Source organism: Rhinoraja longicauda, chromosome 41 (genome assembly GCF_053455715.1).
Source record: "Rhinoraja longicauda isolate Sanriku21f chromosome 41, sRhiLon1.1, whole genome shotgun sequence".
Lineage (NCBI taxonomy): Eukaryota > Metazoa > Chordata > Chondrichthyes > Rajiformes > Arhynchobatidae > Rhinoraja > Rhinoraja longicauda.
Genome location: NC_135993.1, coordinates 1,504,384 through 1,648,562, shown reverse-complemented (window position 1 = coordinate 1,648,562; position 144,179 = coordinate 1,504,384). Strand labels below are relative to the sequence as shown.

Here is a 144,179-nt window from a genome sequence, read left to right as displayed (position 1 = left end):
CAGTCAACACTTTGATTTATCCCCATTCTCTAAAACAATCATTAAAGTTTTTGCATAATTTAGAAATGGTAACCATGTTTCTTTAAAGCTTTCCTGTGAACCTTTAAGAGAGAATCTAGTCTTCTCTAGCTTTAAGTGATATAACACATCCTTGATCCATCTATTATGAGTGGGTGGCAACACATGCTTCCAATTAAGAAGTCTAGCCAAAAGAGAAGTAAAAGACATAATTACTTTTAGATATCGGGGGGGTATTAGTTTCGGAAGGGACACCAAAAAGAGCTGTAAGAGGATTGGGTAGAATATCTATACCGGATATATCCCTAAAGGATTTAAAACTCCCCGTCCAAAATTTAGACAGGCGGGGAGGCACGTCCAAAACATGTGAATCAAGTCGGCAGGTGTTTGTCGACAACGGTTACATGCGTCACTCATGCCGGGAAATATTCTTGCTAGTCTAGCGTTAGTGTAATGCGTGCGATGCAAAATGTTACATTGTATAAGACTATGTCTAGCACAAATTGAGGAAGTGTGAACAAGTCCCAGCACAGTTTCTCATGTCCGATCCGTCATGCCAAACCCCAAATCCTGTTCCCAAGCTACCTTAAGATTATGGAGAGATTCAGGCTTAATGGAGTCTATTTCAGTGTGTATAATTGAAATCAGCCTCTGTGCATTGGGATTCAAAAGAAGAATAGAATCAATTTCAGAGTAAGTGGGCTGACTTGGAAATTCTGGAAATTGCCTTTGTAAGAAGTGCCTGGCCTGAAAATAGCGAAATAGATGTGATCGGGGCAAGTTGAACCGTTCAGACAGCTCTGGAAATGACAAGAAGGTCCCATCACCATACAGATCATTAACAGTTCTGATACCCTTATCAAACCAGGTTTGAAAAGTAAAATCAGTACATGATGGTTTAAACAAATAATTGCGATGTATTGGAGAATACAGGGATGGCCTTGTAAGACCAAAGTGTCTCCTGAATTGCATCCAGATCTTTAAAGTGTGCGTAATGGTGGGCAAAGAACAGGCAGTAGAGGTAAGCGGTAAACCTGAACAAACTAAAGAGCAAAGAGAATACTGGCACGAGGACAGCTCCATTTGTGCCCAAAGAGGAGTGTTTTCCAGATTAGACCAGTAGAGAAGCTTCTGAATATTACATGCCCAATAATACTTAAGGAAATTTGGAAGGCCCACCCCCCCCATTGACTTGGACCGCTGGAGATGCTCTTTCCTGATGTGCTGTGGTTTGTTTCCACATAAAAAGGAAGATATGGTCTGGTCCAATTTTACAAAAAAGCTTCCCCTAATAAATATTGGTATATGTTGAAAAAGGTATAAAAATGTTGGTAAAGTAACCATTTTAATTAGGTTAATGCGACCGGCCAGTGATAAGGGCAGAGTAGACCAACGGTTAAAATCTTCTTTACAACGTTCTAGTAAGGGGAGAAAATTTGCATTAAAAATATGGGAGAAGGATTTAGTGATGACAATGCCAAGGTATTTAAACCCACTATCCATGCGCTTAAAAGGGAAAAGTGAATGAGGCATTCTTGTGGCTGCGGGGTTTATCGGAAAAAGCTCACTTTTCTGAATGTTCAGTTTGTACCCGGAGAATCTACCAAACTGCTCAAGCATAGATATAATAACTGAAACAGAAGAGTTGGGGTTAGATATAAATAAAAGTAGATCATCCGCGTACAAAGACACTTTGTGGGTGACCCCCCCCTCTGACAATGCCTTCGAACCTAACCTCGCTACAGAGCCAGATAGCCAGAGGTTCTATGTCGATTGCGAATAACAACGGTGATGGAGGACAACCTTGTTTAGTACCTCGTTTGAGGGGAAAGAAAGGTGAGTGTAAGGCATTAGTGATAACGGAAGCTACAGGGGCTGAATATAAAAGTTTAATCCATGAAATAAAATCTTCATTAATCCCCATTTTCTGAAGAACAAAAAAAAGATAGGTCCACTCTACCCTGTCGAAGGCCTTCTCAGCGTCCAACGAGAGGACAACTTCAGGGAGTTCAGAAATTGGAGCATGAACTATGTCCAACAGGCGCCTTGTATTAAAAAAGGAGTGCCTCCCCTGGATAAAGCCTGTTTGGTCCGTTGATATTAAATCTGGGACCACGTGTCGAAGACGGTTATAAAGGACTTTGGCCAAGATCTTTTGGTCCACATTGAGAAGAGAAATTGGTCTTCTGCTACTACACAGAAGCGGGTCCTTATCTTTCTTAAGCAACAAGAAAATAGAGGCTTGAGACAATGTTTCTGGCAACTGGCCTTTCTGGAACGACTCATTGTACATAATTTGTAGTTCGGGGCCTAGAAGATGAAAAAATGTCTTGTAAAACTCCACTGTATATCCGTCAGGCCCTGGGGATTTACCATTTTGCATGGCTTTAATGGCTTCTTGGATTTCAAGAAGTGAAATCGGTCTTCCGAGGTTGCTGGAAACCATTTCATCAAGTACAGGATAGCGTATACTGTTAAGAGGGTGATCCTGGTCCCAGATATCTGGGGGGCTTTCAGACGAGTAAAGATCGGAATAATAGTTTGCAAAGGCTTTGTTTATATCTCTTGTATCAGACAGAATAGCACCAGTGGGTGATTTAATTTTAGTAATCAGCCTGGAGGCAGCAACTGAACGAGCTTGATAGGCTAGAAGTTTACTTGCTTTGTCCCCCATCTCAAAAACACGTTGCCTAGACTTAAGATTCAAGATTCAAGATTCAAGATAGCTTTATTGTCATCCAAATTGGACGAAATTCAGTCACCCACAGTCCAACAACAAAAGCATCAAAATAGGCATTAAAATTACACAACCCCCAAAACACACAAAAGAAACATCCATCAAGAAAACATCCATCACAGTGAGTCTCCTCCAGTCCTCTCCTCACTGTGATGGAAGGCCACAATGTCTTTTCCCTTCTCCTGCCGTCCTCTCCCACGGTCAGGTTGTTGTGGTTGCAGGCCGCGTCGGACGGTCCGCAGCGGGCCGAGCCTAAGGCGAGTTGCAGCCGCTCCCGCAGCCTCCGAAGACGGCCGGCTCCGCCGATGATAAGTCCGATCCGGGGCGGGCAAACACGCTGCTGCTGCCGCTGTTGCTGCACGTCGGGGCGGTCGTGGCTCCCGACATTGAAGCCCCCGCCCAGCAGAGAAATATCCCGCGGCCTATCTTAAGCAAAAGTGTTTGAGCCTTGGTTGTTGATAACATGTCAAACTCTGTCTGGAGGTGCAGACACCTATATTGTACAGAGCAGGAGATGGGGATATCGCATACTGATTGTCTCATTTTAAAATTTCCTCAGAGATTTGAGACAGTTTCTTTGCCTCTGACTTTTTGGCATATGAAACAAAAGATATTATCTGACCCCTTAAATAAGCCTTAAAAGCTTCCCATAGAATTGATTGGGAGACATCAGGAGTTTTGTTAATTTCAAAATAAAATCCAATTTGAGAGGTAAGATAGTCCTTGAATATCTTATCAGACAGCATTGGGGAATTAAAGCACCACTGCCTCGATGGAACATAGCTTTTTAATAAATTGATCTCCATAGAAGTGGGGGCGTGGTCGGATATAACAATGCTGTGGTACTCAGATGACTTAAGGTTTGATAAAAGTCTGTCGTCCACAAGAAAGAAATCTATCCGAGAGTATGTATGGTGGGGATGAGAAAAAAAAGAATATGCTTTGGCTGATGGAAAGAAGAACGTCCAGGGGTCGGTTAGGCCGAGCTGTTCAGCTTGAGAGGCCAAAGCCCTGGCAGAGTTGGAAGGGACATAGTCCTTGGTGGATGATCTATCAAGAGCTGTATCTTGAACCATATTAAAGTCCCCCCCTATAATTAAAAAACTGTTGTCAAGAACAGGTAATGTAGAAAATAACTTAGAGATAAACTGACTCATCCCAATTTGGTGCGTATACGCAAGCAAGGACTACGGGAGTGTTTTGGATGACACCTGATACAATAACATGACGTCCATTGGGATCAGTAATAGAGCTCAATAGTTCAAAAGGAATATTTTTATTAATTAAAATTGCAGTGCCCCTGGCTTTGTAATTAAACTTAGAATGAAATAAATGTCCAACCCATCCCCTTTTGAGTCTTGAGACATCTGAGGCACATAAGTGTGTCTCTTGTAGAAAACATATATCTACTTTTAAATGTTGGACATGAGACATTATTCGGTTTAGTTTAGTAGCCTTGTTTAAACCTTTGACGTTTAAACAAGCAAGTAAGTTACTGCAGAACTTTAAAAATTATCTAGCCCTGAGAGTCAGTAAAGAAAAAGCTTCTCTTAGAGTTTTGTTTCCCTGAAATTAAACAGTCCAGATACAGTGATCAGTGTTTGAAAAGGATACTACATTCTCTGTCGCCCGGTCGCTCCGTCGCAGGTTGTATAGAAGTCCAGCAGAAGAGGAGCGCAGCCTCGGGACTGTCGAACGTGTGGGTGGACCCCTGGAAAGTTAGCCGTAACTTAGCAGGGTAAATCAGACCGAACTTCACACCCACCTGGTGGAGTTGTGCTTTCACGACCTTAAACTCCGCTCTGCGTCGGGCAAGTCCGGAAATATGTGGATCCTTTTCCCATGATAGGACAGCTGACTACATTCACGCAATGCGCGGAGAATCCTCTCCTTCGTCTGGTAGTAGTGCAACCGCACCAGCATCGCTCTCGGAGGCTGGCCCGGAGGTGGCTTGGCCACGAAGGTGCGGTGCGCTCTATCAACAACCGGTGTGGTGGTCAAAGCTCGCTCACCCAGGAGTTCCCTCAGAAAAGGACCCATGAATGCTGTAGGGTTGTTGGGTTGTTGCCCTCCTCGCCCTCGGGTAGGCCTACAAAGCGTAAGTTCTGACGACGGGAGCGATTTTCTTGGTTATCCACCGCAGCCTTGAGCTTAATGTTATCTGACGCTAGGGAAGCGCACCGGGTCTCAAGCTCAGCTAGCCTATCCGTAACATCGTTCTGTGAGTCTTCCAGTGCAGAGATTTTGTTAGCATGGTCGGCTACTTTTGTTTGTAGTGAGGTCAATGTGGAGCGAAGTTCTTTAACCACTTCTTCCCGCATGCACCAAACTCAGCCATTATCTCCGCTTGTAGGGCTTTCACTTCGGTGCGGATAGTGTTAATCATTTCGTCCCCTGTACTCCGCACCCTCCGCCATCTTATCTGCTGTTTGGCTGGCGGCCAACAGATACTTGTCGATCTGTTTAGTTAATTTACTGCTCTCCCCGCGTGTCTTAATCCTTCTGGGCATCGAGAATGAGTTGCTTGTAGTTTACCACGACACTGTGTTCTTTTTTTAAGAGTCAAATGGCTATATTTGTAGATAAATATGTGGAGGTTCAGTGGAGAAGCTCGGAGCACGTCCTCACCGGCCATGTCAAAACCCGAACCTGAACTTCCACTTTAACAGGGACAGTTTCACTAAACGCAATGATATGTGTATGAGAAATTGTCAAGCAGCTTACTGGCAAAATTAAAAACAGAAATTGCCGATATTTTTGTCGGGGCGGCAGGCGGTGGCGCAGCGGGTAGAACTGCTGCCTCATAGCGCAAAAAATCCAGATTCCACCCTGACCTCAGCTGCTGTCTGTGTGGAGTTTGCACGTCCTCCCTGTGACAGCGTGGGTTTCCTTCGGGTGCTCCGGTTTCATCCCACACTCCGAAGACGTGCGGGTTTGCAGGTGAATCGTCCCTCTGCACATCACCCCTAGTGCGTAGGGAGTGGATGGGAATGTGGGATAACATGGAACGGCCGATCGATGGTCGGCATGGACTCGGCGGGCAGAAGGGCCTGTTTCCATGCTGTATTTATGAACTGAATAGAAAACATAGAAAACATAGAAAATAGGTGCAGGAGTAGGCCATTCGGCCCTTCGAGCCTGCACCGACATTCAATATGATCATGGCTGATCATCCAACTCAGTATCCCGTACCTGCCTTCTCTCCATATCCCCTGATCCCTTTAGCCACAAGGGCCACATCTAACTCCCTCTTAAATATAGCCAATGAACTGGCCTCAACTACCTTCTGTGGCAGAGAATTCCACAGATTCACCACTCTCTGTGTGAAAAAAAACGTTCTCATCTCGGTTCTAAAAGACTTCCCCCTTATCCTTAAACTGTGACCCCTTGTTCTGGACTTCCCCAACATCGGGAACAATCTTCCTGCATCTAGCCTGTCCAACCCCTTAAGGATTTTGTAAGTTTCTATAAGATCCCCCCTCAATCTTCTAAATTCCAGCGAGTACAAGCCAAGTCTATCCAGTCTTTCTTCATATGAAAGTCCTGCCATCCCAATGGTCTGACATTTTCTGCAGATAAGCACCTGTTATTGTGATTGATTAGGGGGAGTCAGCGTAGCTTAGAGGCTCAATAATTTAACCTTGCGGTGATAATGTATTTTGAGTTTGAGTTGGGTGTAAACAGCAAATGGTAACGACTAAGGCAGAAGGTGGACACAAAATGCTGGAGTAACTCAGTGAGTCAGGCAGCATCTCTGGAGAGAAGGAATGGGTGACGTTTCGGGCGAGACCCGAAACGTCACCCATTCCTTCTCTCCAGAGATGCTGCCTGACCCGCTGAGTTGCTCCAGCACTTTGTGTCTAACATCGATTTAAACCAGCATCTGTAGTTTTTTTCCTAAACGACTAAGTCAGGTTGAGTTTATTCTCACCTGTACAGGTCAAGTCAAGTCAAGTCAATTTTATTTGTATAGCACATTTAAAAACAACCCACGTTGACCAAAGTGCTGTACATTTGATTAGGTTCCAATAGAAAAAAAAATGAAAACATACAGTAGTACGCAAACAGTTCACAGCGCCTCCTCAATGAGCCTCAAACGCTAGGGAGTAGAAATATGTTTTGAGCCTGGACTTAAAGGAGTCGATGGAGGGGGCAGTTCTGATCGGGAGAGGGATGCTGTTCCACAGTCTAGGAGCTGCAACCGCAAAAGCGCGGTCACCCCTGAGTTTAAGCCTAGACCGCGGGATAGTGAATAGCCCCAAGTCGGCCGATCTGAGGGACCTGGAGTTAGAGAGGGGGGTTAGAAGATTTTTGATGTAGGGGGGGGAGTGTCCATTTAGGGCTTTATACGTGAATAGGAGGAGCTTGAAGTTGATTCTGTACCGTACAGGGAGCCAGTGGAGAGAGGCCAGAATCGGGGTGATGTAGTCCCTTTTACGGGTACCCGTCAGGAGTCTCGCTGCGGCGTTTTGGACCAGTTGCAGGCGGGACAGGGAAGATTGGCTGATCCCAGTGTATAGGGAGTTGCAGTAGTCTAGGCGGGAGGAAATGAAAGCGTGAATGATTTTTTCTGTGTCGTCGAATTTGAGGAAAGGTTTGATTTTAGCTATGGTTCGAAGTTGGAAGAAGCTGGCTTTTACCACAGCGTTGACTTGCTTATCAAATTTTAATGCAGAGTCAAATATCATGCCGAGGTTTTTGACATGCGGTTTGACTAGGCAGGATAGGCTTCCAAGACTGCCTGTTATCAATTTGATGGAGTCGGGGGGGCCGAATAGGATGACCTCAGACTTGCTCTCATTTAATTGGAGGAAGTTCTGTGCCATCCAACATTTTATGTCCTCAAGGCAGTGTGAGAGGCTGTTTAAATTTGACTGGTTGTTGGGTTTCAGGGGGAGGTAAAGCTGAGTGTCATCGGCATAGCAGTGGAAAGAAATGCCATGCCTTTGAATGATTTGGCCAAGGGGGAGCATGTATAGAGAGAAGAGAATGGGGCCTAGGATGGAGCCTTGTGGAACTCCGCAGGAGAGGCTAGCTGGAGCAGAGGAATAATTGCCTATGTTGATGGCGAAACTCCTATCTTTGAGGTACGAAGCGAACCAGCTCAGGGCAGTGCCATCAATGCCAACCGCGTACCGGAGACGGTCAATAAGGATGGTGTGGTCCACTGTATCGAATGCTGCGCTGAGGTCGAGAAGGAGCAGGATTGCACAGTCGCCGGTGTCGATGGCGAGAAGCAGGTCGTTGTGTACCTTCAACAAGGCAGACTCTGTGCTGTGGTGGGCTCTGAAACCTGACTGGAAACTTTCCAGGATGGTGTTTTGGTGCAGGTAGGGCACTAATTGGTTAAGGATTGCCTTTTCAAGGACTTTTGACAGGAATGGCAGTTTGGAAATGGGTCTGTAGTTGCTAGGCAAGGTGGGGTCTAGGTTAGGTTTTTTCAGTAGGGGCTGGACCACCGCGTGCTTGAAACAGGTTGGAACAGTGCCAGTGGCCAGAGAACTGTTGATAATAGAGAGGATGCTGGGACCAGCTATTGCAATGACATCCTTCAGAAGGGCAGTGGGGGCAGGATCAAGGGGGCAGGTTGCAGGTTTCATAGTGGAGACAAGCTTTGCAAGGGAGGATAGAGTGACGGGTTGGAAGCAGTCCAATTTAGATGAACAGACTAGTGAGACAGCTAGGTCACGGGTGGGAGGGGAAATGTTCATTCTAATATTCTCAACTTTGTTGGTGAAAAATTTAGCGAATTCTTCGCACTTAGCAGGGGACCCAACTAAGCTGGTACTGGGGGCGGGACATGACAGAGGTAATTGTTCTAAATAGGACCTTGGAGTTATGAGAGTTTTTCGAAATAAGGTCGGAGAAGTATTGTGCTCTAGCAGACTTTACTGCTTCCTGGTATTTGAGAAGATTGTTTCTCAGAATTTCGAATGAAATTTGAAGCTTGTCACATTTCCATCTCCTTTCTGATTTTCTGCACTCCCTTCTTAGGGCTTTGGTGGTGTCATTGAGCCACGGCCGACCTTTGGGCTTAGGCTTTTTCATTTTAAGGGGAGCGATAGAATCCAGGATGGAAGAGCAAGTGATATTAAATAAAGAGGCGAGATCCTCAGTGCTGAGATGGGGGGGAGAGGCCTCAATAGTGCAGATGTTGGGGGCAGCTGTGAGAGCCTCGGAGAATTTACTGGCAGTCAATGAATTTATGTCGCGGGAGTAGCGAACAGGGAGATGAGATTTTGCGGGAGATAAAGGCAGAGATGCGTCAAAAATGATAGCACTGTGGTCCGATAGACAGGCTTCAGTAGGTATGGGTGAGGTACAGGTACAATGACCACCTTGCTTGCAACACCATCACAAACACATTGACTCAGGCACAAAGCATAGATGATATGTGAATTCTGCAAGACAGAGGGAAAAAAACTTCTGTGCGATGAAATCACGACATTAATGAGACCGAGAGTCCAACTCCATAGTTCCCTGAAAGTTTACTTCCATTCCATTTCCCATTCCTTCTCTCCAGAATGCTGCCTGTCCCGCTGAGTTACTCCAGCATTTTGTGTCTATTTTCTGTGTAAACCAGCATCTGCAGTTCCTTCCTACATGTTTTATTTTAGTGTAGTTTGCTGTAGTTTATCATGGTCATTTATACTGAGGTACAGTGAAAAGGTTTTCTTTGCATGGTATCCAGTCAAAGAAAAGACTATACATGATTATAATCAAGCTGTCCACAGTGCACAGATACAGCATAAAGGGGTACAGCATTTAGTGCAAAGATATAACAATGAAATATGATAAAGTCCAATTAAAGATAGTTCTTCTTCGGATCTTATTTTTTTAATTTGGATATTCTTTTTATTAATCTATCCGTGTCCCCCAGAGATGCTGCCTGACCCGCTGAGTTACTCCAGCACTCTGTGAAACGTCACCTATCCATGTTCTCCACAGATGCTGCCTGACCCGCTGAGTTACTCCAGCACTCTGTGAAACGTCACCTATCCATGTTCTCCACAGATGCTGCCTGACCCGCTGAGTTACTCCAGCACTCTGTGAAACGTCACCTATCCATGTTCTCCACAGATGCTGCCTGACCCGCTGAGTTACTCCAGCACTCTGTGAAACGTCACCTATCCATGTTCTCCACAGATGCTGCCTGACCCGCTGAGTTACTCCAGCACTCTGTGAAACGTCACCTATCCATGTTCTCCACAGATGCTGCCTGACCCGCTGAGTTACTCCAGCACTCTGTGAAACGTCACCTATCCATGTTCTCCACAGATGCTGCCTGACCCGCTGAGTTACTCCAGCACTCTGTGAAACGTCATCTATCCATGTTCTCCACAGATGCTGCCTGACCCGCTGAGTTACTCCAGCATTTTGTGTCTGACCCGCTGAGTTACTCCAGCACTTTGTGTCTATCTTTGGTATAAACCAGCATCTGCAGTGCCTTTTAATTGAATTAGCAAGAAGTGAGTTTGCTTTCAACCAACTTAGCCAAAGTGAAACTAAGGCCGCTGATTTTTCTAAGCTCATCCTGTGCTTTGTGGTGAGGCAATTATGAATGATCTCGCTGCCAGACCACGCTATTTGCATGTGCGTTTATTTTTCAATTTTAATTTACTGTCAACGTCAGTTAACAGAAATAAAGTCATAAACGCCAAGATGTTCTTGAACAAGGCCAGAACCAAGTCAACTCAAGTGTAATGTCATATTGTCACAAGGAATTGCAGGAAAAATGTTCCCCACGTTGGGGGAGTCCAGCACCTGGAGCCACACAATTTAAGAATAAGGGGTCGGCCATTTAGGACTGAGATGAGGAAAACCTTTTTCACCCAGAGAGTTGTGAATCTGTGGAATTCTCTGCCACAGAAGGCAGTGGAGGCCAATTCACTGGATGTTTTCAAGAGAGATTAAATTTAGTTCTTAGGGCTAACGGAATCAAGCGATATGGGGAGAAAGCAGGAACGGGGTACTGATTGTGGGTGATCAGCCATGATCATATTGAATGGTGGTGCAAGCACGAATGCACCATGTTTCTATGTTTCTAATCTGGTGGTGTGGGACCTCCAGCGCTACGGTGGCAGTAAGAAGATGGCACGGCCCGGATAGTGGACATCCTTGATGGCCCTTACAAATAAAGACAGTAAGTGCTGGAGTAACTCAGCGGGTCAGGCAGCATCTGTGGAGAACATGGAGGGCGTGCAGCATAGGTTCACTAGGTTAATTCCCGGAATGTCAGGATTGTCGTATGTTGAAAGGCTGGAGCGATTGGGATTGTATACACTGGAATTTAGAAGGATGAGGGGGGATCTTATTGAAACATATAAGATAATTAGGGGATTGGACACATTAGAGGCAGATAACATGTTCCCAATGTTGGGGGAGTCCAGAACAAGGGGCCACAGTTTAAGAATAAGGGGTAGGCCATTTAGAACGGAGATGAGAAAGAACTTTTTCAGTCAGAGAGTGGTGAAGGTGTGGAATTCTCTGCCTCAGAAGGCAGTGGAGGCCAGTTCGTTGGATGCTTTCAAGAGAGAGCTGGATAGAGCTCTTAAGGATAGCGGAGTGAGGGGGTATGGGGAGAAGGCAGGAACGGGGTACTGATTGAGAGTGATCAGCCATGATCGCATTGAATGGCGGTGCTGGCTCGAAGGGCTGAATGGCCTACTCCTGCACCTATTGTCTATTGTCTATTGTCTATTGTGACGTTTCACAGAGTAACTCAGCGGGTCAGGCAGCATCTGTGGAGAAGTGAAATAGGTGATGGTCATCGTAGATGGCTTTGATCTGTCACTTTGCTTATCATTCATTCATTTGTTCTATGTACCTTTACATACATATTGGTTTCCTCTCCCCAGACTCTGCAGAAGGGTCTCGACCCGAAACGTCACCCATTCCTTCTGTCCAGAAATGCTGCCTGTCCCGCTGAAGCACTCCAGCATTTTGTGTCTATCTGTTGACATCTGATAGAACATCTAACGTTCTCACCAGGCTGTGATCTGCACTATCTCTCCATGACACCTTGGATGTTGGTGGGGAGAGTGGGTGGGTGGGTGAAACGCGCCGGTCCAGTGTTAAAAACTCCCGACGTTTTTCTGGAACGTTAGGGGGAAATATTATTTCATTCTTCACTTCCTCTGGTTAAAATTTTCGAGTCCCAGAGGGACTTTAAAGTGGAGATTGATAGGTTCTTGATTCGTGTACGTAGGTCTGGGAAACCCACAAACTCTCCTTACTCTGAACGACATGAAAAATATCACCTCATTGGGTTTCTAATTACAGCCACTGGATCTGACCTTCAGATGTTTTTTTTTGTAAATACCCCCCCCTCCCCCCTCCCCAGTTGTTGCGTGCTATTCAGTCAGCGGAAAGACAGTACACGATTACAATCGAGCCGTTTACAGTGTACAGATGCATGATAAGGGAATAGTGTTTAGTGCACGTAAAGCCAGCAAAGTCTGATCAAGGGTAGTCCGAGGGTCACCAATGAGGTAGATAGTAGTTCAGCACTGCTCTCTGGTTGTTGTGGGATGGTTCAGTTGTCTAATTGCCTCTTCCTCCAGATGTGGAGGGGGTGATACTGCCATCAATGGTCCTTTCAGCCATGTTCCCCTGGCTATCCAACTGCAGGAGGCACCACAGGCTGGCCTGGACCTGACATTCAGACACTCGTGTGCATGTGTGCGCACACACAAGCATGCATACACGGACCCAGGCATGCACACACAACTCCCCACACACTCATGCACACATGCACACACACATGCACATACACAGACCCAGACATGCACACACACTCATGCACACACACTCATGCACACACACTCATGCACACACACTCATGCACACACACATGCACATACACAGACCCAGACATGCACACACACACATGCACACACACGGACCCAGGCATGCACACACAACCACACACATGCACATACGCACACACACATGCACACACACATGCACATACACAGACCCAGGCATGCACACACAACTGCCCACACACACATGCACATACGCAAACCCAGACATGCACACACACATGCACATACACAGACCCAGACATACACGCACACACATGCACATACACATGCACACCTACCCACACACATGCATACCTACCCACACACATGCACATACATGGGCAAGCATGCATACAGAGATAGATGGAGAGACAGAGAGAGGGTGAGATGGAGAGAGAAAGAGAGAGAAACAGAAAAGGGGAAAGAGAAAATGAGAACAAAATTGAGAAAGAGGAAGAAAAAATGAAAAATAGAGAGGGGGAGAGAGAGAGAAAGAGAGAGAGAGGAAAGACAGTGAGAGGGGGGGGGAGAAAGAGAGAGGGGAGAGAGTGAGAGAGAAAGAGAGAGTGAGAGAGAAAGAGCGAGAGAGGGAGAGAGAGAGAGAGAGAGAGAGAGAGAGAGAGAGAGAGAGAGAGAGAGAGGGAGAGAGGGAGAGAGGGAGAGAGGGAGAGAGGGAGAGAGAGGGAGAGAGACAGAGAGAGAGAGAGAGAGAGAGAGAGAGAGAGAGAGAGAGAGAGGGGGAGGGAGTAAGAGAGAGTGAACATGAGGGAGAGCGGGAGAGAGAGAGGTTTCAGGCCTGAGGCCATCTAATGTGGAATAGCCCTGTGTTCAGTTGTGTAGAACATCCCCTTGCGAGGGTGATCAGCGGGATGCAGAGGGCAGGGTGGTTCTCAGCTTGGAGAAGTGTGCGCGACATTGAAGGGCAGCGCCCACAGGGACTGTGTAAGAAATCCTCCCTCTTGTTCACACCTCGACAACTCGCACTGGCCTAGGGTTGCCAACTGTCCCGTATTAGCCGGGACATCCCGTATTTTGGGCTGAATTGGTTTGTCCCGTACGGGACCGCCCTTGTCCCGTATTAGGCCCGCGGGCCACTGTCGGCCGGGACAGTGTAGGCCAACGGAGTGTGTTCGCCTAATGGAGGTTCTAAGGAACCTGCCTCCCAGCCCGGGCGGCCGCCATTTGTGGAGCGGGAGCACGTGGCCGCTGGCTGGGTGAGGTAACACGTGGGGCGCGGGGCGGTGACGTCAATGTTCCCAATGTTGGGGGAGTCCAGAACCAGGGGCCACAGTTTAAGAATAAGGGGTAGGCCATTTAGAACTGAGATGAGGAAAAACTTTTTTAGTCAGAGAGTTGTGAATCTGTGGAATTCTCTGCCTCAGAAGGCAGTGGAGGCCAATTCTCTGAATACATTCAAGAGAGAGCTAGATAGAGCTCTTAAGGATAGCGGAGTCAGGGGGTATGGGGAGAAGGCAGGAACGGGGTACTGATTGAGAATGGTCAGCCATGATCACATTGAATGGTGGTGCTGGCTCGAAGGGCTGAATGGCCTCCTCCTGCACCTATTGTCTATTGTCTATTGTCACCTTGTCCCGTATTTGGGAGTGAGACAGTTGGCAACCCCAATAAACACGCGCTGAACCTGTGGCTTTGTGCACTGGTGCATTGTGGAGCCACAGGTAAATTGGGAAGCTGGCTTGCGTTGTGACCCGCGTTAGCTTTCTGTCGAACATTGCGTGAATCTACGTCATTTGGGGTTGGAACAAACCTCCTCGTTGTCAGCTTCCTGCCACCAATACAGTCAGCGTGCGTGACTTACAGAGCCAGCAAACAGCACAATCAACCAGCAGACAGTTGCACTCGGTCTGCTCTGCACTAGGACAGGACCGGCTGGAGTATTGTAGGCGGACAACAGACCAGACCCACAAGCCTTCTCCAACCTTACAGCTGCACAAGGTACTGCCTAAAATCATTCTTTTTCACGCTTAGCAAAGGATTTATATTGCACATTTTCTTGGCACATTGAGTCGTGGTTAAGATATATCAATTGTGCATGAGATTGAAGGAAGAAATACAAAGGGCTGGTTAATCTGTGGAATTCATCGCCACAGGCGGCAGTGGAGGTCGAGTCAGCGGGTATTGTCAAAGTGGAAATCAATGGGATCTTAATTAGTATGGGTGTCAGGGGTTATGGGGAGAAGGCAGGAGAATGGGGTTAGGAGGGAGAGATAGATTGAATGGCAGAGTAGACTTGATTGGCCGAATAACTTAATTTTGCTCCTGTGTCTTGTGATCTCATGATCTTATGAACTCAGTAGGTCAGGCAGTATCTGTGGAGGCAGAGAGATGTCCACATTAATGGTTGAGAAGTGGGATTTGGTTTGTCTGTGTTGCAATAGGTTAGATTGGGTGAGGGTAGCTGGTGTGGACTGGTCAGGTTGGGGTTGGGTCAGGTTGGGGTTGGTTCTGCTGAGGGTTGCCAACTGTCCCGTATTAGCCGGGACATCCCATATTTTGGGCTAAATTAGTTTGTCCCGTACAGGACCGCCCTTGTCCCGTATTAGTAGGGTTGCCAACTTCCTCACTCCCAAATAAGGGACCAAGGTTGACATCACCGCCCCGCGCCCCACGCCCCATGTGACCTCACCCAGCCAGCGGCCACATGCTCCCGCTCCACCAATGGCGGCTGCCCGGGCTGGGCGTTGACGTCACCTTGTCCCATATTTGGGAGTGAGGAAGTTGGCAACCCTAGTCAGTTTGGATCAGAGGAGGGTTATTGGGTGGGGTTGGACCGTGATGGGGCATGTTGGTTTGATTGGATGGGGATGGGGTAATGTTGTGTTGGGTTAGGTCTTGGTTGTATGGTGCTGTGTTAGGTTGGGTTTGGTTGATAGAAGTAACAAGAATTGTGCTCTTGGACGATGCTGGTGAAGGACTGACACCCAGAGGCATCACACTACCCTGCAAACCTCTCTTGTTTCTCTGAAAGACCATCGACTGGTTTTAAACCAATCCAAGAATTTTAATTTAGATTTAGGTTTATTATTGTCACTTGTACCGAGATACAGAGATAACTTTGTTATGCATGCTGTGCAATCAAAATCAGGTAATACTGTACATAAATACAATCCAGCCAAATACAAGTACTACAGGTAGAGCAAAGGGGGAGATACAGAGTGCAGAATATAGTCTCAGCATTGTAGCGCATCAGTTCCACAGACAAAGTCCAATGTCCGCAATGGGGTAGAGGTGAATCGGACAGTGCCCTAGCTTATGGAAGGACTGACAAAGGAGGGGAAGATGCTGTTCAGATTCTGGTGGTGCACACTTTCGAGCTTATAGAGCCAACGCTTTCCTACACCCTTCAGCCCAACATCCCCATGCCGACTAATATGCCCCATCTACACCAGCCTGCCTGTGTTGGCACATATCCCTCTAAACCTTCTCTATCCATGTGCTGTTCAAATGTCTTTTAAATGTTCTTCTAGTACCTGCCTTAACTACCTCCTCTGACAGCTTGTTCCATATACCCACCACCCTTTGTGTGAAAAAGTTGCCCATGCGCTCCAAGGATCATGGTCCTAGCCTGCCCCAACCTCCCACTACTGCTCAGGCCCTCGAGTCCTGGCAACATCCTTGGAAACCTTCTCTGCACTTTTTGCAGCTTAACAACATCCTTCCTTTGGTAGACACACAACGCTGGAGTAACTCAGCGGGCCAGGCAGCATCTCAGGAGAGAAGGAATGGGTGACGTTTCGGGTTAAGACCCTTCTTCAGAGTCCATTATAGTCTGAAGAAGTGGTCCCAACCCGAAACGAAAGACTGGAGCGACTAGGCTTGAAAGACCGGAGCGACTAGGCTTGTACACACTGGAATTTAGAAGGATGAGAGGAGATCTTATCGAAACGTATAAGATTATTAAGGGGTTGGACACGTTGGAGGCAGGAAACATGTTGGGGGAGTCCAGAACAAGGGGCCCCAGTTTAAGAATAAGGGGTAGGCCATTTAGAACTGAGATGAGGAAAAACTTTTTCAGTCAGAGAGTTGTGAATCTGTGGAATTCGCTGCCTCAGAAGGCAGTGGAGGCCAATTCTCTGAATGCATTCAAGAGAGAGCTAGATAGAGCTCTTAAGGATAGCGGAGTCAGGGGGTATGGGGAAAAGGCAGGAACGGGGTACTGATTGAGAATAATCAGCCATGATCACATTGAATGGCGGTGCTGGCTCGAAGGGCCGAATGGCCTCCTCCTGCACCTATTGTCTATTGTCTATTGTCTATCGAAACATCACCCATTCCTTCTCTCCTGAGATGCTGCCTGACCCGCTGAATTACTCCAGCATTTTGTGATACCTTCGATTTGAACCAGCATCTGCAGTTATTTTCCTACACACATTTATTAATCTACATATAGATTGGGCCAATCAAATTGGTAGTAGTGCTGAGGGGGAAGATTTCCTGGAATGTATATGGGATGGGAATTTAAACCAATATGTAGATAATGTATGTGTAAGTGGCCTAACCAAAGTCCTTTAAGCCTATCCTATCCATGTACCTGTCCAAATGCTTTTTAAACACTGCGTTTTCTGTACCTTAATCTTCTGAGAAGGCATAGGTGTTGATGTGTGCTTCCTTCCAGGTTAGTTCATTGTCACGTGTACTGAAGTACAGTGAAAAGTCTTTGTTGCGTGCCAACTTGTCAGTGAAAAGGCTATACACGATACGGTTGCCAACTACCTCGCTCCCAAATACGGGACAAGGTGACGTCACCACCCCGCGCCCCGCGTGACCTCACCCAGCCAGCGGCCATGTGCTCCCGCTCCACCAATGGCGGCCGCCATTGGTGGAGCGGGGGCACGTGGCCGCTGGCTGGGCGAGGTCACGTGGGGCGTGGGGCGGTGAAGTCTCCCCTTTGTCCCTTATTTGGGAGTGAGGAAGTTGGCAACCCTGCTAATACGGGACAAGGGCGGTCCCGTACGGGACAAACTAATTCACCCCGAAATACGGGATGTCCCGGCTAATACGGGACAGTTGGCAAGCCTAATACATGGCGACAAATGAGCCATTTGGTCATAGCTTCAGTGTGGTAGGTCCCACGCAAGCTGCAAGAACATGGATAGGTGACGTTTCACAGAGTGCTGGAGTAACTCAGCGGGTCAGGCAGCATCTCTGGAGAGAAGGAATAGGTGACGTTTCGGGTCGTGACCTTTCATCAGACTGAGTGTCAGGGAGCGGGACACTTGCAGCTGCTGGTTTACAAAAAAAGACACAAAGTACTGGAGTAACACAGCGAGTCAGGCAACATCTCTGGAGAACTCTGCCTAGTGTAGATGGGACATGTTGGTCAGTGTGGGCAGGTTGAGCCAAAGGGCCTGTTTCCACACTGTATGACTATGACTCTAAAATGCTGGAAACACTTACCAGGTCAGGCAGTATCTGTGGAGAGAGAAACAGTTCACATTTTGGATCTGAGTCCTTTCATCAGAACTGCCTTCCGAACGAGCAAAGACCAAGCCGGTGGAGGAACTCAGTGGGTCAGGCAGCATCTGTGGAGGCAAAGAGATGATTGGTTTTTCACATTGGTACCTTGCATCAAGACCTTAATTGTTGACCCCCTGTGGCAGATTGAGTCATACACATTGAGACATGCAGCGTGGAAACAGGCCCTTCGGCCCAACTTGCCCATGCTGACCAACAAGCCCCATCTACACTAGTCCCACCTGCCTGCGTTTGGCCCATATCCCTCTAAACCTGTCCTATCCATGTTCCTGTCTAAATGTTTCTTAAACGTTACGATAGTCCCAGCCTCAACTACTGTACCTCCTCTGGCATCTCATTCCATACACCCACCCCACTTTGTATGAAAACGTTACCCCTTATTTTCCTATTAAATCAGATTCCTATCTAGATTGAGGGTTAGATTTAGCTCTTAGGGCTAACAGAATCAAGGGATATGGGGAGAAATCAGGAAGGGGGTACTGGTTGTGGATGATCAGCCATGATCATATTGAATGGCAATGCTGGCTTGAAGGGCCGAATGGCCTCCTCCTGCACCTATTTTCTATGTTTCTATGTAAATCTTTCCCCTCTCACTGTACCTCTGCACATGTGAAAATAAACTGAACTGAACTGAACTTAAACCTAGGAAAATAACTGCAGATGCTGGTTTAAATCGAAGGTAGACACAAAATGCTGGAGTAACACAGCGGGTCAGGCAGCATCTCAGTTACACAAAATGCTGAGTACTCTCCTGAGATGCTGCCTGACCCGCTGAGTTACTCCAGAATTTTGTGTCTGCCTTTGACCTTAAACCTATGTCCTCTGATTCTCGATTCCCCTACTCTGGGCAAAAAACTCTGCACGTTTACCCAATCTATTCCTCTCATGATTTTGTACACCTTGTGATGTCTGTAGAGGTCGGGAGCTTTTCTCTTGAAGGTTGGGAGGTGTGGGTGCCGGAAATGAAGACAGAAAAGTTCTTGTTTTCAAACTTAAATTCCATATATTTAGTCTTTTCCAAAAACAGGTAAACTTAATTGTTTGCAGACAGGTACACAAAACCAAAACAGGAAGTTAAATCAAAACTGTAGCTTGCTGCCTTCTTACAAAATATAACTCAAACACTGCTTCTCTTCCTTTTACCTCTCTCACTGAAGCAATCAGCTCATCTGGTTCAGCTGGGCAGCAATCAGTGTCAGCAGCAATCAGTGTCAGCAGCAATCGGTGTCAGCAGCAATCAGTATCAGCAGCAATCAGTGTCAGCAGCAATCAGTGTCAGTAGGGCAGGCAGCCCTGCTGACTATGGGTTTTGTAGTCTTTTGCTGGCAGCCATGAAGGTTTGTAGTCCTTGTTGCATCCACCGGGAGGAAATGTATCTCCCCTCTATGACTCTACCTCTCATGATATCACAACCTCCATATGAACACCCCTCATCCTCCTGCGCTCCGAGGAATAGAATTTCAGGCTGCCCCACCTCCCCCTGCAGCTCAGGCCCTCGAGTCCCGGCAACAGCCTCGTATAGCTTTTCTGCGGCTAAGATACCGACAGAACAGCCAAAATAAGTTTTGTCACAACGTAGAACTTTGCTGATCCATCACGCCCTGAGGTTACGTTGGGATGAATATTGCAGAAGTGGCTGCAATTTCAGATGAGAGCAACAACAAAAAATGGCGATGCAGCGAATTTCAATTTCCAGAAGATGTATAATTAGGATGGAGGTTTGCAAGCGTGCTGAGTCTAATAGTGTGGAAGGCAGGGGGAAGATGGACCTTTGCACGGAATTCCCTTTAAACTTAATGAATTCAACATCTTGCTGCCTCACAGCGCCGGAGACCCGGGTTGGATCCTGACTACGGGTGCTGTCTGTACAGAGTTCGCACGTTCTCCCCGTGACCCGCGTGGGTTTTCTCCGGGAGCTCGGGTTTCCTCCCACACTCCAAAGGCGTGTGGTTTTGTAGATTAATTGGCTTGGTAAAATTGTAAATGGACCCTAGCGTGTGTACTTTTAGTTTAGTTTAGAGATACAGCGCGGAAACAGGCCCTTCGGCCCACCGGGTCCACGCCGACCAGCGATCCCCGCACATTAACACTATCCTACACCCGCGAGGGACAATTTTTACATTTACCAAGCCAATTAACCTACAAACCTGCACGTCTTTGGAGTGTGGGAAGAAACCGAAGATCTCGGAGAAAACCCATGCAGGTCACAGGGAGAACGTACAAATTCCGTACAGACAGCGCCCGTAGTCGGGATGGAACCCGGGTCTCCGGCGCTGCATTCCCTGTAAGGCAGCAACTCTACCGCTGCGCCACCGTGACTGTGTAGGATAGTGCTAGTGTGTGGGGATCGCTGGTCAGTGTGGACTCGATGGGCTGAAGGGCCTGTTTCTGTGCTGTATCTTTAAACTAAACTAAACTTTGAATCTTTGTAAGAGTCTGATACAAACTGTTGGAGGAACTCAGTGGATCAAACAGCATGTGTTCAATATGTTCATGAGTGGAATAGATCGGGTAAATGCGCAGAGTTTCTTGCCCAGAGTAGGGGAATCGAGAACCTGCGGCACGGTGGCGCAGCCGTAGAGTTGCTGCCTTACAGCGAATGCAGCGCCGGAGACTCAGGTTCGATCCTGACTACGGGCGCCGTCTGTACGGAGTTTGTACGTTCTCCCCGTGACCTGCGTGGGTTTTCTCCGAGATCTTCGGTTTCCTCCCACACTCCAAAGACGTGCAGGTATGTAGGTTAATTGACTGGGTAAATGTAAACATTGTCCCTAGTGTGTGTAGGATAGTGTTAATGTGCGGGGATCGCTGGGCGGCACGGACCCGGTGGGCCGAAGGGCCTGTTTCCGCGCTGTATCTCTAAATCTAAAAAAAAGATATTTTTGAAAAAAAGGAACTTGAGGGGCAACCTTTGCCTGTCTGTACGGAGTTTGCACGTTCTCCCTGTGACCTGCGTGGGTTTTCTCTGAGATCTTTGGTTTCTTCCCACACTCCAAAGACGTACAGGTGTGTAGGCTAATTGGCTTGGTATAAATGTAAATTGTCCCTCGTGTGTGTAGGGTGGTGTTAATGTGTGGGGATCGCTGGACTCGGTGGGCCGAAGGGTGGGTTTCCACGCTGTGACTCTCGGCTAATTCAATGCTCAATGCTGTGATTCCAACCTCTTGTTTGCACTTTCCTCTTGCAGGTTGGTTTGGTCATGACCCACACAGTGAGTACGGACGTAGACCGTTCTACTATGAACCACTCAGCCAGCACTGCCGTGTCCTGCAATGAGACCATGTGTGGAATTATCTTTGGGGAAAGTGACCCTGCCCTGGCCACGATGTACAGCATCATCTTCCTCGTGAGTCTGACCATGAATTGTCTCACCCTTTGGCCAATCATCCTGCAGGTCAAGCAGAAGAACGTCCTTGGCGTCTACCTCTTAAGCCTGGCTATCTCGGATCTCCTGTGCACTCTGACCATCCCTCTCTGGGTGGTCTACTACTACAATGGTCACCGCTGGAGCTTTGGCTGGTTGACCTGCCACCTCTCGGGGTTTGTCTTCTACTCCAACATCTACATCAGCATCCTCCTGCTGTGTTGTATCTCCGTTGACCGCTACCTGGCAGTGGTCTACCCCATGAAGTCCCAGAACATCCGTCGCCGCAGCAAGGCCGTCAAGGTCAGCCTGCTCATCTTCACGTCCGTCTTCACCATCCACCTTCTTGTCATCTTCAGGACCATCATCGACAAGGGTCCCGACATGCCCAACCTCACCTGCTACGAGCACATCCCCCTGGTCAAGCCGGTAGCCTTTGCCAACTACATCCGATTCTTCATCGGCTTCCTGCTGCCCCTCCTCCTGCTCATTTTCTGCTACCAGCGGATTCTCAGAGGGGTCAGGAAGAGTCTTAGCCTCCAGGCAGAGCAGAAGGCCAAAGTCAAGCAGCTTTCCATCTTGGTCATCATCATTTTCCTCATCTGCTTCGGTCCCTACCACATCATCCTGCTGGCCAGAACCATCAACTTCTCGCTGATGGACTGCACCTGCCAATTCCAACGCAAGGTCTTCATCTACTTCAACATCTCCTTGGCCTTCTCCAGCCTCAACAGTGCTGTGGACCCCATCCTCTACGTGCTGGTCAGTTGCAATGCCAAGAAGGACCTGAGGAGGACTTTTGCCACCGTTAGATACGGATGCTTCAGGAAGAGGCTCTCAAGCTGCTCTCCCACTGTGACCACAAGGACCAATGTTTAAACGCTGCCCGCGGGCACAACGAACTAAAGGGGTGAAGGATATGTTGGCGCTGGAGAGAGTCCAGATGAGGTTTACGAGAATGATCCCCGGGAATGAGTGGACTGACATATGATGAGCCTTTGACGGCACTGGGCATCTGCACGCTGGAGTTTAGAAGGATGAGGGAGAAAACTCGTTGAAACTTACCAAATAGAGAAAGGCTTGGATAGAGTGGATGTGGGGAGGATGTTTCCACTAGTGGGAGAGTCCAGGACCAGAGGTCACAGCCTCAGAATTAAAGGATGTTCCTTTAGGAAGGAGATGAGGAGGAATTTCTTCAGGGGGTGGTGAAGCTGTGGAATTATTTGCCACAAATGGCCGTGGAGGCCAAGTCAATGGCAATTTTTAAGGCTGAGATTGACAGATTCTTGATTGGTACAGGTGTCAGGGGTTGTGGGGAGAAGGCAGGAGAATGGGGTTGGGAGGGAGAGATATATCAGCCATGATTGAATGGTGGAATAGACTTGATGGGCAGAATCTAAATTCCTTTGTCAACCTGAAGTGTTATAGTTTGTTGTGCGTGTGAGTGGGTCTTTAATGGTTTACCAAAGTCCTACAGCCTGGAAACAGGCTCTTCAGACCAACTTGGCAATGCTGATCAAGATATCCATCAACACTATTCTGACTTCCCAGATTTGACAAATCCCTCTCAACCTCTCCAATCCATGTACCTGTCCAACTGACCTGTAAATGTTGTTATTTTACCTGCCTCAACCCCTCCTCCAGAAGCTCGCTCTGTATGCCTACCCCCCACGTAATATCTGTTAAAGTATTACCACGGTGGAGCAGCGGTAGAGTTGCTGCCTTACAGCGAATGCAGCGCCGGAGACCCGAGTTCGATCCCGACTACGGGTGCTGTCTGTACGGAGTTTGTACATTCTCCCCGTGACCGGCGTGGGTTATCTCCAAGATATTCGGTTTCCTCCCACACTCCAAGAGTGTTGTAGGTTAATTGGCTTTGTACAACTGTAAAATAGTGTGTGTAGGATAGTGCTAGTGTGTGGGGATTGCTGGTCGGCACGGACTCGGTGGGCTGAAGGGCCTGTTTCCGCGCTGTATCTCTAACCTAAACTAAACTGACAAGAAATTGCTGCCTAGTGATTTTATATAACTGTTTAAACTAATTTTATGTTTATGAATTGTTATTTGTATTGTAATTCAGATTGTAAATTCTTAAAATGAATATTTTGAAATACAGGGAATTTTAAAATGTTGTCTTAATTTTATTAAATTTATTATATTTCAAGGGTCTATTTTAATTTTGTGTGTGTGTGTATCTGTGTGTGTGCGCGTGTGTGTGCATATGTGTCCGTGTTTGTGTGTGTTTGTACGTGTGAATGTATGTGTGCACATGCGTGTGCGTGCATGTGTTCTGTTTGTGTGCGTGTGTGTACAAGTGCAAGTGTGTGTGTGTACATGCCTGTGTGTGTGTGTGTGTGTGTGTGTGCGCGTGTCTGTGTGTTTACATGTGAGCGTATGTGTGTCGGCGTGGACTCGGTGGGCCGAAGGGCCTGTTTCCGCGCTGTATCTCTAAACTAAACTAAACTAAAACTAAAGTCCAAAAAGGTCCAATTAAAGATAGTTCATAGGTCTTTCATGAAATAGATGGGAGGTCAGGACCGCTCTCTAGTTGGTGAGAGGACGGTTCAGTTGCCTGATAACAGCCGGGAAGAAACTGTCCCTGAATCTGGAGGTGTGCGTTTTCACACTTCTGTACCTCTTGCCCGATGGGAGAGGGGAGAAGAGGGAGTGGCCGGGGTGAGACTGGTCCTTGATGATGCTGCTGGCCTTGCCGAGGCAGCGTGAGCTGTAGATGGAGTCGATGGAAGGGAGGTTGGTTTGTGTGATGGTCTGGGCTGCGTCCACAATTCTCTGCGATTTCTTGCGGTCTTGGATGGAGCTGTTCCCAAACCGCGCTGTGATGGCATCCTGATAAAATGCTTTTGATAGCGCATCAGTAGAAGTTGGTGAGAGTCATGCCAAACCTCCTAAGCCATCTAGGTAAGTAGAGAAGTTGGTGCGTTTTCTGTGAACCTTAACATAGCTCTCGGAACATGCAGCGGGTAGAGCTGCTGCCTCACATCGCCAGAGACCCGGGTTCGATCCTGGCTACAGGTGCGGTCTGTGCGGAGTTTGCACGTTCTCCCCGTGACTTGCGTGGGTTTTCTCCGGGTGCTCCGGTTTCCTCCCACACTCCAAAGACGTGCAGGTTTGCAGGTTAATTGGCTTTGATAAAATTGTAAATTGTGTGTGTGTGTGTGTGGGATAGTGCTGGCGTGCGGGGATCATTGATCGGCGCGGACTCGGTGGGCAGAGAGGCCTGTTTCTGCGCTGTATCTCTGAACTAAACTAAACTATGCAAGAAGAACAGGGAGGTGGTGGAGCGAATGTGAACCACACAGAAGATGCCGATGCCTACTGTCAACCACAGCAGCTCGGTGACATTTCCAGTGCCTCGCTATCTTAAGACCCGTGGGCTACGTGTGCCTGACCAGAGATATTTATCAACAGAAAAACCTGTCCGCATTTTCTGCCCCTGTAAATTTGCAGATTGTATCTTGACATTGTCTTGCTGCCTCTATTGAGTCCTGACCACCACAGCAGCCCGGTGACATTTCCAGTGTCTCGCTGGCTGGGTGAGTCACCGAGCGACACTGCGCTGAAACAGGCCCTTCGGCCCATTGGTGCCACGATGACTATCAACACTAGGGTTGCCAACTTCCTCACTCCCAAACACGGGACAAAGGGTGGTGTCACCGCCCCGCGCGCCCCCACGTGACCTCACCCAGCCTGTGGCCACGTGCTCCCGCTCCACCAATGGCGGGAGTGAGGAAGTTGGCAAACCCTACTAATACGGGACAAGGGCGGTCACGTACGGGACAGGCTAATTTAGCCCAAAATACGGGATGTCCCGGCTAATACGGGACAGTTGGCAACCCTAACCTAAACAGGCCCTTCGGCCCATTGAAGCCACGATGACTATCTACGATGACTATGGAATTCTCTGCCTCAGAAGGCAGTGGAGGCCAATTCTCTGAATGCATTCAAGAGAGAGCTGGATAGAGCTCTTAAGGATAGCGGAGTCAGGGGGTATGGAGAGAAGGCAGGAACGGGGTAGTGATTGAGAATGATCAGCCATGATCACATTGAATGGCAGTACTGGCTCGAAGGTCCGAATGGCCTCCTCCTGCACCTATTGTCTATTGTTTATTGTCTAACACCCATCCCATTTCATTCTCCCCAAATTGTTATCAACTCTCCACCATCAGATTTTACCATTCACCCACACACTGTGGGTAGATTGTAGTGCCATAGTGTCATAGCATGGAAATAGGCCCTTCAGCCCAACTTGCCCATGCCGGCCAAGATTCCCCATCTCTAGTTTGGTTTAGTTTGAAGATACAGCGTGGAAACAGGCCCTTCCGCCCACCGAGGCCGTGCCGACCAGCGATCCCGCACACCAACACTATCCTACACAGGCCCTCTAGTCCTGGCAACATCATCGTGAATCTTCTCTGCACACGTTCCAGCAAAGCCATCTTCCCTGTAGCAGGGAACTCTGTGGTGAACCCCTTATAACTAGCTTCCAGCTCTCTGCCATTACCCTCTATCTTCTACCTCTAAACCAATATTGGCTCGATCACACTGGACCTTAGACTTTAGAGATACAATGTGGAAACAGGCCATTCGGCCCACCAAGTCCATGCCGACCATTGGCCTCGCGGTCAATGAGCGTGATGGGGAGGGGTAAGGAGGGAGGGGAAGAAAATGGAGGACGAATGGCCTCCTCCTGCACCTATTGTCTATTGTTTATTGTCTATTTATTGACCGGGCGTGGGGGGATTCCCCATCTCTAGTTTGGTTTAGTTTGAGGGACGGTGGGGGAACAAAAGTTGTACAGGGCAATGGTGAGACCACACCTGGAGTATTGCGTACAGTTTTGGTCTCCTAATCTGAGGAAAGACATTCTTGCCATAGAGGGAGTACAGAGAAGGTTCACCAGATTGATTCCTGGGATGGCAGGACTTTCATATGAAGAAAGACTGGATAGACTCTGCTTGTACTCGCTGGAATTTAGAAGATTGAGGGGGGATCTTATAGAAACTTACAAAATTCTTAAGGGGTTGGACAGGCTAGATGCAGGAAGATTGTTCCCGATGTTGGGGAAGTCCAGAACAAGGGGTCACAGTTTAAGGGGGAAGTCTTTTAGAACCGAGATGAGAAAGTTTTTTTTCACACAGAGAGTGGTGAATCGGTGGAATTCTCTGCCACAGAAGGTAGTTGAGGCCAGTTCATTGGCTATATTTAAGAGGGAGTTAGATGTGGCCCTTGTGGCTAAAGGGATCAGGGGGTATGGAGAGAAGGCAGGTACAGGTTACTGAGCTGGATGATCAGCCATGATCATATTGAATGGCGGTGCAGGCTCGAAGGGCCGAATGGCCTACTCCTGCACCTATTTTCTATGTTTCTATGGGACCTGTTGTGGGGGGTGGGGGGGTGCATTCTAGTTTAGAATCCTCTGCCATGGGGGTGTCTCTGTTTGTTTGTACGTTTGTTCCGGTGAAGGCGCTGCGCACACGGCAGCCAGCCAACAGTCGCTTGTCTTTTTCTTTTTGTTTTCACTTTTAATGTCAAGTTTTCGTGTATCTTGGTGTGTATTGTGACTGTCGGCCGACCAATCCCCCTCTGGGGATGAACAAAGTTCTATCCCAGCGTACGTTTGCGGCACGGTGGCGCAGCGGTAGAGTTGCTGCTTTACAGCGAATGCAGCGCCGGAGACTCAGGTTCGATCCTGACTACGGGTGCTGCACTGTAAGGAGTTTGTACGTTCTCCCCGTGACCTGCGTGGGTTTTCTCCGAGATCTTCGGTTTCCTCCCACACTCCAAAGACGTACAGGTTTGTAGGTTAATTGGCTGGGTAAATGTAAAAAATTGTCCCTAGTGGGTGTAGGATAGTGTTAGTGTGCGGGGATCGCTGGGCGGCGCGGACTTGGTGGGCCGAAAAGGCCTGTTTCCGCGCTGTATATATATGATATGATATATATATCATATATATGTATGATGATATGATATGATATGATATGATACGTTGTAGATTGTCACTGAGGCAGTCAGCAAGCGGGGAGACATCGCCCCCTGGTGTCCGATCAATATTTTGTTGGCAGGCCGTGAGGATTGATAAAGACATTTAATTTTTTTAATTTAGATTTAGAGATACAGCGTGGAAACAGGCCCTTCGGCCCACCGGGTCCGCGCCGCCCAGCGATCCCCGCACACTAACACTATCCTACACCCACTAGGGACAATTTTTACATTTACCCAATCAATTAACCTACAAACCTGTACGTCTTTGGAGTGTGGGAGGAAACCGAAGATCTCGGAGAAAACCCACGCAGGTCACGGGGAGAACGTACAAACTCCGTACAGACGGCGCCCGTAGTCAGGATCGAACCTGAGTCTCCGGCGCTGCATTCGCTGTGAGGCAGCAACTCTACCGCTGCGCCACCGTGCCTTCCATGACACGGACTGGGTGACGTTTCGGGTCGAGACCCTTCTTCAGGCTGGTTAGGGATAAGGGAAACGAGAGATAATGTTTTGTTCCATGGGATTGTTCTATCCTGCGTGATACCAAGTGTAACTAATAGAGTTACAGAGTGATACAGTGCGGAAACAGGCCCTTCGGCCCAACTTGCCCACACCGGCCAACATGCCCCAGCTACACTAGTCCCACCTGCCTGCGTTTGGCCCATATCCCTCCAAACCTGTCCTGTCCATGTACCTGTCTAACTGTTTCTTAAACGTTGGGATAGTCCCTGCCTCAACTACCTCCTCTGGCAGCTCGTTCCATGTAATCATGTATTGTCTTTCCGCTGACTAGTTAGCACGCAACAAAAAGCTTTTCCCTGTACCTCGGTACACGTGACCATAAACTGAACTGAAGTGGACAGAACTGGGATCTTTTCATTAGAGACAGACACAAAATGCTGGAGTAACTCAGCGGGACAGGCAGCATCTCTGGGGAGAGGGACTGGGTGACGTTTCGGGTCGAGACCCTTCTGCAGACTGGTTAGGGATAAGGGAAACGAAAGATAAAGAACAATGAATGAATGGTCTGAAGGGTCTCGACCCAAAACGTCACCCATTCCTTCTCTCCAGAGATGCTGCCTGTCCTGCTGAGTTACTCCAGCTTTTATGTGCCTCTCTTCGGTTTAAACCAATATCTGCAGTTCCTTCTTACACATCTTGTTGTTAGATGTGTTAAACATAGAAACACAGAAACAGAGAAATTAGGTGCAGGAGGAGGCCATTCGGCCCTTCGAGCCAGCACCGCCATTCATTGTGATCATGGCTGATCATCCACAATCAGTACCCCGTGCCTGCCTTCTCCCCATAACCCTTGATTCCGCTAGCCCCTAGAGCTCTATCTAACTCTCTTTTAAATCCATCCAGTGATTTGGCCTCCACTGCCCTCTGTGGCAGAGAATTCCACAAATTCACAACTCTCTGGGTGAAAATGTTTTTTCTCACCTCAGTTTTAAATGGCCTCCCCTTTATTCTTAGACTGTGTGTGTGTGGGCCCTGGTTCTGGACTCGCCCAACATTGGGAACATTTTCCCTGCATCTAGCTTGTCCAGTCCTTTTATAACTGTATGCGTTTCTGTAAGATCCCCTCTGAAGCTTCTTGCGATGTCACGCAGGGAGTGACGCTGTGCAGTGGGCGGGAAGAGCGGTGGAGGGTTCATGTGAGATGCGATGGCGGATGAGATCCCCCATCACTGCATGACCTACATCTCACTAGGGACCCTATCCATGGGCAAGGGCCAGGGCAGGGAGGGACAGAGAACACAACATCTCCGGCCCAACAGGCAAAGAGCCGTTAAAATGCTTCCTCCCTGCGTGAACTGTGGTGTAAGTGGGCCGGACGCCAGTGGAATCCTGGCACCGATGCTCTCAACTGTTCCAAGTGAGAACCATCTCCAGTTATTTATAACCAATGTTTATCCTGGAAATTCTTGCACTGTTTCATGCTGCTGTATACTGCCTCCTGCTGGCACCTCAAGAGACAAGAGACAATAGACAATAGACAATAGACAATAGACAATAGGTGCAGGAGTAGGCCATTCAGCCCTTCGAGCCAGCACCGCCATTCAATGCGATCATGGCTGATCACTCTCAATCAGTACCCCGTTCCTGCCTTCTCCCCATACCCCCTCACTCCGCTATCCTTAAAAGCTCTATCCAGCTCTCTCTTGAAAGCATCCAACGAACTGGCCTCCACTGCCTTCTGAGGCAGAGAATTCCACACCTTCACCACTCTCTGACTGAAAAAGTTCTTCCTCATCTCCGTTCTAAATGGCCTACCCCTTATTCTTAAACTGTGGCCCCTTGTTCTGGACTCCCCCAACATTGGGAACATGTTTCCTGCCTCTAATGTGTCCAATCCCCTAATTATCTTATATGTTTCAATAAGGTCCCCCCTCATCCTTCTAAATTCCAGTGTATACAAGCCCAATCGCTCCAGTCTTTCAACATACGACAGTCCCGCCATTCCGGGAATTAACCTAGTGAACCTACGCTGCACGCCCTCCATAGCAAGAATATCCTTCCTCAAATTTGGAGACCAAAACTGCACACAGTACTCCAGGTGCGGTCTCACCAGGGCCCGGTACAACTGTAGAAGGACCTCTTTGCTCCTATACTCAACTCCTCTTGTTATGAAGGCCAACATTCCATTGGCTTTCTTCACTGCCTGCTGTACCTGCATGCTTCCTTTCATTGACTGATGCACTAGGACACCCAGATCTCGTTGAACTCCCCCTCCTCCTAACTTGACACCATTCAGATAATAATCTGCCTTTCTATTCTTACTTCCAAAGTGAATAACCTCACACTTATTTACATTAAACTGCATCTGCCATGTATCCGCCCACTCACACAACCTGTCCAAGTCACCCTGCAGCCTTATTGCATCTTCCTCACAATTCACACTACCCCCCAGCTTAGTATCATCTGCAAATTTGCTAATGGTACTTTTAATCCCTTCGTCTAAGTCATTAATGTATATCGTAAATAGCTGGGGTCCCAGCACCGAACCTTGCGGTACCCCACTGGTCACTGCCTCCCATTCCGAAAGGGACCCATTTATACCCACTCTTTGCTTTCTGTCTGTCAACCAATTTTCTATCCATGTCAGTACCCTACCCCCAATACCATGCGCCCTAATTTTGCCCACTAATCTCCTATGTGGGACCTTGTCGAAGGCTTTCTGAAAGTCGAGGTACACCACATCCACTGACTTCCCCTGTCAATTTTCCTAGTTACATCCTCAAAAAATTCCAGTAGATTTGTCAAGCATGATTTCCCCTTCGTAAATCCATGCTGACTCGGAATGATCCCGTTACTGCTATCCAAATGCTCAGCAATTTCATCTTTTATAATTGACTCCAGCATCTTCCCCACCACTGATGTCAGACTAACTGGTCTATAATTACCCGTTTTCTCTCTCCCTCCTTTCTTAAAAAGTGGGGTAACATTTGCTATCCTCCAATCCACCGGAACTGATCCTGAATCTATAGAACATTGAAAAATGATCTCCAATGCTTCCACTATTTCTAGAGCCACCTCCTTAAGTACCCTGGGATGCAGACCATCAGGCCCTGGGGATTTGTCAGCCTTCAGTCCCATCAGTCTACCCAAAACCATTTCCTGCCTAATGTGGATTTCCTTCAGTTCCTCCATCACCCTAGGTTCTCCGGCCCCTAGAACATTTGGGAGATTGTGTGTATCTTCCTCAGTGAAGACAGATCCAAAGTAACGGTTTAACTCGTCTGCCATTTCTTTGTTCCCCATAATAAATTCCCCTGTTTCTGTCTTCAAGGGACCCACATTTGCCTTGACTATTTTTTTCCTCTTCACGTACAATAAACAATAGGTTCAGGAAAACCCCTTCGACCTGCACCGCCATTCAATGTGATCATGGCTGTTCATTCTCAACCAGTACCCCGTTCCTGCCCTCTCCCCATACCCCCTGACTCCGCTATCCTTAAGAGCTCTATCCAGCTCTCTCTTGAATGCATTCAGAGAATTGGCCTCCACTGCCTTCTGAGGCAGAGAATTCCACAGATTCACAACTCTCTGACTGAAGAGGTTTTTCCTCATCTCAGTTCTAAATGGCCGACCCCTTATTCTTAAACTGTGGCCCCTGGTTCTGGACTCCCCCAACATTGGGAACATGTTTCCTGCCTCTAGCGTGCCCAACCCCTTAATAATCTTAAACGTTTCGATAAGATCCCCTCTCATCCTTCTAAATTCCAGTGTATACAAGCCTAGTCGCTCCAGTCTTTCAACATATGACAGTCCCGCCATTCCGGGAATTAACCTAGTAAACCTACGCTGCACGCCCTCAATAGCAAGAATATCCTTCCTCAAATTTGGAGACCAAAACTGCACACAGTACTCCAGGTGCAGTCTCACTAGGGCCCTGTACAACTGCAGAAGGACCTCTTTGCTCCTATACTCAACTCCTCTTGTTATGAAGGCCAACATTACATTGGCTTTCTTCATTGCCTGCTGTACCTGCATGCTTCCTTTCAGTGACTCAGTCCCAGCGTCCGCCTGTCCCGAGCCCCAGAGCCCGCTGTTGTCTTGTAGGGTTGCCAACTACCTCACTCCCAAACACGGGACAAAGGGTGACGTCACTGCCCCGCGCCCCACGTGACCTCATCCAGCCAGCGGCCACGTGCTCCCGCTCCGCCAATGGCGGCCGCCCGGGCCTAATACGGGACAAGGGCGGTCCCATACGGGACAAACCAATTTAGCCCAAAATACGGGATGTCCCGGCTAATACGGGACAGTTGGCAACCCTAGCTGTCTGCCTCTGTGAACATGTCACCCAAAGTCCAAGAAACCAAAGTGCTGGAGGGACACGGAGAGTTATAAGTTCATAGGTTTAGTTTAGTTTAGAGATACAGCGTGGAAACAGGCCCTTCGGCCCACCGAATCCGCACCGGCCAGCGACCCCCCCCACACTAACACTATCCCACACACACTAGGGACAATTTGTAATTAACAGAAACGCATTAACCTACAAACCTGCACGTCTTTGGAGTGTGGGAGGAAACCAGAACACCCGGAGAAAACCCACGCAGGTCACGGGGAGAACGTACAAACTCCAAACAGAGAGCACCTAGAGTCGGGATGGAACCCAGGTCTCGGGCGCTGTAAGCCAGCTGCTCTACCACTGCACTACCGTCCCGCCCAATTTAATCAGTCATTGGAGCAGAATTAGGCCATTCGGCCCATCGAGTCTACTCTGCCATTCAATCATGGCTGATCTATCTCTCCCTCCTAACCCCATTCTCCTGCCTTCTCCCCATAACCCCTGACACCCGCACTAATCAAGAATCTATCTATCTCTGCCATAAAAATATCCATTGACTTGGCCTCCACAACCGTCTGTGGCAATGAGTTCCACAGATTCACCACCCTCTGACTAAAGAAATTCTTCCTCATCTCCATTCTTAAGGAACGTCTTTTAAATTCTGGTATTTATTCACAAAAAGCTGGAGTAACTCAGCAGGACAGGCAGCATCTCGGGAGAGAAGGAATGGGTGACGTTTCGGGTCGAGACCCTTCTTCAGACTGAAGTCCTGGACTCTCCCACTAGTGAAAACATCCTCTGCACTAAGGCAGGTGGGACTGGTGTAGATGGGACATGTTGGCCGGCGTGGGCAAGTTGGGCTGAAGGGCCTGTTTCCACGCTGTGTGACATTACATGAAGTGATGACGTATGTTGGGACATATGCATTAAGACACTCTCTGACTCTCTTGCCTTTTCACCCTTTGACTTCCCTTATACAACATTGGGGACTCGGGGGTGGGAGATGAGTGTGGGGCGGAGGTTAAAGGTTAGGGAAGACGCCAGGTCAACAATGACTTCCACCCTTGATACACGACTCCATGACTCTATGACGAAGATGCTCGGAGCAGGGTCAAACCCTCAACATACGTTAAGCCACTATGAAGGTCTGACGTCTAGCATGGAGAGTGTGGGCCGAAGGGACTGCTTCAATACTGTATGTCTCTGTGACTGTGACCCTGTGGGGCTGTGAGTAGGGTTGGGTTGGAGCAGCGTTGTCAGGTCAGCTCTCAGTCCTTTATCTTGCGCCCTTTAGTTACGGGTGATTTGTATAACTGTTCCTGATCGTTATCTCTCCAACCTTTGTTCGATGCAAAACATTAACCCTACCCTTTGGTCTCACGCAAATGTCCACTGGCCCAGAACTCTGGGCCAAGTACAGGAACAGGAAACTTTTAGTTAGAATGCAAAACGTTGGAGTAACTCAGCGGGTCAGGCAACATCTCTGGAGAGAAGGAATGGGTGAGGTTTCGGGTCGAGACCCTTCTTCAGACTTCTTGATCCGAAACGTCACCCAATCCTTCTCTCCAGAGATGCTGCCTGACCCACTGAGTTACTCCAGCATTTTGTGTCGACCTTCGGTTTAAACCAGCATCTGCAGTTTTTTTCCTGTACTGCTTCAGATATGAGGGTTTGTGCTCTGTTTCAGGGAAGAGGGGAGAGAGGAGGGAGGGAGAGGGGAGAGGGGAGAGGGGAGGGAGAGGGGAGGGAGGGAGAGGGGAGAGAGAGAGAGAGGGGAGAGGGGATGGAGGGAGAGGGGAGAGGGGAGGGGGAGGGAGGGAGAGGGGAGAGAGGGGAGAGGGGAGAGGGGGAGAAAGAGAGAAGGGGAGAAGGGGAGAGGGGGAGAGGGGGAGTGAGTGAGAATGGTGGGTTGGAGGTGTACCAAGCCATCCTCCATAAACCAAGGGCTAAGCCCACAGTTTTCCCACGGTATTGTCAGGGGGAGGTGGAACCAGAGGCTGAGAGTCAGCTCAGTCTCTCCACCGCCTGTTCCTCGATCTTATCACCTGCTCTCTACGCCCTGTTGAAAGAGGTGTTTTGACAAGACTCAGAGGCAGAACACAACAACTATCTACTCCAGCAAGGGTTCCTCTCCAACCTGGACAGAGGGAGAGAGAGAGGAAGAGAGGGAGGGAGGGAGGGAGGAGGGAGAGAGAGAGCGAGAGAGAGAGAGAGAGAGAGAGAGAGAGAGAGAGAGAGAGAGAGAGAGAGAGAGAGAGAGAGAGAGAGAGACGAGAGAGAGAGAGAGAGAGAGACAGAGAGAGAGAGAGAGAGAGAGAGAGAGAGAGAGAGAGAGAGAGAGAGAGAGAGAGAGACAGAGAGAGAGAGAGAGACAGAGAGAGAGAGAGAGAGACAGAGAGAGAGAGAGAGAGAGAGAGAGAGGGAAGGAGGGAGTGACAGAGACACAGAGAGAGAGAGAGACAGAGAGAGAGAGAGAGAGGGAGAGAGGGAGAGAGGGAAGGAGAGAGTGACAGAGAGAGGGAGAGAGAGAGAGAGAGAGAGGGGTCTCTAGCCACCAGTCCCCACTCTCGGGCACTGGCCATGTGATGCTGGAACTCCACCATCTGTGAAGGACCATGTGTGGACTCAAACTCAATGGATCTTTGGGTTTGTTCAGGAAGGAACTGCAGATGCTGGTTTAGACTGAAGATAGACACAAAATGCTGGAGTAACTCTGTGGGTCAGGCAGCATCTCTAAAGAAAAAGGATGGGTGAGGTTTCGGGTTGGGACCCTTCTTAAGACTTTACCCATCCAGGTCGGAAGAAAGGGAGGGTCTAGGACCAGAGGGCACAGCCTCAGAATTAAAGGACGTTCCTTTAAGAAGGAGATGAGGAGGAATTTCTTCAGTCAGAGGGTGGTGAATCTGTGGAATTCGTTGCCACAGACGGCTGTGGAGACCAAGTCAGTGGATATTTTTAAAGCTGAGATAGATTCTTAATCAGTATGGGTGTCAGGGGTTTTGGGGAGAAGACAGGAGAATTGGGTTAGGAGGGAGAGATAGATCAGCCATGATTGAATGGCGGAGTAGACTTGATGGGCCGAATGGCCTAATTCTACTATCACTTATGATCTTATGAACGGTTCCAACTTGAAACGTCACCTATCCATGTTCTCCAGAGATGCTGCCTGACCCGCTGAGTTACTCCAGCACTCTGTGAAACGTCACCTATCCATGTTCTCCACAGATGCTGCCTGACCCGCTGAGTTACTCCAGCACTCTGCGCCTGTCTACCTGAGCTAGTCCCATTTGCCTTCATTTGGTCCATATCCCACTAAACACTTCCTATCCATTAACCTGTCCAAATATCTTTTGAACATTGCAATTGCAACTGTTTAGTTTAGTTTAGTTTAGAGATACAGCGCGGAAAACAGGCCCTTCAGCCCACTGAGTCCGCACCGACCAGCGATCCCCACACATTAACACTATCCTACACACACTAGGGACAATTTACACTTATACCAAGCCAAAGATAACCTACAAACCTGTACGTCTTTGAGTGTGGGAGGAATCCAGAGCACCCGGAGAAAACCCACGTCGGTCTTTATCATTACCTGTATTAAAGTTCAGTGAAATTCTTATTTTGCTTTCAGTTCAGTAAATTATCACTGCACATACATGCAATCTCATGTTTAATACAGTGTGCTTAGAAACAGCCCACTGAGCTTAGAGATACAGCGTGGAAACAGGCCATTCGACCCTCCGAGTTTATGCCGACCAGCGATCACCGATATACTAGTTCCATGCTACACACACTAGACAATTCTACAGAAGCCGATTAACCCACCAACCCACATGTCTTTGCAATATGGGACATGTTTGTAAGTAAAAATAATTTAACCGTGTGTTCGCACATCACACGGGTGAGAATAAAACACCATTGAACCATTGAAACCGGAGCACCCGGAGGAAACCCACGCCGTCACGGGGAGAACGTGCAAACTCCATACAGACAGCACCCATGGTCAGGATCGAACCCGGGTCTCTGGCGCTGTAAGACAGCGACTCGACCACTTTATACCACTCTGTCTCTACACCTCCCTTGTGCTCCACACATACAATCTGAATGCAAGTTCCTTTCTCACCAGACTAGAGGTGCGAAACCTATCGCTGTGGAATCGAGGGCTGATTACTTCCAGATTGTTTTTTAATGAAGTGGCAAGCTTGATATTTCCATCACTGAGCTTCTTGTGTCAACATTGGATGAGATAAGGAACCGTTTCCACTATTGTACTAGATAACCAACACCACTCCGTGTGGGCAAGAGAGGCAGGGAGGGAGGGCAACAACACTGGGTACTCCCCCATCCTCACGGCCCCATCTCCTCCCACCCCAACCCCCAACCCTCCCCACCCCCACCCCACCCCTCCTCCACCCCTCCCCCGCACCACTCCTCCCCTCCCTCAGCCCTCCCCTACCCACGGACCCACACACCCTCTCCCACCCCTCCCCCACCCCTCCCCACCCCTCTTCCTCCACCACATCCACCCCCCCTCTCCCCCACCCACCCACCCACCCACATCAACCCCACTCTCACCCCCAGCCCTCCCCCATCCCCACACCCACCCCACCTCTCCCACCCCCTCCCCCGTCCCCATCACCTCCCCCTCCTCCAAACCCCATACAAACTCCGTACAGACAGCACCCGGGGTAGCCAGGCTTGAACCCAGCTCTCTGGCGCTGTGAGCCAGCAACTCTACCGCTGCGCTACCCTGTTGCCCGGAATCTCTTCACATTTCCATGAGTATTTGGGACCGTGCTGACCAGCGATCACCCCGTACACGAGCACTATCCCACGCACTAGGGACAATTTACAATTTTACCAAAGCCAATTAACCAGCAAAACTGCACATCTTTGGGATATGGGAGGAAACCGGAGCACCCGGAGAAAACCCACGCAGGTCACGGGGAGAACGTACAAACCCCGTGCAGACAGCACCCGTAGTAACTACAGACAAGCCAGCCAACCATCCAATGGTTAAACAGTTTCTGATCCTGTCTAAAGGGTCGGTCATTTAGGACTGAGATGAGGAAAAACTTTTTCAACCAAGGAGTTGTGAACCTGTGGAATTCTCTGCCACAGAAGGCAGTGGAGGCCGATTCACTGGATGTTTTCAAGAGAGATTTGGATTTCGCTCCTAGGGCTAACGGAATCAAGGGTTATGGGGAGAAAGCAGGAACAGGGTACTGATTCTGGGTGATCAGCCATGATCATATTGAATGGCAGTGCTGGCTCGAAGGGCTGAATGGCCTACTCCTGCACCTATTTTCTATGTTTCTATGTTTCAGACTGAACCGAAACGTCACCCATTCCTTCTCTCCAGAGATGCTGCCTGTCCCACTGAGTCACTCCAGCATTTTGTGTCTACCTTCAGTTTCAGAAGTATGGCTTTGATCTGAAATTAAAATGCAGGAAAAAATCACGGTGGTCAGGTATATATGCAAATCTAAAAATAGTCCGACCAACGTTGTAACCTGATAGACCTGTCTCATTGACTTTGATCTGTGATATCTTTCCAATTATCCCAGTGTGCTGTTTCAGAGCTTTGCAATAGGTGAGCTCATATCAACGAGTGACAGCTGTGAAGAAATGTCAGCCATCATTAAGTGTTCATTAAAATGAAATCTAATTAAAAATCCCATGTTGCTGAAATGTTTGGTGATTTTCTCCATGACTGTCGGTTTCAGACCTGCCTTGCGTTTGTCTGCTAACTGCAGCTACACAAACACACCAGGTTTTTCCCTCTTAAACCCCCAGAGATGTTGCCAGTCCCGCTGAGTTACTCCAGCATTTTGTGTCTGTCTTCGGTTTAAACCAACATCTGCAGTTACTTCCGACACATCGAGTCGATGGTACCAGGAGTTCACTGACTAAAAGGGCAACAGCTGGATTCAACTGTAAGTCTCAAAGGGGAATAGATAAAGTTTAGTTTAGTTTAGTTTAGTTGAGTTTATTGTCATGTGTACCGAGGTACAGTGAAAAGCTTTTGTGGTGTGTTAGCCAGTCAGCGGAAAGACAATACATGATTACAATCATACCGTCCACAGTGTACAGATACAGGATAAAGGGAATAACGTTTAGTGCAAGGTCAAGCCAGCAAAGTCTGATTAAAGATAGACCGAGGGTCTCCTATGAGGTAGATGGGAGGTCAGGACCGCTCTCTAGTTGGTGAGAGGACGGTTCAGTTGCCTGATAACAGCCGGGAAGAAACTGTCCCTGAATCTGGAGGTGTGCGTTTTCACACTTCTGTACCTTTTGCCCGATGGGAGAGGGGAGAAGAGGGAGTGGCCGGGGTGAGACTGGTCCTTGATGATGCTGCTGGCCTTGCCGAGGCAGCGCGAGGTGTAGATGGAGTCAATGGAAGGGAGGTAGGTTTGTGTGATGGTCTGGGCTGTGTCCACAATTCTCTGCGATTTTTTTACGGTCTTGGATGGAGCTGTTCCCAAACCGCGCTGTGATGCGTGCCGGTGAAATGCTTTCTACGGCACATCTGTAGAAGTTACATAGAAACATAAAACATAGACAATAGGTGCAGGAGTAGGCCATTCGGCCCTTCGAGCCTGCACCGCCATTCAATATGATCATGGCTGATCATCCAGCTCAGTAACCTCTACCTGCCTTCTCTCCATACCCCCTGATCCCTTTAGCCATAAGGGCCACATCTAACTCCCTCTTAAATATAGCCAATGAACTGGCCTCAACTACCTTCTGTGACAGAGAATTCCACAGATTCGCCACTCTCTGTGTGAAAAAAAACGTTCTCATCTCGGTCCTAAAAGACTTCCCCCTTATCCTTAAACTGTGACCCCTTGTTCTGGACTTCCCCAACATCGGGAACAATCTTCCTGCATCTAGCCTGTCCAACCCCTTAAGAATTTTGTAAGTTTCTATAAGATCCCCCCTCAATCTTCTAAATTCCAGCGAGTACAAGCCAAGTCTATCCAGTCTTTCTTCATATGAAAGTCCTGCCATCCCAGGAATCAATCTGGTGAACCATCTCTGTACTCCCTCTATGGCAAGAATGTCTTTCCTCAGATTAGGAGACCAAAACTGTATGCAATACTCCAGGTGTGGTCTCACCAATGCCCTGTACAACTGCAGCAGAACCTCCCTGCTCCTATACTCAAATCCCTTCGCTATGAATGCCAACAGAGAATATTACTAGTTTTATTACAAGATAAGAGAGTAAATGGATAACATGAAGGAGTCGAATAGTTGGGGTGATTAGGATTTCGGGGGCTGGTTGGACAAGTTGATTAATATAGCATTGTATGTGGGAATTTTAATTGTTTGTATTTTTGTCGGGTTGGCTATTCTGAAATGCGTATTGAGAGACAGGTTATTGTCATAGGAATCAGGGTTCTTATTGCCATCTCAGGACTGGTGGATTCAGGACATTAGTGGCTGTACCATTAAAGAAAAAGAAAAGGTTTGAATACGTTAAAAACAAAGTGCCATGACATATCGAATACATGTTTAACTCACCTCCCTCTATCAAGATCCTAAACTGCTCAGAGAACCATTGTGCATCTCTGCCACCTCTTTCTTTCATCATCTGGGTAAAAGGGAACGTATATACGTCCTGTGAATGTGAATTATCCTTTGGTAACGGAAGACCAATAGCAGGCGGGGCAGTAAAGGGTTCATAAATAAGGTGGGTTTAGACGCCTTTATTTTTGCTTTCTCCCTCCAATTATCACACCAACATACCATTCGCTTTCTTCACTGCCTGCTGCACCTGCATGCCTACTTTCAATGACTGGTGTACCACGACACCCAGGTCTCGTTGCATCTCCCCTTTTCCTAATCGGCCACCATTGGGGAGTTGGGGAGAGTTGTTGGGGACAGTGCCGAACTTCCTAAGCTGGTGAGAGCTGTTGGGGATCTACGTGAAGGGAAAGATTTACGTGGCTTTGGGGTAGAGAAGCGGGAGGATTAATTAAATGACAACCCTGGCCAAAGGGCTAGCACCAGAACGTTGGGCCGAACCTCCTGCTTCTTCATAGCTGAATTCTTCGATCGTACCCACGCAACTTGAAGCTTCTCAGACTGATGACTAAACTGCATCAGAGAGACACACAGTAATCCATGTGCACATAAACAGTGCAGTTCATCAGGATATTATAGCACATTGTCAAACAAAGGGAAGATGGACTGGCTGCCTGTACAGCCCCTGAACTTCCTAAAGAGGATGATCGGAACAGAGAGAGGCGGCTCCTGGCACAGCCCTGGGAGCAGAGCTGACGCGAGCAACAAGAGACCAACAATCCCACTCTCCGGAAGTTTAGACCTCAGTGACCGTGCGTCATCGTGTATCAGAAGGCTCTCAGCGGTGAATGCGCCCATCATCTCCGTGTTCAGAGGTCGGCGACTCACCGTCACTCTGTGAAATGTCACCTATCCATGTTCTCCACAGATGCTGCCTGACCCGCTGAGTTACTCCAGCACTCTGTGAAACGTCACCTATCCATGTTCTCCACAGATGCTGCCTGACCCGCTGAGTTACTCCAGCACTCTGTGAAACGTCACCTATCCATGTTCTCCACAGATGCTGCCTGACCCGCTGAGTTACTCCAGCACTCTGTGAAACGCCACCTATCCATGTTCTCCACAGATGCTGCCTGACCCGCTGAGTTACTCCATCTTTGGTGTCCTTGGGAGTACTCCGATATCCAGTGACACGTTTGCAGATGACACCACGGGACTGGGCTGAATCCCAAACAATGATGAGGCGGAGTACAGGAAGGAGATGGTGGGCAGAATGATCTGGTGCCAAGACAACAACCTCTCCCTCAATATCAACAACACCAAGGAGCTAGTCATGGGCTTCAGCAGGTGGGGTGGAGTGCCGGCCTGGGCCTGGGCCAGCTTTAAGGTCTTGCCGTCAATATCAACAACAATTTATCATGGCCTAAATACAGTGGCATCATGGCTAAGACAGCACATCAACTTCAGCAGAACACTGTCTCCAACGACCCTTACCACTTTCTACAGATGCGCTGGAGAAAGCATTTCGCTTGGGCAGCTTACAACCCAGTGGTATAGAATATTGATTTCTCTAACTTCAGGTAACATAGTGCATGGTACAGTCTGAAGAAGGGTCTCGACCCGAAACGTCACCCATTCCTTCTCTCCTGAGATGCTGCCTGACCCGCTGAGTTACTCCAGCATTTTGTGAATAAATACCTTCGATTTGTACCAGCATCTGCAGTTATTTTCTTATACTACCTGGTGCATGGATAGGACAGCTGTGGAACTCTCTGCCTCAGAAGGCAGTGGAGGCCAATTCTCTGGTTGCTTTCAAGAGAGAGCTAGATAGAGCTCTTAATGATAGCGGAGTCAGGGTGTATGGGGAGAAGGCAGGAACGGGGTACCGATTGTGGATGATCAGCCATGATCACGGTGAATGGTGGTGCTGGCTCGAAGGGCCGAATGGCCTACTCCTGCACCTATTGTCTATTGTCTAATGTCTATTGACAATTTTACCGAAGACAATTAACCTGCAAACCTGCACATCTTTGACAGGTTTGGAGGGGTATGGGCCAAACGCAGGCAGGTGGGACTAGTGTAGTTGGGCCATGTTGGCCGGTGTGGGCAAGTTGGGCCGGTTTCCACGCTCGATCACTCTATGACTCCATGAAAAGGATGAGTGTGAACGAGCATTGCTGGGAGCTGGTATGCGCTCGATGGGCCAAATGGCCTGTGTGGTAATCAGTACATCACACTCTGTAACTCCTCAAGCCCCTGCTGCAAAGTGTGCCTCACCTGGCATCCTTTCAACTTCCCCATTAATCTCCGGAGTGTCCTATTTATGGAACTTCTTACGTCCCGGAAACGAGATATTTTGGAATGATTCGCAAAACAAGCCATCACTTTCCTTGGTTTCCTCTTGTGTCTCCGAGTCCCAGCCTTTCAATTGTTGTATGATTTAGATTAACTCATAAATCTATTTCTCTCCGCTATCCTCCCTCTCCATAAGAATATAACAAATGTAAAGACTGTAGGAGAGGGAAATGGATGTGCAGAGAATGGAACTTCATGGGTTATAGGTAGACATGTGATGGACTTGGCATCATGTTCAACAGAGACATTGTGGATAGGCACATGGATATGCAGGGAATGTCATTAGACAGGTGCACGGATAGGATGGGCCAAAGGCGGACAGGTGAGACTCGTGTGGATGGCGCATGTTGGTCGGTGTGGGCAAGTTGGGCCGAAGGGACTATTTCCGAGTCTTAGTATCTTACAACGCAGAAACAGGCCCTTCAGCCCAACTTGCCCACACCAAACAATATGCCCCATCAGCACTAGTCCCACCTGCCTGCATTTGGCCCATATCACTCTAAACCTGTCCTATCCATGTACCTGCCTAACTGTTTCTTAAATGTTGTAATGCTACTTACCTCAACTACCTCCTCCGGCAGCTTGTTCCATCCACCCACCGCTCTCTGTGTAAAAAGGTTTCCTATTTAATCTTTTCCCCCCTCACCTTGAACATAATTCCTGTGGTTCTCGATTCCCCTACTCTGGGCAAGGGACTCTGTGCGTTTACCCGACTTTATTCCTCTCATGATCTTGTACACAGAAAGGATTTGGATCATGTTTAGTTTGATTTAGTTTAGTGTCATGTACAGTGAAAAGCTTTTGTTGCGCCCTGTCCAGTCAGTGGAAAGACAATACATGATTACAATCGAGCCGTCCACAGTGTACAGATACATGATAAGGGACTAACGTTTAGTGCAAGGTAAAGCCAGTAAAGTCCGATCAAGGATAGTCCAAGGATCTCCAATGAGGTAGATAGTAGTTCGGCACTGCTCTCTGGTTGTGGTAGGATGGTTCAGTTACCTGATAACAGCTGGGAAGACACCATAACAACACCAATGATGTACATGGCAGTTCAGGACTATGCAGGCAGATAAGAGTTGGTCTGGGTAGCGTGTTCGGCACAGACATTGTGGGCTGAAGGGCCTGTTCTGGTGCCACACTGTTCTATGTTCTATGTTATCTTGATCCCCTGATGTAAATCATTGACATGGATTGGGAACAGCTGTGGATTCGGCGCCGATCCTGGCAGCGTCCTTGCGGGAGATGATCTGGTTATTCCTGTTCTGTTCCCTATCACTGCAACCAGAGCTTAATACATTGCCAGGAAATGCCCTCAATCTCTGTCGCAACGTGTAAAAGACCTTCAGAAAGTCAAAATACACCACACTGATATTGTTTAGGAAGGAACTGCAGATGCTGCTTTAAACTGAAGGTAGACACAAAATGCTGGAGTGGCTCAGCGGGACAGGCAGCATCTCTGGAGAGAAGGAATGGGTGACGTTTCGGTTCAGTCTGAAACATAGAAACATAGAAAATAGGTGCAGGAGTAGGCCATTCGGCCCTTCGAGCCTGCACCGCCATTCAATATGATCATGGCTGATCATCCAACTCAGTATCCCGTACCTGCCTTCTCTCCATACCCCCTGATCCCTTTAGCCACAAGGGCCACATCTAACTCCCTCTTAAATATAGCCAATGAACTGGCCTCAACTACCTTCTGTGGCAGAGAATTCCACAGATTCACCACTCTCTGTGTGAAAAAACACTTTCTCATCTCGGTCCTAAAAGACTTCCCCCTTATCCTTAAACTGTGACCGCTTGTTCTGGACTTCCCCAACATCGGGAACAATCTTCCTGCATCTAGCCTCTCCAACCCCTTAAGAATTTTGTAAGTTTCTATAAGATCCCCCCTCAATCTTCTAAATTCCAGCGAGTCTTGACCTGAATCGTCACCCATTCCTTCTCTCCTGAGATGCTGCCTGTCCCGCTGAGTTACTCCAGCATTTTGTGTCTATCTTCGGTGTAAACCAGCATCTGCAGTTCCTTCCTACACACTTTTCCTGTCTCCAATTTCTTTAGTCAGAGGGTGGTGAATCTGTGGAAATCATTGCCACAGATGGCTGTGGAGGCCAAGACAATGGGTATTTTTAAGGCACAGATAGATAGATTCTTCATTAGTGTCAGGTGTTGTGAGGAGAATGGGGTTAGGAGGGAGAGATAGATCAGCCATGATTGAATGGCGGAATAGACCTGATGGGCCAAATGGCCTAATTCTGCTCTTTCAACATGACCTTATGAACAATGGAAGACACAAGGAGACTTTATACTTTAGACTTCAGAGATACAGCGCGTAAACAGGCCCTTCGGCCCATCGAGTCCGTGCCGACCAGCGATCACCCCGTCCGTATACTAGTACTATCCTACACACCAGGGACAATTTACAATTTTACCATAGCCAATTAACCTGCAAACCTGTACTTCTTTGGAGTGTGGGAGGAAACCCACGCGGGTCACGGGGAGAACGTACAAACTCCGTACAGACAGCGCCCGTAGTCGGGATGGGACCCGGGCTTAAGTAAAAATGTAGCGTTGCAATACGGAGACACTAAGTGCTGCATTCTGGCTTTCTTCTCTTTGCTCTCCCTGTTATATTTGTTTAAAACCAGATTGTACTCATGTAATCTATGATCTCATTTAATTGGATAGCTTGCAAACAAAAGTTCACGGCATCGCAATAAAAGTGACAATAATAAACTAATATTAATGCCAACTGGAGCAGCTGGTGATGTGGCCTTAGGGGTAAGATGTCCAAGGGCTCCTCTACCCTCTCTGATACACAACCCCCTTGCCAACGTGTCGGAAGGAAACAGCATCTACAGTTCCTTATTTCGTGAATGTTCCACACCATTGGGGTGTAAGAAAAAGAAACTGCAGGTGCTGGTTTAAATCGAAGGTAGACACAAAATGCTGGAGTAACTCAGCGGGTCAGGCAGCATCTCTGGAGAGAAGGAATGGGTGACGTTTCGGGTCGAGACCCTTCTTCAGACTGATGTCAGGCAGCATCTCGGGACTTCATCCCCCCCCTCCACTGACATCAGTCTGAGGAAGGGTCTCGAACCGAAACGTCACCCATTCCTTCTCTCCAGAGATGCTGCCTGACCCGCTGAGTTACTCCAGCATTTTGTGTCTACCATTGGGCTGTGAGCTGCCCAAGTGGAATATGAGGTGCTGTTACTCCAGTTTGCGCGTGGCCTCAATTTGGCAGTGGAGGAGGCCCAGGACAGAATATCAATGAGGATTTGTAAGGCTGGGTTAGCATCTGTGACATTCATGCATTCTTCTTCTTTTGTGTCCATCATCCATGTTTCAAATGTTACATCACTGTCATTGTCCGTCCTGAAAAAGGCGCAATCAGGAGACGATGGTGGTAGCAGAATTAGCTCAGGACATTTCCAGTTCCCAGCCCTGCCACGTGGATGCTTCTGCCAGGGGGCTGTTCATGCATTAAAAATATGATTCTCCTGAGATTGTGCTGTCCGTATAACTTGTGCTGTCAGGAAGGAACTGCACCGAAGACAGACACAAAATGCTGGGGTAACTCAGCGGGACAGGTAGCATCTCTGGCGAGTAGGAATGGGTGACGTTTCGACTCGAGACCCTTCGTCAGACTCAGAGTGGCCAATGTTTTGAAGAGAAACAGGGACAATACCCCAGTGTACTGAAGCCAACAGCAATTCAACGTCTCCACCACTATAGTCGAGCCAATGTCACAAGGTTGTCTGCCCTTCTGAGTTACTCCAGTACTTTACATCCTCTTTGGTATACCAGCATCTGCACTTCCGTGTTAGTTAGTTAATGAGTTCAGTTTAGTTTATTGTCACGTGTACCGAGGTACAGAGAAAAGCTTTTGTTGCGTGCTAACCAGTCAGCAGAAAGACAATATATGATTACACAGGTGGTGGAAGCTAAGTCATTGGGTATTTTTAATACGGATATTAATAGGTTCGTGATTAGTAGTCAAGTCAAGTCAAGTCAAGTCAATTTTATTTGTATAGCACATTTAAAAACAACCCACGTTGACCAAAGTGCTGTACATCTGATTAGGTTCCAATGGAAAAAAAAAAAATGAAACATACAGTAGCACATAAACAGTTCACAGCGCCTCCTCAATGAGCCTCAAACGCTAGGGAGTAGAAATAGGTTTTGAGCCTGGACTTAAAGGAGTCGATGGAGGGGGCAGTTCTGATGGGGAGAGGGATGCTGTTCCACAGTCTAGGAGCTGCAACCGCAAAAGCGCGGTCACCCCTGAGCTTAAGCCTAGACCGCGGGATAGTGAATAGCCCCAAGTCGGCCGACCTGAGGGACCTGGAGTTAGAGAGGGGGGTTAGAAGATTTTTGATGTAGGGGGGGAAGTGTCCATTTAGGGCTTTATACGTGAATAGGAGGAGCTTGAAGTTGATTCTGTACCGTACAGGGAGCCAGTGGAGAGAGGCCAGAATCGGGGTGATGTGGTCCCTTTTACGGGTACCCGTCAGGAGTCTCGCTGCGGCGTTTTGGACCAGTTGCAGGCGGGACAGGGAAGATTGGCTGATCCCAGTGTATAGGGAGTTGCAGTAGTCTAGGCGGGAGGAAATGAAAGCGTGAATGATTTTTTCTGTGTCGTCGAATTGGAGGAAAGGTTTGATTTTAGCTATGGTTCGAAGTTGGAAGAAGCTGGCTTTTACCACAGCGTTGACTTGCTTATCAAATTTTAATGCAGAGTCAAATATCATGCCGAGGTTTTTGACATGCGGTTTGACTAGGCAGGATAGACTTCCAAGACTGCCTGTTATCAATTTGATGGAGTCGGGGGGGCCATCCTTAGTAAGGACGTCAAAGGTTACAAGAAAAGGTTCGTAAGTTCTTGTTATAGGATCAGAATTAGGCCATTCAGCCCATCTAGTCTCCTCCTGCATTTAATCATGGCTGACCTACCTTTTCCTCTCAACCCCATTCTCTTGTCTTCTCCCCATAACCCCTGACACCCGTACTAATCAAGAATTGGTCAATCTACGCCTTAAAAATATCCACTGATGTGGCCTCCACCGCCGTCTATGGCAATGAATCCCACAGATTCACCACATGCTGACTAAAGAAATTGAAGGCAGGAGAAGTGTGTAGGAAGCAACTGCAGATGCTGGTTTACACCGAAGACAGACACAAAGTGCTGGAGTGACTCAGTGGGACTGGAAGCATCTCTGGAGAGAAGCAATGGGTGACGTTTCGGGTCGAGACTCTTCTTCAGGGTAGAATTCTTCAGAGTAGATTCTTCAGGAAGATCTTGACCCAAAACGGCACCCATTCCTTCTCTCCAGAGATGCTGCCTGCCTTGCTGAGTTACTCCAGCATTGTGTGTCCATCGTGATGGCAGGAGAAGGCAGGAGAATGGGGTTGAGAGGGAAAGATAGATCCTCCCTGATTGAATGGCGGAGTAGACTTGATGGGCCGAATGGCCTAATCCCGCTCCTATGTCTGTGGACCTTGTGATGGCTGGGACCAGCAGCAGACAGCACAATTGGGCAGCTGCACTCAGTACTGACGGGAGGGACGGCTCAGGTCTGAAAGGGAACCTGGCTGAGAAGTTTAGTCTCCGTGCCAATCGAGCACAGGATGTTCAGAGTTGCATCAGCAGGTTCCCACAGAGAGAGGAAGCACTGTGTTTCTGACCCGCTTCGCTCGGTGCCTTCAGCTATTTCTGGAGTGAATGGGAGGACCCGGTGCGGCCTGGGCAGGCTGTTGGCAAGAAGCTGGGCGCAGCACAAAGGAAGCAAGCACAATGAGGGTGACACAGATAGAGCCGGGGTACAAAACATCCCAGGACCACCAGGGGAATGCCGCTTCAGGGACTGCAGTCAGCTCCACGCTGGGGCTCACTGGTCAACTCCACGCTGGAGCTCAAGGGCAGCTCCACGCTGGGGCTCAAGGTCAGCTCCACGCTGGGGCTCACTGGTCAACTCCACACTGGGGCTCACGGTCAGCTCCACGCTGGTGCTCACTGGTCAGCTCCACACTGGGGCTCACTGGTCAACTCCACGCTGGTGCTCACTGGTCAGCCCCACACTGGGGCTCAAGGTCAGCTCCGCACCAGGGCCCACTGGTCAGCTGCATAACTAAGCCCAGTGGCTAGCACCACACTGGGGCTCAAGGCCATTTCCACACCGGAGCCCAGTGGTCAGCTCCATGTCAGGGCTCCAGACAACTCCACACCAGGGACACAAGGTCAGCTCCATGCCAGGGCCCAGTGGTGAGCTCCATGTCAGGGCTAAGGTCACCTCCACACCAGACCCCACTGGTCAGTTCCATAACTAAGCCCACTGGTAAACCCTACATCAGTGCTCAAGGTCAGCTCCACTCTGGGGCTCCAGGTCAGCTCCACGCTGGTGCTCACTGGTCAGCTCCACGCTGGGGCTCAAGGTCAGCTCCATGCTGGGGATCAAGGTCAGCTCCACACTGGGGCTCAAGGTCAGCTCCATGCTGGGGCTCAAGGTCAGCTCCACGCCAGTGTCATGCAGTCACTGCCCCTGGGCTCAAAATCAGCTCCACCTTACAGTTCAACGCAACTCCACACCAGGGACACAAGGAGAGCTCCACACTGGGGACAGCCACAAAGTGCTGGAGTAACTCAGCGGGACAGGCAGCATCTCTGGAGAGAAGGAATGGGTGACGTTTCGGGTCGAGACCCTTTTTCAGAATCTGAAGAATCAGAAGAGTCTGAAGAAAGGTCTCGACCCGAAACGTCACCTATTCCTTCTCACCTGAGATGCTGCCTGACCTGCTGAGTTACTCCAGCATTTTGTGTCCATCGTTGGTTTGAACCCACATCTGTAGTTCCTTGGGTAACCTTTTCGGTTCGAGACCAGCATCAGCAGTCTCTTCCTACACATCTGTAGTTCCTTCCTTCACACTGGGGACACAAGATTAGCTCCATGCCAGGGCCTTGATGACTAAAGACATATTTCTCCAATACACACAGTGAAACATTATTCAGTGGGAAGTGCAGAAGGAAAGGCAGCCAACCAGATGGTACTTCTTGTAAAACGTTTCAATGTAGAGGGAGCTTTTCTCACTTTCTCCGCCCCGGTTGTCCCTGTCCTGGGACGTTGCAGTCTGAAGAAGGGTCTCGACTCGAAACGTCACCCGTTCCTTCTCTCCAGAGATGCTGCCTGACCCGCTGAGTTACTCCAGCACTCTGTGAAGCGTCACATATCCGTGTTCTCCACAGATGCTGCCTGACCCACTGAGTTACTCCAGCACTCTGTGAAACGCCACCTATCCATGTTCTCCACAGATGCTGCCTAACCACTGAGTTACTCCAGCACTCTGTGAAACGTCACCCATTCCTTCTCTCCAGCATTTTGTGTCTACCTTCTGTCCTGGGGACATTTGTTGTCCTTAGCAAGACAAAAGATATTTTGAAAGTTTTGTCCTGAAGGCAGGCAGCTGCTCCTCCCAATACCTTCACCTGACCTTGAATACAAATAATGTGACTTGGGTAGAACTCAAGCGTGTCTGTTTAAAGGACCTCAGGTTTAAAAGGACGTGTCAACTTTGTTTTCAATTACTTGACGCCCCCTCTTAAGGAGTCTTTGGTGAGTTGCCGCCTCAGACCATTTGATTTCAGTTTATTGAGATTTCAAACCCACAGGGTTTTGCTCAAGAGTCTATAAGCAGTAAGTCCAGTGAACAAGACACAGGGGGTTTAGTTTAGTTTAGAGATACAGCGCGAAAACAGGCCCTTCGGCCCACCGAGTCCGCGCCGACCAGCAATCCCCCGCACACTATCCTACACACCCGAGAGACAATTTACATTTTTATACCAAGTCAATGAACTTACAAACCTGCACGTCTTTGGAGTGTGGGAGGAAACCAGAGATAATAGACAATAGACAATAGGTGCAGGAGTAGGCCATTCGGCCCTTCGAGCCAGCTCCACCATTCAATGTGATCGTGGCTGATCATTCTCAATCAGTACCCCATTCCTGCCTTCTCCCCATACCCCCTGACTCCGCTATCCTTAAGAGCTCTATCTAGCTCTCTCTTGAATGCATTCAGAGAATTGGCCTCCACTGCCTTCTGAGGCAGAGAATTCCACAGATTCACAACTCTCAGAGTGAAAAGGTTTTTCCTCATCTCCATTCTAAATGGCCTACCCCTTATTCTTAAACTGTGTGGCCCCTGGTTCTGGACTCCCCCAACATTGGGAACATGATCTCGGAGAAAACCCACGCAGACACAGGCAGAACGTGCAAACTCCATACAGACAGCACCCGTGTTAAACAAGTTTGTGTTCCTTTCTTCGACAGTTTAACTATTCAAATATTGTAGATGATGAAGGAATAACTGGCTACTTTATTCAAAGGTTATGCTTAATCCAATTGGGCAGTCAAGTGTGCAGGAAGGAACTGCAGATGCTGGTTTACACCAAAGATAGACACAAAATGCTGGAGTAACTCAGTGGGACAGGCAGCATCTCTGGAGAGAAGGAATGGGTGACGTTTTGGGGTCGAGACATTTCTCCAAATAGTCAACTGTTGAACCTGGCTGTGGAAAGGTCTGGAACTTGTCAATTCATTGTCAACACCTTTAGAGCCGAATGCAACGATGACCTTTAAAAGATGTTTGGACAGATATATGGACAGGAAGGGATTCGAGAAATACATTCATAAGTGGCAGGGGCAGAAGTAGGTCATTCAGCCCTTTGCTCAGTTTATTGTTCCGTTAATGTTCTGTCTAGTTTATTGTCACGTGTACCGAGGTTCAGTGAAAAGCCTTTGTTGCGTGCTAACCAGCCAGCGGAAAGACAATACATGATTACAATCAAGCCGCCCACAGTGTACAGATACATGTTGAAGGGAATAACATGAATAATGTTTAATGCAAGATAAAGCCAGTAAAATACGTTCAAAGATAGTCCGAGGGTCTTCAATGAGGTAGATGGTAGCTCAGCACCACTCTCAAGTTGTTGGTGGGACTATCCACTCCACCATTCAATCATGGCTGATCTATCTCTCTCTCTCAACCTCATTCTCCTGTCTTCTCCCCATAACCACTGACACCCGTGCTAATCAAGAATCTATCACTCTCCGCCTTAATTCTCTGCCACAGAAGGCAGTGGAGGCCAATTCACTGGATGTTTTCAAGAGAGAGTTAGATTTAGCTGTTAGGGCAAACGGAATCAAAGGATATGGGGAGAAAGCAGGAACGGGGTACTGATTTTGGATGATCAGCCATGATCATATTGAATGGCGGTGCTGGCTCGAAGGACCGAATGGCCTCCTCCTGCACTTATTTTCTATGTTTCTATGTTAAAAAAATCCAATGACTTGGCCTCCACAACCGTAAGTGGCAATGAATTCCACAGACTCACCACCCTCTGACGAATGAAATTCCTCCTCGTCTCCTTTCTAAAGGTACGTTGGACTTTGTCTCTGGAACTGATGCGCTACAATGCTGAGAACTACATTCTGCACTCTGTATCTCTACCTGTTGTACTTGAGTTCGGTTGGATTGTAGTTATGTATTAACGGTGGCGCAGCGGTAGGGTTGCTGCCTTACAGCCAATGCAGCGCCGGAGACTCAGGTTCGATCCTGACTACGGGCGCCGTCTGTACGGAGTTTGTACGTTCTCCCCGTGACCTGCGTGGGTTTTCTCCGAGATCTTCGGTTTCCTCCCACACTCCAAAGACGTACAGGTTTTAATTTCTTTTGTCCCTGCCCTGGGAGTGTTTAAAGAATGGTGTACGAGGAGCTTTACTAATTGTAACTTAGCTTTAGATTTGTTTTATTATTGTCATGTGCACCGAAGTACAGTGAAAAGCTTTTTTGTTGCGTGCCAACTAGTCAGCAGAAAGACTGTACATGATTACACTCGAGCCGTCCACAGTGTAAAGATACAGGATAAAGGGTACAACATTTACAGCGCCAGAGTTCCGGGTTCAATCCTGACTACGGGCGCCGTCTGTACGGAGTTTGTACGTTCTCCCCGTGACCTGCGTGGGTTTTCTCCGAGATCTTCGGTTTCCTCCCACACTCCAAAGACGTACAGGTATGTAGGTTAATTGGCTTGGTAAATGTAAAAATTGTCCCTAGTGTGTGTAGGATAGTGTTAGTGTGCGGGGATCGCTGGGCGGCACGGACTCGGTGGGCCGAAGGGCTTGTTTCCGCGCCGTATCTCTAAATCTAAAAAAATCTAAAAATCTAAAAAATTATCTGATTTGGTTGGACAGTATTCAAAACAAAGCCTTTCATTGTTCCTCGGTATATATGACAATAATAAATGTAAACTTAACCCAAGGATCTGCCCTCCAATGCAAATGAATGTAAGGCAAACTGTCCAATTTTATCCTTCGACCACAGTGACGCAGCGGTAGAGTTGCTGCCTCACAGCACCAGAGACCCGGGTTCCATCCCGACTAGGGGTGCAGCTGTCTGAGTGGAGTTTGCATAATCTCCTTGTGACCGCGTGGGTTTCCTCTGGGTGCACTGGTTTCCTCCCACATCCCAAACACATGTAGGCCTGTAGGTTAATTGACCCTCTGTAATTTGCCCTTAGTGTGTCGGTACTGGATGCGAAAGTGGGATAACATAGTGTGAACGGGTGGTCGGCGTGGACTAGGTGGGCCGAAGGGCCTGTTTTCATGCTGTTTCTCTAAACCAAACTAAACCAACCCACACCTCGACTGGAGCGACTAGGCTTGTATACACTGGAATTTAGAAGGATGAGAGGAGATCTTATCGAAACGTATAAGATTATTAAGGGGTTGGACACTTTAGAGGCAGGAAACATGTTCCCAATGTTGGGGGAGTCCAGAACCAGGGGCCACAGTTTAAGAATAAGGGGTAGGCCATTTAGAACTGAGATGAGGAAAAACTTTTTCAGTCAGAGAGTTGTGAATCTGTGGAATTCTCTGCCTCAGAAGGCAGTGGAGTCCAATTCTCTGAATGCATTCAAGAGAGAGCTAGATAGAGCTCTTAAGGATAGCGGAGTCAGGGGGTACGGGGAGAAGGCAGGAACGGGGTGCTGATTGAGAATGATCAGCCATGATCACATTGAATGGCGGTGTTGGCTCGAAGGGCCGAATGGCCTCCTCCTGCGCCAATTGTCTATTATCTATTATCACACCCAATTAAACCAGACTACTTGTGTAAGAGGTAATTGCAGATGCTGGTTTAAACCGAAGATAGACACAAAATGCTGGAGTAACTCAGCGGGACAGGCAGCATCCCTGGAGAGAAGGAATGGATGAAGTTTCTGGTCGAGACCCTTCACGTCACCCATTCCTTCTCTCCCGAGATGCTGCCTGACCCGCTGAGTTACTCCAGCATTTTGTGTCTAAACCAGATTACTTGCTGGTTGGTTATGGGATCTCACTGTGCATTAAGAGTTTGCCTCAGTTCCCACGTTATATCTGAGGGATTAAAGTCACACTGGCCGTTCAACCAAGGTCCCTATGGACGTAATGGACACGGTGACACAACCTTGAAATGCAAATGGTTGAGACCAATTTCACAAAACCCCTACATCTTTGAAAATTAAAAAAATATTACTCATTTATTATTGTTAGTGGTTTCCTCCCAGGTCATTGAATTTGTGTTGAAATTATCCCAGGGATTTAAAAAAAAGGGTAGTTCTGCAAAGATGGGGAAATAGGAAAGGATTGAGTTAATAATTTCTACTCAACTGATCATTGCAAGAGACTTTAAGAAAATTCTAACGCTTGCTCCAGCGCCTTTTAAACCACTTCCTGTTTCACAGTGTCCATTGAAAATAGTCAACAGTGCTCTTTCAAAGACTGTACAACAGATTGGGCACGGACTCCTGCGTTTCTGCCTGCGATTGTCTAGATCTGCTTTCAGGCAAGCACAGACAGAGAGAAAGAGAGAGAGAGAGAGAGAGAGAGAGAGAGAGGGAGTAAAAGTGTAACAGAAAGAGGAATTGGAACAGAGTTTGGTCCTCTTGTCTGTGAAGTTTTGCTGAATGACCTGCTGAATGTTCTCTGACCACCGGGCTTGGATTATTACATAGGTTTAAGTACAAACTGCATCATGAAAACGCACAACATGCTTGAGTTTGGATCAACGCGTAATCACTCGGATGGAAAATGGCAAGTTTGATTCAGAGGTCGGAGATGTTTTTTGCAAAGAGGCAAACCTGAAATTTGAAACTCGCTGCAATTTTATTCCGAAGTCGAACAGTTTGTGGAGCAAGCCGGTCTGTGGGACACTGAGACACACTGGGAATACTGGACACTGAGAATACTGGACACTGGGGCAAGGTTGGAACTTGCATCTGCAGTCGCGCCTGTCCACAGGAGTTATTGATCGCGGCTAGAGAGGCAACGCCGGATCGGATGAACTACCTGCAGTGAAGGTTGTTTCTATGTTCTGTTTAATGTGTTGGGGATCTGAATGAAGGGGATGGGTGAGGAGGAGAGCGGGGAGACAGAGGGGAAAGGAATTGGCTGCGTAAATTTACCGGGGCGCTTGTTTCTGAAGTCAAACGTGTTTGTGTTTGGGTGAGATAGATTTTAGTCAGCGGTGTCTCTCTCTCCTTCTCTTTATCACACATTCACTCACTCACTCACTCCTGTCTTGTTGCATTTATCTCTATGACTGGTGTTCTTTCTCTATGTCCGTCTATTGCTCTCTCTGTCTCTCTCTCTCTCTCTCTCTCTCTCTTTTCTCCCCCCTCTCTCTTCTCCCCCCTTCGACATTCGAAGTTGCTGGAAAAAAATGTTCCCCGTGTTGGGGGAGTCCAGAACCAGGGGCCACAGTTTAAGAATAAGGGGTCGGCCATTTAGGACTGAGATGAGGAAAAACTTTTTCACCCAGAGAGTTGTGAATCTGTGGAATTCACTGCCACAGAAGGCAGTGGAGGCCAATTCACTGGATGTTTTCAAGAGAGAATTAAATTTAGCTCTTCGGGCTAACGGAATCAAGGGGTATGGGGAGAAAGCAGGAACGGGGTACTGATTCTGAATGATCAGCCACTGGGATGGCAGGACTTTCATATGAAGAAAGACTGGATAGACTAGGCTTATACTCGCTGGAATTTAGAAGACTGAGGGGGGATCTTATAGAAACATATAAAATTCTTAAGGGGTTGGAGAGGCTAGATGCGGGAAGATGTTCCCGATGTTGGGGAAGTCCAGAACCAGGGGTCACAGCTTAAGGATAAGGGGGAAGTCTTTTAGGACCGAGATGAGAAAACATTTCTTCACACAGAGAGTGGTGAGTCTGTGGAATTCTCTGCCACAGAAGGTAGTTGAGGCCAGTTCATTGGCTATATTTAAGAGGGAGTTAGATGTGGCCCTTGTGGCTAAAGTGATCAGGGGGTATGGAGAGAAGGCAGGTACAGATTACTGAGCTGGATGATCAGCCATGATCATATTGAATGGCGGTGCAGGCTCGAAGGGCCGAATGGCCTACTCCTGCACCTATTTTCTATGTTTCTATGTTTCTACTTCTCACAGTGCCTTACAATGCTGCCCTGGGCCCCTCTCGCTGTGAGAGGGGACTATGTATCAGGCCTGTTCCTTCAGCGTGGGTATCCCGCACCCTACCTCTCCCCATCTCCTCCCCTTGTACAGGTTCAAGGTCCAATTCCCTGTCCTAGCCCTTGACCCACAGTTTGCCCCTCAGTCTCTCTGTAATTCTCTCCATCAGCCACCGACCACCAAATTCAGGACAGAGATTTGCAGTCATTCGAGCATCAATAGTGGTGGGAAAGTTCTATTTACAGGAGAAAAATGGCCATCAGTTGGACCTGTCCTCCACATTTAGTTCCATAAAAGTCATGAAGCATTTAAAAGGCATTTGGACAGGTACATGGATAAGAAAGGTTTAGAGGGATATGGGTCAAATGTGGGCTTGTGGGACTCGTGTAGATGGGGCATATTGGTCGACGTGGACAATTTGAACTGAAGTACCTGTTTCTGTGCTGAATGTTTAGGTTTAGCTTTAGGTTCATTATTGTCCCCTGTGCCGAGGTACAAAGCTTTGTTTTGCCTGCTATCTAATCAGAGCAGATAATATCACACATAAATACCATCAAGTCAAACTCAAATACAACAGGTAGAGCAAAGGGGGAGATACAGAGTGCAGACTACAGTTCTCAGCATTGTAGCGCATCAGTTCCACAGACAAAGTCCAATGTCCGCAATGGGGTAGAGGTGAATCGGACAGTACCCTAGCTTACGGAAGGGCCGTTCAGAAGCCTGATAACAGTGGGGAAGAGGCTGTTCCTGAGTCTGGTGGTGCGCGCTTTCGAGCTTCTGTACCTTCTGCCCGACGGGAGCGGGGAGGGGAAGGAATGACTGGCCGGGGTGGGTGGGTGGAGTGTAGATGGAGTCAGTGGTGGGGAGTGTGGTGTGTGTGATGGACTGGGCTACATCTACAATGGTGGGGAGTGTGGGGTGTGTGATGGACTGGGCTACATCTACAATGGTGGGGAGTGTGGTGTGTGTGATGGACTGGGCTACATCTACAATGGTGGGGAGTGTGGGGTGTGTGATGGACTGGGCTACATCTACAATGGTGGGGAGTGTGGTGTGTGTGATGGGCTGGGCTACATCTACAATGGTGGGGAGTGTGGTGTGTGTGATGGACTGGGCTACATCTACAATGGTGGGGAGTGTGGTGTGTGTGATGGGCTGGGCTACATCCACAACTCTCTGCAATTTCTTGCTATCTTGGGCAGAGCAGTTCCCAGACCAAGCTGTGGTGCAACCCAACTATGCTTTTTCTGGCACAAGTGTGGAGGTCTGTGTGAGTCATTGGAGACATGCCGATTTCCTCGGTCTCTTGGGGAAGTGTAGGCATCGACGTGCCTCTTGGTTGGAGCGTCACTATGGTTGTTCCGGACTTTGTCCCGCCCCCTCCCCTGACATCAGTCTGAAGAAGGGTCTCGACCCGAAACGTCACCCGTTCCTTCTCTCCCGAGATGCTGCCCGACCCGCTGAGTTACTCCAGCACTTTCTATCTTTCTCTGACCTTGATCACCCTTGTGCGTGTGTTATTACATCAGTAAACCACACCTGGAAAAACTGCTGGATTAGTGGTGGAAGTGTGTTCTTCCTGTAATTCAAACAGAGGAAGAAGGGACCTGACCCCGAAACGTCACCTATCCACGTTCTCCACAGATGCTGCCTGACCCAGAGTTACTCCAGCACTCTGAAACGTCACCTATCCATGTTCTCCAGTGATGCTGCCTGACCCGCTGAGTTACTCCAGCACTCTGTGAAACGTCACCTATCCGTGTTCTCCAGAGATGCTGCCTGACCCGCTGAGTTACTCCAGCATGTGTCTACCTTCGATTTAAACCAGCATCCGCAGTTTTCTTTCCTACACTAAATCTTTTGTTGGCGGTAAAATTCTCTGGGACACCCTGAGGCCATTGAAGGAGGCTACAGAAATGCACCTGTTCACATCTCTTTGCAGACGGTATTCTCAATGTCCCTTCAACACAGCATGGGAATTCCACCTGATACCCAGAAGGCACAAAACATTAAAAATAACTTAGTAACCTGACCTCATAACAAAATGTTCGCCCCATTGCCAAACATGCAGCCCAGTCAAGTTAGTATAACGTGTACCCTGCAGGCCTTGTAAGCTTACTGCTGCAAACACACACACATACTCTGCCTCTGGGAACAATGTGGTCTAGTGCTGTTTAATGCAGGGCCGTGAGCTAAAGAGGAAGATCATGTATGTTCAACGGAACAATTTCGGATTGAATACAGGCGCAGAGACCCGATGGTACAAATGCTACTGGGACAATATCTCAAACAAATACAAAGGCAAGACAGATATGCTAGGCATTTGGAAGAAAGGATTGGTTTCAGCCAGTACATTTTTGTGCAGACAAAAAGCTGCCTGCGTGCGTATTAAGGTTGGTGCTGGATATCATTGTAGACCATAGAATATGGAACTGTACAGCACAGGAACGGGCCCTTCAGCCCACGATGTTCATGTTGACCATGATGCCAAATTAGACTGATCTCATCTGCATGGATATGATCCATATAAATGTTTTTCTCTGCTTCGTTGTCACCGTCTCCAAATTAACAATGATCTATTCTACATTTTAGAAACATAGAAACATAGACCATAGGTGCAGGAATAGGCCATTCGGCCCTTCAAGCCAGCATCACCATTCAATATGATCATGGCTGACCATCCAAAACCAGTGCCCCGTTCCTGATTTTTCCCCATATCCCTTGATTCCTTTAGCCCCAAGAGCTAAATCTAACTCTCAATTTCCTTGAACCCCTTACCCTTTGATGTCTCATTTTCACACCTTACCCTTCCTTATCTCTGTGTCTCCCTCTCCCCTGACTCAGACTGAAGAAGGGTCTCGACCCAAAACGTCACCCATTCTTTCTATCTGGAGATGCTGGCTGTCCCGCTGAGTTACTCCAGCTTTTTGTGTCTATCCCTCTATTCCCTGCACTTCCATGCACCTGTCTAAAAGCCTCTTAAACACCTCTATCGTATCTGCCTCCACCATCACCCCTGGCAGCGCCTTCCAGGCCCCCACCACCCTCTGTGTAAAACAACTTGCCCCGCACATCCCATTAAACTTTCTCACCTTACAGCTATGCCCACTAGTTCTAGTTTCAGTTTTTAGTTTTAGAGATTCAGCGTGGAAACAGGCCCACCGAGTCCGAACCAACTAGCGAACACCACGTGCACTACTTTTATCCAACACACTATGGACAATTTACAGAAGCCAATTAACCTACAAACTTGTAGGTCTTTGGAGTGTGGGAGGAAACCGGAGCGCCCGGAGAAAACCCAGGCAGTCACAGGGAGAATGTACAAACTCCGTACAGACAGCACCCGAGATCAGGATTGAACCCGGGTCTCTGGCGCGGTGAGGCAGTGGCTCTACCAGCTGTGCCACAGAATGTTGTCCATTGTGAAAATTTGTCATAAAGCAGGAACGATTAAAATAACGATAGACACAAAGTGCTGGAGTAACTCAGCGGGTCAGGCAGCATCTGTGGAGAACATGGATAGGTGATGTTTCACAGAGTGCTGGAGTAACTCAGCGGGTCAGGCAGCATCTCTGGAGAACATGGCTAGACAATAGAAATAGACAATAGGTGCAGGAGGAGGCCATTCGGCCCTTCGAGCCAGCACCGCCATTCAATGTGATCATGGCTGATCATTCTCAATCAGTGCCCTGTTCCTGCCTTTTCCCCATACCCCCTGACTCCGCTATCCTTAAGAGCTCTATCTAGCTCTCTCTTGAATGCATTCAGAGAATTGGCCTCCACTGCCTTCTGAGGCAGAGAATTCCACAGATTCACAACTCTCTGACTGAAAAAGTTTTTCCTCATCTTAGTTCTAAATGGCCTACCCCTTATTCTTAAACTGTGGCCCCTTGTTCTGGACTCCCCCAACATTGGGAACATGTTTCCTGCCTCTAACGTGTCCAACCCCTTAATAATCTTATACGTTTCAATAAGATCTCCTCTCATCCTTCTAAATTCCAGTGTATACAAGCCTAGTCGCTCCAGTCTTTCAACACATGATGTCTCACCATTCCTGGAATTAACCTAGTAAACCTACGCTGCACGCCCTCAATAGCAAGATAGGTGACGTTTCACAGAGTGCTGGAGTAACTCAGCGGGTCAGGCAGCATCTGTGGAGAACATGGATAGGTGACGTTTCACAGAGTGCTGGAGTAACATTTCGGGTGACATTTCGGGTCGGGAGCTTCTTCAATGTCCCAACTTAAAACATCACCCATCCTTTTTCCCCAAAGATGGTGCCTAACCCACTGAGTTACTCCAGCACTTTGCGTCTATATTTTGTATAACCAGCTGTAGTCCTTTGTTTCTAAGGAATAAAATCAAACAAGATCTGTAATTCTTGTAGAGCACTATTCTCTACCACTGAAAATGGACGATTAAGTTCATAAGTTCTAGGAGCAGAATTAGGCCATTCAGCCCATCAACTCTCCCATTCAATCATGGCTGATCTATCTCTCCCTCCTAACCCCATTCTCCTGCTTTAACCCCATAACCCCTGAGTCCCGTACTAATCTAGAATTACATTTTTGAGTACACACTCGTGTATTGTCTTTCCGCTGACTGGATAGCACGCAGCAACAGCTTTTCACTGTACCTCGGTACACGTGACAATAAACTAAACTGAACTGAACACAGGGGCTGCGTCAGACAATGTGACTTGTCATTAACAACAGAACAACTCTTCCATTTCCCCCACCATTTGGCCAAGGCAATTTCAAAGTCACTCTTTGAAGGGGAAGTGAATCTCTTTAATCCTTTCTCTTTCATTAAGTCTCGTGTTTAAGGCTAAAGTGCTGACTTGGCCAAATCTTGAAAGCAAGAATGTTAGTCCTGCTGTGTTTATTCAGGGTTGGAGAGTTGAAAATTCTTGGTGTTCAGCGCCGACCATGTATATAAACTGCCAATCAATCCTCTTGTAAATTTACTTGCCGCAAATTGCCAACATTAATTAGCATCTGTAGAAAGGAACCACAGATACTGGTTTATACCGAAGATAGACACAGAGTGCTGGAATAACTCAGCAGGTCAGGCAGCATCTGTGGAGAACATGGATAGGTGACGTTTCACAGAGTGCTGGAGTAACTCAGCGGGTCAGGCAGCATCTGTGGAGAACATGGATAGGTGACGTTTCACAGGGTGCTGGAGTAATTCAGCGGGTCAGGCAGCATCTGTGGAGAACATGGATAGGTGACGTTTCACAGGGTGCTGGAGTAACTCAGCGGGTCAGGCAGCATCTGTGGAGAACATGGATAGGTGACGTTTCACAGTGCTGGAGTAACTCAGCGGGTCAGGCAGCATCTCTGAAGAAAATTGCCAACACTAGCAGCTCCTTGATGCAGTTTGAACTGGGTGGTCACAAGTTCATTGCCCGTCCACCTCAATTAATGCTGGGGAGGGGATCACAGAGGGGGAGCAGTGAGAGACGATGTCTGAAGAAGTGTCTTGACCCGAAACGTCACCCATTCCTTCTCTCCAGAGATGCTGCCTGTCATGCTGAGTTACTCCAGCATTTTGTATCTACCTTCAATTACTACTGAACTCCTCTCTGCTTCACTGAAGTCCAGTGTTAGTCATTGAGTCAGAAGTAGCACAGGCCCTTCGGCCCAACGGCCGACCAATGTGCCTCATCTAAGATAATCCCATTTGCCGGCATTTGGCCCATATCTCTCGAAACCTTTCCAATCCTTGATTAATACGGGTGTCAGGGGTTACGGGGAGAAGGCAGGAGAATGGGGTTGAGAGAGAGAGATAGATCAGCCATGATTGAATGGTGGAGTAGACTTGATGGGCCGAATGGCCTATTTCTACTCCTATAATTTATGAATTTATGAACAATCCATATCCCTGTCCAAATGTCTTTTAAATGTTGCTGTTATACCTTCCTCAACTACCTCATCTGGCAGCTCGTTCCATACACCCACCACCCTCTATGAAAATGTTACCCCTCAGATTCCTATTAAATCTTCCCCCTCTCACCTTAAACCTGTGCCCTCTGGGTCTTGATTCCCCTACCCTGGGTAAAAGACTTCACTCTATCTGTTCCCCTTGTGATTTTATACACAGATTATAAAATCGCCCTATAATCTCGACAAGATTAAGGTGGGCACAGTGGAGCAGCTGGTAAAGCTGCTGCCTCACAGCACCAGAGACCCGGCTTATGAGATCGTGTTAACTCGGCATCATGTTTAGCACAAACATTGTGGGCCGAATGGCCTGATCCTGTGCTGTTCTAGGTTCTATGTTAGAAAGGTTGCAACTGGGGGGGGAGGGGATGAGAGGGCAGGGAGGCTGTGGATGGATGGAAATTTGCAGTGGTTGTATAACATAACAGTTGACAATGTTATCTGACTATAAAGAATGCTACAGGTAACAAAGGTAGGGCGGGAGGAGATGACAAACAAGGCTGTGAAACGTCTACCAGAAAAGAGGAAGCAAATGCTGGAAGCACAAAAACTGAAAATATCCAGAACCTCTGTTTTCTATCAGATCTGCTGCAGGTTGAGTTTCAACAGACTTAGTTTGTCCATTTCCAGTCTTGGGCAATGCTGATCATGTTTCAGGCATTTTTTTGATAATGATGTTCATAGGTGATAGGAGCAGAATTAGGCCATTCGGCCCATCAAGTCTACTCCGCCATTCAATCATGGCTGATCTATCTCTCCCTCCCAACTCCATTCTCCTACCTTCTCCCCATAACCCCTGACACCCATACCAATCAAGAATCTATCTATCTCTGCCTTAAAAATATCCACTGACTTGGCCTCCACAGCCTTCTGTGGCAATGAGGTAGGAGGACATTCAGACCATTCAGCATCTACTAGCTCAATTCCATTATCTGTGGAATTCAATGCCACAGAAGGCCAAGTCAATGGATATTTTTAAGTTTAGTTTAGTTTAGAGATACAGTGCAGAAATAGGCCCCTCAGCCCACCGAGTCTGGGCTGACCAGCGATCCCTGCACACTAACAATATCCTACACATACTAGGGACAATTTATAATTTTACCAACCCAATTAGCCTACAAACCCTTACGTCTTGTAACCACTGCATTCCCTCAATCTCACCAACCAGAGAGAGGTCCTGACCTCCCATCTAGATTTTTAGATTTTTTAGATTTAGAGCTACAGCGTGGAAACAGGCCCTTCGGCCCACCGAGTCCGCGCCGCCCAGCGATCCCCGCACATTAACACTATCCTACACACACTAGGGACAATTTTTACATTTACCAAGCCAATTAACCTACATACCTGTACGTCTTTGGAGTGTGGGAGGAAACCGAAGATCTCGGAGAAAACCCACGCAGGTCACGGGGAGAACGTACAAACTCCGTACAGACTGCGCCCGTAGTCAGGATCGAACCTGAGTCTCCGGCGCTGCATTCGCTGTAAGGCAGCAACCCTACCGCTGCGCCACCGTGCCGCTTACCTGATTGGAGACCTTCGAACTGTCTTTAATCAGTCTTTACTGCGCTTCATCTTGCAGTAAACGTTGTACCCTTTATCCTGTACCTTTACACTGTAGACGGCTCGAGTGTAATCATGTACAGTCTTTCTGCTGACTAGTTGGCACGCAACAAAAAAGCTTTTCACTGTACTTCGGTGCACATGACAATAATAAAACAAATCTAAAGCTAAGTTACAATTAGTAAAGCTCCTCGTACACCATTCTTTAAACACTCCCAGGGCAGGGACAAAAGAAATTAAAACTTTGACTACCACAGTGTTATCCCAAACAATGTGACAACCAGCCGTAGGCGTGACAATGTTTAACGACATGGGCTGAGCATTATTGAAAATGCTTTACATACACTTATACCAATTTACTTGGCTGCCACTTATTTGCTAAGTAAATATCTTCCAACAGTTGCTCACTATGGTGGAAACATATTTAGAAAAAAACAAGGAAATTGTTTGCATTTTCTTGTAAGTTAGTGAACTCAAACAGGAACACAAACCTTTGGTCTAAATTGTGATGGTCTTTCCGTTCTTTGGCATCTGGTAGGGGTTGGGTTCAGTTCATGGCGACGCTGTTGATGTTGTCAGCTGTGGGCCCTGTGAATTGGAGGCCTGTTTCTGACCCTGTTGGCTGTGGATTAAAATGAGGGTTGCCAACTGTCCCGTATTAGCCGGGACATCCCGTTTTTTGGCGGCCGCCCTTGTCCCTGTGTTAGTAGGGTTGCCAACTTCCTCACTCCCAAAGAAGGGACAAAGGGTGACGTCATCGCCCCCGCGCCCCAACGTGACCTCACCCAGCCAGCGGCCACGTGCTCCTGCTCCACCAATGGCGGCCGCGGGCGGAGAAGTCACCTTGTCCCGTATTTGGGAGTGAGGAAGTTGGCAACCCCTGATTCAAATCCCTGTGAGGCATAAGATGCAAACTGGAGCTTCAGTGTGGCTTGTGCAGGAAGGAACTGCAGATGCGGGTTTATATTGAAGATAGACACAAAATGCTGGAGTAATGTACGGGGATCGCTGGGCGGCACGGACTTGGTGGGCTGAAAAGGCCTGTTTCCGGCTGTATATATATGATATATGATAACTCAGCGGGTCAGGCAGCATCTCTGGAGAGAAGGAATAGGTGACGTTTCGGGCTGGAACCTTCTTCAGACTGAAAGCATCACCCATTCCTTTTCTCCGGAGAGGCAGCCTGACCCGCTGAGTTACTTCAGCGTTTTTTGTCTAACTTCAGTATAACTGGTTTAGTTTAGTCTCATTTAGAGATAGAGCCTGGAAAGAGGCCCTTCGGCCCACTGAGTCCGTGCCGACCATCGATCACCCTGTACACTATCACTATGCTAGTCCCATCCTATACATCGGGGGCAATTTACAGAAGCCAATTAACCTGCAACCCTGCACGTCTTTGGGATGTGGGAGGAAACCGGAGCACCCGGAGAAAACCCACGCAGGTCACGGGGAGAACGTACAAACTCTGTGCAGACAGCACCCGTAGTCAGGATCAAACTGGTGTCTCTGGCTCTGTGAGGCAGCAACTCTATCGCTGCGCCACTGTGCCATTTGTTTGGTTCCATTTAGAAAAGGATTGATGGGACTGCTCTTAATGGGAGATGGCATGGACCCAAAGGGCTGAATGGCCTCATTCTGTGTACCATTCAGCACAGAAACCAGCCCTTTGACCCACTCTGCCCACGACGATCATCGAATATCCATCTGTGCTAATCCTGTTTGTATCCAATGGGATCTGTGCACAGTTGAGGGAGCACAGCAGTACTCTAAACTTTGAGTTAAATTCTTTAACAAGATCCTTGTTTTCCTGATCTACAAACCACGCGGTCACGGGGAGAACGCACAAACTCCGTACAGACAGCGCCCGCAGGCAGGATCGAACCCGGGTCTCTGGCGCTGCGAAGCAGCAGCTCTACCCGCTGAGCCACTGTGAACCAGGGGTCACAGTTTAAGGATAAGGGGGAAGTCTTTTAGGACCGAGATGAGAACGTTTTTTTTCACACAGAGAGTGGTGAATCTGTGGAATTCTCTGCCACAGAAGGTAGTTGAGGCCAGTTCATTGGCTATATTTAAGAGGGAGTTAGATGTGGCCCTTGTGGCTAAAGGGATCAGGGGGTATGAAGAGAGTCAGGTACAGGATACTGAGTTGGATGATCAGCCATGATCATATTCAATAGCGGTGCAGGCTCGAAGGGCCGAATGGCCTACTCCTGCACCTATTTTCTATGTGTCTATGTTTCTATGAAAGGGTCAGTGTATAAAGGATATCTGCACCGAATCGTTTAATCAGACCTAGGATTCACCGTGTCTCTGCACTGCTTTCTATTCGGCGTTGCGAGGGTTAAGATAATGCCTTTGGAAAAATTTCTGGACCTCTATCGTACATCCTTTTGTCGAGCTATTAGATACTCTGCTGCTCCTGACAGCACTGCACCTCAAAACAATGCGCAAAGGTGCCCTGGAGAGCAATCAATGTGTCAGGCTTTGTGATTTGCAGGAACTGTATCTGAGCTGGGGGAACGGAGATACGATCAGTGACATCAGGACAGGATGGGACTGCAGGAACCAGGATAGACAATAGACAATAGACAATAGGTGCAGGGGGAGGCCATTCGGCCCTTCGAGCCAGCACCGCCATTCAATGTGATCATGGCTGATCATTCTCAATCAGTACCCCGTTCCTGCCCTCTCCCCATACCCCCTGACTCCGCTATCCTTAAGAGCTCTATCCAGCTCTCTCTTGAATGCATTCAGAGAATTGGCCTCCACTGCCTTCTGAGGCAGAGAATTCCACAGATTCACAACTCTCTGACTGAAAAAGTTTTTCCTCATCTCAGTTCTAAATGGCCGACCCCTTATTCTTAAACTGTGGCCCCTTGTTCTGGACTCCCCCAACATTGGGAACACGTTTCCTGCCTCTAACGTGTCCAACCCCTTGATAATCTTATACGTTTCGATAAGATCTCCTCTCATCCTTCTAAATTCCAGTGTATACAAGCCTAGTCGCTCCAGTCTTTCAACATATGATAGTCCTGCCATTCCGGGAATTAACCTAGTAGGTTGGCTCACTGCCCCCTTATTCTCATGGGACTGGCATAACAGACCCGAGGCACTGTGTGATAATGTTACTGAGCATACAAACCATTCCACCAGGGCGGAACGGTGGCGCAGCGGGTAGAGCTGCTGCCTCATAGCGCCAGAGACCCGGGTTCGGTCCCGACCACTGGTGCTGTCTGTATGCTCCCATCCGAAATCTTCGGTTTCCTCCCACACTCCAAAGAGAATCAGATAGGACCTCTGCCTTCTGGCTCCCTATGTCTAACCTCAATTAGATTCCGTTCGCTGGCTTCCTGTGAAACGCTCAACTTTGTCCACAAAACCCCAGATTACGGATGAATTTGGCAGCAAGTGGAGGTCATATGTGGTTATATTAGCAAGAGGGTCAGCCTGTAAAACATTCCTGCTTCTGGGTCGGAAGGAGTCGCTTTGCAGGGTTTAAACACAAAGAAACCAGGAATGCCAATAGAATAGAAGGGATTGGATAGGCCAGATGCAGGGAAATAGTTCCCCATGTTGGAGAAGAAGTCCGAAGAAGGGTCCCATCTCAGAATGCTGTCTGTCTATTCCTTCCACAGATGCTGCTGGACCCTTTGAGTTCCTCCGGCACTTTGTGTTTCACTCAAGATTCCAGCATCTGCAGTTCCTTGTGTACCCCCCCCCCCACCCCCCCCCCACCCCCCCTCCAACACCTCTTGTATTTTCGATTTTGCAACCAATAAAATTCTAATTTAATAAGTTCATAAGCTCATAAGTTCTAGGAGCAGAATTAGGCTATTTGGCCCATCAAGTCCACTATGCCATTCAATCATGGCTGATCTATCTTTCCCTCTCAACCCCGTTCACTGGGAGAACGTACAAAGTCTGTACGGACAGCACCCGTGGACAGAATCGAACCCGGGTCTCTGTCAGTCAGCAGCTCTACCTGCTGCACCACCGATGGACTTGGATCCCTCAGTACATTCAGTTTCCCATTCTCATAGTCATAGATAGTCACAGAGTGAAACAGCATGGAAACAGGTCCTTCGGCCCAACTTGCCCACACCGGCCAACATGTCCCATCTACACCAGTCCCACCTGCCTGCGTTTGGTCCATATCCCTGCAAACCTGTCCTATCCATGTACCGGTCTAACTGTTTCTTAAACGATGGGATAGTCCCAGCCTCAACTACCTCCTCTGGCATCTTGTTCCATACACCCACCACCCTTTGTGTGAAAAAGTTACCCCTCAGATTCCTATTAAATTCGACACCATTTTCCCCTCTAATGCCCACCATGGCTCCCGGTCCTGAGCTTCACAATGAGCGGGATAAGAAAATAACTGCAGATGCTGGTACAAATATAAGAAAATAACTGCAGATGCTGGTACAATTTCACAAAATGCTGGAGTAACTCAGCAGTTTCACAAAATGATGGAGTAACTCAGCAGTTTCACAAAACTGGCAAAACAGGCTGGGACTATCCCAACGTTTAAGAAACAATTAGACCGGTACATGGATAGGACAGGTTTGCACTTCAACTCCCCCTCCCATTCCCAGTCTGACCTTTCTGTCATGGACCTCCTCCAGTGCCATAGTGAGGCCCACCGGAAATTGGAGGAACAGCACCTCATATTTTGCTTGGGCAGCTTGCAGCCCAGTGGTATGAACATCGACTTCTCCAACTTTAGATAGTTCCTCTGTCCCTCTCTTCCCCTCCTCCTTCCCAGATCTCCCTCTATCTTCCTGTCTCCACCTATATCCTTCCTTTGTCCCGCCCCCCCTGACATCAGTCTGAAGAAGGGTCTCGACCCGAAACTGAGATGCTGCCTGACCTGCTGAGTTACTCCAGCATTTTGTGAATAAAAATTCGCAATAGGGGGATCAGGAGTTAATATTGTGTAATGGCTTGCTTCCAGTAACCAGGTCAAGTGGTGTGGACTCTCAGGCAGGTTCCCTTGCAAAGTTCCACTGTCTTTCTTCAAACCTCTTCCAGATGGTGTTTGGCTTGGCCAAGGGTGTAAAACAGGCCCCGCCAAAACCGAGAAGATCATCTGTGAAGCATCAAGACAGCGCTGGATGTACGAGCGAGAAGGGTTCCACACACGGGGAAGGCAAGGAACACAGAAGCAGGCAGAGACCATTCAGCCCTGCAAGCCCTTTCATAGTCAGAGAGCCATACAGCATAGAAACAGTCCCTTCGGCCCAGCACCTCCATGCCGACTAAATGCCGACCATTTAGAACTGAGATGAGGAAAAACGTTTTCAGTCAGAGAGTTGTGAATCTGTGGAATTCTCTGCCTCAGAAGGCAGTGGAGACCAATTCTCTGAATGCATTCAAGAGAGAGCTGGATAGAGCTCTTAAGGATAGTGGAGTCAGAGGGTATGGGGAGAAGGCAGGAACGGGGTACTGATTGAGAATGATCAGCCATGATCACATTGAATGGCGGTGTTGGCTCGAAGGGCCGAATGGCCTCCTCCTGCACCTATTGTCTATTGTCTATTGATGCCCAATCTAATCTAGTCCCACCTGCCTGTGTTTTGTTCACATCCCCCCAAACCTTTGCTAACCTGTCCAAATGTCGATAAATGTTGTTATAGTATCTGCCTCAACTACCTCCTTGTTCCATACACCCAGAGTGAAAAGGTCCTCTTGTTTTGAATCCCAATCCTGGGTAAACATAGAAACATAGACAATAGGTGCAGGAGTAGGCCATTCGGCCCTTCGATCCAGCACCACTATTTAATATGATCATGGCTGAGCATCCCGAATCAGTACCCCGTTCCTGTTTTCTCCCCCATATCCCTTGATTCCGTTAGCCCAAAGTGCTAAATCTAACTCTCTCTTGAAAATACTATGTACATTCATGCTGTACACCCAGCATCTCTGGAGAGAACTCCTGAAGAAGGGTCTCGATCCGAAACATCACCCATTCCTTCTCTCCAGAGATGCTGCCTGTCCCGCTGAGTTACTCCAGTTTTTTGTGTCTATCTTCAGTTTAAACCAGCAACTTCCTAGACATATTCCTATGGTAGGGGGGGATCAAGAACTAATGGGCATGGGTTGAAAGTGAGAGGGGAAGGTAATAGGAACCTGAGGGTTTAACTGTGACGCAGAGGGTCGTGGGTGTATGTCAGAGGTGGCACGGTGTCGAAGTGGTAGAGCTGCTGCCTTACAACCAAAGATAATATGGTTTACGACACCAGGGACTGGGGTTCCATCCTGACTGTCTGTGTGGAATTTTAACTATGGGCACTGCCTGTACGGAGTTTGTACGTTCTCCCTGGGACCACGTGCGTTTCCTCCGGGTTCTCTGGTTCCTCCCACATTTCAAAGACGTGCAGGTTTGGAGGTTAATTGGCTTCGGCAAATTGCCCCTGGCGTGTAGGGGTGTGAAAGTGGGATAACATGGAACTGGTCTAGGGTTGCCAACTTCCTCACTCCCAAATACGGGACAAGGTGACGTCACCGCCCCGCGCCCCGCGTGACCTCTCCCGGCCAGCGGCCACGTGCTCCCGCTCCACCAATGGCGGCCGCCATTGGTGGAGCGGGAGCACGTGGCCGCTGGCCGGGTGAGGTCACGTGGGGCGCGGGGCGGTGACGTCACCCTTTGTCCCTTATTTGGGAGCGAGGAAGTTGGCAACCCTACCAATACGGGACAAGGTATGGGAAAAAATAATTTAGCCCAAAATACGGAATGTCCCGGCTAATACGGGACAGTTGGCAACCCTAAACTGGTGTGAACCGGTGATCGATGGTCGGCGTGGACTTGATGGGCCGAAGGGCCTGTTTCCGCACTGTATCTCGTGGGTGTATGTCAGTCTAACACCCACTGTATCTCGTGGGTGTATGTCACTCCAGTCTAAACTAAATTAAACTAAATCTAGCTTAGATGGGGCATATTGGTTGGCATGGCCTAGTTAGGCCGAAGGGCCTGTTTCCGTGATGTAAGATTCTAAGGCCCTGGGACTCTAAAGCCTGCAGCAGAAAGGAAAAATACTGGAAACACTCAGTAGGTCAGGCAGCATGTGTGGAAAGAAAAACAAAGTTAATGTGCCAGATCAATGATCTTCCATCAAAATATTTTCGCCATTGCTCGATTTATAAGAAAAAGTACAATGCTGGAATTCACTGTTGAGCCAAATTTTGTAAATCAAAAAAGCTGCATCTAATGCATTTGGGTACAATCTGTTCCTATTTAAAATGCTGAAAAACAGACTTGATTGTCAAAGACATCCAACTCCAAAGACTGAATGATGACACAGGAAAAGATCATAACTTTAATGAGTTATTGTGTAGTTTTGTTGGGATGGGCCTCAGCTGAGAATCTATTGAACTGAACCACTGCCTCCTTCCAAACACATGTGGAAATGGGCAGGATTCCACGCGTGAGACATTCAGATGGTCTCAGCTGAGAATTGTGCACGCACCATCCATGGCTTATGTAAGAAGGAACTGCAGATGCTGGTTTAAACCGAAGAAAGGCACAAAAAGCTAGAGTAACTCAGCGGGAAACAGGCAGCATCTCTGGAGGGAAGGAATGGGTGACGTTTTGGGTCGAGACCCCTCTTCAGACTTCACCCATTCCTTCTATCCGGAGATGGTGCCTGTTACTCTGGCTTTTTGTGTCTACCATGCATGGCTTCTCAACTACAGGGAAGAGGATGATATGTGTTAGAAACAAGGAACTGCAGACTAGGGTGGCATGGTGGTGCAGCGGTAGAGTTGCTGCCTCACAGCGCCAGAGACCCGGGTTCGATCCTGACCACGGGTGCTGTCTGTATAGAGTTTGTACATTCTACCTGCGTGGGTTTCCTTTGAGTGCTTATTATAATTATAAATGATAAATTCTTCATAAATTCAGTATATAATCATTATATATTCAACTTTTAGAATTCAGCCATTACTAATTCTTCAGTCTGAAGAAGGGTCTCGACCCGAAACGTCACCCATTCCTTCTCTCCAGAGATGCTGCCTGACCTGCTGAGTTACTCCAGCACTTTGTGAATAAATACTAATTCTTCCTAGTGGGTATAGGATAATCTTAGTGTGTACGGGGATTACTGGTCGGCATGGACTCAGTGGGCCGAAGGGCCTGTTTCCGCGCTCTATCTCTAAACTAAACCAAACTAGTCTCAAGAAGGGTCTCGACCCGAAACGTCACCCATTCCTTCTCTCCAGAGATGCTGCCTGTCCCGCTGAGTTACTCCAGCTTTTTGTGTCTATCTTCGATCTAAACTAAATTAAACCAGACTCTCAACTTCCTTAGACCACTGCTTCATGTCCATTAAGAATTCATTGAAGATGCCGGAGGAACTCAAAGGGCCAGGCAGCATCTGTGGAGGGAATAGACCGATAACATTCTGAGATGGGACCCTTCTTCAGACTTCTTCAGAAGAGTGGGGGGGGGGGGGGTATATTGATGGAAAAAAATATTGATTCATTTTATTTGATATTGTTATGTTAAGATGTATCTGTTGTTCAGATATTTCTTAAATATTGTGAAAGTCTTCACTTGTGTTCCATTGCCTGCCACCCACTGAGTGATAAAGAATTCCTTGGCAAGTCTCCGCTAACCCTCTTATTTAACAAGCTAATGCAATCCACAGAACTGCAGCCAAGACGTGGAGCTGTTGAGCTGAGCACAGGGACTGTAACGCTGGACTCACCCCACACTTCAGTGGCCTTGCTCTGCCCCATCGCATGGTGTCAGGTTAATCTTCGTTAGCAGCTGTGCAGCCTAGGTTTGCCACCACGATGTGCTTCCTGTCACCCTGTTGGTTGGAGTGAGCTCTGCTCAGTTTCCTGCTCAAAGTTGACCGCACACATTAAACCCTGCCGTTTACAACAGCAACTCGACAGAGGAACGGCACTGTAAAAGGGTAGACACAAAGTGTGAGATTATTCACTTTGGAAGTAAGAATAGAAAGGCAGATTATTATCTGAATGGTGTCAAGTTAGGAGGAGGGGGAGTTCAACGAGATCTGGGTGTCCTAGTGCATCAGTCAATGAAAGGAAGCATGCAGGTACAGCAGGCAGTGAAGAAAGCCAATGGAATGTTGGCCTTCGTAACAAGAGGAGTTGAGTATAGGAGCAAAGAGGTCCTTCTACAGTTGTACCGGGCCCTGGTGAGACCGCACCTGGAGTACTGTGTGCAGTTTTGGTCTCCAAATTTGAGGAAGGATATTCTTGCTATGGAGGGCGTGCAGCGTAGGTTCACTAGGTTAATTCCCGGAATGCCGGGACTGTCGTATGTTGAAAGGCTGGAGCGATTGAGCTTGTATACACTGGAATTTAGAAGGATGAGGGGGGATCTTATCGAAACGTATAAGATTATTAAGGGGTTGGACACATTAGAGGCAGGAAACATGTTCCCAATGTTGGGGGAGTCCAGAACAAGGGGCCACAGTTTAAGAATAAGGGGTCGGCCATTTAGAACTGAGATGAGGAAAAACTTTTTCAGTCAGAGTGGTGAAGGTGTGGAATTCTCTGCCTCAGAAGGCAGTGGAAGCCAATTCTCTGAATGCATTCAAGAGAGAGCTAGATAGAGCTCTTAAGGATAGCGGAGTCAGGGGGTATGGGGAGTAGGCAGGAACAGGGTACTGATTGAGAATGATCAGCCATGATCACATTGAATGGCGGTGCTGGCTCGAAGGGCCAAATGGCCTCCTCCTGCACCTATTGTCTATTGTCTATAAGATGGGTCTGAACAAGGGTCTCGACTCGCAACATCACCTATCCCTTTTCTCCAGAAGTGCTGCCTGACCTGCTGAGTTACTCCAGCTTTTTGTGTCTATCTTAAATTTGTAGGCTAATTGGCTTCAATAAAAACTGTAAATTGTCCTCAGTGTGTCATGTTGGCTGGTCGACATGGACTCGGTGGGCTGAAGGGCCTGTTTCCGCACTGTAACTCTAAAGTCTAAAGTAAAGAATCTGATCAAAAGACAATTATTTCCCCTTAACAGGAGATCACCACTGCCGAGTAAGGATTTAGCCAGTAGTGAGGCTGTTTCACACAGATAAAGGAAGAATGACAAATCTCTTTAATGTTTTCCTTAATAGCAGGATATCCTAAAGCATTTCATTCTCGGCTCAGTGTTTCTGGAATGTGTTGTAAATGCTACAGAACGCCTTGGTGAGGTCTTGCAATTGTGACTAAATGGGGCAGGTGCAAGGATAGGAATGTTTAGTGTAGAGATACAGCACGAAAACAGGCCCTTCGTCCCATCGCGTCCCCTTCAACCAGTGAGTACTCGCTGGAGTTTGGAAGAATAAGGGGGGACCTTATTGAAACGTACCTAATAGTGAAAGACTTGGATAGAGTGGATGTGCAGAGGATGTTTCCACTAGTGGGAGAGTCTAGAGGTCATAGCCACAGAAATAAAGGACGTTCCCTCAGGAAAGAGATGAGAAGGAATTTCTTTAGTCAGAGGGTGGTGAATCTGCGGAATCCTTTGCCACAGACGGCTGTCGAGGCCGCCAATGGATATTTTCAAGGCAGAGATAGATTATTGATTAGTACAGGTGTCAGAGGTAATGGGGAGTCGGCAGAAGAATGGGGTTAAGAGGAAGAGATAGACCAGCCATGATTGAATGGCGGAGTAGTCTTGACGGGCCGAATGCCCAAATTTTGCTCCTATCACTTATAAAATGAACTTATGAAGATTAGACGCTCTCTTTGAAAGAGATTCTGGTCGGGAGACTCCAAGATTATTTTTGTGGGAGCCACAGTGGAATTTTCTAGAATTAGCTGTCAGCAGCAGACAGTGCCCTTATTTAAGTTTTGAGAGTGCTGTGATCCTCTGTTTGTCCTTATCATTTGCTGAAACAATGTTCCAAAACAATAAACTGATCTGCCAGTGATTATCAGGAGTCTCGATCTGGTGTGGCTAAGGGAACAGAACTCTGCGTTACCTGTAGAATGCGGGACAGGTGGGCAAGTGTCACCTGTAACTCACCTGTTAGCTCACTGAAGAGCTGGTTCTAATCCCACTTCAATGAACCGTCTGAACTGATGTTTCTGTGCTGTTTAGTTTAGTTTAGAGATACAGCATGGAAACAGGCCCTTCGGCCCACCGGGTCCGCGCCGACCAGCGATCCCCGCACATTAACACTATCCTACACCCACTAGGGACAATGTTTACATTTACCAAGCCAATTAACCTACAAACCTGCACGTCGTTGGAGTGTGGGAGAAAACCGAAGATCTCAGAGAAAACCCACGCAGGTCACGGGGAGAACGTACAAACTCCGTACAGACAGCACCCGTAGTTGGGATGGAACCCGGGTCTCCAGTGCTGCATTCGCTGCAAGGCAGCAACTCTACCATTGCGCCACCGTGACCGCCCTTCTTTTGGTGTTCAATGGTTCAATGGTACTTTATTGCCATATGCAAGAACACAGACCGAGGAATAGGTGATGTTTCTATGACACGATACGATGGAACTTTATTTATCCCAGGAGGGAAATTGATCTGCCCACAGTCATAAAACACAAAATACATGAAACATGAAATGAAAGTGACGAGTGGAAAGGATTGGGGATGTGCAAAGATTGGGGGGGGGGGGGGCAATGGTAGTCAGTCTGTCCTACGACAGAAGGGGGAGATCCGAACGAAGATGAAACCTTTTTTCTGGGCCCTGTCTCCGTTCCCGATGCGGCCTACCATCGGCCAAACACCTGGAGCTGGCGGCCTCCAGCTGGGACCACCTGGGTTCTTGGGACCACAGAGCCCGCGGACCGGACTTACCATCTGCCGAGCTGGCTGCCTTCGGAGGCTCCGGAGGCTTCGGGCGTGGGCCGCGTGGACGTCGGAAGCTTGCAGGCCCTCCCCTGGGTTGAGACCCTTCTTCCGACTCAGCTTTTTACAATAGACAATAGACAATAGGTGCAGGAGGAGGCCATTCGGCCCTTCGAGACAGCACCGCCATTCAATGTGATCATGGCTGATCATTCTCAATCAGTACCCCGTTCCTGCCTTCTCCCCATACCCCCTGACTCCGCTATCCTTAAGAGCTCTATCTAGCTCTCTCTTGAATGCACTCAGAGAATTGGCCTCCACTGCCTTCTGAGGCAGAGAATTCCACAGATTCACAACTCTCTGACTGAAAAGGTTTTCCTCATCTCCGTTCTAAATGGCCTACCCCTTATTCTTAAACTGTGGCCCCTGGTTCTGGATTTGTGTCTATCTTCGGTTTAAACCAGCATCTGCAGTTCCTTCCTGCACATTTAGCCTACAAACCTGTTCATCTTTGGTGTGTGGGAGGAAACCGGAGCACCCGGGGAAAACCCACGCAGGTCACGGGGAGAACGTGCAAACTCCGTACAGACAGCACCCGTAGTCAGGATGGAACCCGGGTCTCTGGCGCTGTGAGGCGGCAGCTCTACCCACTGCGCCACCGTGCCGCCACTCGTATGGAAGGCGATCGGGATAGAATGAAGGAATAACGGAAACGTTTCATCGCCTTTCCTTGACGGGACAGTTGGGATACGGCTGGCTCTGTGGTTTTTTTGACCCGAGTGACATTTGCAACTCCCCAGAGTTGGTGGTCCTGATGGGCGTGTCAAACGAGCACCAATCTGACCTTGCGGTCCCCTCGGGCTCTTGTTCAGGTGCAGCTCTCTCTGCCTCCCTGCTGTATAAAGTTTCACTTAGCTTGCAAAGGCAGTAATACGATATGTTTGGGTTATCTGCTATTTAATCAGGTGCGCAGTGACAGATCGAGGGAGTGTATAGCAGGGGGGAGGGGGTTCGCCTGACACCTCCCTCTCTCTCACTCACTCACACCTTTCCATTCCAAGGACTATACTCAACAATTGCATATTACAGTGCACCAAAGGTACATAAACCTTCAATGGTCACATTATAACAAGCAGTCATTACAGTACAATGGTGCAATCTTTATCTACAATGCTCTCGACCCCCCCCCCCCCCCCCCCGCGGCGACCGGCGTTCACGGAAGGTCTCCAGAGTGCCTGTGGACACCGCGTGCGTGTTCCCTCCGCAGGGACACGCGGGCACGGACATAGGGGCGGGCAGCCGACTCTGGCTTGACCATCAACCGCCCACTGCCTGGACCCGCGAACGGCCATCTTGATGAGGCCCAGGAGCAGACCGACAGGGAGATCCCACCCTCCCGATCGACCCTCCCCCACTCCCTGCCCTCTGCCCAAACACCAGGACCGTGGGACTAAAATGCAGCCATGTTTCGGGTCGAGACCCTTCTTCAGACTTCAGACTCGACCCGAAACGTCACCTACTCCTTCTCTCCAGAGATGCTGCCTGTCCCGCTGAGTTACTCCGGCATTTTGTGTCTATCTTCGGTTTAAACTAGCATCTGCAGTTCCTTCCTACACATTCCGTTCTGAAGTACATCATTTTATTTTGAGGCTGTGCCCTCTGGTCCTAGACTCTCCCACTAGTGGAAACATCCTCTCCACATCCACTCTATCCAGGCCTTTCATTATTCGGTACGTTTCAATGATATTCTCCCATTGTCCCTCAGGGACCTTGTAGAAACATGTCAAATTCTTGAGCAATTGGAACAGGCTAGATGCAGGAAATATTTTCCCGATGTTGGGGGAGTCCACAACCAGGGGTCACACAGTCTAAGAACAAGGGGTGGGCCATTTAGGACTGAGATGAGGAAAAATCTTTTCACCCAGAGAGTTGTGAATCTGTGGAATTCTCTGCCGCAGAAGGCAGTGGAGGCCAATTCACTGGATGTTTTCAAGAGAGAGTTAGATAGAGCTTTTACGCCTAACGGAATCAAGGGATATGGGGAGAAAGCAGGAACGGGGTACTGATTTAGAATGATCAACCATGATAATATTGAATGGCGGTGCTGGCTCGAATGGCTGAATGGCCTACTGCACCTACTTTCTATATTGAAAATTGACACAAAAAGCTGGAGTAACTCAGCGGGACAGGCAGCATCTCTGGAAAGAAGGAATGGGTGACGTTTCGGGTCGAGACCCTTCTTCAGACGGAAAGTCAGGGGAGAGGGAGACACAGAGATATGGAAGGGTAAGGTTACACCAGTCTGAAGAAGGGTCTCGATCCACAACGTCACCCATTCCTTCTCTCCAGAGACGCTGCCTGTCCCGCTGAGTTACTCCAGCTTTTTGTGTCTGTCTTCGGTTTAAACCACCATCTGCAGTTCCTTCCTCTCTTCGATGTTCCTATGTTTTTACCTCTGGTTGGTACGCAGAGTGGTGCAAACCCCCTTTAAGGCCGGCCGCAATGTGATAGCTACTGGAGCGATCCCTGCACAAAGCTGTTAATCTAGAGTGTAACGATCGAACGGTGTCTGCATCCACCTGGGCCAGCAGAGGAAGAGCGTTGTGGTGAACGGAACAGCTTTCAGATCGACTGATATAGACGGCACAAAGTGAAAGGAATGAAGCAAAACAATCTGTATCAACCCATTGCACTCGGGACAAATCACAGCATCGACACAACCCTGACATCTCTGTCTCTGGGTTTCCGAGGTATCTCATCGGAATGCTCCTGTAAGTATCAACAGACCTCCATCTCAAACACGCCAGCAGCATGCGTGACCATGGCTCCAGTTATTTCCTTTCCCATTTCATTTTATTGTAATCAATAGAAATCTAATCTGTACGAGGCATGTTTTTTCTCGCCTGGGTGAATTTGCCAGGTCAGTCTTGTTGTTGTTCGTCCTTCGGGTTGGAAGATGACCATGACGTCACTTTCAGTTGGAGGATTGATGACTGTGGGTCCGGAAGTGGCTGGTGAGGCCAATCCGGGCCCGGAAGGCACGCCCACACGTAGGACACAAGTGGATGGGTGCTGCAGTGGGAGTGGAGGTAGCCCGTGCCTTGCGCGCGGTGCGTTTCCTCTGGGCCTCTGCAGTGCGTCTGTTCTCTGCTGCACGGGCTCCTGTGGTGAGCTTGCTACGCCAGGTTGGATGGTCCACAGCAAGAGACTCCCAAGTGCTGAGGTTGATGTCCAAGACTTTGAGGGACACTTTGAGGCAGTCCTTAAACCGTTTCTTCTGTCCTCCTACTGAGCGCTTGCCCTGACACAGTTCTCCATACAGAAGCTGTTTTGGCAGTCGACTCTCGGGCATTCTGACGTCATGGCCTGCCCATCTGGCTTGGGCTTTCCGTAGGAGGGTGTGGACGCTGGGGATTCCGGCCCGTTCCAAGACCTCTGTGTTGGGAATTTTGTCCTGCCACCTGATGTGAAGGAGCCTTCCACCTGATGTGAAAGTGGTTGAGCTGTTTGGCATGTCTGCTGTAGACAGTCCAGGTCTCACTGGCATAGAGAAGAGTGGTGAGTACCACGGCACGGTAGACCTTCAGCTTGGTGGTAAGGCTGAGTCCTCTCCGCTCCCAAACATTCTCACGGGGCAGAGAAGGGGCAGAGAATATCATCCCCCCGAATGTTATTGTTGTCCTTACATCTTCCAGAGAGAGAAAGTTCACACTGAAGATAGGCACAAAAAGCTGGAGTAACTCAGCGGGACAGACTGGAGAAAAGGAATGGGTGACATTTCGGGTCAAGACCCTTCTTCAGACTGAGAGTCAGGAGAGAGGGAGACCTAGAGATATGGAAGGGTAAGGTGTGAAAACGAGGGATCAAAGGGGACGAAGTTCAAGGAAAATGTAGTATGGATCATTGTTAGCTGGGGAAAGTGACAACGAGGCACAATCAGTAACATTTAATCAGGAGGCCAGTAAAACTAGACAGAGAACTGGGATGGGGGAGGGTGGAGAGAGAGGGGATGCAAGGGTTACTTGAAGATAGAGAAATCTAATCATACCGCTGGGTTGTAAGGTGCCCAAGTGAAATATGAGGTGCTGTTCCTCCAATTTGCGTGTGACGTCACTCTGACGGTGGAGGAGGCCCAGGACAGAAAGTTTAGTGTGGGAATGGGAGGGGAAGTTTAAACTCTTTAGCAACCGGGAGATAAGAGCATAAGGTCATAAGTGAGAGGAGCAGAAATAGGCCATTCGGCCCATCAAGTCTACTCTGCCATTCAATCATGGCTGAACTATCTCTCCCTCCTAACCCCATTCTCCTGCCTTCTCCCCATAACCCCTAACACCCGTACTAATCAAGAGTCTATCTATCTCTGCCTTAAAAATATCCACTGATTTGGCCTCCACACCTGTTTCAAAGAATTCCACAGATTCACCACCCTCTGACTTAGAAATTCCTCCTCAACTTCCTAAAGAAACGTCCTTTAATTCTGAGGCTGTGTTCTCTAGTCCTAGACTCTCCCACAAGGGTCTGAGGGGATAGGTCTCCCCAGCGGCAAGGCGGTGCAGCGCTAGAGTTGCTACCTCACAGTGCTTGCAGCGCCGGAGACCTGGGTTTGATCCCGACTACGGGTGCTGTCTGTACGGAGTTTGTACGTTCTCCCCGTGACCGCGTGGGTTTTCTCCGAGATCTTCAGTCTCCTCCCACAATCCAAAGACGTACAGGTTTGTAGGTTAATTGGCTTGGTGTATGTGTAAATTGTTCCTAGTGTGTGTTGGACAATATTAATGTGCGGGGATCGCTGGTCGGTGCGGACTCGGTGGTGCAAAAGGCCTGTTGCCGAGCTGTATCTCTAAACTAAACTAAACTAAAATCGCTGCTGTTTTAGAGTACGTTTGCAAATGATTTTCTGGTCATTGGGGAATGATTTGTTTAACATTTACCGGGCTATGTAAACAGGTTGAAGTGTTCATAGTAAGTTGTTTTAAATGTTGTAGTTTGACGGCTGAGTATTTAAACTTAAACGTAAGTCAGATCGTTCCTCGGTCTGTTGGAGAGAAAATGCCATCATGGAAAAAAATTGAATAGTTAATGGAAATTGAAGAGAATATTAATTAGGTCAACAAATTGGCCTGCCTTTCATTGAGACACTAAATGCTGGAGTAACTCAGAGGGACAGACAGCATCTCTGGAGAGAAGGAATGGTGACGTTTCGGGTCGAGACCCTTCTTCAGACTCCATCTTTTAACACAACATTTAAAAAACGTTTGGACAGGTACATGGATAGGACAGGTTTAGTCAAGTCAAGTCAAGTCAATTTTATTTGTATAGCACATTTAAAACAACCCACGTTGACCAAAGTGCTGTACATTTGATTAGGTTCCAATAGAAAAAAAATGAAAACATACAGTAGCACGCAAACAGTTCACAGCGCCTCCTCAATGAGCCTCAAACGCTAGGGAGTAGAAATATGTTTTGAGCCTGGACTTAAAGGAGTCGATGGAGGGGGCTGTTCTGATGGGGAGAGGGATGCTGTTCCACAGTCTAGGAGCTGCAACCGCAAAAGCGCGGTCACCCCTGAGTTTAAGCCTAGACCGCGGGATAGTGAATAGCTTCAAGTCGGCCGATCTGAGGGACCTGGAGTTAGAGAGGGGGGTTAGAAGATTTTTGATGTAGGGGGGGAGTGTCCATTTAGGGCTTTATACGTGAATAGGAGGAGCTTGAAGTTGATTCTGTACCGTACAGGGAGCCAGTGGAGAGAGGCCAGAATCGGGGTGATGTGGTCTCTTTTACGGGTACCCGTCAGGAGTCTCGCTGCGGCGTTTTGGACCAGTTGCAGGCGGGACAGGGAAGATTGGCTGATCCCAGTGTATAGGGAGTTGCAGTAGTCTAGGCGGGAGGAAATGAAAGCGTGAATGATTTTTTCTGTGTCGACGAATTGGAGGAAAGGTTTGATTTTAGCTATGGTTCGAAGTTGGAAGAAGCTGGCTTTTACCACAGCGTTGACTTACTTATCAAATTTTAATGTAGAGTCAAATATCATGCCGAGGTTTTTGACATGCGGTTTGACTAGGCAGGATAGGCTTCCAAGACTGCCTGTTATCAATTTGATGGAGTCGGGGGGGCCGAATAGGATGACCTCAGACTTGCTCTCATTTAATTGGAGGAAGTTCTGTGCCATCCAACATTTTATGTCCTCAAGGCAGTGTGAGAGGCTGTTTAAATTTGACTGGTTGTTGGGTTTCAGGGGGAGGTAAAGCTGTGTGTCATCGGCATAGCAGTGGAAAGAAATGCCGTGCCTTTGAATGATTTGGCCAAGGGGGAGCATGTACAGAGAGAAGAGAATGGGGCCTAGGATGGAGCCTTGTGGAACTCCGCTGGAGAGGCTAGCTGGAGCAGAGGAATAACTGCCTATGTTGATGGCGAAACTCCTATCTTTGAGGTACGAAGCGAACCAGCTCAGGGCAGTGCCATCAATGCCAACCGTGTACCGGAGACGGTCAATAAGGATGGTGTGGTCCACTGTATCGAACGCTGCGCTGAGGTCGAGAAGGGGCAGGATTGCACAGTCGCCGGTGTCGATGGCGAGAAGCAGGTCGTTGTGTACCTTCAACAAGGCAGACTCTGTGCTGTGGTGGGCTCTGAAACCTGACTGGAAACTTTCCAGGATGGTGTTTTGGTGCAGGTAGGGCACTAATTGGTTTAGGATTGCCTTTTCATGGACTTTTGACAGGAATGGCAGTTTGGAAATGGGTCTGTAGTTGCTAGGCAAGGTGGGGTCTAGGTTAGGTTTTTTCAGTAGGGGCTGGACCACCGCGTGCTTGAAACTGGTTGGAACAGTGCCAGTGGCCAGAGAACTGTTGATAATAGAGAGGATGCTGGGACCGGCTATTGCAATGACATCCTTCAGAAGGGCAGTGGGGGCTGGATCAAGGGGGCAGGTTGCAGGTTTTATAGCGGAGACAAGCTTTGCAAGGGAGGATAGAGTGACGGGTTGGAAGCAGTCCAATTTAGATGAACAGACTAGTGAGACAGCTAGGTCACGGGTGGGAGGGGAAATGTTCATTCTAATATTCTCAACTTTGTTGGTGAAAAATTTAGCGAATTCTTCGCACTTAGCAGGGGACCCAACTAAGCTGGTACTGGGGGCGGGACATATGACAGAGGTAATTGTTCTAAATAGGACCTTGGAGTTATGAGAGTTTTTGGAAATAAGGTCGGAGAAGTATTGTGCTCTAGCAGACTTTACTGCTTCCTGGTATTTGAGAAGATTGTTTCTCAGAATTTCGAAGGAATTTAGAGGAATACGGGCCAAATGCAGGCAAGTGGGGATAGTGTAGATGGGGCATGTTGGTCGGCGTGGGCAAGTTGGACTGAAGGCCATGTTTCCATGTTGTATGACTCTAAGGCCACCAACATAAACAAGGTCCAATCTCACTCCCTCTACTCCACTCTCCCATGAGACATGAGTATGAAAATGCACTGCTCCAGATTTAGGGACAGTTTCTTCCCAGCTGTTTTCTGTGAGGCATGTCTCGTCAGCTAGAGTGTGGTCCAGACCTCCCATGTACCTCATTGGGGAGATTTACGTTATCTTTAATCGGACTTGATCAGACTTCAATATTATACCCTTGCACTAAACGTTGTGTCTTTTATCCTTTATCTGTGCACGGCTTGTTGTAATCACGTACAGTCTTTTCTTTGACTGGATAGCATGTAAACAGAAGTTTTTCACTGTAGCTCGGTACACGTGACAATAATCCTTAACTAAACAGTAGCCCGAGAGGGGTCGTTTATCTGCTAGGCAATCCATTGACATTGTGACTCTGTGAAAGTTGACCCAAAATGACGGATGCAAATGTTACATCACCCAGAATGATTAAACGATATGATACGATATGATACAATACATTACGATACGATGGAAGTCTCTGCCACAGAGGGCAGTGGAAGCCAAATCACTGGATGGATTTAAGAGAGTTAGATAGAGCTCTAGGGGCTAGTGGAATCAAAGGATATGGGGAGAAGGCAGGCACGGGTTATTGATTGGGGACGATCAGCCATGATCACAATGAATGGCGGTGCTGGCTTGAAGGGCCGAATGGCCTCCTCCTGCACCTATTTTCTATGTTTCTATGTTTCTATATGATACGATACGATACGATAGAACTTTATTCATTCCCTGAGGGAGATTGGTCTGCCAACAGTCACGACACACAACAAGGTACACGAAAACTTGAAATTAAAATGAAATTAAAAGTGAAAATAAAGAGAAGTACAAGTGACTGTTGGCTGGCTGCCATGTGCACAGCACCTTATCCACCGATGGAATAAATGGGCAAGTCATTGGGAAACGCATTGTTAATTGGTTCAAGACTTGACACTCAAGGGTACCTTGTTAAAACAAACAGCCAGTCAAGTTTAAGAGTGGAGACACAAGGAACTTGTGTGGAACACCTAGTGCTAGAATAACTTGGTGGGGCAGCGATAGAGTTGCTGCCTCACAGCGCCAGAGACCCCGGTTCGATCCTGAATACGGGCGCTGTCTGTATGGAGTTTGTACGTTCTTCCTGTGACCTGCATGGGTCTGAAGAAGGGTCTCGACCCGAAAAGTCGCCCATTCCTTCTCTCCAGACATTCTGCCTGTCCTGCTGAGTTACTCCAGCACTTGGTGTCATTTTTTTTCATAACCCAGCATCTCCAGTTCCCAGCGAACCATGCACATTCCTATAGAATGTTGATGTATGTCCTGAACATATTTTTTCCATCAGTTTTCGATGTGGAAGATATCGTTGATATCTGTATGATATCAGGCAGGCTAATTTCAATCTGATAGAACGTATAAAAATCCCAATTACAATGGATAAAGTATTAAGGAAACCCAGGGGGTTAGAGACAGACAAGACTTCAAGACCAGATGAACTGTGCAAGAGGGTTTTAAATGATGTGTCTGCAGAGATAATGGAGCCATTGATTGATTTTTTGAATTGCTGGATGGTATCAGGAGATTAGGAAACCAACTAATGCATTTCCCTTGTTTAAAAGAGTACAAAATCAGAAGCCATAGAACTATGTCAAAAATAAGTTGATGTATTCAAGCGAGAATTAGATATCGCTCGTAGGGCTAACGGAATCAAGGGATATGGGGAGAAGGCAGGAACAGGATACTGATTTTGGATCATCAGCCATGATCACATTGAATGGCGGTGCTGGCCCAAAGAGCCGAATGGCCTATTCCTGCACCTATTTTCTATGTTTCTATGTTTCTAAAAGGACACAAGCGGCTAGAGAAACTCAGCAGTTCCAGCAACATCTCTGGAGAACATGGATAGGTCAGTTAGTTTAACCATGATTATTGGCATGACGCTAGAGTCAATACTCAAAGAGTGATTCTATGTTTAGTTTAGTTTAGTGTACTTTCGAGATACAGTGCAGAAACAGGCTCTTCGGCCCACTGAGTCTGCACCGACCAGCGATCCCCGCACATTAACACAATTTTTACCGAAGCCAATTAACCTACAAACCTGCACGTCTTTGGAGTGTGGGAGGAAAGCGAAGATGTCGGAGAAAAGCCACGCAGGTCACGGGGAGAACGTACAAACTCCGTACAGACAGCACCCGTGGTCTGGATTGAACCCAGGTTTCTGGCGCTGTGAGGCAGCAACTCTACCATTACACGCCCGACATAACTAATCATTTCAGAAAGTGAATCTAATCGATCCTCGTCAGCGTGGTTTCATGTAAGATCAATCATTTTGTCAGATTAGCTAGAATTCGTTGAGGATGTGTTTGGGAAAGTTGATGTTGGGGGACGTGTATTTAGATACAAGTTTGATAAAGTGCACTTAAGAGGTTGTTGCATAATTTTGAAAAGCCCATGGCTTTGATGAAAGTGTATTCGAATCTATTGAAATATTACCTTAGTTTAGTCTGGACATAAAGCATGGAAACAGGCCCTTTTCCCCCACCGAGTCTGTGCCAATCAACAATCACCCATTCGCTAGTTCTACGTTATTCCAGTTTTTGCATCCTACACAAGAGGGGCAATTTACAGAAGCCAATTAACCTACCCACCTGCACATGTGTGGAGTCTGGGAGGAAACCCATGCAGGAAGAACGTGCAAACTCCGTACAGACAGCACCCGAGGTCAGGATCCAACGTGGGTCTCTGGCGCTGTGAGGCAGCAGCTCTACCCGCTGCGCCACTGAATCCTCTCGTAGAAAACAGGGAGTTGGAATAAATAGATCGTTTTCCTACTGTACGGAGGTCACCTCAGGGATCAGTTCTCAGCGAGTGATTCTTCACTGTTTGCATTAATGACCTGCAGGAAGGAAAAGTATGCGCGGATTCCGAATTTGCTGACGATACGAAAACAGGAGGAAGTGCCTGTAGTGGTAAGAATAAAGGGGTCGGCCATTTACGACTGAGATGAGGAAAAATCTTTTCACCCAGAGAGTTGTGAATCTGTGGAATTCTCCGCCACAGAAGGCAGTGGAGGCCAATTCACTGGATGTTTTCAAGAGAGAGTTAGATTCAGCTCTTAGGGCTAACAGAATCAAGGGATATGGGGAGAAAGCAGGAACGGGGTACTGATTTTGGATGATCAGCCATGATCATATTGATTGGCGGTGCTGGCTCAAAGGGCCGAATGGCTTACTCCTGCACCTATTTTTTATGTTTCTATGATAAGGGCACTGTGTTTCTGCAACAGGACAGTTAGATTGAGTCAGTGGGCAGTCGGCTGGCAAGTGATGAACATTAGTTTAGTTTAGTTTAGTTTAGTTTAGTTTAGTTTAGTTTAGTTTAGTTTAGTTTAGTTTAGTTTAGTTTAGTTTAGTTTAGTTTAGTTTAGAGAGACAGCACCCTTCGGCCCACTGAATCCGCGCCGACCAGCGATCACCTAGAACTCCAGTTCTATCGCACACACTGGGGACAATTTAGCAAAGCCAATTAACCTACAAACCTGCACGTCTTTGAGATGTGGGAGGAAACCAGAGCGCCCGGAGAAAACCCACGCAGGGCACGGGGAGAACATACAAACTCCGTAAAGACAGCGCCCGTAATCAGGATTGAACCCGGAACTCTGGCGCTGTGAGGCAGCAGCTCTACCCGCTGCGCACTGTACCACCCTAATGACCATTCACCGAAAGGCAGAGTGGGGGAGGGTGAGGTCGTGCGGTTTGGTGAGAGGTGTGGAAGGCTGATTGTTATCTCAGTGTAGACAAGTTCAAGTGAGTTCAGTTCATCGTGATCCATATGTTCCAAGTACATGAATCACAGAAAGTTAGCAGGCAGGTCCGGCAAGTATTTAAGAGAACAATCGGCATTTTGCCCTTTATTGCAAACAGATTGGAATTTTAAAAATAAGGAGGTTTTGGTTTCAATTGTACAGGGTGTTAGTAAGACCTCACCACAATACTATGTACAGCTTTGCTACCCTTACATATAAAAAAAGTTACAGTAACACTTCAAGTTCAAATGAGAATTTGTCATCTGCAGTATGTCAATGATTTAGATGAGAACGTACAAGCCATGATTAGTAAGATAAACACAAAAAAAGTTGGAGTAACTCTGCGGGACAGTCAGCATCTCTGGAGCGAAGGAATGGGTGACGTTTGGGGTCGAGACCCTCCTTCTTCTGTCAACCCATTCCTTCTCTCCAGAGCTGCTGCCTGACCCGCTGAGTTACTCCAGCACTCTGTGAAACGTCACCCATTCCATCTCTCCAGAGCTGCTGCCTGACCCGCTGAGTTACTCCAGCACTCTGTGAAACGTCACCCATTCCTTCTCTCCAGAGCTGCTGCCTGACCCGCTGAGTTACTCCAGCACTCTGTGAAACGTCACCCATTCCATCTCTCCAGAGCTGCTGCCTGACCCGCTGAGTTACTCCAGCACTCTGTGAAACGTCACCCATTCCTTCTCTCCAGAGCTGCTGCCTGACCCGCTGAGTTACTCCAGCTTTTTGGGTCTATCTTCGGTCAATATGCATTAGCTTCCTACAGCCTGCTTTCTGGGTCAGGTATGCTGATTCCAGGTTTTATCCAGAATTCCAGGATAGTGCCTTTGGCCTTCCCCGTATACTGGGATATATCAGTGGCCCAATAGAAAGGGGAGTACCTTTGACTGGACAACATTGTGGTGGGAAAGTTAGAACAGTTTTTTCCATGTCTGACCTGACAATCGGCTGTTAGCAACGTAGGTTGACAGATGCAAAGACGTATAAACCATAATAATGATAAGGATGTTGGTGACTGCTTCCTGTATTTATACCTGTTCGGGCCTGTTGAGCTCTTCTATCAGTTACATTTTCCCACAGCTCCTAATTAAATATGTCAGTCATCAGGACGGTTTCTTCTCAGCTGTTATCAGGCAACTGAATCATCCCACTACGCCACAGAGCTGCCCTAAACTACTATCACATCATTTGTGAGCCTTGGACTATCTTTGATGGGACTTTACTGGACTTTGTCCCTTCATCTTTCCATCGACTCCACCTCCACCTCACGCTGCCTCGGCAAGGCCAGCAGCATCATCAAGGATCAGTCTCACCCCGGTCACTCCCTCTTCTCCCCTCTCCCATCAGACAAGAGGTACAGAAGTGTGAAAACGCACACCTCCAGATTCAGGGACAGTTTCTTCCCAGCTGTTATCAGGCAACTGAACCATCCTACCACAACCAGAGAGCAGTGCTGAACTACCTCATTGGCACCCTCGGACTATCCTTGATCGGACTTTACTAGCTTTACCTTGCACTAAATGTTATTCCCTTATCATGTATCTATACACTGAGTTACTCCAGCATTTTGTGTCCATCTTCGGTGCAAACCAGCATCAGCAGTTCCAATGTCCCGCCCCCTCTCGACATCAGTCTGAAGAAAGGTCTCAACCCGAAACGTCACCCTTTCCTTCTCTCCAGAGATGCTGCCTGACCCGCTGCGTTACTCCAGCACTCTGTGAAACGTCACCCATTCCATCTTTCCAGAGATGCTGCCTGACCCGCTGAGTTACTCCAGCACTCTGTGAAACGTCACCCATTCCATCTCTCCAGAGATGCTGCCTGACCCGCTGAGTTACTCCAGCATCTTGTGTGTACCAGCTGAGGACATGACGTTGGATATCGGCTTCAGGAAGAATTACAGGAAGGAAACCTCACCAATGCAGACGTTTACCGGTGGGAGGCAGTGTGAAATGTCCCGACAATGAACAGTGGAAGATAATTGTAGTTACATTCTTCTCCTTCCTTCCTTCTAATCAAATGTCCCAACATGCAAGCAGTGAGTCAGATCTTTGATGATGTGAGTTCCAGTACTGCTATTTTTGGCTTTGGAGAAATTCTCTCATCATGTACAATGTTACTGGAAGGCAGAGAGTCATAGAGTGATACAGTGTGGAAACTTCAGCCCAACTTGCCCGCACCAGCCAACACGTCCCAGCTACACTAGTCCTACCTGCCTGTGTTTGGTCCGTATCCCTCCAAGCCTTATGTTTATCTTTGGTGCATCTGCAGTTCCTTCCTACAGGGGGTAATAAAGGTGGCAGTCACAGCCAAAGATACCAGAGGAGCAAGATGAACCACTCCGTTGAAATCACCTGTACTGAAGTGTAGTATGCAAAGGAGCGTGACGTCCGCCATTTTAGTAAGCAAACCCCGCCATTCGCTCTGCCTCTCGCAGTGTAATCAGTGTTGTGGGGGAACAGTGTGTGTGAAGATACCATAAAAATGCTGAATATATCTCATCTGTCAATGCACAGATTTTTGTTATGTTTCTTTGTAAATGTTTCTGCAAGTTTCTGCCTACTAAAATGGCCGCCGTGACGTACTTCAGTTTTTAGGGTCGAGTGGTCTATCTTGCTCTGCTCTATTATCTTTGGTCACAGCAAAGGCACTCAGGTCCGAGACCTACCCATTACGTTGAAGATCAGATCAGAAGTCGGAGCTGTAGTCTTGAGGGTGAGAACTTGGCACAATTCATTTCAACCATGGGAAGACTTTACGAGTTCAGGGAAAGTCAATCTCTGGGGAACGGTGGAATTTGCGTGTCTTGGCCGCACAGATTTGTTGGGGCCAACAAACAACGTTTGATCTCCATTCCGTCTCTGACCCAGCGCTTGACTTCAGAAGATGGTTGGAAAATTGGGATGGGTGGTCTTCGTCACCAAGTTTGGTTGGAATCAAGTTGGACGTTAATTCCTCGAATTAAATGTCCAATTTGGCGGTTAGAGTCCAATGTACTTGGAATTGGAGTGAGTTCAAAGATGGTCGTGGCGCAGCGGTAGAGTTGCTGCCTCACAGCGCTTGCAGTGCCAGAGACCCGGGTTCCATCCTGACTGCGGGTGCTGTCTGTACGGAGGTTGCACAGTTCTCTCTGTGACCATGTAAGTTTTCTCCAGTTGCTCCGGTTTCCTCCCACTTCCCAAAGACGTGCAGGTTTGTAGATTAATTGGCCCTCTGTAAATTTCCGCTGACTGACTGGCGCTAACTTCTGTGTTTCTATGTGTGGTCAGTGGTCGGCGTGGACTCGGTGGACCAAACAGCCTGTTTCCACACCCCATCTCTCAACCCTAAACCCTGCCGTTTGTCCAACCTCTCCTTGCAGCTAATCCAAGCAGCATTCTGATAATCTCTTCTGCACCTTCTCCAAAGCTTCCACATCCTTCCTGTCATGAGGCGACCGGAAATGTCGCTACACTCCATATGTGGCCTGAGAGATGGGTTTTAGGGTAAGCTGGATACACAAGAGGGAGATTAGTAAGAAGGGGTGGGATGATAAGTATTGGGGATAGCATGGGGCACTTGGGCTGAATAGCCTTTCCCTGCTGAACATTGCATGGAATTCTCATAGATAATTTAAACCCACACCATTAGCCACTGAGTGGGATACAACAGAACACGTTCGCTGGTCGGACTGCATTTGGAGCATTGTGGACAGTTTTAAGCCACATATCTAAGGAAGGATGTGCTGGCTCTGGAGAGGATCCAGACGAGGTTCACTAGAATGAGCCAGGAGATGAGTGAGTGTTTGTCGGCACTGGGCCTGTACTCTCTTTAGAGGATGAGGGGGGACCTCATTGAAACTTCCCGAATAGTGAAAGGCCTGGATAGAGTGGACGTGGGGAGGATATTTCTACTGGTGGGAGAGTCTAGGACCAGAGGGCACAGCCTCAGAATAAAAGGACGTACCTTTAGAAAGGAGATAAGGAGGAATTTCTTTAGCCAGAAGGTGGTGAATCTGTGGAATTCATTGCTTCAGTCGGTTTTGGAGGCCAAGATATTTTAAAGCAGAGATTGACGGGCTCTTGATTAGTATGGGTGTCAGGGGTTATGGGAAGAAGGCAGGAGAATGGGGTTAGGAGGGAGAGATCAATCACGCATGATTGAGTGGCGGAGTAGACTCGATGGGCCGAATGGCCTAATTCCGCTCCTATAACTTATAAACTTATGAAGGCAGGGGAATTGGGTTGAGAAGGAAACAAAATAGATCAGCCACGATTGAATGGCAGGGTAGACTCGATGGGCCGAATGGCCTAGTTCTGCTGCGATGGATTATGAACATTCGCAGTCACACACTGGGGAGCTTGGTATCCATTTGGCCGCCGATAGCAGAGCAAGATCCTACGGCCGGGGGAGGTCCCACGTCGGCTGAGATCACAGCGGCCGACTGCACGACCTTCAGGGAGAGAGACCCTCCGGGTGCGTGATTGCCTTGGTGGGGCATCGGCGGAGCTGCAGGACTTGTGAGCAGGCAAGATCAGATGGGCAGCATTCCCTGCAGAAGATGCAGGCTGTGTGCAAGTGCAGCAAGCACCTCGACATGGACAATTAGAGGTCAGGAATGCAGAGCCTGCTGACTTGCGAAGGACGCAGGGGCTGGAGTCCACCGCGCCGGAGAAGCTGGCACCAGGATGGGGGCCGGTGTGGAGACAACAGTGACTTCACCTTCAGTCAACATAAGGGCAGGCTAGCGTCAAGATGGGGGTGTCTCCAACTCACAGGCTGCTGCCCATGGATTGATGCACATTGACAAAGCTGCAAGATATGGGAAAACAAGGACCTGCAGATGCTGGTTTACTGAAAACAAAAGACACAGAGTGCTGGAGTAACTTAGCGGGTCAAGGCAGCATCTCTGGAGAACATTTCGTAAGTCATAGAAGCAGAATTAGGCCATTCGGCCCATCAAGTCTACTCTGCCTTTCCCAATGTGCAGATGCTGGTTTATACCAAAGATAGACACCAAGTGCTGGTGTAACTCAATGGGTCAGGCAGCATCTCTGGAGAAAAGGAATTGGTGTTGTTTCGGGTCAGAACCCATCTTCAGACCAGGTTCTGAGCTGAACTATTTCTCCCCTTCTCCTCTCCTCTCCCCTCCACACACAATCCTTCCTCTGACTTCACAATTCCAACTCATCAAGCCGTCAGTTTTAATCTCTGGCCTTTGTTCCAACCATCTGCTAATCAAAACCCCCCTCACCTGTGTCCACCTATGAGTTTAGTTTACTTTAGCGATACAGCGCGTAAACAGGCCCTTCGGCCCACCGAGTCCGCGCCAACCGGCGATCCTAGCACACCAACACTATCCTACACACACTAGGGACAATTTATACATACACCAAGCCAATTAACCAACATACCTGTATGTCTTTGGAGAATGGGAGGAAACCAAAGAAAACCGATGCGGTCACGTGGAGAACGTACAAACTCCGTATAAACAGCACCCGTGGTCAGGATGGAACCCGGGTTCTCTGGCGCTGCGAGGCAGCAACTCTACCGCTGCAACACCACGCTCCCCTATTATTTTGTAACGTTACAAAAATTAAATGATGTTTCTTTAATTATTTTTCAGGAATAAGCAGCACTGCTCAAAGCCCAGGTGACCGACGCAAAGACCCTGCAATCGAACGTGCAAGAGAAGGCAAGGGCGACGCCGCGAGGAGAGAGAGAGTCGGCCACCGCAGGGAAATCGCCAATGGTCAATGGAATATCTTGAACCGGCTGCTTCTTCTGATCGCGGTTGTTGGCTCTTGGGCGTTGATAGGATCCAGGCGATGGGTTTCCCCCCTTTCGGAGGTTGCGAGATCGGGGCTTCTTGAGCAGAGAGGGTAAAATGGGTAACATAAGCGATGACAGCTGTCGCGTTGACTCCAGACTGGACAGTCTCTTTCCGCCCACCTTGTACATCTTCGTCATTGTGATCGGGCTCCCGACCAACTGCCTGGCTCTGTGGGCAGCGTACCTCCAGATCAAGCAGAAGAACGAGCTGGGCGTCTACCTTCTCAACCTGTCCATCTCTGACCTCGTCTACATCGCCACCCTGCCCCCTTGGATCAACTATTTCTTGCACCAGGACAATTGGATCCTCGGACCGCAGTCCTGCAAACTCTTTGGGTTCATCCTCTACACCAACATTTACATCAGCATCGCCTTCCTCAGTTGCATCTCGGTGGACCGCTACCTGGCTGTGGCACACCCCCTGAGGTTCGCCAAGATCCGGCGGGTGAAGACGGCAGTCATCACCAGCGCTGTGGTGTGGACCATCGAGATCGGTGCCAACTCGGCACCACTCTTTCACAACGAGCTCTTTGAGGATCGCTTCAACCACACCTTCTGCTTCGAGAAGTACCCCATGGAGACGTGGGTGGCCCAAATGAACCTCTACAGGGTCTTCATTGGTTTCCTCTTCCCTTGGGTCCTCATGCTCTTCTCCTACCAGGGCATCCTCAAGGCGGTGAAGAGTAACCTGTCGACGGAGCAGGGGGAGAAGGTGAAGATCAAGAGGTTAGCCCTCAGCCTCATCGTCATCTTGCTGCTGTGCTTTGCCCCGTACCACCTGATCCTGCTGCTCCGGAGCATGGTCTACCTTAGCAGCCCGAAGCGATGCAGCTTTGAGGAGAACATTTTCATGGCCTACCATGTCTCGTTGGCTCTCACCAGCCTCAACTGCGTGGCGGACCCTATACTCTACTGCCTGGTCAACGAGGGAGCCCGCAGTGACGTGACCAGGGGGCTGGCTCCGCTCCTCAAGTTCTTCACCAGCTCCAAGTCGACCGACATCGCCCGCTCGGTCACTCTAGACACTCCCTTGTCCTCCAAAAAATCCCAGTACTTGAACATGGAGCTGATGGTGCTAAGGGAGGACTGCATACAGATGAAGACTCTGAGTGTGTAAAATCCAAGGGGTGAGGGACGGCCACGTTTATAAATGTATTTTTTTTTAATAACATTCCCATCCACGTTAACGGTAAAAACAAAAAGCTATTTAATTCCAACTGTTTGAACCAACCCACAGTGCTGGCCCTTTCCCTCACGACCCTTTATCACCACCATGTCTCGCCATGGTAGCCAAGGCTTGGCGACCAAGACCAGGGGGGCCCTGCCACCACTGCCCCCTTCCCGCTATAGACGGCCCTCCGTGGCAACACAGCGCTCCCTCTGCGCCAATTGGAAGACGCCTGAGCTCCATGACGTTTGATTGTCAGTTGAAGGTCGGTCAAGCCCTCCATTATCCCCTCAGACCATTTGCCAATCCCTGGAGACCTCTTGGGGCGGGAAATGGTGGTGAGCTACACTTTTGCCCCCCCCCCCTCCCTTCTTGAGTCCTGGGAGGGCAGTGAAGTCATTCTCTGCCTCAGAAGGCAGTGGAGGCCAATTCTCTGAATGCATTCAAGAGAGAGCTAGATAGAGCTCTTAAGGATAGCGGAGTCAGGGGGTATGGGGAGAAGGCAGGAATGGGTTACTGATTGAGAATGATCAGCCATGATCACATTGAATGGCGGTGCTGGCTCGAATGGCCTCCTCCTGCACCTATTGTCTATTGTCTATTGTCTAGACCAGTGGGTATTGGCATCTCCAGTGGAATTGGTCACACCATTTGATACAGTTTAGCCAATGATTTAGAGAGGGTTGTTTGGGGTTCCAAAACATTGGTCTGCTTCCTCTGCAGTTTAAACCAGGGCTCGAGCCAGCAGAAGGCTCGAAAGGTGCTTTACCCAAAGTTACCCCTCACTACGAGCTGGGGTACTACTCCGGAGGGAATGACGATCCCATCCTGAGACTGCACGCACACTCTCTTTCTGTTTGGAGGGGAGAGACCATCACAATAGATTGGGGTTCTTACACCCCCAACTACCTTGTGCCAAGACAAAGGGCATTGGGCGATTTCCCACCCACCCCTACCCCAGTCCGATGGGGGACTGGGACTCACTGGGCACATGAGATGCCACCACCAACAAGGCCAATAGACCAAAGCGGGATTAACTGTGGCAGCTCGTATGGACAGGATGGGCCTCACGGCCTCCTGCTGCAGCGTAGATGGTTCTGTTTTATTTATTCACTCACGGAATGTGTGGAGAAGGCGATTATTAGCCATTCCTGAATCCCCTCAGAATGAGCTGTTGGTCCAATCATTCCTAGTCTTGAACCAGACCTGGGTCCAATCAGTACATTCCCTTCCCTCCATGACTGACAAGGTTTTGAGACCATCAGTGCCAACAGTAAGCTCTTATTTAATTAATCAGGTTGTAATAATCCAGCCACCACGATGGGATTTGAACGGATATCTATCAGATCGTTAGCCCTGCATTTATTAGTCCAGTAGCCTAACACTATACTACCATTCCTTCCATCTCAGTTGGACTATAATCCTTTCCCAACTATGGCATTAGATTAACTCAATGAACTCAACACAAGGGCTTTGACCTTGAATTCGTTCCGACCAGCCTTGTCCACCAAGGCTTGATCAAGTCTTGCTTATATTTATTGAGATGCTTTCTTGCCTGTAGTTTACTTACTGCGGTTCCTCCCTTGTCTTGTCCACCAATTAGAGTCACAGAGTCATACAGTGCAGAAAGAGGTCCTTCGGCCCAATTTCACCCATGCTGACCAAGATCTAATCTGGTCCCATTTGCCCAGGTTAGACTCATATCCCTCGAAACCTTTCCGGAATGTTACTCCAAGCACTGTTACTCTGGTCACTGTTACTCCGGACACTGTTACTCCAACCGCTGTTACTCCAACCGCTGTTACTCCAAGTGCAGTTACTTCAAGCGCAGTTACTCCAGACTATCACTCCAGAGACTGTTACTTCAAGCGCTGTTACTCCAAGCACAGTCACTCCAGACTGTTACTCTAGCGACTGTTACTCCAAGCACTGTTACTTCAAGCACTGTTACTGCGGATGCTGTTACACCAGGCACTGTTACTACATACACTTACTCCAAGCACTGTTACTCCAGGGACTGTTACTCCATGGACTGTTACACCAACCACTGTTACTCCAAGCACTTACTCCAGGGACTGTTACTACATACACCGTTACTCTAGCCACAGTTACTCCTAGCACTTATTCCAGGCACTGTTACTAATGGCACTTTACGATACGGACTGTTACTACAGGCATTATTACTCCAAGTACTGTTACCCGACACTGTTATTTTGGACAGTCACTCCAGATACCGTTACTACAGACACTGTCACTCCAGATACCGTTACTCCAGGGACTTTTACTCCTGGGATTGTTATTCCAAACACTGTTACTCCAGGCATTGTTACTCCAAGCATTATTACTCCAGGGACTGTTATTCCAGGGACTGTTGCTCCGGACACTATTACTCGAAGGACTGTTACTCCCAGAACTATTACACCAGGCACCAGCGATCACCCCGTACACTAGCACTATCCTACACACTAGGGACAATTTACAAATTTACTGAAGCCAATTAACCTACAAACCTGTACGTTCTCCCACGCGGTCACAGGGAGAACGTACAAACTCCGTACAGACAGCCCCCTAGTCAGGATCGAACTGTGGTCTCTGACGCCGTGAGGCAGCAGCTCTACCCACTGCACCACCGTGCCACCCTGGGTCTGGGAACTGTTCAACATTGTATGGACTTCCATCAGATGACAAACAGTGCTTCTCCAGCTTCCAAACCTCCTGGTACACAGGTCATCTGGTCTGGTAGACACACTTTGTCACCATTTCATTCCATTTAATTTCTTCAGTACTACCTTTTTACCAAAGCCCATCCCTTAGAACTCTTCCTACATTCTCAACTTGTTCTTCATCCCTTCCTCACCACCTCGACCCCTCTCGGGATGAACAGGTTCATGAGGTTATAGGAATCCCACAGATTCACCACCCTCTGACTAAAGGGTTCCACATTCACACCATGACCAGGACAAGGACATCCCACCAGGATTCTGACATTTGAAATAAACCATAAACGTATAAAGTCAAGGTCATTTTATTGACCCCTGAAGAAGGGTCTCGACCCAAACGTCACCCATTCCTTCTCCCCAGAGATGTTGCCTGTCCCGCTGAGTTACTCCAGCACTTTGTGCTTATCTTCGGTGTACACCAGCATCTGCAGTTCCTTCCTGCACATACTCCTTGTTTATTTGTTTGTTTGTGCAGATGAGCTGGCACGGATTATTGATGGGATTTGGAACGTCCAGCACTGAGTATCTCTTCGCACATCCAACGGATGTGAAAGATTCATCCATTGTTCAATGTTGTGTTGTACTGTAATGCTGATTCTCTGATGCAGCCAATAAGAGTGACTTGAATTCAGATCTTTGAATGCAATTGTACCTTGGAAGCATCTTTTGAAATGGATTGATATTGAAGAGTTTGGTACGTTCTTTAGTAAAGAGTTTATACATAATTCAGGTCTTTGCTGATGTGCGTTTTGCATTATTTATTCGATCGTGAGATGTGGACAATCTCGACCATGGCACTAATTGTCCATTGTACATCCCAATTGCACCAGAGAGCTGATGGATGTGGAGTTACCAATCAGTCGGAGGGTCTGAAGAAGGGTCTTGACCACAAATGGTCAGCTATTCCTTTTCTCCAGAGATGCTGCCTGACCCACTGAGTTATTCCAGCACTTTGTGTATTAACTATCACCTGCGGGTCTTGTTTCCACAAGAACCTTCCACCTCTCGTCTTCAACAAAATACAACGTGCTGGAAGAGCTCAGCGGGTCAGGCAGCATCCGTGGAGGGAAATGGGCAGGCGACATTTCGGGGTGGGACACTTCTTCAGGATCTTCTGCCTGACCTGCTGAGTTCATCCAGCACTGACACGGAAGCATCCCAAGCCGAAACACCGCCTGCCCATGACCTCCAAGGCAGAGGTTCACTTGCACCTCCTCCAACCTCATCTACTGTATCCGCTGTTACAGGTGTCAACTCCTGTATATCGGCGAGACCAAGCACAGGCTCGCGAATCGTTTCGCTGAACACCTCCGCTTAGTCCGCCTTAACCTACCTGATCTCCCGGCTGCTCAGCACTTTAACTCCTCCTCCCATTCCCAATCTGACCTTTCTCCATTGTCAGAGTGAGAGGTACAACACAAATTGGAGTAACAGCACCTCATATTTTGCTTGGGTAGCTTACATCCCAGGGGATTTATTCACAAAATGCTGGAGTAACTCAGCAGGTCAGGCAGCATCTCGGGTGACGTTTCGGGTCGAGACTCTTCTTACATCCCAGGGGTATGAACATTGACTTCTCCAACTTCAAATAGCCCTTGCTTTCCCTCTCTCTCCATCCCCTCCCCCTTCCCAGTTCTCTGACCAGTCTTACTGTCTCCGACTACATTTTATCTCCCCGACATCAGTCTGAAGAAGGGACTCGACCCGAAACGTCACCCATTCCTTCTCTCCAGAGATGCTGCCTGACCCGCTGAGTTACTCCAGCACTCTGTGTCGTGTATTAACCAGCATCTGCAGTTCGCTGTTTCTACCCTCGGGGATCCTGGTGAGACTTGATTCCCACTCCCACATTACAACCCTCTCTTAGCTTGCTTTGCAGAACAAGGCGTCACAGAGGCTGAGACCCTCCGTCCAATATTACTCCACGGTTTATGAAACGCATAACACAACACTTGCAAAAACGGAGACGAATTAGAGGAATGCCTATGGTCAGCTGTGTATGTACACAGAGGGTGTAGCCCAAATCTTAATTGAATTCACGAAGTGAAGAATGGCAAGAGCACAAAGCCAGCTTCAATGTGATTTATAGTTGTACTCTGTGGGGAAAAAAGGATCTAATCTCATGGCCCTCACAAGATATCCCAACCTGTTTTATAGGCTTTCTTTGAAGATTAATTTCTGTTATAATTTAGGAAATTTAGAGTTAATTTGTCCACTGCAAACCTCCATTAAACAACGATGTTGTAACTCAAACCAATTTCCACACTGTATCACTGTGTCACTCTGTGACCTACACTGGCCATGTTGTTGGGTGAAGAGCAAATGTTGCCAGGGCACTTTCCCCTTAGACTTATAGAGTGATACAGTGTGGAAACAGGCCCTTCGGCCAACATGTCCCAGCTACACTAGTAGTCCCACCTGCCCGCGTTTGGTCCATATCCCTCCAAACCTGCCCTATCCATGTACCTGTCCAACAGTTTCTTAAATGTTGGGATAGTCCCAGCCTCAACTACCTCCTCCGGGAGGTTGTTCCGTACACCCACCACCCTTTGTGTGAAAAAGTAGATTCCTATTAAATCTTTTTCCCTAAAACCTATCTCCTCTGGTCCTCGATTCACCTATTCTGGGCAAGAGACTCTGTACATCTACCCGATCTATTCCTCTCATGATTTCATACACCTCTATGAGATCACCCCTCATCCTCCTGCGCTCCAAGGAATAGAGACCCAGCCTGCTCAACCTCTCCCTGTAGCTCACACCCTCTAATCTTCTCTGTACCCTTTCCAGCTTGACAACATCTTTCTTACCTCAATACCTTCTTCCGAGACTGGAAGAATTCTCCACGGTGTCCCGGTCGATGCTGTTTTTAAACTTTTTGAATGAACATATGCTTGGGATGAACTCCCAATCTTCCAATCCACCTGGTAGCAGCCCATGCACTTTTTTTAATCTGCACTTTCCCTGTGGCTGTAATACTATATTCTGCACTCTGCATATATGCTCTCTTTGCACGCTCTATTCCACTCATAGATAGCATAGTCTGAAGAAAGGTCTTGACCCAAAACGTCACCCATTCCTTCTCCCCAGAAATGCTGTCTGTCCCGCTGAGTTACTCCAGTATTCTGTGTCTCTCTCTATACTAAAGCGGAAGCCAGTAATGAGGGGGCATGGATTTAGTTTGGTTTAGAGATACAGCGCAGAAACAGGCCCTTCGGCCCACCGAGTCCACGCCGACCAGCGATACCCGCACATTAACACAATCATAGACACACTAGGGACAATTTACACATACACTCAGCCAATTAACCTACAAACCTGCACGTTTTTGGAGTGTGGGAGGAAACCGAAGCACCAGGAGAAAACCCAAGTGGTCACGGGAGAACATACAAACTCCGTACAGACAGCGCCCGTAGTCGGGATTGAACCCGGGTCTCCGGTGCTACAAGTGCTGTAAGGCAGCAACTCTACCGCTGTGCCACCATGACCGCCCATTTATAGGTGAGGAATTGGAGTTGAGAAAGAAAGATGATTTCACTCATCAAGAAACTGGAGTTCGGCGCTCGCTGTCTGAGAGGGTGCTGGAGTTAAACTTCATTTGGACGTGTTGTGGAAGAATTGTGGCCTGTTTAGCCACAGGCAGAAAGTTGTAAAAAAAAAAGGGATTAAAAGAAATGGATGGAATTGGTGGGGTTGGCCAAATGCTCTAAATTCCAACTAGTCAACAATAAGGGCAGAAGGAACCCTCTCTAATACTTACCACTCCATTATCACCAAATACAGTTTATTACTCCTGACCACTAAATGAAGCCAATGTGTTTCCCGATCGGCAATGTTTTCACAACCAATAAACAAATGTATTCAAGAAAAATGACATTAAACAAAATGTTTAGTTGAGTTTAGAGATACAGCGTGGAAACAGGCCCTACGGCCCACCCAGTCCGTACCGACCAGCGATCACCCCGCACACTAGCACTATACTACACACTAGGGACAATATTGTTTTGCAGAAGCCAATTAACCTACACACCCGCACATCTCTGGAGTGTGGGAGGAAACCAGAGCGCCTGGAGAAAACCCACGCAGGTCACATGAAGAACGTGCAAACTCCGTACAGACAACAGCCGTGGTCAGGATCGAACCCGGGTCTCAGGCGCTGTAAGGCAGCAACTCTACCGCTGTGTCACCATCTTAATGGCTGCTTATGGGATATTACGTTGTACAAATCCACCCACCAACTTTCTACACTCCAGGAGTAACTGCATTTCATAGAAACATAGACAATAGGTGCAGGAGTAGGCCATTTGGCCCTTTGAGCCAGCACCACCATTCAATATGATCATGGCTGATCATCTAAAATCAGTACCCCGTTCCTGCTTTCTCCCCGTATCCCTTGATTCCGTTAGCCCTAAGAGCTATATCTAACTCTCTCTTGAAAACATCCAGTGAATTGGCCTCCACTGCCTTCTGTGGTAGAGAATTCCACAGATTCACAACTCTCTGGGTGAAAAGGGTTTTCCTCATCTCAGTCATAAATGGCCCACCCCTTATTCTTAAACTGTGTGACCCCTGGTTCAGGACTCCTCCAACATGGGGAACATTGTCTCTGCATCTAGCCTGTCCAATCCTTTAAGAATTTTATATGTTTCTGTAAGATCCCCGCTCATCCTTCTAAATTCCAGTGAATACAAGCCCAGTTGACCCATTCTTTCTTCATATGTCAGTCCCGCCATCCCGAGAATTGACCTGGTGAAGCTGGAATACTCCAGTTGCGGTGTCACCAGTAGGGTTGCCAACTTCCTCACTCCTAAAAACATGCCCCACGTGACCTCACCCAGCCACGTGCTCCCGGTCCCGGACGGCCGCCATTGGTGGAGCGGGAGCACGTGGCCACTGGCTGGGTGAGGTCACGTGGGGCGCGGGGCGGTGACGTCACTCTTTGTCCCTTATTTGGGATAAGTCCCTGCTCGGTCCCTGCTTGACACACCAGCAGCTGTGGAAGCAGCTTCCACAGGAAGGCTGGGAAAGCACATCTCGGACCCACAGACCCTCAGCATAGGAGCACCGCAAGGCTGCGTACTCTCACCTCTCCTTTACTCTCTCTACACCAACGACTGCACCTCCACAGACTCCTCTGTCAAGCTCCTCAAGTTTGCGCATGAAGACCTTTGAAAGTCGTGCTGGCCCAGCTGAAAAACATCACAAACCCCCTGCTAGACCCCCTGCAGTTTGCATACAGGGCCAATAGATCAGTGGATGACGCAGTCAACCTACATGGAGAAGACTTGATGGGCCGAATTGCCTAATTCTGCTCCTACCACTTATGAAGCACGACACCACACCAATAACATGTTGAAATGAATGGAGAATGTTCCCCTTTGGATATAGTTCCCCTGTGACTAGGGTTGCCAACTTCCTCACTCCCAAATACGGGACAAGGTGACTTCACCGCCCGGGCCGGGCGGCCGCCATTGGTGGAGCGGGAGCACGTGGCCGCTGGCTGGGTGAGATCACGTGGGGCGCGGGGCGGTGACGTCGCCCTTTGTCCCTTATTTGGGAGTGAGGAAGTTGGCAACCCTACTAATACGGGACTATCTCTGACATCTCCCTCCCGTTTCTGGACCTCACCATCTCCATCACAGGAAACAGACTAGTGACGGACATTTACTACAAACCCACCGACTCGTACAGCTATCTGGACTACACTTCTTCCCACCCGGTCCCCTGCAAAAAGTCTATCCCCTACTCCCAATTCCTCCGTCTACGCCGCATCTGCGCCCGGGATGAGGTGTTTCACACTAGGGCTTCAGAAAACGGGGCTTCCCCTCCTCCATTATAGATGAGGCTCTCACTAGGGTCTCTTCTACATCCCGCAGCTCCGCTCTTGCTCCCCCTCCCCCCACTCGCAACAAGGACAGAATCCCCCTCGTTCTCACCTTCCACCCCACCAGCCAGCGGATCCAACATATCATCCACCAACATTTCCGTCATCTACAACGGGACCCCCACCACTGGCCATATCTTCCCATCCCCTCCCCTCTCTGCGTTCCGCAGAGACCGTTCCCTCCGTAACTACCTGGTCCACTCGTTCCTTCCTACCCAAACCACCCCAACCCCGGGCACTTTCCCCTGCAACCGCACGAGATGCAACACCTGTCCCTTTACCTCCCCCCTCAACTCCATCCAAGGACCCAAACAGTCTTTCCAGGTGAGACAAAGGTTCACCTGCACCTCCTCCAACCTCATCTATTGCATCCGCTGCTCTAGATGTCAACTTATCTACATCGGCGAAACCAAGCGCAGGCTCGGCGATCGCTTCGCTTGAACACCTGCGCTCGGTCCGCATTAACAAAACTGATCTCCCGGTGGCCGAGCACTTTAACTCCCCCTCCCATTCCCAGTCTGACCTTTCTGTCATGGGCCTCCTCCAGTGCCATAGTGAGGCCCGCCGGAAATTGGAGGAGCAGCACCTCATATTTCGCCTGTGCAGTTTGCAGCCCGGTGGTATGAACGTCGACTTCTCCAACTTCAGATAGCTCCTCTGTCCCTCCCTTCCACTCCTCCTTCCCAGATCTCCCTCTATCTTCCTGTCTCCACCTATATCCTTCCTTTGTCCCACCCCCCTGACATCAGTCTGAAGAAGGGTCTCGACCCGAAACGTCACCCATTCCTTCTCTCCCGAGATGCTGCCTGACCTGCTGAGTTACTCCAGCATTTTGTGAATAAATCGATTTGTACCAGCATCTGCAGTTATTTTCTTATAATACGGGACAAGGGTGGTCCTGTACGGGACAAACTAATTTAGCCCAAAATACGGGATGTCCCGTCTAATACAGGACAGTTGGCAACCCTAGTAGACGCAGTTCTGGTGTAAACAGGCACGAACATCACCAACACCCTCTGCCTTAAGATTTACTGACATTTATCTCTTTGCACTGTGGTTTTCAAGTAACTTTAATGCAATTCTGACCTTCCACTCACCCGTAACGGGGTGTATAGTTTGGTGGACAGCAGTTATCAGAGAATGTTTACTGAACACAGGGTCAAGTTTTCCTTTGGCACAACGACGTTGTTCTCTGCCAGGTTTCATTTTACCTTGCTTTAAATATTTATGCTAAACACTAATGGGAACAAATCATTAAGCTGGCGTGCTTACTGTCGATGTCTCCTTGCACTGTCTATCACATACCTTTCACTCTCCATCCCTGTGTGTGTGTGTGTGTGTGTGTGTGTGTGTGTGTGTGTGTGTGTGTGTGTGTGTGTGTGTGTGTGTGTGTGTGTCTCTCTCTCTCTCTCTCTCTCTCTCTCTCTCTATGTCAATGTCTCTGTCTGTGTGTGCGTCTCTCCCTCTGTCTGTCCATGTCTCTCTGTCTGTCTGTCTCTCTCTCTCTGTCTGTCTGTCTCTCTCTGTCTGTGTGTGTGTGTCTCTCCCTCTCTGTCTCTGTCTCTCTGTCTGCCTATATCACTCTCTCTCTTTCTTTGTCTCTGTCTCTCTCGACTTTCTCTCTCTCTGTCTCTCACTCGACACTCTTTTCTCTCTCTCTCTCTCTCTCTCTCTCTCTCTCTCTCTCTCTCTCTCTCTCTCTCTCTCTCTCTGTCAATGTCTCTGTCTGTGTGTGCGTCTCTCTGTCTGTCTATGTCTCTCTCTGTCTGTCTGTCTGTCTCTCTCTCTCTCTCTCTGTCTGCCTGTCTCTCTCTGTCTGTGTGTGCGTGTGTATCTCTAAACTAAAGTAAAGGAAGATTAACAAAGAACTGTAGATGCTGGTTTACACCAAAGACAGACACAAAATGCTGGAGTAACCGAGCGGGTCAGGCTGCATCTGTGGGAAAAAAGGATGTGTGACGTTTCGGATCGGGACCTTCTTTGACGATAAAATATCATTCATTCATTCTAAAGTTTTTCACTAAAGAAGGGTCCTGTCTTGAAACGTCACCCATGCTTTTACCCCACAGATGCTACCTGACCCACTGAGTTTACTCCAGCACTTTGTGTCTAAACAAAAATTAACACTGGGTGTGAGAAAAGGTCACATTTCCCATTCTCTGCCCATGTCTGTTGGTCTTTGCTGACGGCAGAAACATTAGCCGCGGCTACTGTACGTTAAGTCAAGACAGTTCTGTGGTCCTGCTCCAACGATCGGCCTACGGGCCGCTTCCCAAAGGGTCAGCCCAGCTGTGCTCTGCTCCAATTCCAGCTGTTGCAACTGGATGTGGAACAGCTGGCAGACAGAGAACCACAGCAGCTCCGGCTAATCATGTGTTAGAAGGAACTGCAATAGACAATAGACAATAGACAATAGGTGCAGGAGTAGGCCATTCAGCCCTTCGAGCCAGCACCGCCATTCAATGCGATCATGGCTGATCACTCTCAATCAGTACCCCGTTCCTGCCTTCTCCCCATACCCCCTCACTCTGCTATCCTTAAGAGCTCTATCCAGCTCTCTCTTGAAAGCATCCAACGAACTGACCTCCACTGCCTTCTGAGGCAGAGAATTCCACACCTTCACCACTCTCTGACTGAAAACGTTCTTCCTCATCTCCGTTCTAAATGGCCTACCCCTTATTCTTAAACTGTGGCCCCTTGTTCTGGACTCCCCCAACATTGGGAACATGTTTCCTGCCTCTAATGTGTCCAATCCCCTAATTATCTTATATGTTTCAATAAGATCCCCCCTCATCCTTCTAAATTCCAGTGTATACAAGCCCAATTGCTCCAGCCTTTCAACATACGACAGTCCCGCCATTCCGGGAATTAACCTAGTGAACCTACGCTGCACGCCCTCAATAGCAAGAATATCCTTCCTCAAATTTGGAGACCAAAACTGCACACAGTACTCCAGGTGCGGTCTCACCAGGGCCCGGTACAACTGTAGAAGGACCTCTTTGCTCCTATACTCAACTCCTCTTGTTACGAAGGCCAACATTCCATTGGCTTTCTTCACTGCCCGCTGTACCTGCATGCTTCCTTTCAGTGACTGATGCACTAGGACACCCTGATCTCGTTGAACATCCCCTCTTCCTAACTTGACACCATTCAGATAATAATCTGCCTTGCTATTCTTACTTCCAAAGTGAATAACCTCACACTTATCTACATTAAACTGCATCTGCCATGTATCCGCCCACTCACACAACCTGTCCAAGTCACCCTGCAGCCTTATTGCATCTTCCTCACAATTCACACTACCCCCCAGCTTAGTATCATCTGCAAATTTGCTAATGGCACTTTTAATCCCTTCATCTAAGTCATTAATGTATATCTAAGTCATTAATGCAGATGTTGGTTTAAACCAAAAATAGACACAAAATGCTGGAGTAACTCAGCGGGACAGGCGGCATCTCTGGAGAGAAGGAATGGGTGACTTTTTGGGGTCGAGACCCTTCTTCAGACACTTCTTCAGATCTGAAGAAGGGTCTCGACCCGAAACGTCACCCATTCCTTCTCTCCAGAGATGCTGCCTATCCCGCTGAGTTACTCCAGCTTTTTGTGGCTAATCATGTCCTGCTTCGAGACGGCACCAAGCGCGTGAATGTACTTATGCCTGTGTTTACTCTTAGTTATTGAACATAGAACATGGAACATAGAATATAGACACAAAATGTTGGACATTCTGAAGGGGGAGGGTGAGCAGCCAGTTGTCGTGGTGCACGTTGGCACCAACGATTTAGGTAAAAAACGGGATGAGGTCCTACAAGGTGAATTTAGAGAGCTAGGAAATAAACTAAAAAGTAGGACCTCAAAGGTAATAATTTCTGGATTACTACCAGTGCCACGTGCTAGTCAGAGTAGGAATAGGAGGATATTTCATATGAATACGTGGCTTGAAAAATGGTGCAAGGGGGAGGGATTCAAATTTTTAGGACATTGGAACCAGTTCTGGGAGAGGTGGGACCAGTACAAACAGGACGGTCTGCACCTGAGCTGGAATGGAACCAATGTCCTAGGGGGAGTGTTTGCTAGTGCTGTCGGGGAGGATTTAAACTAATGTGGCAGGGGGATGGGAGCTGGAGCAGAGAGACAGAGGGGTGTAAAATGAGGGTAGAAGCAACAGGTAGCAAGGTGAAAAGTAAAAGTGGCAGGCAGACAAATCCAGGGCAAAAATCAAAAAGGGCCACTTTTCAACATAATCGTACAAGGGGTAAGAGAGTTGTAAAAACAAGCCTGAAGGCTTTGTGTCTCAATGCAAGGAGTATACGTAATAAGGTGGATGAATTAAATGTGGAGATAGTTATTAATGATTATGATATAGTTGGGATTACGGAGACATGGCTCCAGGGTGACCAAGGCTGGGAGCTCAACATCCAGGGATATTCTATATTCAGGCGGGATAGACAGAAAGGAAAAGGAGGTGGGGTAGCGTTACTGGTTAGAGAGGAGATTAAAGCAGTGGAAAGGAAGGACATTAGCTTGGAGGAAGTAGAATCGATATGGGTAGAGCTACGAAACACAAAGGGGCAGAAAACGCTAGTGGGAGTTGTGTACAGGCCACCTAACAGCAGTAGGGAGGTTGGGGATGGCATCAAGCAGGAAATTAGAAATGCATGCACTAAAGGCGCAGCAGTTATAATGGGTGACTTCAATCTACATATAGATTGGGTGAACCAAACTGGCAGGGGTGCTGAGGAAGAGGATTTCTTGGAATGTTTGAGAGATGGTTTTCTAAACCAACATGTCGAGGAACCAACGAGAGAACAGGCCATTCTAGACTGGGTATTGAGTAATGAGGAAGGGTTAGTTAGCAGTCTTGTTGTGCGAGGCCCCTTGGGCAAGAGTGATCATAATATGGTAGAGTTCTTCATTAGGATGGAGAGTGACAAAGTCGATACAGAAACAAGTGTTCTGAACTTAAAGAAAGGTAACTTTGAGGGTATGAGGCGTGAATTGTCCAAGATAGACTGGCGATTGATGCTGAAAGGGTTGACGGTGGACATGCAATGGAAGGCATTTAAAGGTCGCATGGATGAACTACAACAAGTGTTCATCCCAGTTTGGCAAAAGAACAAACCAGGAAAGGTAGTGCATCCGTGGCTAACAAGGGAAATCAAGGATAGTATTAAAACAAAAGATGAAGCATACAGATTAGCCAGAAAAAGTAGCATACCAGAGGACTGGGAGAAATTCTGAGTCCAGCAGAGGAGGACAAAGGGCTTAATTAGGAAAGGGAAAATAGATTATGAGGGAAAACTGGCAAGGAACATAAAAACTGACTGCAAAAGCTTTTATAAATATGTCAAGAGAAAAAGATTAGTTAAGGCAAATGTAGGTCCCTTGCAGTCAGAAACAGGTGAATTGATCATAGGGAACAAGGAGATGGCAGACCAATTGAACAAATACTTTGGTTCTGTCTTCACTAAGGAAGACATAAACCGTCTGCCGGAAATAGCGGGGGACCGGGGGTCTATAGAGATGGAGGAACTGAGGGAAATCCAGGTTAGTCGGGAAGTGGTGTTAGGTAAATTAAATGGATTAAAGGCAGATAAATCCCCAGGGCCAGATAGGCTGCATCCCAGAGTGCTTAAGGAAGTAGCCTCAGAAATAGTGGATACATTAGTGATAATTTTTCAAAACTCTTTAGATTCTGGAGTAGTTCCTGAGGACTGGAGGGTAGCTAATGTAATCCCACTTTTTAAAAAGGGAGGGAGAGAGAAAACGGGGAATTATAGACCAGTTAGCCTAACATCGGTAGTGGGGAAAATGCTAGAGTCAGTTATTAAAGATGTGATAGCATTACATTTGGAAAGTGGAGAAATCATCGGACAAAGTCAGCATGGATTTACCAAAGGCAAATCATGTCTGACGAATCTTATAGAATTTTTCGAGGATGTAACTAGTAGAGTGGATAAGGGAGAACCAGTCGATGTGTTATATCTGGACTTTCAGAAGGCCTTCGACAAGGTCCCACATAGGAGATTGGTGTACAAACTTAAAGCACACGGTATTGAGGGTTCAGTGTTGAGGTGGATAGAAAATTGGTTGGCGGACAGGAAGCAAAGAGTAGGAATAAACGGGTCCTTTTCGGAATGGTAGGCAGTGACTAGTGGGGTACCACAAGGCTCAGTGCTGGGACCCCAGTTATTTACAGTGTATATTAATGATTTGGACGAGGGAATTGAATGCAACATCTCTAAGTTTGCGGATGACACGAAGCTGGGTGGCAGTGTTAGCTGCGAGGAGGATGCTAGGAGGCTGCAGAGTGACTTGGATAGATTAGGCGAGTGGGCAAATGCATGGCAGATGCAATATAATGTGGATAAATGTGAGGTTATCCACTTTGGCGGCAAGAACAGGAAAGCAGAGTATTACCTGAATGGTGACCGATTGGGAGAAGGGGAGATGCAACGTGACCTGGGTGTCATGGTGCACCAGTCATTGAAAGCAAGCATGCAGGTGCAGCAGGCAGTGAAGAAAGCGAATGATATGTTGGCATTCATGGCAAGAGGATTTGAGTTTAGGAGCAGGGAGGTTCTGCTGCAGTTGTACAGGGCCTTGGTGAGACCGCACCTGGAGTATTGTGTGCAGTTTTGGTCTCCTAACCTGAGGAAAGACGTTCTTGCCTTAGAGGGAGTACAGAGAAGGTTCACCAGATTGATCCCTGGGATGGCGGGACTTACATATGAGGAAAGACTAGATAGACTGGGCTTGTACTCGCTGGAATTTAGAAGACTGAGGGGGGATCTTATAGAAACATATAAAATTCTTAAGGGGTTGGAGAGGCTAGATGCGGGAAAATTGTTCCCGATGTTGGGGGAGTCCAGAACCAGGGGTCACAGCTTAAGGATAAGGGGGAAGTCTTTTAGGACCGAGATGAGAAAACATTTCTTCACACAGAGAGTGGTGAGTCTGTGGAATTCTCTGCCACAGAAGGTAGTTGAGGCCAGTTCATTGGCTATATTTAAGAGGGAGTTAGATGTGGCCCTTTTTGCTAAAGGGATCAGGGGGTATGGAGAGAAGGCAGGTACAGGCTACTGAGCTGAATGATCAGCCATGATCATATTGAATGGCGGTGCAGGCTCGAAGGGCCGAATGGCCTACTCCTGCACCTATTTTCTATGTTTCTATGTTTCTAACTCAGCGGATCAAGCAGCATCTCTGGAGAGAAGGAATGGGTGACGTTTTCATAAGTTCGTCAGTGATAGGAGTAGAATTAGGCCATTCGGCCCATCAAGCCTACTCCGCCTTTCAATCATGGCTGATCTATCTCTCCCTGCTAACCCCATTCTCCTGCCTTCTCCTCATAACCCCTGACACCCGCACCAATCATGAATCTGTCAATCTGCACCTTAAATATATCCACTGAATTGGCCTCCACAGCCTTCTGTGGCAAAGAATTCCACAGATTCACCATCCTATCGTTTTGGGTCGAGAGCCTTCTTCTGAACATAAAACATAGAACAGTACAGCACAGGAACAGCCCTTTCAGCCCTTTATGTCTGTGCTGAACATGATGCCAACTAAACTGATCTCACCTGCCTGACATGACCCATATCCCACTATTCCCTGCATTTCCATGTGCCTATCTAAGAATATCACCACTAATGCAACACCACGATCGTATCTGCCTCCACCACCACCCCTGGCAGCACGTTCCAGGCCCCCACCCCCCTCTGTGTAAAAAAAACTTTCCCCCTCTCACCTTATAGTTATGCCCTCTAGTGTCGGATATTTCCACCTTGGGAGAAAGGATCTGACTGTCTATCTATGCCTCTCATAATTTGATATCTCTCAAGACTCCCCTCAGCCTCCGACCTTCCAGAGAAAACAATCTAAGTCTATCCAACCTCTACCTGTATGTACAGATCGGAACACAGCTACCAGCCTTGGAGGACATCTGCAACACACGATGCAGTCTTTGTGAATGCTGGTGGCTTTTCTGAGGCCAAGTCAAGTTTATGTGACAAATAAACTTGACTTGGCCTCAGAAAAGCCACCAGCATTCACAAAGACTCTTCACACCCCTGCAATAGTCTGTTCAAAATTCTACCATCAGGCAGACGATACAAGGCCTTCTACGCCCGCACCTCCAGACTCAGGAACAGCTTCATCCCCAGGGCCATAGCTGCTATGAACCGGTCCTGCTGAGCCGGATGGTCACATCGCACAGTGAACCGGCACAGACCTACTTGAACTTTATACTGTTTTAAATCTGTTTCTAATTTTGTTTCACAGGGTTGTATAAATTTATACTGAATAGTTAATTAATTTATTGCATCGTATGGGAGGCACATTCCCAATCTCGTTGTACCCCTGTACAATGACAATAAAGATATATTGTATTGGATTGTATTGAGATATAAGACGTACAGGTTTGTAGGTTAATTGGCTTGGTATATTTGTAAATGCAACATCTCTAAGTTTGCGGATGACACGAAGCTGGGTGGCAGTGTTAGCTGCGAGGAGGATGCTAGGAGGCTGCAGAGTGACTTGGATAGATTAGGCGAGTGGGCAAATGCATGGCAGATGCAATATAATGTGGATAAATGTGAGGTTATCCACTTTGGCGGCAAGAACAGGAAAGCAGAGTATTACCTGAATGGTGACCGATTGGGAGAAGGGGAGATGCAACGTGACCTGGGTGTCATGGTGCACCAGTCATTGAAAGCAAGCATGCAGGTGCAGCAGGCAGTGAAGAAAGCGAATGGTATGTTGGCATTCATAGCAAGAGGATTTGAGTTTAGGAGCAGGGAGGTTCTGCTGCAGTTGTACAGGGCCTTGGTGAGACCGCACCTGGAGTATTGTGTGCAGTTTTGGTCTCCTAACCTGAGGAAAGACGTTCTTGCCTTAGAGGGAGTACAGAGAAGGTTCACCAGATTAATCCCTGGGATGGCGGGACTTGCATATGAGGAAAGACTGGATAGACTGGGCTTGTACTCGCTGGAATTTAGAAAACTGAGGGGGGATCTTATAGAAACATATAAAATTCTTAAGGGGTTGGAGAGGCTAGATGCGGGAAGATTGTTCCCGATGTTGGGGGAGTCCAGAACCAGGGGTCACAGCTTAAGGATAAGGGGGAAGTCTTTTAGGACCGAGATAGACAATAGACAATAGACAATAGGTGCAGGAGTAGGCCATTCAGCCCTTCGAGCCAGCACCGCCATTCAATGCGATCATGGCTGATCACTCTCAATCAGTACCCCGTTCCTGCCTTCTCCCCATACCCCCTCACTCCGCTATCCTTAAGAGCTCTATCCAGCTCTCTCTTGAAAGCATCCAACGAACTGGCCTCCACTGCCCTCTGAGGCAGAGAATTCCACACCTTCACCACTCTCTGACTGAAAAAGTTCTTCCTCATCTCCGTTCTAAATGGCCTACCCCTTATTCTCAAACTGTGGCCCCTTGTTCTGGACTCCCCCAACATTGGGAACATGTTATCTGCCTCTAATGTGTCCAATCCCCTAATTATCTTATATGTTTCAATAAGATCCCCCCTCATCCTTCTAAATTCCAGTGTATACAAGCCCAATCGCTCCAGCCTTTCAACATACGACAGTCCCGCCATTCCGGGAATTAACCTAGTGAACCTACGCTGCACGCCCTCCATAGCAAGAACATCCTTCCTCAAATTTGGAGACCAAAACTGCACACAGTACTCCAGGTGCGGTCTCACCAGGGCCCGGTACAACTGTAGAAGGACCTCTTTGCTCCTATACTCAACTCCTCTTGTTACGAAGGCCAACATTCCATTGGCTTTCTTCACTGCCTGCTGAACCTGCATGCTTCCTTTCATTGACTGATGCACTAGGACACCCAGATCTCGTTGAACTCCCCCTCCTCCTAACTTGACACCATTCAGATAATAATCTGCCTTTCTATTCTTACTTCCAAAGTGAATAACCTCACACTTATCTACATTAAACTGCATCTGCCATGTATCCGCCCACTCACACAACCTGTCCAAGTCACCCTGCAGCCTTATTGCATCTTCCTCACAATTCACACTACCCCCCAACTTAGTATCATCTGCAAATTTGCTAATGGTACTTTTAATCCCTTCGTCTAAGTCATTAATGTATATCGTAAATAGCTGGGGTCCCAGCACCGAACCTTGCGGTACCCCACTGGTCACTGCCTGCCATTCCGAAAGGGACCCATTTATCCCCACTCTTTGCTTTCTGTCTGTCAACCAATTTTCTATCCATGTCAGTACCCTACCCCCAATACCATGTGCCCTAATTTTGCCCACTAATCTCCTATGTGGGACCTTGTCGAAGGCTTTCTGAAAGTCGAGGTACACCACATCCACTGACTCTCCCTTGTCAATTTTCCTAGTTACATCCTCAAAAAATTCCAGTAGATTTGTCAAGCATGATTTCCCCTTCGTAAATCCATGCTGACTCGGAATGATCCCGTTACTGCTATCCAAATGCTCAGCAATTTCGTCTTTTATAATTGACTCCAGCATCTTCCCCACCACTGATGTCAGACTAACTGGTCTATAATTACCCGTTTTCTCTCTCCCTCCTTTCTTAAAAAGTGGGATAACATTTGCTATCCTCCAATCCACAGGAACTGATCCTGAATCTATAGAACATTGAAAAATGATCTCCAATGCTTCCACTATTTCTAGAGCCACCTCCTTAAGTACTCTGGGATGCAGACCATCAGGCCCTGGGGATTTATCAGCCTTCAGTCCCATCAGTCTACCCAAAACCATTTCCTGCCTAATGTGGATTTCCTTCAGTTCCTCCATCACCCTAGGTTCTCCGGCCCCTAGAACATTTGGGAGATTGTGTGTATCTTCCTCAGTGAAGACAGATCCAAAGTAACGGTTTAACTCGTCTGCCATTTCTTTGTTCCCCATAATAAATTCCCCTGCTTCTGTCTTCAAGGGACCCACATTTGCCTTGACTATTTTTTTCCTCTTCACGTACCTAAAAAAACTTTTGCTATCCTCCTTTATATTATTGGCTAGTTTACCCTCGTACCTCATCTTTTCTCCCCTTATTGCCTTTTTAGTTAACTTTTGTTGCTCTTTAAAAGAGTCCCAATCCTCTGTCTTCCCACTCTTCTTTGCTATGTTATACTTCCTCTCCTTAATTTTTATGCTGTCCCTGACTTCCCTCGTCAGCCACAGGTGTCTCTTACTCCCCTTAGAGTCTTTCCACCTCTTTGGAATAAATTGATCCTGCAACCTCTGCATTATTCCCAAGAATACCTGCCATTGCTGTTCTACCGTCTTCCCTGCTAGGGCCTCCTTCCAATCAATTTTGGCCAGCTCCCGCCTCATGCCTCTGTAATCCCCTTTGCTATACTGTAATACCGACACTTCCGATTTTCCCTTCTGCCTTTCCATTTGCAGAGTAAAACTTATCATGTTGTGATCACTGCCTCCTAATGGCTCTTTTACCTCTAGTCCCCTTATCAGATCAGGATCATTACACAACACTAAATCCAGAATTGCCTTCTCCCTGGTAGGCTCCAGTACAAGCTGTTCTAAGAATCCATCTCGAAGGCACTCTACAAACTCTCTTTCCTGGGGTCCATTTCCAACCTGATTTTCCCAGTCTACCTGCATGTTGAAATCTCCCATAACCACAGTAGCATCACATTTTTGACACACCAATTTTATCTCCTGATTCAACTTGCACCCTATGTCGAGGCTACTGTTTGGGGGCCTATAGATAACTCCCATTAGGGTCTTTTTACCCTTACAATTTCTCATTTCTATCCATACTGATTCAACATCTCCTGATTCTATGTCACCCCTTGCAAGGGAATGAATATCATTCCTTACCATCAGAGCAACCCCACCCCCTCTGCCCACCTGTCTGTCTTTTCTATACGTTGTGTACCCCTGGATATTCAGTTCCCAGCCCTGGTCCTCTTGTAACCATGTCTCAGTGATCCCTACAACATCATACTTGCCCATGACTAACTGAGCCTCAAGCTCATCCACTTTATTTTTTATACTACGCGCATTTAAGTACAACACTTTAACTTCTGTATTTACCTCCTCTCTCACATCGTTCACAATTGGCCCTGCCCTTAATTTCTTTTCCGCTCTAGAACTTCTGTTCCCATTCTTCCGAGAGTCTTTTGCAATATCTCCTGTATTCCCTTTTACCTCATCTTCATATTCACAATTTGTTAACCCCTCCCCCCCACTACTTAGTTTAAAGCCACAGGTGTCACACTAGCAAACCTGCCTGCCAGAATGTTTGTCCCCCTGCTGTTAAGATGAGAAAACATTTCTTCACACAGAGAGTGGTGAGTCTGTGGAATTCTCTGCCACAGAAGGTAGTTGAGGCCAGTTCATTGGCTATATTTAAGAGGGAGTTAGATGTGGCCCTTTTTGCTAAAGGGATCAGGGGGTATGGAGAGAAGGCAGGTACAGGCTACTGAGCTGGATGATCAGCCATGATCATATTGAATGGCGGTGCAGGCTCGAAGGGCTGAATGGCCTACTCCTGCACCTATTTTCTATGTTTCTATGTTTCTATGTTTCTATGTTCTTAATTGTCCCTGGAGTGTGTAGGATAGTGTTAATATGCAGGGATTGTGGACTGAGTGTGGACTCAGTGGGCCGAAGGGCCCATTTCCGCACTGTATCACTAAACTAAACTAAACTGTTTAAACTCCATCTACCATTTCTCCACCCATTTCTGTAGCTGATTTATATCCTGTTGTGTACTTTGACAGTCTGCAACTCCACCAACTTCTGTGCAGACTGCAAACATATTAACCAACCCATCTACATTTACGTCCAGGACATTTAAACATAACACAAATAATAATTCTACAATGCATTGGCTGGGAATCGAACCCAGGCCTCCCGCGTGGCAGGCGAGAATTCTACCACTGAACCATCAATGCAGCTACATGATGTGTATGATAGTGTAGCTAGTACATACTCACCACAGAGGAGAGGCTCTTTGATGAAGACATGATGAACTGCAGGCGCTGGAGTCTTGAGCAAAACACAAAGTGCTGAGGGAATCACAGTAGGTCAGGAGGGAATAGATGGGCAATGCTTCAAGTCAGGACAGACACAAAATGCTAGAGTAACTCAGCGGGACAGGCAGCATCTCTGGAGAGAAGGAATGGGTGACGTTCCGGGTCGAGACCCTTCTTCGGACAGTGTAGAAATGAACTGGATATCTTTAAAGATAGATAAGATTCTTGATTAAGTCTGAAGAGTCTCGATCCGAAACATCACCCATTCCTTCTCTCCAGAGATGCTGCCTGACCCTGCCTGTCCAGCATTTTGTGTCTGCCTTAGATTCTTGATTGATATGGGTGTCTGGGGTTGTGGGGAGAAGGCAGGAGAATGAGGTTAGGACAATAGACAATATACAATAGGTGCAGGAGGAGGCCATTCAGCCCTTCGAGCCAGCACCGCCATTCAACGTGATCGTGGCTGATCATTCTCAATCAGTACCCCGTTCCTGCCTTCTCCCCATACCCCCTGACTCCACTATCCTTAATAGCTCTCTCTTGAATGCATTCAGAGAATTGGCCTCCACTGCCTTTTGAGGCAGAGAATTCCACAGATTCACAACTCTCTGACTGAAAAAGTTTTTCCTCATCTCAGTTCTAAATGGCCTGCCCCTTATTCTTAAACTGTGGCCCCTTGTTCTGGACTCCCCCAACATTGGGAACATGTTTCCTGCCTCTAACGTGTCCAACCCCTTAATAATCATATGTTTCGATAAGATCAGCCATTGTTGAATGGCGGAGTGGACTCGATGGGCCGAATGGCCTAATTCTGCGCCTATCACTTATGAACATGAATAAACCACATTAAACTACACTGAACTACATTACAATAAATCCCTCTCTGCTCTTTTACACTGCCTTGAATTGGTATTAAATCAAACTTGATATTAAATAAGGAAGTATAGAAGCATCTCCCATGGCAACCCTGGCTCAACAGCGCCCCCTGCACATGCTCCTTGCCAATATCTGTCGGCAAACTTAAAATGTTGAATGAATCCCTCCCTTTAAGGGCCTAACCACAACATGAGAGGGGGAAACAGCTTTTAAGAATTTACAGGCGTACGTTGGGGTTTTTTCTATTCCAAGATCTAACATTTTAAGTAATATAAGCTACAGATTAAAACTCTGCGTGGCATTCAGCGTGTCCGCAGCATTGGCCAGGCCCGGAATTTGCTGGAAAGGGGAATGTGCGCACCCCTACAGCTTCAGTGGGAGAATCTTGGAATCTCCCATGAAGGGTGAAGGAGGGTGTCAGGGACTGGGGACTGGTGAAGAAGGTTTCAAAGAGCTGTAGGGTCCATAGTTGTGATAGTCACACAATGGATATGTGCTTTTAAGCTTGATGAATGCAACGCGCGGGTTTGAGAGCGATGTGTGGAAGTGCGGGATGGATTATTGCGTTTCGCTTCCCCTCTCTTGGGTAGGTTGGGAGGGCGGACGTTTGCTGACGCCCGGCGTGGTGACGTCCTCCTCCGGCTGACGCCCGGCGTGAGGACCTCATCCTCCCGCTGACGCCCGGCGTGGTGACGTCGTCCTCCCGCTGACGCCCGGCGTGGTTGCGTCGTCCTCCCGCTGACGCCCGGCGTGGTGACGTAGTCCTCCCGCTGACGCCCGTCGTGGTGACGTCCTCCTCCTGCTGACGCCCGGCGTGGTTGCGTCGTCCTCCCGCGAGCCCGTTGACGGTCGGGGCGATGCGCGATTTCCAGGCGCCCCCCGAGTTCGCGCCTCATCCGCGCGCGGCGCCGCCCGGGACCCGCGAGGCGGCCGCTCGTCTGTGGCTGATCCGCGCCCCCGCCGACTTCACCCCCCGCGGGTGCGTGAGGGGGGAGTGGGGAGAGAGGGAGGGGGGAGGGGAGAGTGATGGCGGAGTGAAATGTGTGAGGGGAGGGGAGTGGGGAGGGGGAAGAGGAGGGGAGAGAGTGAGGGAGAGAGAGTGAGGAAGGGGAGAAAGAGAGAGAGAAAGAGAGAGAGAGAGAGAGAGAGAGAGAGAGAGGAGGGGGGGAAGGGGTGGGAGAGTGAGGGAGAGGAGAGAGAGTGAGGAAGGGGAGAAAGAGGGAGGGAGAGAGAGAGAGAGAGAGAGAGAGAGATGGGGGGGAAGGGGTGGGAGAGTGAGGGAGAGAGGAGGGGGAGGCAGGGATGAGGGGGTGGGGAGAGTGAGGGAGAGGGAAGGAGGAGGAGAGGGAAATGTGTGAGGGGGGTGGGAAGTGAGGGGAAGGGGAGAGTGAGGGAGAGAGAGAGTGGGGGAGAGGAGAGAGAGTGGGGGAGAGGAGAGAGAGAGTGTGGGGAGAGAGTGGGGAGAGAGAGAGGGGGAGTGAAATGTGTGAGGGGAGGGGTGGGGTTTAGTGGTTAGTGGGGAGGTGAATGGAGGGAGGGGGAGAGAGAGTGGGGGAGGGAGTGAAATGTGTGAGGGGAGGGTGGGGGAGTGAGTGGAGAGAAGGTGAGGGGGAGAGGGAACACTTAGGATGGAGGAATAAGGGAGTGAAACATGGGGGGGGGAGAGGATGAAGGAGGGAGTGACGAGGGACTGGAGGTGAGGGTGAAATGTGAGGGGTGAGGGGAGTGAAATGCGGGGCGAGTGTTCTGTGAGGGGAGGAATATGGGAGTGAGGAAATGCCACAGAGTGCTGGAGTAACTCAGTGGGTCAGGCAGCAAGCATCTGTGGAGAACATGGATAGGTGACGTTTTGGGTTGAAACCTGAATCTGATGAAGGGTTCAGATTTGCATTGATTTGCAAGCCAAGACTTGCATTTTTATTGATTATTCTTATTGGTCTTATTGTTGAACTGCGGGTAATGTTTCATTTCACTACACATTTATGTGTATGTGACAAATAAACGACTATTGACTATTGGTCTCGCTCCGAAACGTTACCTGTTCCTTGTCTGCATTGATGCTGCTATGCCATTCCATCCAAAGATGCTGCCTGACCTGCTGAGTTCCTCCAGCACTTTGTGTTTGGTTGAAGAAGGCGTCTCACCACGTTAAGGCCAACCAGAAGTAGGCAATTAAATAATACTGGTTCACCCCGCATCCTTTTGTGTCTCACTTCAAGAGACTGCGCTGTTTGCATGGGTCTGATCAGGGGAGGGTTTAATGTTTGGATGTTCTGTTTCAGTTTCTCTGGAAAGAAGATCCCCTTGGTTGGTTTTCAGACAATCCAGTCTAAGACTTGTGAGGACAAAGTCTACAATGTGTTTGCCACACCGGGTGGAGCAGAGGGCATCAGCCTGATCCTCCCCTCAGAGGCAGAGGGCCGGACAGAGAGCTGCTCGGATTTTGCTGGCTGCATCACTATCGATGAGAACTGGGATGCTGTATGCAGCAGCGCAGAGGCACGCTGCATCCCCACCAGCCCCGCTCCCAACATCCCGCCCGATTTGAAGCAACGCTTCCAGCCTTTCGGGGTGGGCCCGCCCGGGTGGTCCCCGCGGGGACGGCAACCGGCGCGGAGAAGCAAGAAGAAGAGGGCGAAAGAGAAACTGGCGGTCGACGAGCTCGAACCTAGCAGCCAAGAAGTCGATTCTGAAACTCCAGGCGAGTCCAGGAAAAAGAAAAAGAAGGAGAGCAAAGAGCGGCCGGAGGCAGAAGCGGGGCACAAACACAGGAAGCGGGAGAAGAGGGGCAAAGATGAGAGCTACGAAACTATGCCCTCTGAGGCAGACTGCAGGCACAAGAAGAAGAAGAAAAAGGATAAAATTTAAATGGCAACTGGAACTCCACATGATGCAACTGGGTCCTACTTCCTCCTGCCATCTTGTGACTGTTGGTGATGCCAAGTTTGGGGGGCTCTCCACCCAATCCCCGTATGTTGTATAAACCCAGCACCGCAGGATTCCAGCGTATGCCACTGCTCTCCTGAATTGGGTGACAAATGACCTTGTGACTGAGTTCGCCTCCGCCCGTGGTCGGGAGCCCCGACCGCCCCGACGTGGCAACTCCAACAGCCTGACCGTGGGACAAGACGGCAGGGAAGAGAAAAAGACATTTTTGGCCTTCCATCACAGTGAGGAGGGACTGGAGGAGACTCACTGTGATGGATGTTTCTTTTTGTTTGGTGTTAGTTGTGATTGTATGTGTTATTGCATTTTTATTGATTATTCTTATTGGTCTTATTGTTTAACTGCGGGTAATGTTTCATTTCACTACACATTTATGTGTATGTGACAAATAAACGACTATTGACTATTGACTATTGACTTTATCGTCTTGGGTACGTTGAAGGAAACGCCCTGTCGTTTAGCATTGAAGCTCCGATGTGTGTGTTTTGTTAACATCTGGCTGGGACACCGAGATCAGGGGGAATTATTGCAAGCTATCTTGGTGGGGGCAACCCTTGCCAAGAATCTAGGCCTCCCACGCTCTCAACTACCTCTGCCGACCGTCATGCTGAAGCCCAGGCACGGGATTTGATGCAGATTTAGCTATTGCCCAAGTTACAGGATAGTTGAAGGGGTTGATTATCTTCCCATTGTTCGTAAGATAGACACAAAGTGCTGGAGTAACTCAGCGGGACAGGCAGCATCGCTGGAGAGAAGGAATGGATGACGTTTCGGGTCGAGACCCTTCTTCAGACCTGTCTGTCTGAAGAAATGTCTCAACCTGAAACGTCATACATTCCGTCTACCCGGAGATGCTGCCTGTCCCTCTGAGTTACTCCAGCACTTTGTGTCCATCTTTGGTGTCAACCAGCATCTGCAGTTCATTCCTACACACCTTCCATTATTCCCATTTTCTCTCCCATTTAAGTAAAGACATGGTGTTTAATGCAGATGGCAGTGGATCAGCTGAACCTCTGCACTGGGTGCCTTGAAAATTACCTGGTGTCCTTTTGAACCCAATGTGTCACCACCACCATTCCTCATCCCCTTTCAAATTTGTATTCAGTTATTTAATGTTTGAGAGATCAGTTCTTTTTTTCTTTTTTTAAAAAATATTTTATTTAATTTTTAACAGAACCCATACGTTATACATTTTACATTCCTTAGTAAACAATAGTCACTGACCTATAACTTTGATTATACACGTATTGTTCTGTATTTTCTCCCCTCCCCCCCACCCCCCAGTTCAAAAGAAGGAAAAAGAAAAAGCAGAAGAAAGAAAGAAAAAGAAAAACCTGGAGTCCCGAGGGAGTCACTTCCGAGTAATTTCTTTTTAAATTCTTGTTAGGTATCAAAGCAATCCTGAATTTAACTACTTCCTATTCTTAATCCTAGCTTTGCCATGAATGGGTTCCACACCTTCAAAAAGAAGTCATATCCATTTCTCAGATTATACGTTGCTTTTTCTAATGGGATACAACTCCGCATTTCTGCATGCCATCTTTCAAATCTTATTACATTTTGTTCTTTCCATGTGACCGCAACACATTTTTTTGCTACTGCTAATGATATTTTGAGAAATCTTTCCTGATGTTTATCCAAATTAGCTTTGGTATTATTCCTTTTGTATCTCCTAGCAAAAACAACCTTGAATCCATTGGTATGATCTTATTCATCAATTGATCTAAAAACTTTTTTAGGTCTTGCCAAAAAGGAATTACCTTCTGACATGCCCATGTAGAGTGTATAAAAGTGCCCACGTCTTGGTTGCATCTAAAACACCTTTCAGATGAGTTTGGTTTAAATTTATTTAATTTTTCCGGGGTTAAATATAGTTGCTGCAAAAAATTATACTGTACTAAGCTGTATCTCACATTAATAGTATTTTTCATACTATCTAAACACAGTCTTTCCCAACTTGGTTCATCAATAATAATATTAAGATCTGTTTCCCATCTTTGTCTTGCTTTATGAGTTCCTATCTTTGGACTAGATATCTGTAGTAGTTTATACATTGATGATATAAAATTTTTAATTCCCTTGCCTTGAATCAAGGATTCGATTCCTTTAATCTGAAATAGAGACATTGAATTACCTAACTTTTCCCTTAAAAAAGATTGTAATTGATAATAGAAAAAAATACTATTCCCTGGAATTTGATATTTATTTCTCAATTGCGAAAATGTCAAAAAGATATTCCCTTCATAGCAGTCTCCTATATTTTTAATACCCTTCTGTTCCCAGAGTTGTAGTATTTGATTATTCCAAGCAAACGGCAATAATCCATTTTTTACTAATGGAGTTTTAGCTGTTAAGAAAAATCTTTTATCCTTAACTTTAACTGTTTTCAACAATGTATTAATTAAATGTTTTAGCAAAGGTGACTCTTTATCCTTAACTAATAGCTTCGCTTCCCATTTATATATAAATTCTTCTGGACAAGATTCTTTTATTTTATCCATTTCAATTTTAACCCATGCTGTTTTTCCACCCTCTTGATAAAAGGATGAAATAAAACTCATTTGTGCTGCCAGATAGTAATTTTTAAAATTTGGTAATTGCAATCCACCTAATTCAAATTTCCATGTTAATTTTTCCAGAGACACTCTTGGCATTTTACCTTTCCAAAGAAAATTCCTCACAGTTTTGTTCAATTCTTGAAAAAATTTATTTGGCAAAGGTATAGGCAGTGTTGAAAATAAATACTGTATCCTCGGAAAAATATTCATCTTAATACAATTCACTCTCCCTATCAATGTAATTGGAAGATTCATCCATTTCTTCAGGTCCTCATCTATTTTTTTTATTAGTGGTTTATAGTTTAATTTATACAAATTATTTAACTTATTATCTACATTAACTCCTAAAAACTTAATGCCTTCTTTTTGCCATTTAAACTGACTTTCTCTTTTACATTGATCATAATTGCCTTCAACAAGAGGCATTATTTCAGTTTTATCTTTATTAATTTTATATCCTGATACTTTCCCATATTCTTCCAGTCTGAAATATAATTTTCTTAAGGATTCCAATGGTCTAGTAAGACAAATTAAGACATCATCAGCAAATAAAGTAATTTTGTGATCTTCCTGATTAACTTTAAATCCTTTAATATCTAAATCTGCTCTTATTAGCTCTGCCAGAGGTTCAATGGCCAATACAAATAAAGCCGGTGACAAGGGACATCCCTGTCTACTAGATCTTTCCAAATTAAATGATTGAGAAGATTGGCCATTTGTCACCACTTTGGCTTTAGGTTGTTTATAAAGAGCTTTTACCCAGAGGTAAAAGAGAGATCAGTTCAACTGCATTGAGAAAACAAACTCACCTTGCCTACTCTGGCTTTTTTTTAATCAATTGTTATAAATCTTTTCAATAATTTCTGGTTATTAGTCCTCCTACTGGGGTTGATTGGATCAGATTCTGTTTCACAAGGCATGAGCTATATTCAGTACCTCTCAGCTATCCCTGCCCTTAGTCTGATGGGTGCAGAATCTCACTCTTTGTCTCCCCTGTTCTGTGATAGAACACTGGGGGAGATTTACTCAATAACTTAATACTGGTATCTATCCCTGCTCCAGGAGTGTTTGATGGGTCGGTGAAGAGGGTACATTACTTTGTCGAATACTTTCTTGGGCATTTCTGCCCAGGCTTCCAATTTGTGTTTTGTTTTTCAAATGATTTTATTAAAAACCAGATGTAATGTAGGTCAGGGAGAATGGTCGGCGTGGACTGGTAGGGCCGGACAGGCCTGTTTCCATGCTGTAGTTGTTATATGTTATATGTTATATGTATGAAGTTGTTGGTGCCCACTGAGTCTGTGCCGACCAGCAATCCACGCACATTAACACTGCCCTGCACACAAGGGTCAATTTTACCAAGCCAATTAACCTACAAACCTGTACATCTTTAGAGTATGGGAGGAAACCGAAGATGTCGGAGAAAATCCATGCAGGTCACGGGGAGAACGTGCAAACCCCGTGCAGATAGCACCCGTAGTCAGGATCGAACCCGGGTCTCTGGCGCTACACATGTTTGGTTATTGTTTAAAAAGCATAAAAGGGTCACTGTCTAATATATAATATATTTTAATCACATAAACATTAACCTCAAGTCTCTCCAATTAACAATTTATTTACAAAACTCAGGTCAATGAACAAATATTATTTTTTAAATACAACCTTTTCCAATCAGTGCAACATAAAACTGCTCTTGGTTTAACATCATCAGACACCCATCCACTGAAAGATTGCTTGACAGATACCACTAACTTCACAGGGAGATACCCTGATAATACAGGAGGCTGCAGATGCTGGAATCTTGAGCAGAAAACAAACTGCTGGAGTAGCTCAATTAGTTAGGCAACATCTGTGGAAGGAAATGGACAGATGCGTTTTGGGTCATTAGAAAGGGTTGGCCATTTGGCCCACTGGGTCAACGTTTGATCCCAGGGATGTAGTCTTATCCCCCTCTCATTCTATACCTCTGCAATCCATTCCCCCATTCTCTAATGCCCACCAACTCTTGATTAGATTAGTTTGGAGTTACAGCATGGAAATAGGCCCTTCGGCCCACCCTTGACGATCACACTAGTTCAATGTTATCCCAGCACACTAGGGACAATTTACAATTTTACCAAGCCAATTAGTCTCCAAACTTGTATGTTTTGGGGGCGCGGGAAGAAACCGAAGCACCTGGAGAAACCCCACCAGATCACAGGGAGATTCTTGATTAATACGGGTGTCCAAATTTATGGGGAGAAGGCGGGAGAATGGGGTATGGCGGAGTGGCGGAGTAGATTTGATGGACCGAATGGCCTAATTCTACTACCATCACATATGACATGAATGTAAAATCACTGCCGCCCATTTCTCTCCACAGATGTTGCCTGTCCTGAGTTGTTCCAGCAAGTTGTTTTTTGCTCAAGGCAGATGGTGCCTTGAATGAACAATTTTTTGGGGAACATGGCACTTGTGTCCGGCATTCCCCAAAAACAGAAAAACTCTCATAATCTGGTAACCTCAGGACTTTATTGGCACTGGACTTGAAGATTGTCCAGGTTACTCAATGTTACTTCCATTAATACTCATACTATTATTAAAAGGAACTGCAGATGCTGGTTTATACCAAAGATAGACACAAAATGGATGGGCGACTAATGTTTCGGGTCGCGATCTAAAGATGGGTCTCGTCCCAAAACTTTACCTGTCCATTTTCTCCAGAGATGTTGCTTGAACTGTTACTCCAGCACTTTGCGTCTATCTTTAATACCCCAACACACTTTTCACATTTTGTTTTACGTTACACAATAGTACAATATATTTTCCAGTGAATCCGGTAGGTTAACAGGGTCCAGGTGAGTTTAATCTTGAATTATTTCAACTTGTCACAATAAGCCAAGGCGTTTGAGACACTTGGTGGCAAACCTGTCCACGTTCCAGCCCCCCCTTGGCATTTCCAAATCCGACTGCATCTGCAAGCCCTGTTTCCCCACCGGATGCACACTCAAACTCCAGACTAACAACGAGCCAAATACCACATCATTTCCCAAACAGTCAGCTTTCAATTCCAGACTGGGAGCATTAGTCCAATTAACACAATAAATAAGAGCGCTGGAAGAACTCAGCGGGTCGAGCAGCATCTCTGGAGTTACTCCAGCGCTTTGCGTTTTTTTTAAAAACTGCAAATGCTGGAATCTTGAGCAAAACACAACATGCTAGAGGGACACAGCTGGTCAGGCAGCATCTGTGGCGGGATGGATACTTGACATCCAACCTAAAGAAGGGTCCCGACCTGAAACGGCGCCTGTCCATTTCCCTCCACAGATGCTGAGTTACTCCAGCACTAGACGTGGACAATTTACATTGACAATACCGACCAGAAATAAGGTCTGAGGAAGGGACCCTACCCGAAACGTCACCTATCCATGTTCTCCACAGATGCTGCCTGACCCGCTGAGTTACTCCAGCACTCTGTGAAACGTCACCTATCCATATTCTCCACAGATGCTGCCTGACCCGCTGAGTAACTCCAGCACTCTGAAACGTCACCTATCCATGTTCTCCAGAGATGCTGCCTGACCCGCTGAATTACTCCAGCCCTCTGTGCCCTTTTTTTGTCTGCAATTTAATGCAGGCATACCCTGAATACCTTGAGTGAACGTATCAAGAAACGTCATCCATGCCATTCCCTCCAAAGATGCCGCCTGACTAGTTTAGTTGAATAAGGCATCACCCCATGTTAAGGATAACCAAAAGTAGGCAATTAAATACTGATTCATCTGGCATCCTTTGAATGAACGTATAAAGAAGAATGTATACGGAGTCTTTCCCTCCCAGCAGTTTGCTTATTGATCTAGAACCCAGTATCCCAGTGTCTTGGGGATTCAAGGAACTGCAGATGCTGGTTTACAAAAAAGGACACAAAGTACTTGAGTAACTCAGCGGGTCAGGCAGCATTTCTGGAGAACTAGGACAGGTGACGTTTTGGTTCGGGACCCTTCGTCAGACTGATTGTAGATGGAGGGGGGAGGGCTCTTCAATCCTTCGGTGTCTCACCTTTTGTTTAAATCTTTGGCCTTTGATCTAAACATCTGCCTATCATCAACCCCCCCCCTCCCCGATCACCTGCTATGCTTTGTCCTGCCCCTGCTCTCTTCCAGGTTTCTTTACCCCATCCCACCCACACTCAGTCTGAAGAAGGGTCTCGACCTGAAACGCCGCCCATCCATAGTCCAGGTGTTGGGTTGAGTCAGTCCTTGGTCTTGGCACCGGCCCGGCCTGGCTCAGTGCCATGCAGCTTCTTGGACCAGCAGTTGATGGCGTGAGCAACCATGTCCTTCTTCAGCCTGAACTTCTCCCCGCACACACCGCACGGGTACATGTGGCTCTCCAGGTGCCTCTGCAGTTCGGCCTTGCTGGGCAGGATCTCGTAGCACACCTGGCAGACAGCCTGGCCAGCCGAGAGGTGTGTGGACATGTGGAGCAGGTGCCCGTACTTCCTGCTGCTGTGGCGCCCGCACACCGAGCACTTAAAGCGGGTGTCCCCGCTCCGGCCTGCCAGCTGTACGCGCAACTCCCGCGGGAAAGCCCTGGCGTAGGCCGGACAGGCCAGCCGGGCGCTCAGGCCACCCTCCACGGGGCCACGAGCATACTTGCGGTAGGGCCCCTGGCGGTGGAGGGTGCGGGAGGGCGGGGCGGCGAGGGAAGATGAGGCTGCCGGTGCCTCCTCCTCTTCCCTCCTCCTGCGGCGTCGCTTCTTGCGGTCCCAGCCCCGTTCCTCGCAGCACCCCTCGCAGGTCCGGCAGCGCCAGGCCTTGCCCTTGCGGCGCGCGACCAGGCAGGCGTCGCGGCCCTCTGCCAACGTCAGGACGGGGGGCTCCGGCTCCGCGGAGGAGGGGACGGAAAGGGGGGCGGGGGGCTCCTCTGCGGCCCTCCCCTCCTCGTCGGTCCCCTCCGAGACATCGCCCTCCGCGCTGCTCTCCGAGCTGCTGAACGAGCCGTCCGTCGCGTTCTCCAGCACCAGGTCGTCGTCTCCAGGGAAACGCACCTCGCCTTCCTCCAGCACGTAGTCCTCAGCCTCTCCCCAGCCCCTGCGGCCCACAGAGCCCTCGGGCCCCAGCACTCCTGCCCCCAGGCCCCAGGGCCTGTGGACTCTCGGATCTTCGGCTCTCCCCCCTTCAGCTGGGCTTTCCTCGACCTTGAGCTTCGGGCCCAGCCTCTCCTCCTCCTCCCGCTTGACCAGCTGTCCCTGTCTCACACACTCGCACATGTGCTCCTGCAGATCCTGGGCCTGCTCGAAGGCCATGTTGCACAGCGGGCAGTGCAGAGGCCTCTCGGCGTGAAGTCCCAGGTGCTCCCTCAGGCCGGCCTGCTCCTCGAAGGCTAGGCCGCAGTGGTGGCACAGGTAGGCCTGAGGGTCCACAGCCTCATCGGGCAGCTCGGCCTTCACCGAGACGGGCCCCTCGACCGCCGCCGAGGCCTGCGACTGTCCCACCGCCTTGTCCTGGTACAGCTGCACCCCGAACACCAGCGGTTTGCCCGAGGCCTGGTGGGTAGGCCCGTCTCCCTCGCCCTCCCTCTCCCCCATCGTGGGCTGGAAGCGGCCCGCGTTGTAGAGCTTGAGGAAGCGCAGAGAGGCCCGGAAACGCTCCGGGTCTGAGGGTGGCGAGTCCAGGTGGCCCGTGTACATCAGCTGCAGGATCAGGTCAAAGTGGTCGGGGCTGATGGCCTGGGAGCTGAGGGACACCAGGCAGGAGTCCGCCGGCTGGTTGACAAAGAGCTTGTGGAAGTAGGAGCTGCAGGCTGCCAGCACCACGCGGTGGGCCCGGAAACGCACATCTCCCACAGCAATGGAGCAGTCACACAGGAAGCCGTACTCCAGCTGTGAGCACAGCTGCTGCAAGACGTGCTCACTGTGACTCGACATCACCCCTGCAACGCAGAGACAGATCAGTTTATTATTGTCACGTGGACGGAGGTACAGTGATAAGCAAAGATACTAGAGCAGCAAGATGAACCACTCCGTCGAAACCGCCCATACTGAAGTGCAGTACGCAAAGGAGCGTGACGTCCGCCATTTTAGTAAGCAAGACCCGCCGTTCGCTGTGTAATCAGTGTTTCGGGGGAACAGTATGTGTGATGATACCATTATTGTGATGATCTCATCTATCATAGAAACATAGAAAATAGGTGCAGGAGTAGGCCATTCGGCCCTTCGAGCCTGCACCGCCATTCAATATGATCATGGCTGATCATCCAGCTCAGTAGCCTGTACCTGCCTTCTCTCCATACCCCCTGATTCCTTTAGCAAAAAGGGCCACATCTAACTCCCTCTTAAATATAGCCAATGAACTGGCCTCAACTACCTTCTGAGGCAGAGAATTCCACAGACTCACCACTCTCTGTGTAAAGAAATGTTTTCTCATCTCGGTCCTAAAAGACTTCCCCCTTATCCTTAAGCTGTGACCCCTGGTTCTGGACTCCCCCAACATCGGGAACAATCTTCCCGCATCTAGCCTCTCCAACCCCTTAAGAATTTTATATGTTCAGACTTTTGTTATTTTTCTTTTAAAATGTTTCTGCAAGTTTCTGCCTACTAAAATGGCACCATGACGTACTATGTTTTTTGGGGTCGAGTGGCCTATCTTGCTCTGCTCTATTATCTTTGGTGAAAAGCTTTGTTGTCGCGCGCTAACCAGTCAGCGGAAAGACAATACGTGATTACAATCGAGCCGTCCACAGTGTACATGATAAAGGGAATAACGTGAATAACGTTTAGTGCACGATAAAGTCCAGTAAAGTCTGATTAAAGATAGTCAGAGGGTCTTCAAAGAGGTGGATGGGAGGTCAGCACTGCTCTCAGGTTGTGGTAGGACGGTTCAGTTGCCTGATAACAGCTGGGAAGAAACTGTCCCTGAATCTGGAGGTGTGCGTTTTCACACTTCTGTACCTCTTGCCCGATGGGAGAGGGGGGAAGAGGGAGTAACAGAGTGAGACTGGTCCTTGATCAGTTTCGTTTATTACAAGTACTCCCCGTCTTATGTAAACTCACATTTAAGGAAGCAGTTCTTTAAGCCCACGGTTTCATTTCCCAGTTGAGTATCTCACTAGTCCCATTTCCGCAAAACAGTCAGCTGTTCTCACTGTAGCCACCCCAGTGGTCTCCACATCGAAGCTCCCCCTGTGGTCTCAGCATGGAGCTCTCCCTCCCCCCCCCCCCCCCCCCCGTGGTCTCAGAGCAGAGCTTCCCCCGTGGTCTCAGCATGGAGCTCTCCCCCTCCCATGGTCTCAGTATGGAGCTCCCCTTGTGGTCTCAGCACACCTCCCCCATGGTCTCAGCATGGAGCTCTCTCCCCCCGTGGTCTCAGCACGGAGCTCCCCCCCCCGTGGTCTCAGCACCGAGCTCCCCTCCCCCAAGGTCTCAGCACGGAGCTCCCCCGTGGTCTCAGCACAGAGCTCTCCCCCCCACCGTGGTCTCAGCACCGAGCTCCCCTCCCCCAAGGTCTCAGCACGGAGCTCCCCCGTGGTCTCAGCACAGAGCTCTCCCCCCCACCGTGGTCTCAGCACGGTGCTCAACCCGTGGTCTCAGCACGGTGCTCCCGCATGATCTACCTCCGTGCCACAGTGCCGCACTAAGTTCAAGGTGAGAGTGGAACTATTTAATAGGAACCCGAGGGGCAACCTTTTCACTTAGAGGGAGGTATGACTTTAGTCCTTGGAGCGCAGGAGGATGAGGGGTGATCTTGTCGAAACGTATAAGATTATTAAGGGGTTGGACACGTTCGAGGCAGGAAACATGTTCCCAATGTTGGGGGAGCCCAGAACAAGGAGCCACAGTTTAAGAATAAGGGGTAGGCCATTTAGAACCGAGATGAGGAAATCTTTTTCAGTCAGAGAGTTGTGAATCTGTGGAATTCACTGCCTCAGAAGACAGTGGAGGCCAATTCTCTGAATGCATTCAAGAGAGAGCTAGATAGAGCTCTTAAGGATAGCGGAGTCAGGGGGTATGGGGAGAAGGCAGGAATGGGGTACTGATTGAGAATGATCAGCCATGATCACATTGAATGGCGGTGCTGGCTCGAAGGGCCGAATGGCCTCCTCCTACACCTATTGTCTATAAATAGTGCCTTTCCGTGGTGACATTTTGCAAGCAACACAACAGCAAAGAATCAAATAGAACAGTTCAGAACTTATTTAGAAGCACGTAACATTTTCTTTTGTTTATTTTGGTGTTTACTGAGTACTGCGTTTGTGCCATCTGTTGTGCTGCTGCAAGTAGGAATTTCATTGTTCCTTTTTCGGGACTTTTGACCATAAAACACTCTTGACTCTGAGAGTAAATGTGCAGTCTCTTGCCCAGAATAGGTGAATCAAGAACCAGGTGACATAAGTTTTAGGTGAGGGGGTAAAGATTTAATAGGTCATGAGGAATAGGAGCGGAATTAGGCCATTTGGCCCATCAAGTCTACTCCGCCATTCAATCATGGCCAATCTATCTCTCCCTCCTAACCCCATTCCCCTGTCTTCTCCCCATAACCCCTGACACCCGTACTAATCAAGAATCTATCTATCTCTGCTTTAAATATATCCACTGACTTGGTCTCCACAGCCTTCTGTGGCAAAGGATTCCACAGATTCTCTGGCTAAAGAAATAGGAACCTGAGGGGCATTTTTTTTACACACAAAGGGTGGTGGGTGCATGGAACGAACAGCCAGGTGAGGTATTTATTCACAAAGTGCTGGAGTAATTCAGCAGGGCAGGCAGCATCTCAGGAGAAAAGGAATGGGTTACTCAACTCAGTCAGTCTGAAGAAGGGTCTCGACCCGAAACGTCACCCATTCCTTCTCTCCTGAGATGCTGCCTGACCTGCTGAGTTACTCCAGCACTTTGTGAAATAAATACCTTCGATTTGCACTAGCATCTGCAGTTATTTTCTTACACTGCCAGAGGAGGTAGTTGAGGCTGGGACTATGACTTTTAAAAGACATATTTGGACAGGTACATGGATGTGACAGGTTTAGAGGGGTGTGGGCAGGTGGGACTAGTGTAGATGGGGGACATGTAGGTCGGTGTGGGCAAGCTGGGCCTACTTCCATGCTTGTGTGTGACAACTCTATGACACGATCTGTGTCTGTAACGACTGCAACGCAAGAACCGAGGCCCACGCTGCCGGCTAAGTCCTGATGTGGGTTAGAAATGTGAGTGGACAGCTTTGGGACTGCCTGCCATGCCCATGTACACTGGAGAGGACAGACTGCAGCGAGTAACACACACACACAGTGCAATCTCCTTCTCCAACCCCATGCACCTCTCGCCTCCTCCACCGGGTATTGTCTGCTACATCTACCCCCCCCCCCACCCCCCACAAAATGCAAACACGCGTGCTCTCCGGGGTGTTTTCTTCTTTGCAAACTTAAGATTAGGCTTTTTGATTAAACAATGCAGTTAGAAAAGGGTTCTATCGCACGACACTCACCTGCGGTTGAAACTCGCAGCTGCTGCAAAAAAAACTGCTACACAGCAAGTTGCTACACGCCAAGTAGCGTCCCAGGCACTTCCGCCCCCCAATGCCTTCTGGGGATTGTAGTTCCACAATCCAAGTCAAGTTTAATTGTCACATAGTATAAAAAGATAACTGCAGATGCTGGTACAAATCGAAGGTATTTATTCACAAAATGCGGGAGTAACTCAGCAGGTCAGGCAGCATCTCAGGAGAGAAGGAATGGGTGACGTTTCGGGTCGAGTCCCTTCTTCAGACTGTGACATAGAAACATAGAAAATAGGTGCAGGAGTAGGCCATTCAGCCCTTCGAGCCTGCACCGCCATGCAATATGATCATGGCTGAGCATCCAACTCAGTATCCCGTACCTGCCTTCTCTCCATACCCCCTGATCCCTTTAGCCACAAGGGCCACATCTAACTCCCTCTTAAATGTAGCCAATGAACTGGCCTCAACTACCTTCTGTGGCAGAGAATTCCACAGATTCACCACTCTCTGTGTGAAAAAAAACGTTCTCATCTCGGTCCTAAAAGACTTCCCCCTTATCCTTAAACTGTGACCCCTTGTTCTGGACTTCCCCAACATCGGGAACAATCTTCCTGCATCTAGCCTGTCCAACCCCTTAATAATTTTGTAAGTTTCTATACAGAATACAGAGTACAGAGCTTTATTTGTCATTCGGTACCGAGGTACCGAACGAAATTACATCTCCAGCAGTCACACAAAAAAAAAGAACACAAGACACATGACCCCAACACAAACATCCATCACAGTGACTCCAAACACCCCATCACTGTGATGGAGGCAACAAAACTTCCGCTCTCTTCCCCACGTACAAGATGTGCAGTGAAATATGTATAAATTATTACAAAAATCTAGTTAAGAATAAGGGGTAGGCCATTTAGAACTGAGATGAGGAAAAAAAATTCAGTCAGAGAGTTGTAAATCTGTGGAATTCTCTGCCTCAGAAGGCAGTGGAGGCCAATTCTCTGAATGCATTCAAGAGAGAGCTAGATAGAGCTCTTAAGGATAGCGGAGTCAGGGGGTATGGGGAGAAGGCAGGAACTATCCCAAACCTATTAAGATAGGCTCAAAATTCTGGAGTAACTCAGCGTGACAGGCAGCATCTCCGGAGAGAATGAATGGGTGACATTTCGGATCGAGATCCTTCTTCAGACTGAGAGGGGGAGCTACCGAGATGAGGAAGGGTAAGGTGTGAGAATAAGACATCAAAGGGGGTGGAGTTCAAGGGAAATGTAAAGTATGTGCGACACAGTGGCGCAGCAGTAGAGTTGCTGCCTTACAGCTAATGCAGCGCCGGAGACTCAGGTTCGATCCTGACTACGGGCGCCGTCTGTACGTTCTACCCGTGACCTGCATGGGTTTTCGGTTTCCTCCCACACTCCAAAGACGTACAGGTATGTAGGTTAATTGACTGGGTAAATGTTTTTAAAAATTGTCCCTAGTGTGTGTAGGATAGTGTTAATGTGTAGGGATCGCTGGGCGGCGCGGACCCGGTGGGCCGAAGGGCCTGTTTTCGCGCTGTATCTCTAAATCTAAAATCTAGATAATTGTTACCTTGGAGAAAGTGACAACGAAGCTGACAGAGATGAAAATATAATCAGGGGGACAGTCAGACTGGCCGGAGAACTGCGAAGGGGAGGGATGGAGAGAGAGGAAAAGCAAGGATTACGAAGCTAGAGAAGTCCATATTCATACTGAAGGCAGACACAAAATGCTGGAGTAACTCAGCGGGTCAGGCAGCATCTCTGGAGAACATGGATAGGTGACGTTTCACAGAGTGCTGGAGTAACTCAGCGGGTCAGGCAGCATCTCTGGAGAACATGGATAGGTGACGTTTCACAGAGTGCTGGAGTAACTCAGCGGGTCAGGCAGCATCTCTGGAAAACATGGATAGGTGATGTTTCTTCACAGAGTGCTGGAGTAACTCAGCGGGTCAGGCAGCATCTCCGGAGAACATGGATAGGTGATCTCCCGGTGGCCCAGCACTTTAACTCCCCCTCCCATTCCCAGTCTGACCTCTCTGTCATGGGCCTCCTCCAGTGCCATAGTGAGGCCCGCCGGAAATTGGAGGAGCAGCACCTCATATTTCGCCTGGGCAGTTTGCGGCCCGGTGGTATGAACGTCGACTTCTCCAACTTCAGATAGCTCCTCTGTCCCTCCCTTCCCCTCCTCCTTCCCAGATCTCCCTCTATCTTCCTGTCTCCACCTATATCCTTCCTTTGTCCCACCCCCGACATCAGTCTGAAGAAGGGTCTCGACCCGAAACATCACCCATTCCTTCTCTCCCGAGATGCTGCCTGACCTGCTGAGTTACTCCAGCATTTTGTGAATAAATCGATTTGTACCAGCATCTGCAGTTATTTTCTTATACTAATGGATAGGTGACGTTTCACAGAGTGCTGGAGTAACTCAGCGGGTCAGGCAGCATCTGTGGAAAACATGGATAGGTGACGTTTCACAGTGCTGGAGTAACTCAGCGGGTCAGGCAGCATCTGTGGAGAAGGAATGGGTGACAATCATCGTTGCTGGCTTTGATCTGTCATTTTGCTTATCTTTCATTAATTTGTTCAATCTTTCTTTCATATGTCAACTCCAACAATCAAAATGGCAATTGGTGCTTCAGAGTACGGTAGTTGACGCTTTGCTGCAACTTTTGCCAGTTCTGTAGAACTACCCACGACGAGGGAAATAAAGCAGCTCCCACCCCAATTTGTTCTATGTACCTTTACATAAATCTCGGTTTCCTCTCCCCAGACTCTCAGTCTGAAGAAGGGTATCGACCAGAAAAGTTACCTATTCATTTTCTCCAGAGATGCTGCCTGACCCGCTGAGTTACTCCAGCACTTCCATCATCTGCAGTTCCTTGTATATTTTAGATTCTGTGTTGTGTTGGAGATGACCACTGCTAGGAATTGTTGTATTGAAAATGTTGCTCAGATGTCTAGGTTTTGCTAAACATGTTGCTAATTTGTGTTCTTGTACGACTGAAAGACACGACCGAGAACATCGATTGTTGATGCATAAATCTATCACTTACTGGGTTCCAACCTGTGACACATAAAATTAATGAGCAGAATTGCAAAAGGCCATTCAACCCATCAATCCAATTTCACTTTTAAAGGAAGATACACACAAAATATTGGAGTAACTCAGCAGGACAGGCAGCATCTCTGGAGAGAAGGAATGGGTGATGTTTCGGGTCTTATAAAATCGGTGTATAAAATCATGAGAGGAATAGATCGGCTGCATGCACAGTCTCTTGCCCAGAGTAGGTGAATCGAGGACCAGAGGACATGGGTTTATGGTGAAAAGGTGAATCTGAGGGGTAACTTTTTCACACAAAGGGTGGTGGGTGTGTGGAACAAGCTGCCAGAGGAGGTAGTTGAGGCTGGGACTATCCTAATATTTAAGAAATAGTTAAGATAGTTACATGGGGAGGACAGGTTTGGAGGGATATGGACCAAACGCAGGCAGGTGGGACTAGTGTAGCTGGGACATGTTGGCTGGTGTGGGTAAGTTGGGCCGAAGGGCCTGTTTCCACGTTATATCACTCTATGATTCGAGACTGTTCTTCAGACTTTTAATGGAACTCTTAACAACAAGGAAGCTGAAATCATGAACTTTCCTAGGAGTGGAAATGTCAAAGACGAGTGGGCATAGCTTTAAGGTGAGAGGGGCAAAGTTTAAAGGAGATGTGTTGGTCAAAGTTCACTATAACCAAAATCCATTATAAAGAGGTCCATTAAAACGAGGGCTCACAGCATTTTGGGTATCAGAATTACAATTAGACACCTGCCACACTCGGGGATTTCCACACAAGCCGTGATCCTACCACAGAGTGAAAAGTAAGCAGAAGTCACAAAGATAAAAACGTACTTTAATATACAACGTTCCTCAAGAAAAATAAAACTCTCTTTTAAAGACATTTTACAACTCCCGTAAAGCTGCAAATAAAACAAAAACGTTAGCAGTCCGGGATCATAAATATAAATGAACATCAAACCAGTTCCGATCCACTCATCTTAAGCATTATAATATCAACAATGCTATGTACAAGGCTTCTCTGCTTATGCTACAAGTTTTAAAAGAAAAGTCTCTGTTTTGGTTGACTTTAGCCATCTACAAAACCTCTCTGCTTATGTTATGTTTTAAAAGAAAGTTTCTGTTTTGGTTGACTTTAGCTGTCTACAAAACTACTTATATTACAAGTTTTAAAAGAAATTATTTCTGGTTAACTTCAGCCATCTGCAAGGCACTCCACCTGTGTTACAAGTTTTAAAAGAAAGTTTCAGTTTTGGTTTACTTTAGCTGTCCATAAAACTTCTTTACATATATTACAAGTTTTAAAAGAAAGTCTCTTGTTTGGTTGACTTTAGCCTTCTACAAAGCCCTTGCTTATGTTGCAAGTTTTAGAAGAATGTCTCTCTTCTGGATGACTTAAGCTGTTTGCAAGGCTTCTCTGCCTGTAATACAAGTTTTAAAAGAAATTCTCTTGTTTCTTTTTCACAAAATGCTGGAGTAACTCAGCGGGACAGGCGGCATCTCGGGAGAGAAGGAATGGGTGACGTTTCGGGTCGAGACCTTCTTCAGACTCTGGTTTGGTTGACTTTGGCCGTCTACAAGGTTTCTCCATCTGTGTTTCAAGTTTTGGAAGAAGTTTAAGAATAAGGGGTAGGTCATTTAGAACGGAGATGAGGAAAAACCTTTTCAGTCAGAGTTGTAAATCTGTGGAATTCTCTGCCTCAGAAGGTAGTGGAGGCCAATTCTCTGGATGCTTTCAAGAGAGAGCTAGATAGAGCTCTTAAAGATAGCGGAGTCAGGGGGTATGGGGAGAAGGCAGGAACGGGGTACTGATTGTGAATGATCAGCCATGATCACATTGAATGGCGGTGCTGGCTCGAAGGGCCGAATGGCCTACTCCTGCACCTATTGTCTATAGTCTCTTGTCCAATTGACTTTGGCCATCTACAATGCTTCTTTGCTTGCGTTTCAAGTTTTAGAAGACGATCTCTAGTCCAATTGACGTTGGTCATCTACAAGGTTTCTCCGCCTGTGTTTCAAGTTTTAAAAGAAGGTCTTTTGTCCAGTTGACTTTGGTCATCTACAAGGTTTCTCCGCCTGTGTTTCAAGTTTTAGAAGAAGGTCTCTTGTCCAGTTGACTTTGGTCATCTACAAGGTTTCTCCGCCTGTGTTTCAAGTTTTAGAAGAAGGCCTCTTGTCCAGTTGACTTTGGCCGTCTGAAAGGTTTCTCCGCCTGTGTTTCAAGTTTTAGAAGGCCTCTTGTCCTGGCAGACTTTGGCGGGCCAGTCAGCGACGTGACCTCTTGCCCACTGAGTTACGCCCATGGTTCCGGTAGAGGGACTGTTTGTCGGGGTTGAAGCAGCAATACTTCAGGGTGTGGGCAGAGTCGCCCGTGGCTTGGCACAGCGGGCAGACGTAGTTGCGCAGGATGGGGCACAGCACCCTCCCACCCTCCGCCTTCAGCATGTGCGAGGTGTAGACCTTGCGGGACTCGCCGTTGTGCTTGCAGAAGGTGCAGATGCCGCCCGGGATCCTGCCGACACCGTCACGCTCGGGCGGGGACTCGCTAGATGACGACGACTCCAGCCGCGGGCGTAAGGTGCCAGGGGAGAGGGGAGCGGGCACGGTGGGCACATCGGCCCGCTCGCTGTCGTCCATCCCAGGCCGACACAGCTCCTCCACCTTCAGCGACAGCTGCAGATAGTCCTTCCAGATGTCAAACTCCTGGGTTCCCAAAGCAAACCTGGGGACAATCCTCTCCATGGTACCATCCACTTCAACGCCCAACACCACAGTGCACCACATCTCTTGGCCACAGCCCATCAAAGGGAGAGGAGGGGTAGGGGGGAGAGAGGGGAGGAGCACTGAAATAACAAGAGCATTTTAAATTTAAAGACCACTTGTCATCTGCTCCTGCAGGCAGTCACACAGGTTGCAACCACTTAACACTCCTCCCCTCCCCGTTACCCACAGCATCCAACCAGGTCACTAACAGCTCTTGACAGAGTCGCCTTGTTTATTTTTCCCTCTCTTGTTTCTTTGAGTAATGCTGGCTGCAAGTTTGACTTTGCAATGAAGTGCATTTCCCTGCCTTTACCCTGTGCATGCATGTTAGTTGCATGTGTGCAAGTGTGTGTATATATATATGTGTAAGAAAATAACTGCAGATGCTGGTATAAATCGAAGGTATTTATTTCACAAAATGCTGGAGTAACTCAGCAGGTCAGGCAGCATCTCAGGAGAGAAGGAATGGGAGATCCTTCTTCGGACACATATATATATGTGTGTATGTATCTGTGTATATATGTATATATATATATATGTGTGTGTTCATATGTCTGTGTGTGTATATATGTGTATATATATGTTTGTATATTATGCATGTCAGTGGAATATATTATGTGTGTGTGTGTTTGCGTGTCCGTGTGTTTATATGTGTATATATATGTGTGTATTATGCGTGTCTGAGTGTATATATATATGTGTGTGTGTATATGTGTGTATATAGGTATGTGTATGTATGTGTGTGAATCTGGAATTCTCTGCCACAGAAGGCAGTGGAGGCCAATTCAATGGATGTTTTCAAGAGAGTTAGATTTAGCTCTTAGGGCTAACGGAATCAAGGGATGTGAGGAGAAAGCAGGAACAGGGTTACTGACTTTGGATGATCAGCCATGATCATATTGAATGGCGGTGCTGGCTCGAAGGGCCGAATGGCCTACTCCTGCACCTATTTTCCATGGTTCTATATATATGTATGTGTGTGTATATATGTGTGTGTGTGTTAGGTGGAGAGTTGCAGACAGACTAGACTACAAAACAATGTAATCCCTTTTGTTAACAAAAAGACACAAAGTTCTGGAGTAACTCAGCAGGTCAAACAGCATCCCTGGGATACATGGATAGGTGACGTTTCAGGTCGGGACCCTTCTTCAGACAGGTTTGTAGGTTAATTGGCTACGGCAAAATTGTAAATTGTCCCTTGTGTGTGTAGGATAGTATTAGTGTGTGGGGATCGCCGGTCGGCACAGACTCGGTGGGCCGAAGGGCCTGCTTCCTCCGCACTGTATCTCTAAAATAAACTAAGCAAATAAATTGTGACAAAATATTTAATAGGAACTTGAGAGGCGTTTTTCACACAGAGGGTGGTGGGTATATGGATCGAGCTGCCAGAGGAGGTAGTTGAGGTTGGTACATTGGCAACAATGAAAGGACATTTGTTCGGGTACATGGAAAGGTTTAAAGGGAGAAGCAAGGAACGCAGATGCTGGAATCTTGCAGAGAACATAAAGTGGGGCAGCTGCTCTACCATTGTGCCACTGTGTGTGTGTGTGTGTGTGCGTGTGTCTGTTTGTGCGTGTGCGTCTGTGCGTGTGTTTGTGTGTGCATCTGTGCGTTTATGTGCATGTGTCTATGTTTGTGCGTGTGTGTTTGTGCGTGTGTGTGTTTGCATGTGCGTCTGCGTGTTTGTGCATGTGTGTGTATGTGTGTGTGCGTCTGTGTTTGTGCGTGTTTGTGTGTGTGCATCTGTGTTTATGTGTGTTTGTGCGTGCGTGTGTTTGTGCATGTGTATTTATGCGTGTGTGTGTGTTTGCATGTGCATCTGTGCATGTGTTTGTGCATGTGTGTGTATTTATGCATGTTTGTGCATGTGTGTGTATTTATGCGTGTGTGTGTGTGTGTGTTGCATATAAGTACCTGGTACGCTGCTGCAAATAGGAATTTCTCGGTCCCTGACTATCTCGTTTCCCTCCCTTGACTCTCAGTCTGAAGAAGGGTCTCGACCCGAAACGTCACCTATTCCTTTTTCTCTAGAGATGCTGCCTGACCCGCTGAGTTACTCCAGCATTTTGTGTCTATCTTCGGTGTAAATGTTACTCCAGCATTTTGTGTCTATCTTCGGTGGTAGACACAAAATGCTGGAGTAACTAACTCAGCGGGTCAGGCAGCATCTCGGGAGAGAAGGAATGGGTGACGTTTCGGGTCGAGACCCTCGTCTACCTTTGATTTAAACCAGCATCTGCACTTTTCTTTCCTATCTGCAGTTCATTCTTATGCATTGGGAAATTGGTAGTCCTGTTGTGGGAATACATGACAATGAAACCCACTCTTCTTGATCGGTAGGTGGGGGTCACTTTAAGGCTGCAGAATCCAATGTGCTAAACCCCCCCCCCCCCCCCCCCCGCCAGCTCAGGGAAAGGTTAGGTTGTATTCATTGGCGCAGAGTGGAACTCTGGACTTAGATTGAGAAAGATCAGTTGGACTTTGCAGACAGACTGGCTCCAGGCCACTAGTCCCTGGGGAAGTCCCTATACATTGTTTCTTTACATTGTCTACGCTAATTTGAAAACTGCATTATTTTTTGCACTAACAACCTTTCCATTATCTCACACATTTGGAGGAGATTTTGATGTTAAAACGAGTGAACTATTAAAATTATTTCAAACAAAATAGCTTTTACCGTTAGATTGTTATTAAAAAAAATAATGACATCTGTCACCCCACCCGCATGCATTGTATATTTTTACACCTTAAATACTATTAATGTTATTAAGTAATTACTTAAATGGCACCAGTCTGCCCTGCTTTGGAAATGATCTTTGCAAAGATTGATGTGCTTCAAGATAAACCAACTAACAAAGGTTAATTATTTTACCAAAATGTAAGTAAGGTTCCTTACTTCGCGGGAGGTGTTAAATAAACAAGTCGACTCTTTGCTGCGGTTGTACAAGGCAGTGTCTACAGTCTTTAGTTACTTCAACAGGGACTTTGATTCTATCACGAGGTCAGACTGCGAGATGTTTTCAAGAGTCAAGAGAGTTTTAACGTCATGTGTCACAGATAGAACAATGACATTCTTAGTTGCAGCAGCACAACAGACATGTGAACAAGAATAAAAGCTCAAATATATATATATATATATATGTGTGTGTATGTGTGTGTAGGAAGGAACTGCAGATGGTGGTTTAAACCGAAGATAGACACAAAATGCTGGTGTTATGCTAGAGATGCTGCCTGACCCGCTGAGTTACTCCAGCACTCTGTGAAACGTCACCTATCCATGTTCTCCGCAGATGCTGCCTGACCCGCTGAGTTACTCCAGCACTCTGTGAAACGTCACCTATCCATGTTCTCCACAGATGCTGCCTGACTCACTGAGTTACTCCAACATTTTGTGTCTACCTTTAGTCATGGGCGGTCACGGTGGCGCAGCGGTAGAGTTGCTGCCTTCCAGCACTTGCAGCGTCAGAGACCCGGGTTCGATCCCGACAGCGGGTGTTGTCTGTGCGGAGTTTGTACGTTCTCCCTCTGAACTGCGTGGGTTTTCTCCGAGATCTTCGGTTTCCTCCCACACTCCAAAGACGCACAGGTTTGTAGGTTAATTGCCTTGGTAAATGTAAAAATTGTCCCTAGCGGGTGTAGGATAGTGTTAGTCTGCAGAGATTGCTGGTCAGCGCGGACCCGGTGGGCCGAAGGGCCTGTTTCCGCACTGTATTGCTAAACTAAACCAACATCTGCAGTTCCTTCCTACTACAATCCCCAGAAGTCACTGCGGTATTGAACTACAATCCTCAGAGGTCATTGTGGTTGGGCCCCGCCTCACTTCTTACGTCATGATGTAAGGCTCCCGGAAGTGGGATTAAATGGCCGGAATGGAGGCAAGAGGCAGGACAAGAGAACAGGTAACATCTCACCTGTGCACCTCATCTGTGCATTTCACCTGTGCACCTCACTTGTGCATCGCACCAGTACACCTCATTTGTGCATCTCACCTATGCACCTCACCTGTAACACCTCATCTGTACACCTCACCTGTGCACCTCACCTGTGCACCTCACCTGTAACACCTCATCTGTACACCTCACTGTGCACCTCACCTGTGCACCTCATCTGTGCATCTCACCTGTGCACCACACCTGTGGACTCACCTGTGCACCTCACCTGTAACATTTCACTTGTGCATCTCACCTATGCACCTCACCTGTACACCTCACCTTTGCACCACACCTGTGGATCTCATCTGTGCACCTCACCTGTAACACCTCACCTGTATACCTCACCTGTGCACCTCATCTGTGTATCTCACCAGTATACCTCACCTGTAACGCATCTCACCTGTACACCTCACATGTGCACCTCACCTGTGCACCTCATCTGTGCATCTCACCAGTATACCTCACTTGTGCATCTCACCTGTAACACCTCACCTGTGCACCTCACCTGTACACCTGGGCAATGGGTCGCACCACACTGGGACTGCAGGCAAGGCCGGGACACCAACATTAAAGACACTTACATGGATATCTGGAGTTGTGTGCTATGAAAATAATATTGCAACTTGTGTGATTTTGTATTTTAAGATGTTTTTGCCTTGATTCACCTGATTACTTGTCTGGTTGGTTCTTTGAGATGAAGATCATCCCATGATGTCTGGGCCAGCTGATGGACCTAGTGTCCGTGGCAGTTAGTAGCCCCTGAGGTGTCATGGAGAAACAAGGAACTGCAGATGCTGGTTTGCCAAAAGAAAAGACACACAGTGCTGGAGGTCTGGAATGTAGCAGGTTACAAGTTCACAAGTTATAGGAGTACAATTAGGTCATTTGGCCCATCGAGTTCACTCCACCATTCAATCATGGCTGATCCCCGCTTCCTAATCCCATTTTTCTGCTTTCTGAAGAAGGGTCTCGACCCGAAACGTCACCCATCCCTTCTCTCCAGAGATGTAGCCTGTACCGCTGAGTTACTCCAGCATTTTGTGTCTACCTTCGATTTAAACCAGCATCTACAGTTCTTTCCTACACATGATTACAATCGAGCCATTCACAGTGTACAGATACATGATAGGGGAATAACGTTTAGTGCAAGGTAAAGCCAGCAAAGTCCAATTAAGGATAGTCCGATGGTCACCAATGAGGTAGATAGTAGTTCAGCACTGCTCTCTGGTTGTGGTAGGACGGTTCAGTTGCCTGATAACAGCCGGGAAGAAACTCCCCGAACTGAAAGATCTGCCGCACCAGAGACCTGGGTTAGATCCTGATCTCAGGTGCTGTCTGTATGGAGTTTGCACGTACTCCCTGTGACTGCGTGGGTTTTCTCCAGACGCTCCGGTTTCCTCCCACATCTGATCTCAGGTGCTGTCTGTATGGAGTTTGCACGTACTCCCTGTGACTGCGTGGGTTTTCTCCAGGCGCTCCGGTTTCCTCCCACATCTGATCTCAGGTGCTGTCTGTATGGAGTTTGCACGTACTCCCTGTGACTGCGTGGGTTTTCTCCAGGCGCTCCGGTTTCCTCCCACATGCCAACTACGTGCGTGTTTGTAGATTAATTGACCCTCTGCAAATTGCCTGCTAGTTTGTAGGGAGTGGATGCGTAAGTGGGGTAACACAGGATTAGTGTGAACAGGCGGTCGATGGTCGGCGTGGACTCGGTGGGCCGAAGGGCCTGTTTCCGTGCTGTGTTTCCAAACTAGACTAAGTGGCACTCATTGGTGAGCACTCTCCAAGCCTGGACTTCGTGGATGTGGTCGAGGAGCCCCAACAGCTGCTGACGACCTTCTACCGCTGCACCACAGAGAGCATCCTAACGCATGGCATCCCTGTGTGGTATCTCAGCTGCACAGAGGTGGAGAGGAGAGCTCTTCAGCGGGCAGTCTACAGAGCTGAGAAGATTATCGGGATGCAGCTTCCAGCCTTGGAGGGCATCTACAACACACGATGCCTCAGGAAAGCCACCAGCATCCACAAAGACTCCTCACACCCCTGCAATAGTCTGTTCGAACTTCTACCATCGGGCAGACGATACAAGGCCTTCTACGCCCGCACCTCCAGACTCAGGAACAGCTTCATCCCCAGGGCCATAGCTGCTCTGAACCAGTCCTGTTGAGTGTCCCCCCCCCCAATGAGCTGTCTCCTTCAGATGGTCAAGTTGCACATCGACCCGGCACAGGACCTATTTGCACTTTATACTGTTTTAACTGTTTCTAATTTTGTTTCTCTGGGTTGTCTAAATTTCTGTTGATTAGCTAATTAATTTATTGCATCGAATGGAAGTCGCGTTCCCAATCTCGTTGTACCCCTGTACAATGACAATAAAGATGTATCGTAGGAGAGGTTGAGCCACTCCAACCTCCCTGGGCCACAACCCGCCCGTAAATACTGGCAAACTCCCAGAGATGCATTGTAAATACTTCCACACTTCCCAGCCACACATAGTAAACACTGACATGACCTGGGATCACAAGCAATTAGAGTCATAGAGTGTCATTAGGGTTGCCAACTGTCCCGTATTAGCCGGGACATCCCGTGTTTTGGGCTAAATTAGTTTGTCCCGTACGGGACCGCCCTTGTCCCGTATTAGTAGTCAAGTCAAGTCAATTTTATTTGTATAGCACATTTAAAAACAACCCACGTTGACCAAAGTGCTGCACATCAGTTCAGGTACTAAGAACGAACATACAATGGCACACAAACATAACAGCACATACAAAGAAAGCGAATGGTATGTTAGCATTCATAGCAAGAGGATTTGAGTATAGGAGCAGGGAGGTTCTGCTGCAGTTGTACAGGACCTTGGTGAGACCGCACCTGGAGTATTGTGTATAGTTTTTGTCTCCTAATCTGAGGAAAGACATTCTAGCCTTAGAGGGGGTACAGAGAAGGTTCACCAGATTGTTCCCTGGGATGGCAGGACTTTCATATGAAGAAAGACTGGATAGACTAGGCTTGTACTCGCTGGAATTTAGAAGACTGAGGGGGATCTTATAGAAACATATAAAATTCTTAAGTGGTTGGACAGGCTAGATGCAGGAAGATTGTTCCCCATGTTGGGGAAGTCCAGAACCAGGGGTCACAGTTTAAGGATAAGGGGGAAGTCTTTTAGGACCGAGATGAGAAAACATTTCTTCACACAGAGAGTGGTGAGTCTGTGGAATTCTCTGCCACAGAAGGTAGTTGAGGCCAGTTCATTGGCTATATTTAAGAGGGAGTTAGATGTGGCCCTTGTGGCTAAAGGGATCAGGGGGTATGGAGAGAAGGCAGGTACATGTTACTGAGCTGGATGATCAGCCATGATCATATTGAATGGCGGTGCAGACTCGAAGGGCCGAATGACCTACTCCTGCACCTATTTTCTATGTTTCTATACATAAACAGTTCACAGCGCCCCCTCAGAGGGCCTCAAACGCTAGGGAGTAGAAATAGGTTTTGAGCCTGGACTTAAAGGAGTGGATGGAGGGGGCAGTTCTGATGGGGAGAGGGATGCTGTTCCACAGTCTTGGAGCTGCAACCGCAAAAGCGCGGTCACCCCTGAGCTTAAGCCTAGACCGCGAGATAGTGAGTAGCCCCAGATCGGCCGACCTGAGGGACCTGGAGATAGTAGGGTTGGCCAACTTCCACACTCCCAAATAGATGTCACCGCCCCGCGCCCCACGTGACCTCACCCAGCCAGCGACCACGTGCTCCCGCTCCACCAATGGCGGCCGCCCGGGACCCCTTGTCCCTTATTTGGGAGTGAGGAAGTTGGCAACCCTAAATGTCATAGAGTGATACAGCGTGGAAACAG

The 144,179-nt window shown here is 48.0% G+C and overlaps 5 protein-coding genes and 1 non-coding gene across 6 annotated transcripts; 3 read left to right on the top strand and 3 right to left on the bottom strand.

Annotated features, from left to right (window-relative positions):
- Positions 1-14,436: 14,436 nt before the first annotated feature.
- Positions 14,437-22,300, top strand: LOC144611833 (G-protein coupled receptor 4-like). The gene is made up of 2 exons (XM_078431119.1): positions 14,437-14,517; positions 21,245-22,300. Exon 2 carries the CDS (start codon positions 21,257-21,259, stop codon positions 22,298-22,300), a length of 1,044 nt encoding a protein of 347 aa, XP_078287245.1. The 5' UTR covers positions 14,437-14,517; positions 21,245-21,256.
- A 31,663-nt stretch (positions 22,301-53,963) lies between these two features.
- LOC144611777 (G-protein coupled receptor 4-like) lies at positions 53,964-96,506 on the top strand. Its single transcript, XM_078431026.1, has 2 exons — positions 53,964-54,492; positions 91,730-96,506. The coding sequence occupies exon 2, from the start codon at positions 91,991-91,993 to the stop codon at positions 93,050-93,052; it is 1,062 nt and encodes a 353-aa protein (XP_078287152.1). The 5' UTR covers positions 53,964-54,492; positions 91,730-91,990; the 3' UTR covers positions 93,053-96,506.
- An 18,054-nt stretch (positions 96,507-114,560) lies between these two features.
- trnag-gcc (transfer RNA glycine (anticodon GCC)) lies at positions 114,561-114,631 on the bottom strand. The gene has a single exon. It is a non-coding gene; the product is annotated as a tRNA-Gly (tRNA).
- A 1,773-nt stretch (positions 114,632-116,404) lies between these two features.
- On the top strand, positions 116,405-118,927 carry polr1g (RNA polymerase I subunit G). The gene is made up of 2 exons (XM_078430934.1): positions 116,405-116,567; positions 117,871-118,927. The coding sequence occupies exons 1-2, from the start codon at positions 116,446-116,448 to the stop codon at positions 118,454-118,456; spliced, it is 708 nt and encodes a 235-aa protein (XP_078287060.1). The 5' UTR covers positions 116,405-116,445; the 3' UTR covers positions 118,457-118,927.
- An 891-nt stretch (positions 118,928-119,818) lies between these two features.
- On the bottom strand, positions 119,819-130,624 carry LOC144611797 (uncharacterized). The gene is made up of 2 exons (XM_078431055.1): positions 130,551-130,624; positions 119,819-127,005 (listed from the first exon to the last, which is right to left on the bottom strand). The coding sequence occupies exon 2, from the start codon at positions 126,998-127,000 to the stop codon at positions 125,324-125,326; it is 1,677 nt and encodes a 558-aa protein (XP_078287181.1). The 5' UTR covers positions 127,001-127,005; positions 130,551-130,624; the 3' UTR covers positions 119,819-125,323.
- Positions 130,625-135,905: 5,281 nt separating this feature from the next.
- On the bottom strand, positions 135,906-136,442 carry LOC144611798 (nanos homolog 2-like). The gene has a single exon (XM_078431056.1). It carries the CDS (start codon positions 136,440-136,442, stop codon positions 135,906-135,908), a length of 537 nt encoding a protein of 178 aa, XP_078287182.1.
- Positions 136,443-144,179: the final 7,737 nt, after the last annotated feature.

Bases quoted from the DNA above. Each gene is read 5' to 3' on its own strand.
- LOC144611798 (XM_078431056.1), bottom strand. From the start codon at position 136,442: ATGGGCTGTGGCCAAGAGATGTGGTGCACTGTGGTGTTGGGCGTTGAA.
- LOC144611797 (XM_078431055.1), bottom strand. From the start codon at position 127,000: ATGTCGAGTCACAGTGAGCACGTCTTGCAGCAGCTGTGCTCACAGCTG.
- polr1g (XM_078430934.1), top strand. From the start codon at position 116,446: ATGCGCGATTTCCAGGCGCCCCCCGAGTTCGCGCCTCATCCGCGCGCG. The intron at 116,568-117,870 runs GTGCGTGAGGGG...GTTCTGTTTCAG, and splicing joins GCCGACTTCACCCCCCGCGG to TTTCTCTGGAAAGAAGATCC.
- LOC144611777 (XM_078431026.1), top strand. From the start codon at position 91,991: ATGGGTAACATAAGCGATGACAGCTGTCGCGTTGACTCCAGACTGGAC.
- LOC144611833 (XM_078431119.1), top strand. From the start codon at position 21,257: ATGACCCACACAGTGAGTACGGACGTAGACCGTTCTACTATGAACCAC.